The sequence below is a fragment of the Amphiprion ocellaris genome, chromosome 15 (assembly GCF_022539595.1).
Source record: "Amphiprion ocellaris isolate individual 3 ecotype Okinawa chromosome 15, ASM2253959v1, whole genome shotgun sequence".
NCBI classification, from domain to species: domain Eukaryota; kingdom Metazoa; phylum Chordata; class Actinopteri; family Pomacentridae; genus Amphiprion; species Amphiprion ocellaris.
In genome coordinates, this window is record NC_072780.1 from 27,787,408 (window position 1) to 27,913,296 (window position 125,889).

A 125,889-nucleotide genomic window follows, 5' to 3' on the forward strand; every position below is an offset into this window, starting at 1 on the left:
CAGAAATAATTTGATTCTGACAAAAGTAATAATAAATAAAAATTCTATGAAAATTAACCAATGAAAATCAGACATTGCTTTTGAACCATGGTTCAACAGAATTATTGTAAAAAATAAACTCATGAACAGGCCTGGACAAAAATGATGGTACCCTTAACTTAATATTTTGTTGCACAACCTTTTGAGGCAATCATTGCAATCAAACCATTTGTGTAACTGTCAGTGAGAGTTCTGCACCTCTCAGCAGGTATTCTGGTCCACTCCTCATCAGCAGACTGCTCCAGTTGTCTCAGGTTTGAAGGTTCCTTCTCCAGACACCATGTTTCAGCTCCTTCCACAGATGTTCAATAGGATTTAGATCAGGGCTCATAGAAGGCCACTTCAGAATAGTTCAATGTTTTCCTCTTAGCCATTCTTGGCTGTTTTTAGTTGTGCGTTTTGGCTCATTATCCTGTTGCAAGACCCATGACCTGCGACTGAGACCAAGCTTTCTGACACTGGGCAGCACATTTCTCTCTACAATACCTTGATAGTCATGAGATTTCATTGTACCTGCACAGATTCCAGACACCCTGTACCAGATGCAGCAAAGCAGCCCCAGAACATAACAGAACCTCCTCCATGTTTCACAGTAGGGACAGTGTTCTTTTCTTGATATGCTTCATTTTTGCGTCTGTGAACATAGAGCTGATGTGCCTTGCCAAAAAGTTCCAGTTTTGTCTCGTCTGTCCATAGGACATTCTCCCAGAAGCTTTGTGGCTTGTCAACATGCAGTTTGGCTAATTCCAGTCTGGCTTTTTTATGATTTGTTTTCAACAATGGTGTCCTGCTTGGTCGTCTCCCATGAAGTCCACTTTGGCTCAAACAATGACGGATGGTGTGATCTGACACTGATGTACCTTGACCTTGGAGTTCACCTTTAATGTCTTTACAGGTTGTTCTGGGCTCTTTTGTTACCATTCATATTATCCGTCTCTTCCATTTGTCATCAATTTTCTTCCTGAGGCCACATCCAGGGAGGTTGGCTACAGTCCCATGGATCTGAAATTTCTGAATAATATGTGCAACTGTAGTCACAGGAACATCAAGCTGCTTGGAGATGGTCTTATAGCCTTTACCTTTAACATGCTTGTCTATAATTTTCTTTCTAATCTCCTGAGACAACTCTCTCCTTGGCTTCCTCTGGTCCATGTTCAGTGTGGTACACACCATGTCACCAAACAGCACAGTGACTACTGTAACCCTATAAATAGGCCAATTGACTGATTACAAGTTTGTAGACACCTGTGATGCTAATTAGAAGACACACCTTGATTGAACATGTCTCTGTGGTCACATTATTTTCAGTCTTTTCTAGGGGTACCATCATTTTTGTCCAGGCCTGTTCCATGAGTTTATTTTTTTTAAATAATTCTGTTGAACCACGGTTCAAAAGCAATATCTGATTTTCACTGGTTAATTTTCATAGAATTTATATCTATTATTACTTTTGTCAGTTTCAAATTATTTCTGTGACCACTGTGGGCTTTTTGTCATTAACCAAGGGGTACCAACAATTTTGTCCACACGTGTAAGACCCTGGCAGAAAATTAATACAACTCTGGGCAGAAATAAATGCTGTGACATTGCAGAAGGTTATTGAAACAATGTCACAGCGAATGTGTGTCATTCTCAAAGCTAAAGACAGTCCAACAAAATATTAGAGTGTGTGAAGTTTCTTTTGGCTGGGCAGTGTATTTACAATGACTTATGGAAACAAAAGCAGCACAAAAAAAAGAAAGAAAAAACAGTGAAAAACTAATAGTGTAATAATAAATAATCTCACATAAAAATGCAACCAATACGTTCAGACACACAGCTGGATGGAAACATCAGAATTCCACAGCAGACTTACAGTAGATACAGAATAGTCCTGACACAACGTCAAAAATCATCTGTGAGTTCAGCATCACGTGTTAAAATGCATCAGTTGTCATACGCAGAAGCATTTTCTGTTAACTTGAGGTGCTACTGGAGGTTTTTTAAGCAAATAAGGTGGATGGTGTGCATGTATTTAAATTTATGTTGCAGTTAAAGTCAGAACAACATCAAAATTTGAGATTGAGAACACAGTTCATCTTATGCATATTACTTATTACTGTTCCTCTGGTTTATTCTTATAGATTCTTTGGACATGGTTTTTGGTGCTTAACACGTCCTGCAACTTCCATACAAATCATATATCAAAATGTGTGGCTTGATCTGGAATGACGGGACTGTCTTTGGTTAGCCAAGTTTGCGAAAAAAAAAAAACTGTGTCAAAAATCCCCTATGAAATAAATGGTAACTGCCAGAACGCAGTCATCTTTGGAACCCTGTTGTTCCGGCATACTTTACTTCACTAAACTTCATTCAAAGTTTAAACAGGTCACAAGGCTTCAATTGTTATTCCTCTCATTCTGTGTTTCGATATCTTTTACAATTTTTATGCAGTCGCAGTTTAGGTTTTGTGATTTTTTTTGAAAATCCTGAATTTTTCTTCAGCTCTAAATTATGACCAAATACACACACACACACACACACACACACACACACACACACACACACACACACACACACACACACACACACACACACACACACACACACACACACACACATCTTATATCTTTACATCTGCACGTTTCTTAATGCACTTTAAAAATGTTTTCTCATTGAATGAATGGATTTCTATTCTATTTAATTCTACTCTACCCTATTTATTGTCTTGTATTCTCTTCTATTTAATTCTACTCTATTGTATTGTGTTGTATTGTATTGTATTGTATTGTATTCTATTCTATTTTATTCCACCGGGTGTCGCTGTCTGGCTCCTTTTTCTCCGTATCTAGGCTACCGTGCGCGTCCGCGTGTGAGAGCGCGTGCACATAGCGTGAAAAAAGAGAACGGAAGCATCTGCCTCCGAAGCGCGCGCGCACGCGGGGAGGATGATGCAGCCTCGGTTCAGACAACAGACGCGGAGCTGAAGAAGAAGAAGAAGAAGAAGAACCGGGGCGGACCGAGCGGGCGGACGCACCGACACCGACACCAGCATCTACCGGGACCGGAGCTTACCGGGGGGCCGGGCTGCAGCTCCCACCGGACCGAACCTCCTCCCCGTCGGTGTGCTCGTGCGGAGGGAGGATGAAGAAGAGCAGCCAGAGCAGGCGGGTCAGTGTTCAGAGGTCCATGCAGGTTTTCACCGTTTTTAGGAGGTTCCGCTGCGGTCCGCGTTCACCGCTCAGCCGCTCACCATTCATCACCTCATCCGGCCTGACCGTGATCAATAAGTGTGATCAGCGGGCAGATTAATCATCAATACTCATCCCGTGGAGGACAAACGGCTGCTTTCATATTCCACCTTTTTATTCCCATTTCTGACTCTTTGTCTGAGAGCAGCTCAGAGAGATTTTATTCTACAATACGTGTGAATCTGTTTAATTATTCATTGGAGCTTTTTTTTATTTAAAAAAAAAATCCCGTTAAACTAGTTAAAGCGCGTGTATTTATCACGTCTTGTTTTAATTTGTTTTTCCTGCCGTTTACGTCCTGGAGACTCTCAGTCTGAGGAAAAATATTTGGATCAGAACTTGTGCTTTTATAGGCTGATAAAAGAGTAGAATCCAAAGAAACGTTTAAAAACAAATATTCACATTGTACTGCAGTAAAAGTACAAAAAAAAAAAACAATGTAAAAGTAGATAAATTAACTTAAAGCATCTGAAACTCTGGTGGTGCAGCAAAATCTTAACTGAAAAAGATGGGTTTTGGGATGTTTTTCAGATCATGAATGGTGCTCCTGCTTTAGATTTAATCAGCTTTTTAAAATTGAAACATGAAATCTTCCTGTCACATTTTTGTGTTTTACAGTCAGCCACAGAATAAAACTGTAAAACCCTCCACAAAAAGCAGTTTGTACAGTAGAACATGAACAAATTCTGCCTGAGAAAGAATTCTGAGTTCCGTCACGACAACAGAAACACAGAAATATAAAGTCTGATTAATTCAACCAGTAAAAATTACAGTCAGGATCAGGTAAAAATAAGAATTTAACCCATTAAAGTGATTTATTTATAGTCTGTTCTTTGCTCATAAAAAGTGCAACCACAGACTTTTACTGAGGGAACGTTTTGCGACATCGTGACATAAAGTCTCTCTGATGTAATTAACTTGCTTTGAGGTAATATCTTGCGTCTTTATGGGAGTTGTGCACAATTTTGAGGTTGTTTTTTGAGTCTATCATAACTTTGGAGTTGTTTTTGGGTCTTCATTGTCATTTCTTGTGCCTTTGAGGTTGTTTTTTGAATCTTTGTTGTCGTTTCTTGTGTCTGAGGTTGTTTTTTGAGTCTTTCTCATCATTTATTGCATCTTTGAGGTTGTTTTTTGGGTCTTTGTCATTGTTTCTTGTGTCTTTGAGGTTGTTTTTTAACTCTGTCATAATTTTTTGTGTCTTTGAGATAGTTTTTTGAGCATTTGTTGTCATTTCTTGTCTCTGACACGGTTGTTTTTTGTCTTTCTGTGAGATAGTTTCAAGACTTTGTTTTCAGTTTTTCAGTTTTCAGTCTTTATCGTAATTTCTTGTGTCTTTGAAGTTGTTTTTTGAGTCTTTGTCATATTTTCTTGTGTCTTTGAGGTTGTCTTTTGAGTCTTTGTTGTCATGTCTTGTGTCTCAGGCAGTTTTTTAGTCTTTGTTATCATTTCTTGTGTCTTTGACATTGTTTTTTATGTCTTTGTCATCATTCCTTGAGTCTTTGAGGTTGTTTTTTCAGTCTTTGTCATATTTCTTGTGTCTTTGAGGTTGTTTTTTGAGTCTTTGTTGTCATTTCCTGTGTCTTTGAAATTGTTTTTTGAGTCTTTCTTGTCATTTTTTGTGTCTCTGATGTTGTTTTTTGAGTCTTTCTTGCCATTTTCTGTGTCTTTGAGGTTGTTTTTGAGTCTTTATCATAATTTCTTGTGTCTTTGAGGTTGTTTTTTGAGTCATTGTTGTCATTTCATGTATCTTTGACATCATTTTTTGAATCTTTATTGTCATTTCTTGTGTCTGTGTGTTTTTTTAATGTCTTTGTCATCATTTCTTGCGTCTTTGAGGTTTTGATTTGTCATTATTTTGGTCGTTTTTTGTCTTTCTGTGAGATAGTTTCAAGACTTTGTTTTCAGTTTTTTCTCATTTTGTTGATGTTTTTGTCTCTGAGTTTTTTTTGAGTCTTTGCTGTTTTTTTTTTTTTTTTTTTAATCTCTGAGGTTGTTTGTTGGTTGTTTGAGGTTGTGTCTTTCCAGTCTGTTTTTGAGGTAGTTTTTTGCATTTGCAGTCGTTTTCATTTCTTGTCCCTGAGGCGTTTTTTCTCTTTGAAGTAATTTTTTTGTCTTTCTTTGTTTTTTTGTGTTTCATTGTTGTGCGTCTTTTTGAGGTAATTTCTAGTCTCATTGTGACTTTTGGTCTCAGAGGTTGTTCATCTTTTTGAGGTTATGTTCTGTGATGCTCTTGTTTCTTTAAGGCCGTTTTTTTGTCTCTGTTAGGTCATTTTGTGTTTCTTTGTGGTTGTTTTTGACTGAGTTTTTCTTTCAGTGACATTTTCCCCCTTTGCTACTCCTTTGAGTCTTTTCTCTCGGTGTTGTGCTGTTATGTAATTAAAGTAGGTCAGAGTGACAGAGAGCAGAGATCACGACAAACATGATGATCATGAAGATTAACACTCCTCCATCAGTCACTCATTAATCTTTACTCTTCTTCACCTCTCCGTCCTCAGAGGCTTTAATCTGTAACATCCTCCTCTTCCTCCTTCTTCTTCATCCTCTGCAATAAATCTTCCTCCCACATCTTCTTTCTGCCGTAGAATCAAAGTTTCTCCTCCTCTTTGCTTCTTCTTCTTCTGGTTTTCCTCTCATCACTCAATATTTTTGTTACTTCATCTTAAACATTAATGTTTACTGGATTATTTCTCCCTTCGTTCCTTCCCCACTTCATTCCCAGCTTCTTTCTTTCTTTCTTCCTTCCTTCTTTCTCTTTCAATCTCTCTATCTTTCTGTTTCCTTTGTGTCTTCATTTCCTTTCTTCACATCTTTTTTCTTATTTTTTTCCCCTTTTCTTTGTTCCATTCTCTTTTCTGATTTCTTTTCTTTTCTCCTCCATAGTTTCTCTTTGGATGGGGTGTTGATTACATGGCCTGTCTTTAAAAATCCATTATGTCTTTCCTGCCTCCTCTAATGTTTTCTTCTTCCATCCTTTCCTTCATCTTTTGCTCATGAACAGTCTTTTTTCTGAAGCATCGACTCGTCTTTTTAAAAAACTGGCTTCTGGTTGTTTGTCCTCAGCTGTAGACTACAGATCTGATGTGGTTCTTGTCGTTCCTCTCTGATTTTATCTGCTGGGTTTCAGGGCGTCCAGGACTCGGGTCCGCCGGCGGTCCAGCAGCCGGAGAAGGTTGGTTGGATCCGGAAGTTCTGCGGTCGAGGGATTTTCAGGGAGCTGTGGAGGAGCCGGTATGTGGTGCTGAGAGGAGACCACCTGTACATCTCAGACAAAGAGGTGAGGAAACAAAACCCAACCAGCAAAATACAAACACAAAGTCCAGTCTGTTGGACAGGATGGAAAGGATTGTGGGTAATTTCCTGGCAGTTTTGTGTGTCGGACAACCTCATAGAAGGACCATAAGTCTGCAGGAGAGCCTCTGTATGAAATGACTGGTTATGGTTCTTGTTTGAAACTCAAGGAGCTCAGTTAAAAGTTAAAGAGAGAGACACAAAACAACCACAACGGTGCAAAACAACCATGGTGAAACAAGGACAAAATAAAACACAAAGACAGAAAAAAAACTACAAAGTGACAAAAAGAAAATACGGTGAGACCCAAAAGAAGTAAAAAGAGACACCAAATCACCACAAAGACAGACAAAACAACTACAAAGACAACCAAAGCAAACAAAGTGACAACAGTGAAACCACTACAAATAAACACAAAATAACCGCAGAGACACAAAACAACTGTAAAGAGATGTAAAACAACCAGAGACACAGAATTACTGCAACAAGATGCAGAATAACTAAAAACACACACAAAAGAACTACAAAGAGACACTAAATGACTACAAAGAGGTGTGAAACAACAACAAATATACACAAAACAACTATATAGAGACACAAAATGACCACAAAGAGCCATAAAACAACTGCAAAAAGACACAATACTATCACAATTAAACACAAAACAACCACAAATGGACATAGAGTGTCTACAAAGAGACATAAAACAAGCAAAAAGAGACACAAAACCACCAGAAAGAGACACAAAACAACTACAGAGAAGCACAAAACATCTACAAAGACATCCAAAGGAAACAAAATGACAACAGTGAGACACAAAACCACCACAAATAAACACAAAATAACCACATAGAGATGCAAAATTACTGCAATAAGATGCAACAAAGCACAAAAGAACTACAGACACTAAATGACTACAAAGAGATGCAAAACAACTACAAAGAGACAAAACAACTGCAACAAAAGAGAATACCACCACAATTAAACACAAATCAGCCACAAATGGACACAGAATGACTACAAAGGGACATAAAACAACCAGAGACATAAAATGATCACAATGAGACACACAATGACTTTAAAGCAACAATTGTAAATGGACATAAAACCACTACAAACGGGCTTCTGTCATTGCCACAAAAGTGCAGACTCATCGCTGCTGAAAATAAGCCCTAACAAGCACATTTTCTACCATTTGTGTGTTTGATATGAACTTTGGCGAGCAGCTGTTTTTAAAAATAAAACCATATATTGATGATTCGCTTTTAAAGATTCCCACTCAGCAGGAAGCAGCGCGATGAAGTGCTTTGTTGGTGGTTTGAGTGAATCTGCTGGTCTGTGAAGGAGGTTTTATTGGGTCACAGGAGGATCGGAGCCGTTTTTATTTCCAGCTCCAACGATGCTGAGTCACTTCTGAACAACGCCGAGTCACGCCACCGATCATGTGACCTGCGATGTCACGTTTTTGCCTTTATACGGACCAAACGTCCTGAGGAGGGAGATGTATTCAGAGTTAAAGGGACGGAGGTTTTGTTCTGCTCTGTGGCCTCAGACACACACAGTTACACAATAATAAACACGTTAAAACAAAATAACAGAAATTTTAGCTGACTTTCTCCTTTAACTCTGCAGCTCTGAGGGCGACTCTGATGTGTGTTTCCAGCTGTGAAGCGCTGGTCTGTATGTATTTTCAGAGTGTCCCTGAATGCAGCGCGGAGGACAGGTGTGTGTCTGCAGCAGGTCTGGCTGAGTGCTGAGTTCACACTGACTCCTCATTATATAACTGTGCGTTATGTAAGTGCACTCACAGTGTTGTGTGATGCTGAGCCAGACTTTCTCACAAACACACTCTCTTCTTTGTGAGGTTTCAGCTCTGCAATACACAAACCTGAAGAGAGGACGATGGATCCAGGGGCTGAAACACCACACAACCCATGGACACGTTAGGACAGGGTGTTAGAGAGAAGCTAGAGGCAAAGAATAACTGCAAAAATGCAAAGTGTTCATAAAAATGTACAAAGCAACAACTCTGTCTGATAACATCACATCTTTGTCATCACTGTGTCATCATGTCCTCTTTCATGTCTCTGAAGCCTCCAGTTCTCTGATCATCTGAGTGCAGAACATGTTTCCAGATCAGCTGCACAGATTCACCACAGATAAACTTTATTCACACAATCAGACACAGTCTTTTCTGTAAGACTGATCAGCTGCTTTCTACAGAGAGGTTTTCCTACTTAATGCTCAACGCGTTGCTCATTAATGCTACACTGAGTGCAGACTGATACACTTCTTCTACGTCATCTTCCTCTTCCTCTTCTTCTTTTAAGTCTTCTTCTTCTATGCCTTCTTCCTCTACATCTTCTTCATCTTTTAATACATCTTCTTCTACATCTTTTAAGTCTTCTTCTGCATCTTTTTAAGTCTTCTTCTTCTGTCTTATTCCTCTACATCTTCTACATCTTCTTTTCTACATCTTCTTAGTCTTCGTCTTCTATGTCTTCTTCTGTCTTCCACATCTTCATCATCTTCTTCTGTCTTCTTCTATGTCTTCTTTGTCTTCATTTTCTATCTTCTTCTGTCTTCTTCTTCTATATCTTGTTCTTCTACGTCTTCTTCGTTTTCTTCTCTGACGTCTTCTTTTAAGTCTTCTGTCTTTCCTTCTCAGTCTTCATCCTCTACATCTCCTACGTCTTCTTTCTAAATGTCTTCTTCTACATCTACTTCTTCTACATCTTCTACGTCTTCTTCTTTTCTACATCTTCTCTGTCTTCATCTTCTTCTATGTCTTCTTCTTCATCTTTTCTACATCTTCTTCATCTTTTTCTACGTCTTCTTCTGTCTTTTCTCCTTCTATGTCTTCTTCCACTTCTTCTACATCTTTTTCTTCTACGTCTTCTTTGTATTCTTCCGTCTTTTTCTGCATTGTCTTCTTTTATGTCTTCTACGTCTTCTTCTATGTTTTAATCTTCTATGTCTCCTACGTCTTCTTCTTAAATGTCTTTTTCTACATCTATTTCTTCTACATCTTCTATGTCTTCTTCGTCTTCTTCTAGTCCATCTCTGTGCTCATGCAAAATCCAAAGTGGCATTATTACTAGTGATATCGTATTATTTTGCAGGAGGCATTTTTGCTCCTGTCACATTTTTCTTCACTGTCGGCTCATTTTTCACCACAATATGAAGTCCTGCAGTCCAATGGAAACAGAACAACCATGACTAGAAGTAGGGAGAACTCAGAAATCTCTGTGCAGTTTGTTACAGTTATAACACAATACAAAGCAATGGAAAAAACCTGAAATCAACATGTAGAACAGGTACAGTAACAGGTGTTACTGTACTGGAAAATAAAACTGTGACTCATATTTACATATTTTTTATTACATATTTTCCTTTTTACATTTTTATTTGTTTCCACACCTGTCTCCTCTCTGCTCTGTGTAAACACTGCCTGCAAATCAACCTAGTTCAGCCAAAGAGTCTCAGAATTTTTGTTACATGACTACTGGTCACAACCGAGTCACTAATAGCTTCTCGATTTTGCTCAGAAGTGCAGAATTTTTAGTTTTTCGCAGAATCTTGTTTTAGCAGATGGTTTATTTTTGGCATATTTTCAAACAATAATGTTGATAAAATATCAGAATTTTAGCTCCGATTTATTTGATTTTCCTGACAGAATGGCATACCACAGAAAGTTGTAAATCCAACAATTGTTTTCTGTTTTTAAAGTTTCTGGCTCTTCTAAAACTTTCACTGAATCTAGAAAAACTATTAGAAAACCAGAAACTGGAAGAACAGAAAGACATGACATGTAGGATAAAGTAATTTTGATGAAATATCAAGACTGTATTTTTGTCACATTACTGTTGGTTGCAGCTGAGTCTCTAATAGCCTCAAGATTGCATTAAGGAGTGAAGAATTTTTAATTTTTTACAGTGTTGTTACTCCAAATGATTTATTTTTGGTGAATTTCTAAATGAGACATGTAGAATAAAGTGATTTTTATGAAATTACACAAATTTACACTTTTTTTTGCTGATGAACAGCATGTTTCAGATGAGTAGTTCAAAGGCCGTCGGAAAAGTCCAAAGGCCAGCAATTTTTCGGTTACAGTTTGTAATTCCGATAAATAGTCTAATTTTGGTGATTTTTTAAAACCATAACAATGCCTTTCAGAGATTTAATGTATGTTTAGAATTACAGATAAATGGATTCAGAACCGTTTTTTAATGTATTTTTGAAGATCTGGAGCTATTCCAGGCTTTACAAAGTAACTCAAAGAACCGGAATCGATAAGCACAATCAGAATTCTTAAAATACAAGCACCACCCAACCCAATACAATACGACCACAAAGACACAAACGGCTGCAGATTGTGGTCCTACTTTCAGTTTTGGGAGTTTGGGTTTTGTTCAGGAGGGTCTTGAACCTGTGTGGCTTCGGGGCCTCACATCTCCTATAGTGTTGATGTGAAAACCGTCGCTGTGTTTGTGACGTTCATGTAAAAAGTGAGTCACTCTGTTCTACTGCGTCACATTTGCACTTTCAGCTGCCTCAGTCGGACATCAGCTGAGTGTTTGTCACTGAAACATGTTTAAATATAGAATGTTGTGTGTTTTTGACAGACGTGTGTTTGATGCACAGAGGTTTTATTTCTGTGAGGTTCATCAGCAGAAACATGATTTTTTTTCAGCCTGTAGTCCCGTTTCTGTCGACTGACTGAACCGGGTAGCAGCATAATGACTCATGTGAACCCAGCCTGAGTGTGTGTGTGTGTGTGTGTCTGTCTCTACGGGTGTGTGTGTGTGTGTGTGTGTCTGTGTGTGTGTGTGTGTGTGTGTGTGTGTGTGTGTGTTTCCTGTAATTATGATTCCTTCATCATCAGTCGTCGTTTCTCGTCTTGTTTCTGTACTTCAGCAGAACATTGACCCAGAACTCTTTAATACAGCAGCCTGAGGGCTCCACTGTGTGTTTGGGGGGTTGTTTCTATCTTTGTGAGGACCAATTCTAGTTTCAAAACCATCATAGCGAGGATGTTTCTGTTTTGCGAGGACAATTTACCACTGTCCGAGGACATTTCTGCATTGGTTTGACATTTCAGCGTTGTGAGGTAATTTTTGCAGCGAGAGAACATTTCTAACTAGAGATCAGTGCTAATGAGTTATTGATTAAACTCAAACAACTGATCGTTCAAAATTTGATGCATTTGCGTTTGCGGCTCGTTTTGTGGGATGTTTCCTGTCGTTGGTCTAAAATGTGTTTGTGGAGGTGGCGCTGAAGCCCTTGCATCATATTGATCATATTGGCTGTGATATTGATGAATGTTCATCCCCACCAGTTCCCACATGTGACTGCTGGTCTCTGCAGTCATTGAACATACAGAGTGACTTCATGTGACCTCCAACGCACACTGAGATGGATGTGATTGGAATTTAAAGAGGCGTTCGCTGTTTAAAGAGACAGTACATGTTTTTCTAACTTTCACACATCATTGATCTTTGATTGCTCATTTGTGGATTTAAGAGTTGATAATTGAGGGACATGTTCAAGATGTGATTTTTGAATCAGTGGTCTTTTCATATCTCTAAAGTTTTCACTGAATTTCACTGAATAGAAAAACAAGTTATTTGCGTGACATCACCTCAATGCAGAGTCCATTGATGAAGGCTCCAACATGGTGTCGCCTCGCATGCGGATGTTTTATGACTCACTGCACACAATAATTATTGTTTCCCCAATCAGCAGGAACCCTGGCTGCAAACTGAAGCACATTAACCCTCTGTACCCCAAAACCTACTGCTAGGTTTTAAACACATAATATACTTTAAAAGAATCACCAAAATGGCACCGTTTATCAGAGACAGAACCTGGAAATTTTGAATTTGGATTTTGAACTTTCTGCTGGTCCTTGAATGGATCATCTGTGACGTGCTGTTCCATTGGGAAAAGTAACCAAATCTAAGATTTAAATCAAGATGTTTGATCAATATCTCTTTGTTTTCCATGTCTAATGTAACAGCAAGAAAAGCACTCAGAGAGCACAGTGCTCCGCCAAGGCTACTCAGTCATATGATTTCTCACAGATAAGTCCCAATAAGTCTGCAACGGTTGATTTGTAGTAGGATCGCAGTCATGTGATCATCAGCAGACAGCTGATGTAGTGTTCACTTGTTGTCATAGTTACAGTGACGCCGTGCCGCTATCTTGCAATGATAGAGAAATCTTTAACAAATCCATGGATCCAGACTATAAGCCGCATCACTGCCAGAATCTAATCATTTGGTTCTTGCGTCATTTCTGACCTTCCCTGAAAATTTCATCCAAATCCGTTTGTTCATTTTTGAGTAATGTTGTGAACAGACAGACAAACAGACAGACAAATGTACGTTGTTTTTGCAGAAGTCCGTGACTTTATAGTGCAGTGAAAAATGAACCCACGATGAGTAAAAATGTGACAGGAGAACAAAATGTCCAGTGGTGCTAACCTTCAGCAGAGTGTGTAGCTCGTTAGCTACATACTGTTGATGCTGTTTGGTTTAAGCTTCATGTCTTCTACTCACAGCTGGAGGAAGTTAAAGATGAAAATTAGTTTCAGCAGCAGCACTGAGAGTCTGCAGCTCTCCTCACTTCAGTGTTTTAAAGTGTAACGAAGCGAAAACGTCTCTGATGAATGAAACATGGAAACCAGACGGAGACGTTTGACTCAAACTGAAGCTTTTACTGAGAGTTTTTACTTCAACTGCAGCTGAATTCTTCCTTCATGCAGCAGACAGATAGAAACCAATCAGCTGCTGATGTTCAGTTTAAATTATGACTGAAACACTGCAAGATGTCAAGTTTTTCTTTTTAAATTTGTTGTTACAGAGGGTTTTCAAGCTCATAAAGCAGATGTTTTGCCAGAAAGTGGAAACCATGACCAGCTATGAACAAACATGCTGCTCAGAGAACATTACAGCCACATCACTTCTTTAAACACTGGAATCTGTTGTGGTTTCTGGTAAAATTCTCTCAGAAACGAACCTGAAGGTTTCATCAGTCAGCAAACAAACTGAATGTCAGATGTTACTGCAGATTGAACTCATTAGGACTGTAAACTGCACAAGATCTGTGTTATATTGCAGCATTTTACATGTGTCGAAACGCTAAGTGACTTCATTAACTGAACTCAAACTCAAAACTTAAAAAACTTGTCAAAAAAATAAAAGAAAAATTACAAAAATAAAAAAAATCATAAATAAAAAAATGAAACAAAAATAGAAGGTAAAAGAACATAAAACAAAAATCATAATAAATATTAAATTAAATCTAAAAATATATAAATACATAAATTAGAAATTAAAAAAATGCAAAATATAATTTTAAAAAATACAATAAAAATAAAGGTCAAAAGACAGGAAATCAAAATGAACAAAATGAATAAAATATAAAATCAAAAGAGAAATTCTGTAAAACACAGACTGATCCTTTAAAATCAGGTATTTTCACATATCAGAGAGCAGCTGTTTCCTGTTCAACCAGCTGTTACGGTGTGTGTGAGAACACACACACTTATTTCTGTGTCACTGCATCTGTGTGTGTGTGTGTGTGTGTGTGTGTGTGTGTGTGTGTGTGTGTGTGTGTGTGTGTGTGTGTGTGTGTATGTGTGTGTGACAGATGTGTACAGCGTCATATTTGTGCATCAGTCCTGAGTGCAGATTGATTCATTTTTTTAGTACAGATTATTTTTGGCCCTTTCTGCCTTTAGAGAGAGAAACATCTGAGATCATGAGCTTCCAAAAAAAGGGCAGAACCACAAAAAGTTCCTCTGAGAACCATGAAAGAAACCAGCAGCTGCACCATCTGTCCAAAACACACCTGAAAACTCTCCTCCAGATTTACTGAATATTATAATACACAGAACCCATCACCAAGTCAGAGTTAAAGGAAAGTCCTGTTGTGTTTCTAGCTCTGATGATGTCAGTAAAGGTGTGTTTGTGTCCTCAGGTGAAGGACGAGCGTAAAGCTCAGGAGGTTTTCGATCTTGCTGATTACGAACGATCAGAGGAGCTGAGGAAGGCGAAGAGTCGCAGCAAGAAGAACCACAGTCGCTTCACAGTGCTGCGCTGCAGACAGCCGGGAAACACCGTGAGTCTGCCTGTCTGTCTCTACCTGTCTCTCTGTCCGTCTGTACACCTGTCTGTCTGTCTGTCTGTCTGTACACCTGTCTGTCTGTACATCTGTCTGTCTGTCTGTACACCTGTCTGTCTGTCTGTCTGTCTGTCTGTCTGTCTGTCTGTACATCTGTCTGTCTGTCTGTACACCTGTCTGTCTCTACCTGTCTCTCTGTCTGTCTGTACACCTGTCTGTCTGTCTGTCTGTCTGTACACCTGTCTGTGTGTACACCTGTCTGTCTGTATGTCTGTGTGTCTGTACACCTGTCTGTCTCTACCTGTCTCTCTGTCCGTCTGTACACCTGTCTGTCTGTCTGTCTGTCTGTACACCTGTCTGTCTGTACATCTGTCTGTCTGTCTGTACACCTGTCTGTCTGTCTGTCTGTCTGTCTGTCTGTCTGTCTGTCTGTCTGTACATCTGTCTGTCTGTCTGTACACCTGTCTGTCTCTACCTGTCTCTCTGTCTGTCTGTACACCTGTCTGTCTGTCTGTCTGTCTGTACACCTGTCTGTGTGTACACCTGTCTGTCTGTACGTCTGTGTGTCTGTACACCTGTCTGTCTCTACCTGTCTCTCTGTCCGTCTGTACACCTGTCTGTCTCTACCTGTCTCTCTGTCCGTCTGTACACCTGTCTGTCTCTACCTGTCTCTCTGTCTGTCTGTACACCTGTCTGTCTGTCTGTCTGTCTGTACACCTGTCTGTCTCTACCTGTCTGTCTGTCTGTACACCTGTCTGTGTGTACGTCTGTGTGTCTGTACACCTGTCTGTCTGTCTGTCTGTCTGTACACCTGTCTGTGTGTACACCTGTCTGTCTGTACACCTGTCTGTGTGTACACCTGTCTGTCTGTACGTCTGTGTGTCTGTACACCTGTCTGTCTGTCTGTCCATCTGCCTGTACACCTGTCTGTCTGTCTGTCTGTCTGTCTGTACACCTGTCTGTCTGTCTGTCTGTCTGTCTGTCTGTCTGTACATCTGTCTGTCTGTCTGTACACCTGTCTGTCTCTACCTGTCTCTCTGTCTGTCTGTACACCTGTCTGTCTGTCTGTCTGTCTGTACACCTGTCTGTGTGTACACCTGTCTGTCTGTACGTCTGTGTGTCTGTACACCTGTCTGTCTCTACCTGTCTCTCTGTCCGTCTGTACACCTGTCTGTCTCTACCTGTCTCTCTGTCCGTCTGTACACCTGTCTGTCTCTACCTGTCTCTCTGTCTGTCTGTATACCTGTCTGTCTGTCTGTCTGTCTGTACACCTGTCTGTCTCTACCTGTCTGTCTGTCTGTACACCTGTCTGTGTGTACGTCTGTGTGTCTGTACACCTGTCTGTCTGTCTGTCTGTCTGTACACCTGTCTGTGTGTACACCTGTCTGTCTGTACACCTGTCTGTGTGTACACCTGTCTGTCTGTACGTCTGTGTGTCTGTACACCTGTCTGTCTGTCTGTCCATCTGCCTGTACACCTGTCTGTCTGTCTGTCTGTCTGTCTGTACACCTGTCTGTCTATCTGTACATCTATTTGTCTGTACACCTGTCTGTCTGTACATCTGTCTGTCTGTCTGTACACCTGTCTGTCTGTCGATCAGTCAGTCAGTCTGTCTGTACACCTGTCTGCTGTTGTTGTTTTGTTGTTGTTGTCGTCTGTCAGTTCCTGGTTCCCTGTATCCTCAGGAGTCGGTCCAGATGTGAAACCTGAAGTAAACGCAGCTACAGTGTCCGATAGCCAGTGAAAGCAGCATTTATGCCAGAATTACAGCAGCAGCTTTATGAAATTCTTAGAATTATAAATTAACCCTGAACGATCAACACCACGTTGCTGTGTCGGGTTTGTCTGAATGAAGCTGTAGGGAGCATTAATAGAAAAGTGACCTGTGTCTGAATGACCGAACGTCGCCACTTTATCGGATTAATGCAGCAGCAATGTTCCACATCACATGTCTGAATAATCAGTATTTAGATGACTGTAGCGACTACGTCCAGCCGTCTGTAAACATTAGAGACACAGTTTGTATCTTTAGTTGACACTTAGACCTCAAAACATTAACAGGAGCTCAAGTTCAGTTTGTTGCTTCCAGCTGGTTGTAGGAGAGGAAGTTGAGCTCATTAACACACCTCAGACAGGTGAGCTGCTGCACAGAATTACAGTTTATCAGCTGCAATTAAATCATCTACACGGCTAGATATTATTTTACTGTCAAAGCCTGATCTGTTTACTAAAATCACAATATTCCTCTGGCACATCAAGATTTTTATTACTGATATTTGGTTGTTTCAGAGCAGTTTATTTGCAGCAGCGATGTTAATGTTTGCATGGATGTCTTCTCTATTAAACTCAAATATGGCAACAGATTGCTCAATATCAATGAAAACACATTTTATTAAACCATAAGTAGCTGTAGTTTGATAAATTTTCATCACATCTGAACAGCATTTTAAACACTGAGTTAATAGATAAACTTTGGATCAACTTTTTCGTCTCAGAGACTCTGTAGTATCTCTTCTTCTGGATTATTGAAAACGATGGTCGCCTGAATAACACAAAATCGAACTGTGCCTTTATTAGTTTATACACATCAGATGGTTCATAGCAACAGCAGTAAAATAAGAACTTAAAGTTTGTCTGTATGTAATTTATTAACTCTAATGTTGACATGTAGGGACAAATCTGTGCAATATTAATATTTCCTTATCAGTATTTCTACTCATGAAAGAATCTTTGCAGTACAATTGATAGTGCAATGTTGTTATTTCCACATCCACAGGAAATCGGACAATCTGAACCAATACTTATGCACATTTTTTGCTTAAATCCTGTTGTAACAGTTTCGTCATTGTGGCATTAATAAATTATCGAATCGATGTAGTTTTCAACCAGCTTCTACGTGAAAACAGTCCTGACTTCTGCTTTTTGTGTCCCTCTAAAGACTTTCACTGGTCTTGCTGCCCTTAAGAGACAACTATGGAGGTTGCTGTGTTGTTGTTTTTGTGTTTTGTTGTCGTTTTGTTGTCAGTTCTTGCTCCTGTCGGTCCAGATGTGAATCTGAACTTGTCCCTTCCCTCCGTCCGTCCTCTCGGTGCCTTTATTCGTCTCCTCCGTCCTCTGTGCTCAGAGATTACATCGTCCTGCCTGACTCACGCCGCCGCCTCATTGGTGGATCTCCTCCTCCATCCTGCTCAGGATTGGTAGATCAGATTTTGTCCAACCCGCCCATCCTGCCCCGGCTTGCCTGATTGGCTGAGCCCTGTTGTTTTTTTTGTTTTTTTTTCTCCCTTCCTCTGAAAAGGTTTAATCTGCAGAATCCCATTAGTCCGTCAGAGGACGAGTTACAGTGATAATCCCTGAAACACTTTCATGTGTCCGTCTACCTCTCTCGCCCTCTCTCTCTCTCTCTCTGGGCTCTGAAATGAAGCAGTTCGTCGATGTTGCAGAGTTTAAACTGCATCATCGACAAACTGAAAACTGTCAGAGGTGATGGGATGAATCCTGACAGTCAGCAGCTGTTTGTTACTAAAACCTGCTGCAGGGAAGCTTGCTCTGTTTTCAGCCAAGTAACTGTCAAAATAACCATCGGTTGATATCAAAACATAGGTTCACCATCCGTATACAGCGGATATTTAGCAGTAAAATGCTTCTGAAGAGAAAATGACACTAAACTAAAAGCTATAAATGACAGGAGATGTACTGAAGAGCATAAAGTCTGCAGAAAATCCTATTTATGTAGCTGAATATTGATTTAAGAATCTAAATTGAATAACTTTAGCAAAATTAAATGTTCGAGATAAATTGACGTTTGTGAGGAGGTGAAGCTGTCGTACGTTGAGAAAAAACTGCAATGGAGACTATTTCTTGAGTCGAAAATCAAAAACCAAAGATCATGTGTGTGTTTGTAAAGGATTTTTGGTTTAAGATGTAGTTCTGGAATTCTCTTTGTCACATTAACATGTAGCTTTAACCTCAGCAGTGCCACCTTCTTTGTTTTTTAAAGGTTAGTTGTGATTTTTTTTTGTCATTGTTCAATACATGTGGATTTACTGTCATTTTATTAAACTAAAAAACTTGAAAACTTGTGAAATGAAACCATCTGAACAGCCACAAACCACTAAGATTCTCACTTGTTTAATATTTAATTTCCTGTGATTTTTGGTAATTTGGATGAAGCAAAGGTTTGAACAGTGATGCAGCACCAAATATACAGGCCTGTACTTAGATACACTATACTTTATAATTTCTGTTTTCTCCAATTAATATTATCCGCATTTATTTGGAAACGCTGGAAACACTGACATTCCTACTGAGCAAAAACAGACAAATCTTTGAATTGACCTAAATAAAGGATCCACAGTAATTTACAGGCTCAGTATTATAGTAAACTGTTTTTTCATTATTAGGTTGACCATCTGTTGCCTTTACTAAAATTTACTCAAGTGAATAGATCAGTTCCATTCTTTCAGTGGTGACACTGCTGCAAATGTTGTCGCATTTAAGCAGCAAAACTGAAAACTCCCTGCAATAGTAGACTTTATGCAGAAGAAAAAATATTGTGATTCTCCAGAGGAAGTGATATTTGGACGTTTTCTGGACATAAAAACATTCCAACGGTTTTTGTCAGGTAGTAAAGTTATGGATGATGCTCTCCAAGACGAATAAACATGACTAATGTGTTTCCTGCTTTGACAAACTTCTTGCAATCTGGACAACACCCTGTTTGTTTTTTGAGATATCCAAAGTAATCCCACGCTGCTGATTTGAAAATCTTTCTTGGCAGACGATGGAGATCACAGATTTCTCCATCGCCTCTCTCTGAGGTTTTCTGTGAAATCATTACAATCCAGACTCTATCTTTACTCTGCCAAGGAATGTGACGAAGTTATGTGACGATCAGCGTTGGTTTGTCTGTTTGTCTGCCTGTGTGCAACATTACTCAAAAACGGAATAACGGATTTGGAAGAAATTTTCAGGGAAGGTCAGAAATGACACAAGGACCAAGTGATTAGATTTTGGCAGTGATGTGGCTTGTAGTTTGGATTTGTTAAAGATTTCTGTATCATTGGGAGATAGCGGTATCACTGGGAGATAACAGCATCACTGTAACTATGACAACAAGTGAACACTATGTCAGCTGCCTAGTGACGATTCCATGATTGCGATCCTACTACAAATTGACCGCTGCGGACTTATCAGGACTTATCCGTTGGAAATGTCTGTGTAGTTTCTCATTCATCCAGGTCATGGTTATCCAAAGTTGTTTAAATCAATCCAACTGGACTTTAAGAAAGTTCCTTGAAGACGTTTCAACTCTCATCCAAGAGGCTTCTTCAGTTCTGGTGGTTGATGTTGCCTCAGCTTATAACCTCTGTGAGGTGTGGTCAGTGCTATTCATATTCCGATGACCATTGCCAAGACCCGTCTGGCTCCTCAACGATGGTTGGAGCCAGGGAGTGACAATGGGGGTCATTGAAATGCGAGTTTCACCGAGCCCTCGTATGCTAATGGTGGTCATTGGCATGAGCCACTTCACATGAGTCATTCTGCTGAGTAGTTCTTTTGGGGAGTTTTGAAAGGACCTGCCTGTAAATCGGCTCAGTCGTATCATTTCCGTATCATTTCCAACAGAAATGACACAATTGAGCAGCCTTGGCGGAGTACTGCACTCATTTATAGTACGTCCAATGTGGTAAAAATGTGTTTCTTTGCAGGTTCCCAACCTCGTGTTCCTGGCGGTGAGTCCTGAGGAGAAGGAGTCATGGGTCAACGCCCTCAACGTGGCCATCATCAAGGCCAAGAACAGAGTATTGGATGAGGTGTGGCTCTGATGAGTTAAACATGTGGTTGAAGGGAAACTTATGGTTCTCAAAAACTGGACAGTCTGCATTAGACTTTTGAACTCTTTTTAAATGTCAGTTCATGTGTGTCTATCCAGGTGACCATTGAGGAGGACAGCACTCTGGTTCATCCCACCAGAGATCGAGCTAAGATCCCTCACGGCCGCCGGCTGCCGACCAGAGGACACCTGATGGCCGTGGTAAGCACAAAACCGAATTCTGTCTTCCTTTTGTTCTGAATCAACATTATCTTCATTCAACATTAACACGATCCGTCTCCTCAGGCGTCCACCTCGTCTCACGGCATGCTGACCCTTGACCTGGTGGCTGAGGAGGACGGTTTCTTCCCCGACTACGACGTCGACTTGCAAGAGTCCTGGGAGAACAGCTTCCGGGTCGACCTGCAGACGGGCGCTGGGTGTCGGGGCGTTGGAGGCCGACAGCGAGCCGGGACCGACGTGTCGAAGCTCCGGGTGACCTCCAAGGAGCCCAAGGTGAAGACGGGCAGTCTGCCCCGAGGCAGCGAGCGGTCCTGGGGGAAGCAGTCCCATCTGGAGGTCTCCAAGGTCCACAAGACGTCACAGGTGCAGGTGAGACTTCTTCTTCCTCACAGATCACCAGTCGGTCAGTCAGCTCTCACATTCCTTCTTCTAATTCATGCTCCGGGTGTTTGTGGTGTAGCACATAGCAAAAAAAAAAAAATGGTTGTTTCCGCTAATTAACTGCTCTGCAAATGACCTGTGTTTCTCTGTGTAAACAATAGCTTTCAGTGATTGGCTGTTACTTCTGATGTGTAACAGCCAATTTGATCTCAAGTGGGCCGGACCATTAAAATCAGAGCACAATAACTTATAAATAACCACAGTTCCAAATTTTTCCTTTGTTTTAGTTCAAAAAAGTCCATTCTGAAAATGTTCATTTAATGAATTATCTTTTTACAAAACATCATGAACAACCTGAAATTTCTGAAGAAATTAAGATAAGATAATCCTGTATTGCTCCCCACGCCAGGGGAAATTTCCAAGTTCAATTTCAACAACATTACACCTCAGTTTGTTTGCACATTACAACTTACAGATCACAGTGTATCTACAAAGGCACATACTGAATGTATTTGATTTAACAATCAGTTATTGATTACATGCAGACCCTAATAAAACTACTAGGTCACATCACCATATATCACACTAATTCAAGTTAAACATTATGATGTTCTGGACCTTTGCTTTAAATACATTTTCTCTGACTGGACCTCTTTGAATTTTACTTGAATACCCCTGGTTTAGACAGTAATTTAAGGACGAACAGTGAACCTCAGATAGAAATGACACACCTGAACCGAGTGTTTCTCTCAGGTCCTCCAGGCTCAGTCTCGGACGCCGCAGCCTGGAAAGAGGTTCAGCATGCAGGGTCGAAGCCGCTGCGCCTCCATGGATGAAGTTCTCTCCTCCAGGTACAGAAAACACTGAAAACAGACACTAGACAGGTCACCATCACATGAGCAGAACCTGAACCAACACCTTTATTATCTGGATAAAATCACCTGTGTGCTCTTTTAAACTTCACATCTGGCCGTTGTCATCCCTTCCTCCAGGCCGGCGTTGATCCGATCAGAGCTGCGTTCGGCTCTGAGACGTTGTCCGACCGAGGAGGAGGCGGGAGGCGAAGCTTCGTCGCAGCCGGTCGGTCAGCTGCAGAGCCTCATCGCTCAGAGGATGCAGAGAGCTCAGGAGCTGCTGGAGGAGATGAGGCTGCAGGTCCGACTGCTGCATCCAGTCACTGCATAGATAGATAATGATGTGTAGTTTTAAAAAAACGTGGAGGTTAAGATGTAATGTTGTGACCGACAGGAGCTGCAGAAGGCCAAAGCAGAGCGAGAACGAGGAGGCAGCTCACCGTACCTGAAGGGCATCGACTCCCCTCGACTCCATCACCTCAGGGGCTCCGAGTCTCCTCACTCCAGGTTGGTCGCTCTGATACTTACACTGTAAAAAAAAAAGATAAAATAGCTGGAAATAACAACTAAAATACAAGAATTTTCCAAAATTAAAATAAATTTTCAGTTCTTACTTTTTACATGAGATCATGTGTATTTTTTAGGCTTTTTAATGCTTAAATGATTTATATTTACATATATAAAAGCAATTAAATAACCTATAATATATTATGATAATAACATATATGCAATTGTATAAATAGATAGAATGATAATTAATATGTAGCATGATAACTATCTGTTTTTATTTTGATAGATTAGCAATGCTTATTTTGTCATTTTTGTTGTGAAAATGTCTGCAAGTATACAATATATCTCTCATTTGACCAACAAATCAATGTAAAACAACAAAGCTATATAGAGATATATTTACAGCATTAAACTTAGACTTCATCTATTAAGTAAAAAGAAGATACTTATCAAATTACCGTAAATTTGCGAAAGCCTTTTAACAAAAAAATCTGTTTTCTTTTCACAAAATTTAAAACAGTTTCAGGTTTTGAATGTTATGTTACATTAGACATGTATATTCACTGTTTATCTTTTTTTGTAATTTTATTTTTATATATTTTTGTGTATTTTGGAAAAATCTGTAAAATGAAAAGAAAAGAAATCAGTGTTGGATCACACACAAAATGCATTCAAAAAGGATAACTACACAGACTTCAGTACAAAACTAATACAAATAAACTGAGTTGCAATGAGACGAGCCAAGTAGAACTATTATAATAAATGTATAGAAATATTAGAATAAGGAAAGATATATAGAGTTGAATTAAGGGGAGATAAACTTGTGTCTGCCTGGTCGAAGTACAGAAACATATTTGATGAAACTAAATTATTTAATTCCTATTTCTTATTATCTGCATGTTTTTATTCATTTATTAACTTCCTTAGAATAATTATTTAATTTTCATATTATAAAGCAGAATTATCTGTTCCTCATTGTGCTGATTTATTGTGCTATTCCAGCTCTCCTGTGTTTTGTTGGTGGAATTATCAGAATTTTAAGCTAATTTGGTAAAGTTTTCCTGATTGATCAACGTCACAGATGGTTTAAAGACTGTTGGAAAATTGAAAATCTGGCCATTTTTTCTGTTTTTAGTTTCTTCTGGATAAATTGTGTCATTTTGTTGACTTTTCTTTAAAGATGAGATGCTTTTCAAACCTGCTGGTGGGTTTTAGAGGGTGAACTTCAGCGTTCACAGACTACTTTAAAGCAGATGTTTACTGCAGTGTGGTTGGTGTCAAACTGTTGAATTCTCTGCAGGGGGATTCAAGAAAATTCTTAAATAAAGAAGGATTAGTATGAAGTTGTCAGATGAGATTCATCTTGTGTCTCTGTAGACTTAATGCAGTAAATCGTACAAGTAGACGGCAGAACATTCTCACACTCTCCGTCCACAAAGACGTCCTGTTTATTGCAATGTTTTCCAGGCAGTAAAAGATCTGTGGTTGAATCTGTTAGATTATCTGACTAAAGATGTTGAGGCCTTGAATATCTGAAGCCGTTTTAGTTCAAAGTACGTCACTGTCAGTAAGGCTGTTGTGTAGTTTGAATCATGTTTGTAAAGAAGGAAACACTAAAAGGTCGGGAGAGTTTACAAGCTCAAGGCTTCTGTGTGAAGCTGAACTGTGTTTAACTGATCCTTGTCATCCTCAGCAGGTCTTCAGGATCTTCGAGGAGCCGGAGCAGCGACTCTCCTCGTCTCCGAGGCAAAGACTCTCCTCGCCTCAGAGGCAGAGAGTCTCCTCGGTCCAAAGCCAAGAGGAATCGCTCCAAAGGGACCGACTCTCCTCGCTCCAAAGGATCTCATTCTCCTGCCGCTAAAGGCAGCGACTCTCCTCGACCGAAGGATTCGCCTCGACTGGCCGACTCTCCTCGATCCAAGAGCTTCGACACTCCCAAACTAAAGACCTCGTCCAGCGTCTCCTCCAACAAGCAGGAAGACTCTCCAGTGCAGAAGTCGCCAGAATCGCTGGTGTGCAGCTCCCCTCAGGTTAAAGGATCTGATTCACCACGAGGCAGCGAATCCGACTCCCCTCGTCCAGGTAGCAGGAAGGAGTCTCCCTGTCAGAGCCAGAACTCCCCGAGTCCGTCTGGGTCCTTTGAGTCCTCGCAGCCCAAAACCCCTGACAAGCACCGGCTGTCCCCCCCGCCACCCGGCGCCCAGCTGCCGGACGAGGACTCGGAGGTGGAGAGGAGGCGAGCCGAGGCCGAGCGTCTGCTGGAGGAGGCCGTGTCGTCCTGGAAGGAGGCGCAGGAGGTGCTGCAGGAAGTGAAGGAGCTGCAGAGTCAGACGCTGCGACGACAGCGAAGGAGAACCTATGAGAAGATGACATCGTCGGCTGCAGCAGCCGGATTGCCGTCAGCGACCGCGGCGGCCGAAGAGGACGACACTCCGACCTCGCCAACATCACCGGAGGACGACGACGAATCAGAGACACCTTGAAGGGATTTTGACTTACAGATATTTATTCATTTTTGAATTTCCTCAGTGGAAGTAGCAGCGTTTTGCAGCATGCTTACAGAGACGGGTTTATTAAATTTGGGACTTTTTAATTCTCTTCCTGAACTGATTTCCATCTTTTAATCCGGTGACGGTGAGCACTGCAGCCAGCGTGGATTATATTGAAAGCAGTGATACAGTTCTTCCCAGGAGGTTTAATGACTTTAATCCTCCACAGTGCACTACAGCCAGACGCCCTCTCACTCCTGCTGCCCTTTTTTCCAGAGTCTCCCTGAGTGGCAGCTGAGCCACATTTAATCAGAGCAAACACAGTTTTAATGGAGAGGCCTCCCTTCACCTTCTCCCACGGTGCTGCACGTTTTCCTCTTTCTGCTGAAAGTGAAGCGAAACGCCTCTCTGTTGGTGTCAAAGACGAGTTTTTGGATGAAGCTCTGAAAGATTTTTTCAAGTGAAGATGTCAATGTTTATATAGAGTAAACTTTTTGAATACGACACAAACATGCGGCCATTGAAGAGCACTATGTTTCCTACAGAGGAGGGAGTTTGCTGTAAATTTCTTCTCTTTGATTCAGATGGACTTAAAGTATCCTGACTGATTTATCTACTGATGTATATTTAAGTCTTCTTGTGTCCGTCCCTGCTCTAGTTGTAGCCCTGCGTGTAAAGCGTCCTTCCAGATCACTGGTCATATTTTTTAATCTCACGGGATTTTTGCAGTGAGTTTTGTGAAGCTTCAGCCAAAATCAGGGAGTTTAATGTTGAGCACCATGAAGATGGAAGAAGCAATAATGAACTCAGAGAAAATGTTTACATGTTGTGGGTTAAACAAGACTCTCTGTGCACTATGAACTGCTTTTTTTTCTTTGCAACAACACGACTTTGCTCGATTAGCTGTGCGGTAAAACTTTGATTTAAGAATATGGAGCATGTTAGCACAGAACTGAAATCGTGAAGGTTTGATTTGCACAGTTTCTACTGAACAGATGCTGGATTTTAAAACATCCACCAGCAATGCACAGGATTTTTAAAAAGAATTCCAATATAAAAAAAAATTATTGTAATAAGGATCCCTTAAAATGTTTTTTTATAAAATTATTACCAGCATATGTCACTTCAATTAAATATATAAACATACAATTACATGAACACAAGGATAAACGTATGAGACACGAATAGCTGAATAAAGACTTTACGGACAAATAAGGAAATTTAACTCAGTGAGGGCTGCACTATTATATTGATCGATAATTGAAATCATGCCTATTTATCACAGTTACTCATAGATGTTAACGACAAAACATTTTTATTGCACTTTCACTTTGAAATAAACAGTGCTGCTTTCACTTCCATGTTGAACTACATTTCTGCTCAATGTATAAAATCTGCATCAAAATAGGACTTCAAACTTAAATTCAGAGCGTCCCATAGAGGCTCAATATAAATAAAATTGTTCTCACTTGCTGAACATCTGCTTATCAGTAGACACTGCAATTTACAGATGTTCCCTGAATGTCTCACATGCAGGCTAAGTAAGAAGTTAGCTAGTCGGCTGTGAATGGAGAAGCTTCTAGTCTCCGCTGCAGCAGTTCAGACAGGAATGTGACCGAACATCACTTTAAAAAGACTAAAATAAGGCATCCATTGTCAGATTTACCCAAATCAGAGTGATTTTATCTATGTGAGCTGTTTTCTATGAGCAGAACATTTTCATTTACTTGTGAAAAGCCAGAATTGTGATTCATTTTCAATTAATTGTGCAGCCCCAGTCTCAGATATACATGATGAAGTTTACTGATGCACACTCCACTTGTTGCTGAGGAGTTGATTGCAAACTGTACATGTTCATTTATGTGCTGTCAAACGTGGCAAACTCATGTTATAAACGTAAATGCAGTCATTTACGTTTCACGGACATAAATGTTACATTTTACACAAGTAGTTGATGAAACGTGCTTCATACATGGATAAGTTTCCGATAATTTTCTTGTTGAGGTTCAAAAATTAGTTTCTCCTGATGAACAAATTTAAGTTTTACATTATAGCAAAGCGATTTTTTTTTAGCTGGCATGTGGCTACATCTGTGCTAAGCTAATATTAGTCATGTAGCTGCAGCTGATTCACTAATCCAAACCAACAGGAGTTCATTACAGAAACACAAGAGATACAACTGACAAAAATATATATGCATCATGCCACAGACAACGAGAAAGACTAGAATGGGGGATTGGCATGTTGGATGTCAGTTAGCACCATGCAGAGGTGGGTAGAGTTGCCAAAAACTGTACTCAAGTAAGAGTAACGTTACTTCAAAATAATATCAATCAAGTAGAAGTAAAAAGTAGTTATCCAAAAATGTACTCAAGTAAGAGTAAAAAAGTATTTGGTGAAAAGACTACTCAAGTACTGAGCAACTGTTTGATTGTAATGTCCAATTTATTTTTTAGAAATGATGTGATCAGACAGGCAAAAATATAAATTCTGATATTTCCAAATGATAAAATAAAAACTAGCAAAAATAGATAACACCTTTACGAAATGACAAGGCACAAGAAACACAAATTTCCAAATCTCAGTTTTTCACAACATAAAGCTTTAGAAACAGATACCTGTAGTAAGGTGACGTTTTTATGTTTGAACAGTGCAAACTACTTCCAGTGACAAGATATACTGCATGCTCATAGACTGTATGTACCTGCTCCCCCCCCGCTGAATCACGTGGACCTACCAAGCCTGACGTCACGCTTCACTTCGCCCGTGTAAGTAAACAAGACAGAAGCCGAAGATATCCATGCTAATGCTATGTTAATGCCGTTGGACTTCCAAACAAGATCAAATTTCTCGAAAATGCCCCAGTTTTTTTCATTTCCCGTCTGCTATGTGTGAAGACTTTTTGCTGCCACAGTTCGTATGAAGTCGTAACCGCAGGCGACGTCTGGTGAAACACAGTTACGTGATTGTTGCTTTGTCTGATTGGTGAAACACTGTCATGTGGTAGATCCACTGGGGGCATCTCTCCGGCAAAATAAAGCACATCTAATGTGGTAAATAAAGTAACGAGTCGAGTGTAGCCCAGTGTAACGGAGTAAGAGTAGCGTTTCTTCACAAATCTACTCAAGTAAAAGTAAAAAGTATGGCAGAGTAAAAGTACTCTCAGAAGTAAATTTTTTTTCAAAAAGTTACCCAGGTAAATGTAACTGAGTAAATGTAACTCGTTACTACCCACCTCTGGCACCATAACTAGGCACCTGAATGTCCACAAATCCGCCATTTTAGAAAGAAGAGTCTGTTGAAATTAGATTTGTAATGCTTAGTTTAAAAGTTTATCGAGAGTTTCCAGAGGAGTCAGATCACAGTGGACCTCAACTTTATTAAAAGGAGTGGACTACATGACGCAACACTACAAGAATGCATTGCAGGGAGGATGACAGAGACAATGAATGGAAAGCACTGAAATGACTGATTCTGTGTATGTGTACCATAACAAAGTTTCCAACTGCATGACACACAATCTGGAACTTGACTGCAGATAAAGTGTCTCCACTAGAGCTCTGACATGTCATAACCAGCTTGCATGTCTCAGGAAATAAGATGTACAGAGATACCAATGAAGTTGTCGGTGTGCATAACCAAAGAACATCAGCTCAAACTGCGAGGAATTGCCTGAAGGAAGCTGGTTTGTGAAGAAGCAGCAGAACAACATCTTAATTAGCTCCAGTTGGGCTCCAGCCAAACGGAGGACTGTTGAATCTCATTTTCAGCTGTACAAAGCAGATGGCCTAGTTGGCATCATACATAGGATCACCGTGAAGATGGAGGAGTGATGGTTGGATGGAGAAAGAACACGTCTAAATTTCATTGATGAGAATCTTAAAGCCCAACAACATAGAGATGAAATCCTGACACCTGTAGTTATCCCCTTTATTTGCCACCATCACTTGACATCTCACCAAAACACCATGTGTCCCTATGTCTCCAGCATATACACTGCCCTTCTAAAGCCCCTGAAGATGTCTGAATCCTAGAACGTAGTGCAGACTCTCCAGACACGTCACCAGTCCAACATCGTTTGGACTCTCTGGATGTCCGACTCTGTGATCCTGTTCCCCAAAAATGTCCGACAACTTCGTCAAACCCTTCAAGAAAAGTGGAACAACATTCACAATCTACAGTAGAAGCTTCTATTCGACTGTGCACAAAGAAGCCTCTAGTCTCCATCAGTTACCGCAGCAGCTCAGACAAATACGTCACCAGGAATTACTTTGAAAAGAGTAAAATTAGGCATTCTATCATCAGATTTACCTCAAGCAGAGTGATTTCACGGTTACAGAAGCAGCAATGACAAACTCATTAACTCTCTGTCGTAGTTATATGGCGTGACATGATGCAAATAGTGGACACACTCATTCCTGACTCTCCATCTGACCAGTATCATTTCACATTTACTTGGTTGCTTCATTTGGAACAACAAATACTTATTCCCCTTGTTAAAAAAGAATTTCATATATAAGAATATTACGTGCTGCGTTTATGTTTTTGTCAGTGTATTTATAGCACATGAGCAGGTGAATCCATTTCTTTGACCATTGTGTTCTTAATAGTACAATTAGCACAAGGATTTATTCAGCAATAAAATTGAAATTTACACTTTTTTAAAACTTTACTATCAGTGAAATCAATGTTTGCTGCAGCCCTCTCATAAAACCTGCAGTTTTATTTAAGACTTCATTTAAGTATGGAAACATAACAAGCAGCCAGTGTTTCATGCTGCTCAAAAATCAGCCAATAATCATCAGCAAACATTTTGTAATATTCTCGTTGATTTATGGGATTTTTGTGTCGGTCACTGGTGTCACGATGTTTGAAGTTTTTGGGTGTTTTTGCACATTTGTTATGAGAGCATGCAGGAGAATGCACCGACACAGAACGAGCAGAAACACGTTACGGATTCTTTGTGTTGTGAGTGACGTTGGTGAGAAGTTGTTGAACAAAACGTGTTTTTTTGGATTTCCGTTAAAGTTGATGCACATTTAAGGTGACGCTCGGTTTACATGAGGCCGTGTCACCGTTAACACGTGAAACAAGTTATTTTAAATGTTCTTTCTTTGCTTACTTTACCTGACTGTAGATCTATATGTTGATGTTGTTTGAATTACTGTATACAGCAATGCATTGTGGGTAAATGGCGCCAGGGCAAACACGGTTGATTTTCTGTTTGGAGCATTCAGGGCTCGTCTTCACATGCAAACTAGAATAAGCTAAGCTGCCGGTGAGGTGAGAGTTTCCAGCTGCAGGTTTACGGTGGATTCGACACTTCGACGTGTCAAACACCTGAACAGGTGGACTCGTCTCGCCTCACCGGTTCAGTTCTTTCTTGTTTGAATAAAAAAAGTCTTGAAAGTAAAATATAACACCAGCTACCTTCTTACAAATGAGTTTCTTCTTTCTGTGTATTGTGTTGTTGTTTTTGTACTCGCTGGGGAGCTCATACATGTAATAACATGATAGAATGAAGAAATACAATTTACATCTTGCAGATAAAAATGCATAACAAAATGTCAGTGCACCACACAAAAAAGGGAAACAAAATTAGCGGCATTAACAGTAAAAATAAAATGATGCTGTAAGTGTGAAAATGAGCAGATAAGTTAATCAGCAACAATCTAAGAGCCACACATACCAATGAAAATATACTGAAGAAACTATCTAAACTAAGTACCCACTGCTGCTGCTACTGTTATATTTTTAGCTTCATTAGTGTCCGAAATGTCTAGTTAGCTTCTGTTAGCAGCACATAGCTCTTGTTAGTTACAAATAGCTCCTACTAGCTATTCTTTGCGCCCTTTAGTTAGAGAAAGCATCTGTTAGCTCCATTTAGCTAATTTGAGCTTCAGATAGCTTCTTAAGGTTCCTCTTAGATCCTGATAGCTCCTGTTAGCTCCTAGTGGCTATTTATTTCTTTTTTTACCTGATAAAGCTCATATTAGCTCATTTGAGTTCTACATATCCTCTGTTATCTCCTTTTAGCGCCTGAGGGATCCTGTTAGCTCTTGTTAGCTAAAGATAGCTCTTGTTAGATCCTGATTGATTGTGGTTACTCTTGTTAGCTAGAGATCGTTCCTATTAGCACTGCAGGACTCCTGATGGTGCCTCTTAGCTCCTTTAATAAGATAAAAACATAAATAAAATAATAATTTAAAAAACTTTAATTGGCTCCAATGAGCTCCAGAAAACCCCTATCAGCTGCTAAACATTCTTGATGGAATCTGTTAGCTCTTGGTAGTCTTAATCTTATTTTTTGAAATTAGTCAGGTAAATGTGCATATTAAAATATTAATTAATATTATAGGGCATTAATCTTGATATCTGAACTTGTTTGGTTAATTTGTCAGGTATCAGTAATCTTATTTCTCTGTTGTAAAACACTTTGGCTCAAAGTCAGTCGGTGACTTGACTTCCAGTTGTTCATTAACTGGGCTGTGTTTCATTGTTTCATACGAGTTTGTCCTCATCTATCAGCGCTGATTTTTGTTGTCATTTGGACGGATGTTTGGTAACGACACTTTAGGTCGCTTGATCCAAGTGTCCTGCAGCGCTGTTGGCCGACTGCCCACAGTGAGTTTCATCAGTTAGAGAAAACACCAACACAACCATCCCAAACCGTACACCAAGTCTTCACCCCAACATTTAACCCCTAAAGGACTTTCTTTGTGTTTCGTTGTTGCAGTATGACAACAGCACGGCAACACAGACCCTCAGTGAGGCAGAGAGTGGGTCAGTGAGCTGTGATGAAGAGCTGAGCAGATGTAGGGCAGGACAAACAGCATCGCTCCATTACACAGCTCCACCTCCACACCAACACTCACTGTCATGCATCGCTGTGTGATCATGTATGCATGCGTGAGCATTTCTTGATGACTAATCTGCTGCCGTTATGCGTGCTGCATTTGCGTGTCGCCACATGAAACCTTGAAACTCCAGATTAGAGGAACAGTCCAACGGCTTCATTTATTCTCCTCAGGTCTGATGATGTTTCCAGGACTTCATCAATGAGCTGCAGATCAACATGCAGATTTAAAAGTCAGCTCTTTCTGCAGGGGAAGAGCAGCAATTTATTATTTAATGATGCATTTTATTGTCATTTATTCAGGGTGTAGAGATGCTACCATTATGTGTGTCTACATCAATATTTTAAACTGACTTTTTCTGAAACATTTATTCCCTGTAGCAAATGTTTTTTATTCAGTGTCACTATGGAATATTTGACGTCAGTCGTTTTTGGTTAGCTGGAGTTAGTTGCTGCAGTTTGACTGCAGCAAAATCTGACTCAGTTTAGTGTTCAACTTTTTAAAAAGTCTGAGTATTTCAAATGATACCAGAGCAAAAAGGTGTTTTTTTTACACTATGCAGAGTTTGGATGGCAGAACACAGCAGCATAATGCAAAAACACCTGAAAAGGAAACACTGGAGATGTTCTGAAAGAAAAACAATTCCATAAAAGTCAAAACTCAAAACTTGTATGGTAAGTTTGATTTTCTGGAGGAGAATGAATAATTTAGATAAAGAGACTAATCAGTAAAATAAATGATACAATAATTATTATAAAAATAGTCTTTAGTGGCCCTGCCAGGGTGAAAGAACTTTTTGATGGTGAAAGATAAAAACTTCTACTTTCACCTGTTTGTTGCTGCTAATAATTGTGAGAGCTGCATCTGTATCATGTAGACAGATTGGTTTTGTTAGCACTGGCTAGAGGTGATTAAACATCACATAAGTCTTTGTCATGATGGTTCTATACTAGCTAGACCCCCAACAATGCTGTCTACTTGCCAGCATGAAACTGCACGTAGCCCAAGTGACCACCTCCACTGGTTGTTACAGTATTAAACAATAATAATAATAATAATAATAATAATAATAATAATAATAATAATAATAATAATAATAATAATAATAATAATAATAATAATAATAAATTACTTGGATTGGGAGCAAAAATAACAAGAAAAGCACTCGGACAGCACAGTACTCCGCCAAGGCTGCTCGGTCGTATAATTTCCGACGTCTGTAATCTTGAAAAAATTTGTGGCAGAAATCACGGCACCAAAGAATGTGGCCATTTAATATAGATGTACCCACAAGCAAAATGACCTTGCGCTGAGCACAGGTGTATGTTATGCATGTGTACGTTATGTACAGATACAGAATCATGTGACCTAAATATGTAGCGGGCGGTGGGAATTGATGGGACTCAGAAACACCCCCACAATTTAATCAGTTGTTACTTGTATCATTTCAGACAGATAAGTCCCAATAAGTCTGCAACGGTCAATTTTTAGTAGAATCGCAATCATGTGATCGTCAGCAGGCAGCTGAGGTAATGTTCACTTGTTGTCATAGTTACAGTGACGCCGTGTCGCTATCTCGCAATGATACAGAAATCTTTAACAAATCTGTGGATCCAGACTATAAGTCACATCACTTCCAAAATCTAATGACGTGGTCCCTGCATCATTTCTGACCTTCCCTGAAAATTTCATCCAAATCCGGTTTTGAGTAATTTTGTGCACAGACAAACGTACGCCATTCGTCACATAATTTCACCACATTCCTTGGGGGAGTAAAAAATATGGAAGCAAATCAGACTCATCAGATTCTGAATTGTAAAAGCTGCTGAATTTCTTACTTTGAATTTTTTTGCATCAAAATTTCGTATGTGAATTTTTTATGCCTGAATTTAGCTCATCAAAATTCTAAAAACCAGTTAAAAATTCAATGTCTTCAAAATTCACCATCAAAAATATTCAATGTCTTCAAAATTCGCCATCAAAAAATTCAATGTTAAAAAATTCGCTGTCAAAAAATTCGCTGTTCACATCCGGGGGACTCAGGCGTAAACAATCGATCCTGGCCAAAATCGAACCAACGCCCAGCCAATCACGTGGCGCTCCTCCGGTCATGTGACGCAGACGGTTCACCTCACAAGACCGGGGTCAACCACAGCTACCAGCATGAACGACGGCGCTTCAGTGAGTGTATTAATCCTTTTTGTCCTGTATGTGGTTTGTTTTTGTGAGAGTCAGTTAGCTGTAATGCATGCCGTTAGCTGCGCTAATACAGTGTTAGCCGCGCTAATACAGCGCTAGCACAGCGTTAGCCGCGCTAATACACCGCTAGCCACGCTAGCACAGTAATGAGGTCATACAGACAGCACGTTCTGCAGCTGGGTAGTTGAGTAACAATTTTATAAACGCACAAATGGGTGGAAGTGTGATTTATGCGCCCGAAAATGCAGTTAAGTCACAGAGCAGTAGGGTTGCCACCTTTCAGAAATGAAAATAAAGGACGCCCACCACGGCTCCTTGGGGCCACAGTTCAGTAAAATCGGAAAGATATTCACAGATTCAGAATTCCACCATCAATAACTCATTATAAACGATGCCTCTTTTCCATCGCTGTAAGGTAGACAATGTGCTACAAGCCTAGTTTTATCAACAGTAGCTGTCTTTCAAGCTGCAGAAATAACATTGGTGTCAACAGGAGCCAGTTGAAGGCTGCAGTGATTTTGGTGACACTACTAATCAGAGAGAAGCTATTGAATAGTTGTGTCTCTCTTTGCTGTTGCAGCAGTTTTGCAATTTGTACACAGTCCCTGTTCACTCCATAGACATCAATGTTATTCATGCAGCTTGAAAGACAGCTACTGTTGATAAAACTGGGCTTGTAGCACATTGTCTACCTTACAACGATGGGAAAGAGGCATCGTTTATGTTTTGACCAGTGTTGCCAACTCCTCAGTAAGGAAAGTAGCTGTTGGCTGTCCTAAAAGTCACTAGAAGTCGCTAAATGATGTCATCGCCTAATTTGCATAATTTCCCGTTTGCATGTAATTGTAATCATCATTGTGGGAGAGACAAAAAGTGAGTTTAAAATACCCAAAATATGTTTCTGAACTAGAGGCTAAATGCAGTGATTTATTTTAGTGTGACAGTGAAGAAACATTTTCATTTCCATCCCGCTCTGTAAGCAGGACGGGATCTGCAGAGACTTTGATTCATCTGCCGTCTGGACATGGAGTGATGTGGGTCTCCTCTAATCAGACAGTGGGATGCTGCAGGTCACTAGACTGACCCCCTGTGCTTTGGGAAGGGGAGGAGCTCACAGCGCCACCTGCTGCTTGTTGAGGACAGTAACTGCAGAACGATCCCAGCTTTCATGTCAGACAGGGGCGGATCCAGATTAATTTTAGTCGGGGGCGGGGGGCACAGGGGGGTACAACAGATATTTTAGGGGGGGTTGTAAGTTTTAAAGCTGCTACCGACCTCTCGCTTTTACAAAGTTTTTTTTCATGGTTTTTTTTTTTTTAGGCTCTTTAACCCAATAGGAAAGCTGTATATGACCTTTTCATTTTGGACTGTTAACATTCAAATTATGATGGACTTGTTTCCTTGTTTATGTGAATTACAACATCTTTAGCTGCAACATCTGCCTGTTCTGCAAAATTGGTAGCTCAACGACAGCATCCTGAGGGCAATTAAGTGACAAATATTGTGCAAGAACAGCACTATTACAACCCTGACAATTTCCACTTCTTAGAATGTTTACTGCCAGTTATCACACATAAAACAAGAAATAATATTCTGTACTAATACTTCTGTACTAGCCAATACACAGTGAATAAATATTATCTGAAAGTCGGGTTATTGTTGTTTATCAGCACAATACAAAAAGATTCATGTTAGACATATTCCAGTTAAGACTAGAATATCGTGATTTATGTAAATTTACCTCAATAATATGAATGTTCAGGTTAAGATTGTACAGTGATATTTATTATGTAAGTTTAACTGATTAAAGTTTATGACTCTGCACTACAATATTATTTATTATTTAGATTTACATCATTATTATAATATTTAGGGTCAGACTCTACAGAATTAAGATTAAGAAATCAAATATTCTATAAAATGTAAATACACTGAACTCATTTGGATATAGTTAAGTGAGACTCTACAATATTCTTTGACACAAATCTATCTAAATCAAAATTTTAATCATTTTTACTCCAAACATTTACTGGACTGATTTAAACATTAAAATCACTCCTTTCTAATCCTCTGCTGTACGTTCAAACCTGAGGCCTTAAATAGAAACACTCAAGTATCTGATTGAAGGAACTTCTGCAGAGTCCTGGTTCCAGAACATGATGGTAGAATTATAGACAAACTTTAACAAAAGCTGCCTGAGAGTTTACAGGTTTTTATGTGAGATTTCTTCAGTAATTTAATGAGAGTTATCAGCAATAATCAAGTGTTCATTTGATGAACTTCATTTCCTAAAACATCCAGAATTGGAGCTCATATCTTTGGCAGCTGTAAAGTTTCTGCTCCTTCAAAGTTCACAACACAATGAATGAATTCCTAAAACACTCTCAATGCTGGAGAGCAATGTTCCCTGTAATTCTTCCTGAGTCTGAGCAAACACACAAACTCCCTGAGCATCCCTTGGACCACTGTGAGCAACATCAGACGTGTGCACTGTGGTCACACCAGCATCACATCCATTCAAGTTACATGGTTCATTAAAAGAATCAAATTACAGCATTTACATTTCTGTTAAAACACTTTGTCAACAGGAGCCAGTTGAAGGCTGCAGTGATTTTAGTGACACTACGATGTATAAGAGTGAAGTTATTGAATATTTGTCTCTCTTTACTGTTGCAGCGGTTTTGCAAATTGCAGACGGACCCTGTTCACTCCATAGACACCAATGTTATTCCTGTAGCTTGAAAGACAGCTACTTTTGATAAAACTGGGCTTGTAGCACATTGTCTGCCTTGCAACAATGGGAAAGAGGCACCGTTTATGTTTTGACAACCTATATCTAATGAGTTATTGATGCTGGAAGCCCGAATCTGTGAATATCTTTCCAACTTTACTGAACTTGGGGCCACGACCACCTAAGGAGTGATATATTTAATTTTGAAAAAAGCATTTAGCCATACTTAAAGCTTTAAGTGCTTTATTAACACAGAACTAAACATTTTGTATTGTTTTATTATCACAGATTCTGTCTGAAAAGAGGTGGCATCATTTTAAACAGTGAAATCAAACTAACAAAATGTAATGACCAACCAGTGAGCAATACTGGATTCTGCAAAAACATAAACAACTTTTTTTAAAATCTAAATCTTATCTTAACACAGTTAATGTAGTAACTTATTTTTGTGTGTATGTATGTATTTATTGATTTATTTAGTACTGTTAACATATCAGAGTTCTGAGTGAGTTTTTCTTAAGATAGGCAAAGGCCATTTATTGATTACATATAGGCTGTTAAATGTTTATTAAAAACTGAAAAGCATTTTTAAGAAAACAACTTAGGCATTTATTGAGTCACTAAAATACTGTACAGACCACATCAGCATGATTATAAGCATCCTCTGGTAAATTAACAACCAGATACTGATGTCTCTCACCATATGGACTTCAGGAGATGATTAGATGATGATAAACTGTGACCTACTGGTTGGGTTCTCTCTGTTCTCATGTTTCTTACATGTTTGTCCCCTGACAGCCGGGTCCTAATGTTTTTTGAGCAACACACCATACTATGACGTTTTTACAATGATGGTTCTACTATGAAACCAGTTTGACATGTTCAGGTGTTCTTTGTGTGAAAACTCAGAGATTTCAGGGATCAGAAGGTGGTTTTCAACTTTCTTTATTAACTTTCTGCTTCAACTTTAAACTAAATTTCCTTCACTAACCCAGCCCTCTGGACTTCCAGTAAGCTGTGTTCCTATTGGCTGTCCAGGAAGCTGTGTTCCTATTGGCTGTCCAGGTGGCTGCTTGGTGTTATCAGGAACACCTGAGCAGCTCAGTGTCTTCCTGCTTTATTTAGCTGCAGACAAACATTTCCTCTGTTCCTCTTCACCAGTGAACTGGGTTTGGCTCTGTTGCTTTAGTTTCTTCTTTAGGCTTTGGCTTGCAGCTTCCAGCAGTAAAATCGTCTTTAATGTGTTCTTGGTGTGTTTTAGGGCTTTGTACTGGATAGTTGTCTTGGTAAAGGTGGTTCTTTAGCAGTGCAGTGATTAGTGGATTTGGTGCAGCTGAGTTGTGTTTTTATCTTGGCTGTAGTGAGTCTTCAGAGGTTTTTGGTCAGACACATTCTGTATTCTTGTTTGTGAACCAACGTTGGTTGTCCAGAAGGTAAGAGTTCCTGTCCTGATTCTCTGTTCTCAGAGGTTCTCTGGTAGGCTGCAGGAGACTTTAGCATTTGGGTTGTGCTAGTTTGGTTTTTGTACGGTTTCATTTGGACGACTATCTTGAGGCCCCTCCATGTGGTTTAGTGAGGTTTTCTCGAACAGTTCTACAAAGCAACCTGCAGCAGAAGAGACTTTGAGAGTTTTTAGGAAGTTCTGGAGACCAGACTTTAGAGCAGCAGAAACATTTGTCAGCAGTTTGAGCAGGAGAAGGTGAACTTCAGAGTAGAAATGAGACGGAAACCTTCTTGACCCGTGTGGTGAGGTCCTGTACCAAGAGTTTGAGCAGGTTGTGAAGAGTCTGTAGTTCTTTGGTCTGAAAGCACAAGAAGAGTCGACTCATTAAAGCAGAAAACAGGAGATATTGTTGGTTCTTCTGTCGTTCTGCAGTTTCCTTAGACTGAGTATCAAGTTTATATGTTAAATGATTTCCCATGTGAGCCCAAGAAGACTTCAATAAAGTCCCTCCATCCCCTGAACACAACAGATTTTATTACCATGTTAAATCTTTTTTTAAAAAAAATATGTTATTGAGTTTTAATCATAGTTTTAGCATAGTTTTTTCTCTTTGCTTGTTTGGTTTGTCATCTGTGTAAAAGGTGCTAAACAAATAAAGTTGAATTGATAAACTGAATAACTGACTAACTCATGATTGTGACAACAGAAGTATTTTCATTGTGATTTAAGGGTTTATTTCATTTTAAAGGTTGGGGTTAAAATCTTGACAGAAAAAGAAGATTAAAAAAATAAACTACATAACAAAAAGCAATTAAATCAAAGGAAAAAAATGAATACAGTAGAACTTTTAAAAAGTTTTATTATTAAAAAGATATAAGAAATTTAAGATGTAATTTCTTATTAAACATTTAATTTTTAAATTAAATGTTTTGTCTTTTTAAAGGTTTAATGATCCAATTAAATGTTTTGCATTTTTTAAAATGTTTAACATTCTTCTTGTTTAATTGTATTTTTTAAATGTTTAATTCTGGAAAATATTTTATCTGTAATTTTGAATATTTGTATTTTAAAAATTTTGTTTAATTTCATAATGACATGTATCTTGTTGAATTATCTAATTCAATATTTTGTCTATTTAATAGAGTTAAACATTAAATACAATTGAATTATATATACATATACCACCTTTTAATGTTTAGTTTTCTTTTTAAATGCTTCATTGTATTTTCTGTTTAATTCCTATTTGAAGTTTTATTGTCTTTAAGATGTAATTTTCTAATTAAACATTTAATTTTGTAATTAAATGTTTTGTCTTTTTAAAGGTTTAATGATCCAATTAAATGTTTTGCATTTTTTAAAATGTTTAACATTCTTCTTGTTTAATTGTATTTTTTAAATGTTTAATTCTGGAAAATATTTTATCTGTAATTTTGAATATTTGTATTTTAAAAATTTTGTTTAATTTCATAATGACATGTATTGTATCTTGTTGAATTATCTAATTCAATATTTTGTCTATTTAATAGAGTTAAACATTAAATACAATTGAATTATATATACATATACCACCTTTTAATGTTTAGTTTTCTTTTTAAATGCTTCATTGTATTTTCTGTTTAATTCCTATTTGAAGTTTTATTGTCTTTAAGATGTAATTTTCTAATTAAACATTTAATTTTGTAATTAAATGTTTTGTCTTTTTAAAGGTTTAATGATCCAATTAAATGTTTTGCATTTTTTAAAATGTTTAACATTCTTCTTGTTTAATTGTATTTTTTAAATGTTTAATTCTGGAAAATATTTTATCTGTAATTTTGAATATTTGTATTTTAAAAATTTTGTTTCATTTCATAATGACGTATTGTATCTTGTTGAATTATCTAATTCAATATTTTGTCTATTTAATAGAGTTAAACATTAAATACAATTGAATTATATATACATATACCACCTTTTAATGTTTAGTTTTCTTTTTAAATGCTTCATTGTATTTTCTGTTTAATTCCTATTTGAAGTTTTATTGTCTTTAAGATGTAATTTTCTAATTAAACATTTAATTTTGTAATTAAATGTTTTGTCTTTTTAAAGGTTTAATGATCCAATTAAATGTTTTGCATTTTTTAAAATGTTTAACATTCTTCTTGTTTAATTGTATTTTTTAAATGTTTAATTCTGGAAAATATTTTATCTGTAATTTTGAATATTTGTATTTTAAAAATTTTGTTTCATTTCATAATGACATGTATTGTATCTTGTTGAATTATCTAATTCAATATTTTGTCTATTTAATAGAGTTAAACATTAAATACAATTGAATTATATATACATATACCACCTTTTAATGTTTAGTTTTCTTTTTAAATGCTTCATTGTATTTTCTGTTTAATTCCTATTTGAAGTTTTATTGTCTTTAAGATGTAATTTTCTAATTAAACATTTAATTTTGTAATTAAATGTTTTGTCTTTTTAAAGGTTTAATGATCCAATTAAATGTTTTGCATTTTTTAAAATGTTTAACATTCTTCTTGTTTAATTGTATTTTTTAAATGTTTAATTCTGGAAAATATTTTATCTGTAATTTTGAATATTTGTATTTTAAAAATTTTGTTTCATTTCATAATGACATGTATTGTATCTTGTTGAATTATCTAATTCAATATTTTGTCTATTTAATAGAGTTAAACATTAAATACAATTGAATTATATATACATATACCACCTTTTAATGTTTAGTTTTCTTTTTAAATGCTTCATTGTATTTTCTGTTTAATTCCTATTTGAAGTTTTATTGTCTTTAAGATGTAATTTTCTAATTAAACATTTAATTTTGTAATTAAATGTTTTGTCTTTTTAAAGGTTTAATGATCCAATTAAATGTTTTGCATTTTTTAAAATGTTTAACATTCTTCTTGTTTAATTGTATTTTTTAAATGTTTAATTCTGGAAAATATTTTATCTGTAATTTTGAATATTTGTATTTTAAAAATTTTGTTTCATTTCATAATGACATGTATTGTATCTTGTTGAATTATCTCATTCAATATTTTGTCTGTTTAATAGAGTTAAACATTAATTACATTAAATTATATTAAACAGACAAAATATTGAATGAGATAATTCAGCAATATACAATACATGTCATTATGAAATGAAACAAAATTTTTAAAATACAAATATTCAAAATTACAGATAAAATATTTTCCAGAATTAAACATTTAAAAAATACAATTAAACAAGAAGAATGTTAAACATTTTAAAAAATGCAAAACATTTAATTGGATCATTAAACCTTTAAAAAGTCATGACATGGGTGCTTGTATAGCTCAACGGGTTAAGCAGGTGACCCATGTACAAGGGCTGGTTTCTGACGCAGTGGCTCGGGTTCAAATCCTGCTCCTGACTCTTTGCTGCATGTCTTTTCCCCCGACTCTTTTCCCCTGTTTGTCTCTCACTACGCCTATCCAATAAAAGCTAAAAAAGGCCCCCCAAAAAAAGACAAAACATTTAATTAAAAAATTAAATGTTTAATTAGAAAATTACATCTTAAAGACAATAAAACTTCAAATAGGAATTACACAGAAAATACAATGAAGCATTTAAAAAGAAAATTAAACATTAAAAGGTGGTAAAACATTTAAAAAGAAAAACCTTAAAGATTTAATCGAAAAATTAAACACGGGGAAAGAAAAGGAAATTGTTCAAACAAGCCGATAAAACATTTGAAAAAACAAACATTAAAAAGACAAAACATTTGGAAATCAAATCAGACATTAGAAAAGAATAAAAGGTGAGAAAAGAGCAAAACTAAACATTTAAGAAGAATCAAAATAAAGACAAAACATTTGAAAAGACACCAGTTAAACTTTAGAAGATCAAATTAAACAGAAGAAACAATAAAATGATCAAAAGAGCAAAAACAGATAAAGGTCTGAAAGCGTTTTCTAGTCTGAAATGAAAACATCAAGTTGTTTCTTCAAACATTTCCTCTTTCTATGTTCTTGGTTTGATTGTGGATAGATTTACTAAGAACTTTTTTCAGAAAACTGCTTTCCAGATAAAGTCTACTAGTAGTTGAAGGCATTGATCAAACTAATGTTACCTTCTGATCTCCATAAACTTTACTGTTCAGTGAAGAGAATCAAAGTTTGTTGAGGATTTCTAAAAAACCCACAGGTGAAGGTCTGAGAAGAACTCAGATTGATGGTCTAAATGTGAAATTAAGACTCATGATCACAAGTTTTAAGGCTTCTGTTAACCAGAAAGTTCAAACTAACAGAGAAGTACTGAGAAACTTTTAAAACTTCAGTCCTTGGACTGTCTGAAGGTTCAAACTAACAGAGATCTACTGTGGGACTTAGAAAATTTCAGCCCTCAGACTGTGAAAGCTCAGGTCCTGAGGACTCGGGAGGTGTGGAGGCTTTGGAAAGTCTTGGAACTGAGGGTTCAACCCTCCAGCACAAAGGCTGAAGTCCAACCTCCTGAGAAAAACGGTCGAGTCGAGACTCAAGTTAAAAAAAAAACTCGAAAACGACAAAAAATAGATGATAAATGCGCAAAAAAAAGAAGAATTAGTATCTGAGCAGATAGCTCAGGGGATAAGAAGAGAGACTCCCAAGCGGAGGGTCGCAGGTTCGAGACCCACCACCGGCCTTTTTCTTTGTTTGTCTTTGTCAGGATTTTGATAAAACTTAAGAAGGGTCTGGTCTTGAACCAGCGACCTGCAGCTCCATAGGCAAATCCTTAACTCACTGAGCTACAGATCAGATGAAAAGAAATAAATTCGTCGTCCCTTTGGCATCGTAGTTCCTCAAGTGACCACATGGGTGGAGCCAAGGCGGAGTCTGGGTGGAGTCAGGGCGGAGAGTAGGCGGGGAGGTGGGTGGCGGCCTCCCCCCTCTACTCCCCCACCTCCCCCCACCACCCACCACACCTTCCCCCGCCCGACGAGTTCTTCGAGTCTCGGTGAGTTCCTCGAGTCTCGACAGGTTTTCCCGAGTTTCTGGAGTTTATTTATTATTATTATTATTATTATATACAGTCTATGGTAAATATGTATGTGAATCGCATCATTGGCTGCAGCAGCCAGTCACCGGTCACTCACTGACTCACACTGAAAAATAGCACAGAATGAATTGTTACGTGTTTATTTTATTTACAATTTACAATTCCTTTAAACAATCCTTTTAGGTCTACATTTCCTTTACACTGACTTCTTGGTATATGTACAAGTATTTTGGGTGGAATATACCATTAAGCCCAATGTTCAAGGGTTCTTCTGGGAATATACCATTAAACCAACCTTTTAGGTAAATGTTCCAAGATGTTGGGTAGAATATACCATCAGATAAACCTTTTAGGTCTACATTGGAAGATTTTAGAGTAGAATATTACTCCAAACCATCCTTTAGCTCTACATTTAAGGTGGAATACTCCTTTACACCAAGATTTTTTGGTCTACATTGAAGGATTTTGGGTGGAATATTCCTTTGAATGAACTTTTTAAGTTCATGTTCAAGGATGTTGGGTGGAATATACCACCTGTTTTTGTGTTGCTCCTCGGCGACCCTAGACAGCTGGGTCGTAATGTTTTTTGAGCAACACACCATACTATGACGTTTCTACAATGATGGTTCTACTATGGAACCGGTTTGACATGTTCAGTCGTTCTTTGTGTGAAAACTCAGAGATTTCAGGTATCAGAAGGTGGTTTTCAACTTTCTTTGTTAACTTTCTGCCTCAACTTTAAATTAAATTTCCTTCACTAACCCAACCCTCTGGACTTCCAGGAAGCTGTGTTCCTATTGGCTGTCCAGGTGGCTGCTTGGTGTTATCAGGAACACCTGAGCAGCTCAGTGTCTTCCTGCTTTATGTGGCTGCAGACAAACATTTCCTCTGCTTCCCTTCAGTACTGAACCGGGTTTGGCTCTGTTGCTTAATTTGTTCTTTAGGCATTGACTTGCAGCTTCCAGCAGTAAAACCATCTTTAATGTGTTTCTTGGTGTGTTTTAGGGCTTTGTACTGGATAGTTGTCTTGGTAAATGTGGTTCTTTAGCCACAGTTAGCACATGGTGCTAATGTGTGCAGTGATTAGTGGATTTGGTGCAGGTGAGTTGTGTCTTTATCTTGGCTGTAGTGAGTCTTTAGAGGTTTTTGGTCAGACACATTCTGTATTCATGTTTGTGAACCAACGTTGGTTGTCCAGAAGGTAAGAGTTCCTGTCCTGATTCTCTGTTCTCAGAGGTTCTCTGGTAGGCTGCAGGAGACTTTAGCATTTGAGTTGTACTAGTTTGGTTTTTGTACGGTTTCATTTGGACTATCTTGAGGCCCCTCCATGTGGTTTAGTGAGGTTTTCTGGAACAGTTCTATAAAGCAACCTGCAGCAGAAGAGACTTTGAGAGTTTTTAGGAAGTTCTGGAGACCAGACTTTAGAGCAGCAGAAACATTTGTCAGCAGTTTGAGCAGGAGAAGGTGAGCTTCAGAGTAGAAATGAGAAGGAAACCTTCTTGACCCGTGTAGTGAGGTCCTGTACCAAGAGTTTGAGCAGGTTGTGAAGAGTCTTTAGTTCTTTAGTCTGAAAGCACAAGAAGAGTCGACTCATTAAAGGAGAAAACAGGAGATATTGTTGGTTCTTCTGTCACTCTGCAGTTTCCAGTTTCCTTAGACTGAATATAAAGTTTATATTTTAAATGATTTGCCATGTGAGCCCAAGAAGACTTCAATAAACTCCCTCCATCCCCTGGACACAACAGATTTTATTACGATGTGAAATCTTTTTTTTTAAAGTATGTTTTTTGTTTTAATCATAGTTTTAGCATAGTTTTTTCTCTTTTTTCACAGTTTTGTTATCTGTGTAAAAAGTGCTGAACAAATAAAGCTCAATTGATAAACTGAATAATTGACTAACTCATGATTGTGACAACAGAAGTATTTTCATTGTGATTTAAGGGTTTGTTTCATTTCTAAGGCTGAGGTTAAAATCTTGACAGAAAAAAAGATTAAAGAAATAAATTACATTTTAAAAAAGCAATTAAATCAAAGGAAAAAAACATTTAATACAACAAAACTTTTAAAAAGAAAATTAAACATGAAATACAATGAAATTATATTAAACAGACAAAATAATTAAACAGAAGATACAAAATGTAATTATGAAATTAAACAAAATGTATTAAACAAAAATATGAAACATTGAAGATTAAATATTTTAGATAATTAAACATTTAAAAAATAAAATTAAACAAGAATATTACACATTTTTTAAAAATACAAAACATTAAATTAGATTATTAAACCTTTAAAAATACAAAACATTGAGTTAAAAATTACTACGCCACTCACTACGCCTATCCAATAAAAGCTAAAAAAGGCCCAAAAAAAAGACAAAACATTTAATTAAAAAATTAAATGTTTAATTAGAAAATTACATCTTAAAGACAATAAAACTTCAAATAGGAATTACACAGAAAATACAATGAAGCATTTAAAAAGAAAATTAAACATTAAAAGGTGGTAAAACATTTAAAAAGAAAAACCTTAAAGATTTAATCGAAAAATTAAACACGGGGAAAGAAAAGGAAATTGTTCAAACAAGCCGATAAAACATTTGAAAAAACAAACATTAAAAAGACAAAACATTTGGAAATCAAATCAGACATTAGAAAAGAATAAAAGGTGAGAAAAGAGCAAAACTAAACATTTAAGAAGAATCAAAATAAAGACAAAACATTTGAAAAGACACCAGTTAAACTTTAGAAGATCAAATTAAACAGAAGAAACAATAAAATGATCAAAAGAGCAAAAACAGATAAAGGTCTGAAAGCGTTTTCTAGTCTGAAATGAAAACATCAAGTTGTTTCTTCAAACATTTCCTCTTTCTATGTTCTTGGTTTCATTGTGGATAGATTTACTAAGAACTCATTTCAGAAAACTGCTTTCCAGATAAAGTCTGCTAGTAGTTGAAGGCATTGATCAAACCAATGTTACCTTCTGATCTCCACAAACTTTACTCTTCAGTGAAGAGAATCAAAGTTTGTTGAGTATTTCTAAAAAACCCACAGGTGAAGGTCTGAGAAGAACTCAGATGGATGATCTAAATGTGAAATCAAGACTCATGGTCACAAGTTTTAAGGCTTCTGTTAACCATAAAGTTCAAACTAACAGAACTACAGAGAAACTTTTAAAATTTCAGTCCTCAGACTGTCTGAAGGTTCAAACTAACAGAGAAGTACTGAGAAACTTTTAAAATTTCAGTCCTCAGACTGTCTAAAGGTTCAAACTAACAGAGAACTACTCAGGAACTTAGAAGATGTCAGTCCTTGGACTGTCTGAAAGTCAAATCTAACAGAGAACTACTGTGGGACTTAGAAGATATCAGTCCTTGGACTGTCTGAAAGTTAAATCCAACAGAGAACTACTGTGGGACTTAGAAAATTTCAGCCCTCAGACTGTGTGAAAGCTCAGGTCCTGAGGACTCGGGAGGTGTGGAGGCTTTGGAAAGTCTTGGAACTGAGGGTTCCACCCTCCAGCACAAAGGTTGAAGTCCAACCTCCTGAGAAAAACGGTCGAGTCGAGACACGAGTTAAAAAAAAAACTCGAACACGACAAAAAATAGATGATAAATGCGCAAAAAAAAGTAGAACTAGTATCTGAGCGAGTAGCTCAGGGGGATAAGAAGAGGACTACCAAGTGGAAGGTCGCAGGTTCGAGACCCGCCACTGGCAATTTTCTTTGTTTGTCTTTGTCAGGATTTGATTAAAAATTTAGGAAGTGTCTGGTCTTAAACCAGCGACCTGCAGCTCCATAGGCAAATCCTTAACTCACTGAGCTACAGACCAGATAAAAAGAAATAATTTCGTCGTCCCTTTGGCATCGTAGTTCCTCAAGTGACCACATGGGTGGAGCCAAGGCGGAGTCTGGGTGGAGTCAGGGCGGAGAGTAGGCGGGGAGGTGGGGGGAGTAGGGGGGGGAGGCCGCCACCCACCTCCCCGCCTACTCTCCGCCCTGACTCCACCCAGACTCCCCCACCACCCACCACACCTTCCCCCGCCCGACGAGTTCTTCGAGTCTCCACGAGTTCTTCGAGTCTCCATGGGTTTTCCCGAGTTTCTGGAGTTTCCACCAGGTCGGAGGCAGAACAAGCTGTCATGAAGAGGTGTTGAGGTCGGCCAGGATGGAGTGACTTTTTACAGCGACTAGAAGGAAGACCACTAGAAGAGCAGGTCTTTAACCACCATCCAGAAAATCCATGGAGTCGCTCCAGAGAAATGAAGGGAGATCAATTTTTTATCAACCTCCATCCAGATGTTCAACTTCATATCTTTACTTTGACATTTTTAGCACCACAAACCTTTAGTATCACACTTTATCATTTATTAGGACTTTATCGGAATCCACCAGCAGATTTAGTTTTTGTTGAGAAACTTTATTCTTGTCATCGTGGGACTGCAGTATTTAAAACTGTTCCTTCTATTTGACCTCATGTTTATTAGTTTTAGTGGAGAAAGTTATTTTAGTTGTCAATTAGTCTCTTAAAAACCAAATAATAACTTGGATTAGTCAAGCGGTTTAAATTTCTTACTTTGTCATATTTTAAATGTGACAGAAAATGGAAAAATAAAGTGTCTTGAGACAATTTCACCTGTAATTGGCGTTATATAAATAAAATTGAATTAAAATTGTATATATCTTGTAGTGTTGGAGTAATTCAGCCATATATGTTGGAAAACACATTTTCTTTGACCATTAATCTGTTGATTGTTTTCTCCAGTAATTCATTTTTTGTTTTGGTTTATAAAATGTCAAACCCAAATATATTCAGTTTACTGTCATAAAAACCAAAAAGATTTAGATTCATGATGCAGGAATCAGGCAGTTTTTCACTTTTCATCTTAGTTTAGTCAGAAAGATAGTTGATAATGTGTGAATTTTTGCAGCTTGCGAGCTGTAAAAGGTTTTAATCTTTGGGGCCGAGTGTCAAAAAACATTTAGAAACCAACATCCACGAAACACTAAAAGATTTGAACATCATTAAAGGGAAATCCAACTTTTGCATGACAATGTCTAATTAAAGGACATTTATTTCCAATGTAAATGTGTGATATTCATCCTCTGGAACGTTTCTCTTCGCATCATCTTCCACCTGGACTGGTTTGGTCGGGAGCATGTGCAACAAACATTTGAAAAACTGCACTTTAACATCAATAAATGACACTGAAGTTTAATCTCTACATAAATGAGACTGAGTCTGGATGTGCTGCTCTGTCATTAACTCCTCAGTTTAGGGAAAGTTCAAACAAAAGAGGACAGTTCAGATAAGACTTGACAATGAGCTTATTTTGAACAAACATCTCAGACTTTCTGAGCTTCAGCACCTCTAGCAAGATATTTTAACAACAAGCAACTCAAGAGATCCAGAAGTTGGAGAGAGTTAGCTTTAGCTGAGCCAAAGAACATGTGGGACGCTAACCTAGCAAACATTTCAGACTTTTCTCTGTGAATTCTGAGAAATAATTTACTATTTAATGACAGAGCTACACATCTTAACTCAGTCTCATTAAAACAGACTCTAATTCAGTGTCACCCATCCATATTAAAGTGCAGTTACCCAAAATGTTTGCTGCATGAGCTCCAACAAAACCTGTCCAGGTAGAAGGCCACTTTGACAAACAGGAAGTGGAAGATTCCAAGCAGATTTATAGAAGGGGGAACCGGACTGTACTAAGTGTGGTCGAGTATAGAGGGGTGTTTTGTGGGTTTTTAAGGCTGATAATGATTATTAGTGAGACATTTGGAGTAGATATTCATTTGCAGTAAATGAAAGTATTTAAAATCTTGGAGTTAAACTTAGAAGAACACAAACTCTAACAGAAAACTTTGTTGATACGGTTTTGTTTTGTTTACAGATGTTAAGTTAAAGGAGTTTTATACGTGGTGTATAACCAATCAAATGCTCCAGAAGACAGAGCGACCACAGGTAGATAAAGGTTCAGAGCCAAAGTAGTGCCATTTTTAAATGTATTTATGACCATAAATCAGTAAAAAATAAAATACTGATAATCAGTAAATCAGTCAGCCCATAATTACTACAATCCTACAATGTATGTCTCTTTCTTTTGACTTGTTATTTGTACAATATACGATGTATATGATGGCGTTTTTTTCATACCAAAGGCTATACTATGATGTTTTCTCAGAGACATACGATGCTACTCTGCTTGTTCTGGCTCTGGGCCGCTGCACTCCTCCTCTGTTGTTTTCTGGATTGTACTCAGCTGCATGCCTTCGTCCACCAGGCCTCCGTTGACTCGTCCCGCCTGCCGTCTCTGGAGCTGAAGCTGGATTGGAACAGACCAAAGTACAGTCCAATCACGATGCCAGCTGCCTCTCAAAAGGCTCCTTCATTTGGCAGGTGGCAGCACTTCTTCTGAGGGGAAGCTGAGCTGGCCCAGCAGAACTTTGGAGATGTGTTCCAGTGGTTGGTGGATGTGTGGGGAGATAGAGAGGGACCTTTGAATTGTTCAGAAAGGAAAACAGGAAACCCATTGGTAGTTTTAGTTTAGGGTGCTACTGTGGTGTGCTTTTGGGTTTTAAGAGGTGAACAGGAAGAGGTTTTTTTTCATATTGATTATCTTTTACTTTGTTCCTGGTTGGAATGTCCATCAATGTCAACGTAAAGTTCACTTTTAGTTCTGTTTATTTTTATTTTACTAACACCCATTTGCTTTTATCCCCCTCACATGTTGTTGTTGTAAACTTAGTCTTTCAAATAAATACTCGTCAAACCCTCTGGAAACCAGCGTTTGGACTGTTTTTGTGTTGCTCCTCACCTACTTCAGACAGCCGGGACACAACGTTTTGTGGACTAAAGGCTTTTCTATGACGTTTTTAGAGCGACATGCTATATTATGATGTTTTTAGACCAAAGGCTACACTATGACATTTTTTGGGCGACATGCTATTGTATGACGTTTTAAGAGCAACATGCTAAACTATGACAATTTTAGAGCGACATGCTATACTATGGACATTTTCTGGACCAAAGGCCATACTATGACGTTTGTTGGGAACATGCTGTACTATAGGCTTTTTTAAGTGACATATTACTATGATGTGTTTTTTGTTTGTGTTTTTTTGTTTTTTAGCAACATATAATAATTTGAACAGTTTTAAAAATTACTATACTTTTACTTGTGCAATGAAATATTATTCTTTTTAGGCAAAGGCCATGTTTGATTACATATAGGCTATTAAATAAATGTTTATTAAAAACTAAAAAGCATTAAAAAATAATAACCAACTTAGGCATTTACTGAGTCACTAAAATAGTGTAGAGTCTACGGCCACATGAGCATTATTATAAGCATCCTCTGGTAAATTCACAGCCATATACTGTAGGAAATCTAGCTGATCTCATCATGATGTCCACTTACCATATCGACTTCAGGAGATGATTAGATAGATGACTGCTTCTTTGAACGTGGTGGAGTTTCAGGCGTAGACATTTTTAAACGTGCGGGTGCAGCAGCGTCTGTAACCAGGCAACCACAGACAGGACGGGACACACAGAGACGTCTGAAGTCTGTCCACTGGACCTGGCATCGGGTCCTCGCTACAAAGGTCCTACGAAGATGAAATTGGCTGCCCTTAATATTTCCTGTGTTTTATTTTATTCATTATGCAGTTTTGATGAGTGTGTGACAGACGTGTACGGGGCATTTATGAAAATACGGAACAACTTGCATTCCGTATTGATTCAATACGGGACGCAACAATTAATTGTCAAATAAAGGACGTTTCCGTATTTTAAGGGACGGGTGGCAACCCTACAGAGCAGTGTAAAGAAACTGGTCACCTAGCAACCTGAATTAGTCTAGGTAACACTTTGTTTATTATGTGTGTTTTCTGCTCAAGTTAATGTCCTGGTTTGATTCATTTTAAATTACTCCTGATCTTGAAATGTTTTAAACTGTGCAGTCAAAGTAGTTACAACTGTGAGCGAATAGCTTGAAATGAACTGCCCTAGACTGCTCTGTTCATAGCCAACCATTCTTTCACAGCTATATCAAGAGTTATTGTGCAATGATAGATAAATGCAGCCCATTTTTCAACTGTTTCCTGTTTAGTATGTGTAACCTCCTCTTAATTTGTTCTAAAAGAAATGTCTAATGAGGCAGTCTAGTCTTTCAGTCAGGTTAAGTCATTTATCCCATTGGTGGTTTGCATTATATAGCTTTGTTTTTCTCTGTTCTAGGAACTATTGTTAAATCATCTTTATGTGAGACTTTGTTCTCGTTTGGAGCATATTCTCGGACACATGCCTCTGGAACTGGACTTCTTAGAGTTCACTTGCACACAAGAACTTGTGTTTTTAAATGCTTTATCCAACCAAGTAGAAGTTTGCCCAGCTATTTTAAATGCACTGACACAGCTACACCATCTCATCAGCTCAGAAAAAGAAAACAGGAATCAGTACATTGCAACTGTGCACTCAGAGAGACGAGCAGCTGGGCGACAAAGAATGGTCACATCCCCAGAGCACCTTTGTAACTTACTGGAACTTAATATGTCTGTCCCATGTATAGATAATGGTATCTGTGAAATATTAGCTGAGTATGTCAAATACTTTTAGATTTTTTTAAGTGGACCGTAGACCTAGTTTCAGTAGTTTTTTTTCTCACATTCAAATTTGAGGCTATATATATATTATATATATAATATCTCAAGAATAATTCAAGATAAAAGCCTGAAATTTTCATTTATTTGTCTTGCTAACATAAGCATATGAGATTGCTATTAAATACAGCGGTGGAAAAAAGTTTTTGGACACCTCATACATTTGTGAAATATTGCATTAAGAATCCCTCTGAGGTCTTCAAATGCAATTTCTATTAGTTCAGTCACAGCCATAATACGAAACAAATCCTAAAAAAGTCAATAAAAACTTGAAATTCATTGGTTCCTTAAAAATAAGAAATTTTGAGTATTGGGTCATTTTGGTAGAATTTAGTTTTGTTGTTCATGTAAACAATAAACAAAAAAAAGCATCATTTGTGTCTGTCTAATGCAGTCACACCTTTTGAAACACAGAAGACTTTCCAACAAATATTTCACGATAATATTTGAGATTGTGGAAAATTTTCAAGGTGCCTGAAAACTTTTTTCCACCACTGTATCTGTCAAAGCATGAAAACTTGCCATTGCAAAAATGCCACTATCTCCAGAACGATATATGTGGTCATGGTTCCATTATGCCAATGTCATGGTAATGACTGGATGCAGGGCTAATTTACAAAGAAATTACACAAAACAACATGTCAGGTTTCGAAGACTGGACTTTTCATAGACCACTTCATTTTTTTCATATTTCAACTCACCCATAATCTGAGATTATTGATCTACTTGTTCAGTATTATAGATTCTTCATCATTGTTCTGAGATAGTGTAATTCAAACAACCTCAAATTTCAACGTGCAAAAAAATGCCTGTTGCAGTAGGTTGACAGTGACAGCCAATTTAAAAATATTTTTTGCTCTGACAGTATTTGGCATACAATATATATATATATATATATATATATATATATATATATATATATATATATATATATATATATACTGTCAGCCTACTATAAATAAAGCCTATCAATAAATAAATAAATAAATAAATAAATATATATATATATATATATATATATATATATATATATATATATATATATATATATATATATATATATATATATATATTTATAGGCTGCTGTTTTGTAATATTGCAACGGATTTTCATCCCATTCACCAGTGAGAAAATAAAGTCAGTACAGTCCAGTTCATTTTTAACTCCTGCTTTAATGCTGTGATTGCATGTATTGTTCACCAGAAATATTCTTAACTTCAGATACTTTAAATGTATGGCAGAAACACGCATACTTGAGCCAGATAACCTGTCAGGTGAGTTGGGAGAACAGGTAGGGGAGGGAATCCAACAGTGCACTTATTTTTGTCAGTCAAGTAAAACTAACTAGAGAACAACACCTAACATATCTTGACTGGCAAGTGCAAATACAGGCCAGGATATCAGTCTTAAATGATGTGTGGTCCTTGTAATGTCCTGGGAATGTAAGGTCTCATAACAGGTGGAGGCTGTCAGGTATCTGCCATTCACTACTTCTGTAGAGAGAGTTCTTGGTAGAGTCTCTCATCCAGTCCAGAATTTCACCAGACTGGTCAGTTCAGACGGTGTTGCTATGGAGTGGATTAAAATTGATTAAATAAATGGCTACAACAAATGATCAAAAACAATCTAGGGTACGCATACTAAACAGGAAACAGTTGAAAAAATGGGCTGCATTTATCTATCATTGCACAATAACTCTTGATACAGCTGTGAAAGAATGGTGGGCTATGAACAGAGCAGTCTAGGGCAGTTCATTTCAAGCTATTCGCTCACAGTTGAAACTACTTTGACTGCACAGTTTAAAACCTTTCAAGATCAGGAATAATTTAAAATGAATCAAACCAGGACATTAACTTGAGCAGAAAACACACATAATAAACAAAGTGTTACCTAGACTAATTCAGTTTGCTAGGTGACCAGTTTCTTTACACTGCTCTGTGACTTTGCATTTTTGGGTGCATAAATCACACTTCCACCCATTTGTGCGTTTATAAAACTGTTACTCAACTACTCAGCTGCAGAACGTGCTGTCTGTATGACCTTATTACTGTGCTAGCGCGGCTAGTGCTGTATTAGCGTCGCTAGCGCTGTATTAGCGCGGCTAACGTGGCTAGCGCTGTATTAGCGCGGCTAGCGCTGTATTAGCGCGGCTAACGCTGTGCTAGCGCTGTATTAGCGTGGCTAACGCTGTGCTAGCGCAGCTAACGGCATGCATTACAGCTTACTGACTCTCACAAAAACAAACCACATACAGGACAAAAAGGATTAATACACTCACTGAAGCGCAGTCGTTCATGCTGGTCGCTGTGGTTGACCCCGGTCTTGTGAGGTGAACCGTCTGCGTCACATGACCGGAGGAGCGCCACGTGATTGGCTGGGCGTTGGTTCGATTTTGGCCAGGATCGATTGTTTACGCCTGAGTCCCCCCGGATGTGAACAGCGAATTTTTTGACAGCGAATTTTGAACATTGAATTTTTTGATGGCGAGTTTTGAACATTGAATTTTTTGATGGTGAATTTTGAAGACGTTGAATTTTTAACTGGTTTTTAGAATTTTGATGAGCTAAATTCAGGCATAAAAAATTCACATACGTAATTTTGATGCAAAAAAAATTCAAAGTAAGAAATTCAGCAGCTTTTAAAATTCAGAATCTGATGAGTCTAATTTGCTTCCATAAAAAAAGCTGATTGGGACTTTCCTCATTACAAGGGTTGCAGAAGCACTGGGAGTGGTGCATAACGAGAAGAAATTGACAGGGTAATTAAATCAGGGACAGGTTTAGATTTGTTTGATTTCTGATCCACACTGTGCTAACAGAGCAGGTATGCAAACATGAGCTAATGTTAGCATAGCGTGGCAATAGCAGCTAACGCGGCAGGTATCATCACCAAGTACAAACATTGAAGTGAAACCTGGCTGAGAGCATTACATTCCCTAAACTGTCAGGAAGTCAGATCAGAAGGGAGGAAGGAAAGAGGAATGAGAACAAAGTGGGGTAAAAGGGGAGTGCAATGAGGAAAGGAAACGAGGAAGCAGGATAGTTTGTGAGGAATAAACGAGGTCGAGGCTTTGAACAGACGCTGCAGGGCTCTGAGTCACAGTGATCCCCTCCCCCTCCTCCCCTGTAATCCCTCCTGCTCCAACAGAACAAACTGTAACACTGACCTGGTACACCGGGCCTCTGAGCGTGTGTTCATGTTCATGTGTGTGTTAATAAAACATGCAATAACTCCCCCTCCCCCCACAGAAGAACCAAACCAGAAGCATCAGACGGCGGCTGAGCGAGCATGATGACACAGAAAGAGAGAGAGAATCGGTGTAAATAATTTACCGGCATCTGATGTGAACACGAATCAGCTCCACTGTTTCTGTCTCAGTAAATAACCCAGTTAAAGCTCGCACACACTCACACACCTAAACCTCAGGGCCAGATTCACGACCAGCGGAGCCCCGAACCAAACATCTGCTGCTGGGGGCCCCGATGTATACAGTGATTTTTAATAACTACACCCAAAACCATCCAGAAATAAGCAAAAAATGTCCAGTTGTTTTGGTTTCAGCACCTCAGTGTTGAATATTTGTGGTTTCTGTCAGGCAATAACTGCAAGATTTTGAAGTCTATGTGTCATTTCAAAACATGTCAGAAAATAATGCCTAAATAAAGGCGTTGCCGAGTTGCACCATTTTTTAAACCTCTAAACCCCCAAGTAGTTTCTGGGCTCATTTTTAAACTGCAATATAAAGTCCTGCATCTCTATGGAAACAGAACAAGCATGAATAGAAGTAGAAAGACTTCAGAAACGTCCTCTGTGCAGTTTAACACCATTATAATGCCACATATCTAAAAAATAAAAAAAATAAAATTGGTTATTCCTTTTACAAAAATTGAAAGAGTCTAGGATTAACATGTGCAACATTTTTACAAGTTCCCACAGCTGTCATCCTGGAAAAAAAATTGTGTTTCTACATAGTGTAGACATTTACTCCGCCTCAGCAGAGTTACATGACAATCACCGTTGGTTTGTCTGTCTCTTTGTCTGTGCACAACATTACTCAAAAATGGACTCACAGGTTTGGATGAAATTTTCAGGGAAGGTCATAAATGACTCAAGGACCAAATGATTAGATTTTGGCAGTGATGCAGCTTATAGTCTGGATTTGTTAAGGATTTCGGTAACACTGCGAGATAGCAGCATGGCGTCACTGTAACTATGGCAACAAGTGAACACTACATCAACTGCCTGCTGATGATCACATGGTTACGATTCTGCTAAAAATCCACCGCTGTAGACTTATCAGGATTTATCCATTGGAAATCATACAAGGAAGAACTAATTAAATTGTGGGGGTGTTTCTGAGTCCCATTAATTCCCGCCGCCCGCTACATATTTAGGTGACATGATTCAGTATCTCTACATAATGTACACATGCATAACACACGCCTGTGCTCAGTGCAAGGTCATTTTGTTTGTGGGTACATCTATATTAAATGGCCACATTCTATGGTGCTGTGATTTCTGCCACAAATGTTTTCAAGATATCAGCCATCAGAAATGATACAATGACAGCTGCCTTGGCGGAGTACTGTGCTGTACGAGTGCTTTTCTTGTTTACTACTTTACTCTTCTCTACTCTGTGTAAACACTGCCTGCAGTTCAGATAAAAAGTCCAAGAATTTCATCACGTGACTGTTGGTAACAGCTGAGTTAGTCATGGCTGCAGAAATTTTAGTTTTTTATGAAATCTGCTTACAGCAAATGGCTCTTTTTTTGGTAAAGCGACATGCAGAATAAATAACATTTTGGTAAAATATCACAATTTCAGGCTTAGATTTGGTCTAGTTTCCCTCCAAAACATGTCAAAGATGGGCAGCTCAAGGACCTTCAGAAAGTTGAAAATTAGACAATTCTTCCTATTTTAAAGATTGTAATTCTAGACAAATGATGCAACTTTGCCATTTTTTTTTTTTTTTTTTAAAAGATTGCTTTTGTGTTTAGGGTATTTTAGGCAACACTTAGTATGACCCCTCCCATCTAATGCTTTATCATTATATTAACTCATCCTAAGGAATAAAAAAGGCCTTACTTTTTTAAGGGTTTACTGAATTACTGGAAAAGCTGGCTGAGCATCAGTTTATTCCTCTCACCGCTCTGTGAGGAAGCTGCAGGACCTCAGGTGTCCTCCAGGTGTCATGGATCATGGAGCCTGAAGGCCCTGCACATCGACTGGCAGGCGAGGCCTCGGCGTCATCATCAGGAGGAAGAGGAGGAGGAGGTTCAGCAGCAGTTTGTCGTAGCAACAGAACTAAAAATACTTCATGTTTATTATCCACACACACACGCACAAAGGGAGAGGGCGATTACATGACATCATCAAATCAGCTGCAGCCATGAGGTCAGAGTGATGTCACTGACCCATCATGTTGATCATCAGTGTTAACAAGAGTGTGTTTTAATGGGTGTGTGTGTGTGTGTGTGTGTGTGCGTGTGTGTGTGTATCTGTGTCTTATAAAAATAACATGACAACCAAAAGGCTTTTAGGTCGGAGGGTTTAAATATTTAAGAGAAACTAAAACACGAGACGACAGCATGCTAACTCACACACACACACACACACACACACACACACACACACACACACACGCACGCACACGCACACATACATACAACACGTGAACACACATGCAACACACACATCAACAAAACTCTACAGGACACGTAACCTGGTATTTTTAAATCAACTGCAGTGCTTTTTCAACTGCATTAAAAGCACCACCCTAAACGTGGCTTTAATGGACCCCTCCACTGGCCTCTGCAGCCTCCCAGAGCTCCCAGTAAAGGTGAGATCATGTGACCTTTGAGCTGAGCGAAGGTGAAGTGTGATCTGAGAATCTGCAGCTTCAGAGCATGAAATCTGCTCCACATGGCGACAACAGAAATTACAATAAAACAGGCTTTAATCTCTTCCTTCCTCTCTGGAAACAGAACAAGCATGACTAGAAGGACAGAGAATCAGAAATATAGTTTGTTTGGTATGACACAGTTATAATGCCAGAAATCATAAAAAAAAAAGAAAAACTAAAGTTGAATTTCTTGGATTAATAATTGATTTTTTTGATTATTAACATTATTCTCTTGGTTGCAGCTGAGTAACTCATGGCTTCACGGCTGGTTGAGGAGTCTAAGGAAGTTTTAGTGTCTTATACAGTCTGATTAGAACAGATGGTTTAATTTAGGTGAATTTTTAAATGAAACAAGCAAAATAAAGTGACTGATGAAATATCATGATTGCACACAGGTGTTATCAATACCGGGACAAACGAATGATGACTTTACATACTATAGATACAGGGGATGCAGTTACGCTGCAGGAATGGAAACAAAGCCGTTACGTGCATCATGATATCGATCAGTTCTTTAGAAAAGTCATGAATACCAATGACTTTCATGCATGTATGAGTCATTTTACAAGAACATAAAAGACTACGTTGCACTGTTTTTACAACTCGATCTAATAATGTCCCTTTGTGTGTTTTTCTGACCTGTGTTTCTCCCTGTTCCGAGCGTTTCATTATATCTAATATCACTTCCATGGAGATGGTTTTCCTTTTCTTTGAAGCATCAGAAGAGTCTGACTTACGCTTAGGAGCCATAATGAAGGGCAAAAAGTTAGCAAATGTAGCACAATCCAAGGTGGCGTACAACCGGTGAATATAAATAAAGCCGTCTTATAGCACCATGTGACAACGTATTCGTCCGCTCCACTCGCCAACTAGTTCCACGTAACGAGTTCCGACGTAACAATGATCCGCCGTAGGTCGAGGACGTCGTAAACCGAGGACCCCGTGTATATATATTTATGTTTCTAATGGTTGCATTCTTCTACCTGCTCTATGTAAACACTACCTGCAGTTCAACCAAATCCAACTGAGTTTTGTCAAGTGACTGTTTGTCGCAGCTAAATGGCTTCAGGGTTGCGCCAAGAAATGCGTTTTTAAATATTTTATAGAACCTGGTCAGTGCAAACAAATTTTTTGACAATTTTTAACACATGAAACATGTAGAATTAAGTGATTTTAATGAAATATCATGATTTTATGCTCAGATTTGTTGACGTTTTTAGGCTGAGCTACTCGTCACAAATGAGCAGTTCAAAACATGAATCAGGTTTTTCCTTTTTAATGGTGAAATTGTGACAATTTTCTATAGAAACATGCTTTTAAATCTGCAGTTCAGAGGGCTAAACTGTGTGTTGACTTGAGGGGCTCCAAACAACATCTGACCCCGCCTCTTATTTGCCACCTCTCTTTATAACCCTCTCTGATTGGCTGCTGGACTCTGATTAGTTCTGTTTGGGAAAATCAATCAGCAACACTCTGATAACTGATGGCTCCTATATGTGTGAGGTTGTTGAGTCCACACACTCACACCAACGTGACATCACGTCCACGAAGATCAATCGATCGATCGATTGATTGATTGTTGCAGCTCTGATGGCGTCACATCTGACCTTGTGCTCGGTGCCTCCTGCAGTAACCGGATGTAAACATGGAGTCCAGCGTGTCATTAAACATCATCTTAGTGACACGTTCACTGTGATCACGTGACCCTCAGCGACCAATCAGAGCAGCTGCAGCCTGTGACTGACAGGTTGAAGTGTTTTCTCCTGGGAGGAGTTCAGACAGGAGGATCCCTGGGGAGTCAGAGGGGGAGTCAGAGGGGGAGTCAGAGGGGGAGACAGAGGGGGAGACAGAGGGGGAGTCAGAGGGGGATTCAGAGGGGGAGTCAGAGGGGGAGACAGAGAGGGAGACAGAGGGGGAGTCAGAGGGAGAGACAGAGGGGGAGTCAGAGGGGGAGTCAGAGGGGGAGACAGAGGGGGAGACAGAGGGGGAGTCAGAGGGGGAGTCAGAGGGGGAGTCAGAGGGGGAGACAGAGGGGGAGACAGAGGGGGAGTCAGAGGGGGATTCAGAGGGGGAGTCAGAGGGGGAGACAGAGAGGGAGACAGAGGGGGAGTCAGAGGGGGAGACAGAGGGGGAGTCAGAGGGGGAGACAGAGGGGGAGTCAGAGAGGGATTCAGAGGGGGAGACAGAGGGGGAGACAGAGGGGGAGTCAGAGGGGGAGACAGAGGGGGAGTCAGAGGGGGAGACAGAGGGGGAGTCAGAGGGGGATTCAGAGGGGGAGACAGAGGGGGAGACAGAGGGGGAGACAGAGGGGGAGTCAGAGGGGGAGACAGAGGGGGAGTCAGAGGGGGAGACAGAGGGGGAGTCAGAGGGGGATTCAGAGGGGGAGTCAGAGGGGGAGACAGAGGGGGAGACAGAGGGGGAGTCAGAGGGGGAGACAGAGGGGGAGTCAGAGGGGGAGACAGAGGGGGAGTCAGAGGGGGATTCAGAGGGGGAGACAGAGGGGGAGACAGAGGGGGAGACAGAGGGGGAGACAGAGGGGGATTCAGAGGGGGAGTCAGAGGGGGAGACAGAGGGGGAGTCAGAGGGGGAGTCAGAGGGGGATTCAGAGGGGGAGTCAGAGGGGGAGACAGAGGGGGAGACAGAGGGGGAGTCAGAGGGGGAGTCAGAGGGGGAGACAGAGGGGGAGTCAGAGGGGGAGTCAGAGGGGGATTCAGAGGGGGAGACAGAGGGGGAGACAGAGGGGGAGGCCACAGCTGTTGTCTCCATTAAAGGACAGTTTAGCAGTTTGATCTGTTTAAATGTCACCAAGAGGAGGAGGAAGTGTCAGAGGTCAGGGGTGACTCTCCTCGTCTCCTTTCCTTATTCACTTGTCTCCTAGAGAAGCGAACTGAGACTGTTAATTTATCATCATAAATTATACATTATGAATACATTATTCAACTGTAATCAGCTTAAAACATGGAATGAGTGGTTTTAATGCAGCAGTGAGCAGATTTATTAATGCATTGTGACTCCTGCTGCTGCAAATAAAAGCACAGAGAAACTCAGCTGTGTTAAGAGAAATAACAAATGCTAAAAACGTCCTTAAAGCTGCCTTTTAGTGTCATATAAAGCTGCTATTATTAATGGGACAGTAACGAGGATGAACCAGATGAACCTCAAAAGCTGCTGGTGGATTTGAAAGGCCTTCTATCTTTTATCTAAATCTGCAACATTACACCATTTATCAGAGTCAGAAACTTTGAAAATTGTTGGTTTTCCAATTTTCCGTCATGAAAATACATAAAATCTAAGTTTAAACAGATAATTTAGCAAAATCCTTCATCTTACACGTCTCATTTAAAAGAAATCATCCTAATAAACCATTTGCTAAAGATTTGATTTAAAAAATGCAACTGTGAAGTCATGACTGACTCTGATCAACAGTTGCGCGACAAAAATTGTGGGATTTTTTTGGCTGAACTGCAGGTTGTGCATTAGAAAAACGGAAACGAAAAATGAAAAGATAAGTAGTAAAATATCTCTCAGCATGTGGAGCCACCATTGTTCCTTCCAGTGTTGGGGTTACACCTGTGTGCACTTGGAAAAATGCCTGATTTCAGGGTTTTTAAATTGCTAGATGCAAGACTTTATATTGCAGAGAAAAATGAGCCCACAGTAAAAATGCACAGAAAAACACCCAGAAATTCCTTGTTGGAGTACAGAGAGTTAATCATGGGAGTTTCTACAGTTTCCTCAGACTATATGTCAGGCATTACTACAGTTTCCTTCAAGAAAGTGTGAACTCAGTGAATCTGAAACTAAAGTCATGACAGGCTTTGATTTCTGTAGGTTTTGAAATAAAGACAGAAGAAGAAACTGTGCTTCTGTCTGTTCAGATGTTGGTGATAGTTCAGCAATCAGTCAGTTATCTGAAATGATGCTGACGAGGAAACAGCCAATCACAGACAGATATGAGGAATCAGCCAAAGAGACGACGAGGTAAGACAGGACAGAGGAACCGCAAAGAACAAGAAGATATAATAATAATAATAATAATAATAATAATAATAATAATAATAATAATAATAATAATAATAATAATAATAATAATAATAATAATAATAATAATAATAATAATAAAGTAGTGGAACTTTCCTTTAATTCAAATCTGAGCAACTCCTGTTAGTAAGATTATTTAAATATGTAGAGAAGAAGAGTGAAGAATAGATGACGACGGCTCCCCCTGCAGGACGAACACTGAACACACAGTTCATCATCTAAAGCTCATCAATATTCAGCCACAAACATGTCAAACATTTCTCCCTCTTCTTTCTCTTTCTCTACATTTTCATCTGTTGGCTCCTCTTTTATGTTTTATTCATGTTAATCAGCTGATCGAGCCCTCACACCGTTTGTTTGTTTGTTTACAGGCTGAACTAGAACTAATGTTACCTTCAGGGTAACCTTACAAAGTCTGTTGTTTTCAGTTTAATCTCAGTCAGAACTTTAATCAAACTTAAACTCTAACATTTCATCAGCATTCAGAGTTTTAAGGTTTCAAATTGAACGGACTTGCTGGTTTGATTTTCCTTTAGTTAGTGTTCATTTAGTTTGTTTTAATCATACTTTTATCCTAATATATTTTTCTTATAATATTTTTATAGATTGAAACATTTCTATACAATTTATTTAAATATATATATTTTTCTGCTTACATTTTATGTTTGCATTGTTTCATGTGTTGTATATTTTTAACAATTTATTTATGTATATTCTTATTTCTACTATCACCTTTTTTGCTCACAATTTTTCTTTTTTTATTTTTTAATCCATTTCCTTGTATTTACATTATTTTGCTTATCTTTTTTTGCACGTCAGATTTTTTTTTACTCATTTTTTCACTGCTCATTAGTTTTTTCTGCAAATATGTTATCTATTTGCTTTTACTTACATATTTTTCACTTGTTTTTTCTGCTTACATTTTACAAATTAATATTTTTTCACGTTTTAGTAGCATTTTTTTTCAGTTCATATTTCATATTTTAATGATTATTTATGAATATTTTCATTTTTACTAGACCTTTCTGCTAACATTTACCTATTCTACTTTATTTCCTCCTATTTCTTTATGTTGTGAGAGTTTTTGGGGTTCATTTACTTGTATTAATGGCTTTAATGCTGACAATAACACAGTCGCATGTGTCTCAGTATTGAATATATTTCACTTTTCTCTCACATGTCCATATTTCTAGAATTTTTTAAAACATCACTTGGAGATTAAAAACAAAACATAAAGTATGAAGCAGAACAGATTATCTAAAAAACACTTGTCAGGGCCCCAGTCCTGTGCAGTAATCAATAAATGGTGGCAGTAATCATGTGGTGCTGAAACAGAAACTTACACAGGTCTCCGGGTCCAGTGTTCAGGTGATTCCTGTCAGACGATGTGAAGGGATCGCTGTCGAACCCTGACCGTCGTCTTGCAGGTTTACAGGCGTCCAGTCCAGCTCAGAGTTGTGTTTCAGATAAATTTAGTTTGAGGGTCAGTGGAGCTTTGGCTTGTTCTCTGACTGCAACGACAACACGCAGTGCATTCTGGGAAATCAAGACTTGAGTTACTGTGTTTCAGGGCAGCAAAACTAAAGATGAAGCGTTAAACAGATCCTGAGAGTCTGCGGAGTTACACATGAAGGTGAAGTGACGACATCATCATCAAAGTGCAGTTTTCCTTTTGTATTTTTTATTCAAAACCCTCGACATGTTTTTTTGTTACACCACAAAAAGTCAAACACAGTTTTTCCCCACAGACGGGACGACGGAGGGGAGTAACAGCTGACGGAGGAGCCGGGTCAGAGGTCGGAGACGGGGTCAACTACCACCTCGCTGCAGGAAACAAACATGTTTTCAAAAATAAAAGCCAACCTGAAGCTGAGCCCAGAGTCTATTTACAATATTGCCTTAAAAACCGGAGTCGACCCTGACCTCAGCAGGTCCGACAGACGTGACCTTTGACCTTTACACTCCCCAAAACAACACCAGTTTAAACACACACCAGGTTCTTCTAAGCTATCATTATTCATGGTTCATGAACCGTCACCCACAAACAACTCAATTCATCTGCCAAATAGTTTTTAAATTAACTAATTGATCATTTAGTCTCTTCTAGGCTGGCCTTTGTGAATATTTTTGTACTCATGGTGGTGGGATTCAGTTTATTGAACAGATTTTTGAGTTACTTCAAACCAGCGAATGTATTTGAGTCAGCTGGTTACTTATTCAAACATTTAAATTAAGTTTATTTCCTAAAAGGTACCTTGAATTTAGAAAAACTTCTTAAACTGACAACTAACCAGAGAGTTAAGATTGGCAGCTGTTGGTAACATGATATTGCCGGATTACGTATAAATAACTCGCAGCTTCAAGGACATTTTGAGAATCTTGTCGACACATTGGAAACTTTTCATGTGTCGTTTTCACAGCTGAGCCTCGCTGCCGTTTGGTGGATCTGTCCCACTTTGTCTCTAATTAACAGAGCCAAGGCTGTGTATGAACACTGGGTTTTATTTTCAGCATGCACAGAAGGAACAGCTAGTGGCCCATGAGGAGATATTTGCTGAATCTTATAAAAACAGTATTTGATTAGAGCAGGTGTTTTTAAACAGACGTGTTGTTTCTAGGAGTGTAAATGCAAGAAAAGCTAAAAGTTTACAGCAGTTAGTTCAAAGTCAGATTAGCTGCTTCATCAGGACCAAACAGAACACTTCAGGACACAAACGAACAGATAAAAGCATCTTCAGATTGCTGATGGACTCATAATCATTCTGTCTGTGCTCGTAAAGGATTAAATATCTGAATGATTCGTTTCATTCCTGCCAGGTCGGGTTTGGTCCTTGTTAACGCAGCTGGAGGAAGTAGAGTTAAAAGCTGCAGAGAGCAGCGACACCTGAATCAGATGTGACAGGTGTGTCCTGTTTCAGGCTCCGCCTCCTACCAAGACAAACACTGGGGCTGCTTTTCACGATGCTAAGAAAAGCTGAGATGTAAAGAAGTGATGTGAGGACGGACGAGCCGAAGCTGCCAAATGAGAAATGAGCGTCATCTCTGAGCTCCTCCTGAAGCTTCCTCATCTCCTCAAGGTGCATTAAAGTCACAGGAAAATCCTCCATGATGGCGGAGGGGGAACGATTTCCAGGAGGAAATAGGAAGCAGAAGGTAGCATCATGAAAAGCAACCTGTTTACTTCAACACTCAAAACGGTGGGACCGTCTGAGGCGTTTGAGTTCAGGTGTTGTGGCTCACAGGTGAATCAGGAAGTAAACCTGCAGCAACAAACGCTGGAAAAAAAAAGTCACTAAACATCAACAAGCATAAATAAAGCCGGCTCAATTTAAACGTAGCTGTTTCGGGACATTTCTTAATATTTGTTTGTTTTCTGATTGTGATGGGGAACGCCTGAACGCACCACACATGAAACACCTTTAGCAAGTTCAGGTCAAACTTGGTGTGGTTTTGGTGGAGGCGGAGCCTGAAGTTCGACACGGCGGCGGTGTGATCATCACGCAGGGATGGGCAGTTTGAGGACGAGCCGCTCCGTTTTACAACAAACTAAAAACATCAACAGCTGCTGATCAGTAACACAAAAAGAAAAAACACATCAGAACTAAATATTCCTCCCACCCGCCCCCCTTATCTCCCCCCTACAACAAATCAAACACACACTGGGAATATGATCATCACTAGGATCTCCTATGTGGACCTGAGCTACAGCAGGTCTGCATATCTCTAACTGTGACGGGGCCGAGTGAACATCCCTGACTGGCTGTGCGGTCCTGAAGGGGGCGCTCTCCTCTCCTCTCCGCTCCGCTCACTCTGATATGGCTGCAGGACAAAGCGGCTTCTTGTTCTCTGCTCTGTTCGAAGGTCGAGGATCAGATTCGGTGTGGATGGTCTGTCCTGTCTGAGGCTCCTGAGAACGTGTTCACGTCCTTTTCCTGCAGAACCGTCTCTGATGCCGAACAGTAACAAGCTGGAGGGAAAAAGAAGATCCAGAGGAGACGTTTCTGCTGCAGGTGAAGCTCCGTGTTCAGGGGACGACTGCACACTTTGATGGTTCCAGCTTGCAGGAAGAAAATAAATAAAACCCAGTGCAGACTACGAGACACGTGTCGTCCCAGGCGGCACTCCCACCGACTATATGACTGATGAAGCTTTGTAGATTGTCATTTTTGTTTTCATTTTATTAGAAACGTGTAATTAGAGCTCTCTGCTGTTTAAACCTCTGAACCCCAAAACCCGCCGGCGGGTTTAACAGAACGTTGTCTTTAAAAAAAAAAAAAAAAAGTTGCCAAATGACACAATTTATTTACCATAAACTGTAAAAACTAAAATGTTGGATTTTCAACTTTCCAACATTCCTTGAAGTACTCATCTGTGATGTGCTTTTGAGTCAGAAAACTTTACCAATATTTTATTAAAATCCCTTTACACATCCCAATTAAAAATTTGTCAAAAATAAATTTTCTCAGACCAGTTTGTAAAACCTAAAAAATATCTGCACTCCATGGCACAACCATGAAGCCATTAGTGACTCCGCTTCACATGGCAAAAATTCATTTTCCTCAGCTGAACTGCAGGCTGTGTTTACACAGAGCAGAGAGGAGACAAATTAAAAATCTTAGTAGTAAAATATCTACAGTGTGTGAAGTCTCCAGTTATATTCCAGTATTGATGAATGAGCCCACAGTGAGTAAAAATGTGACAGGAGCTTAAAACGCCCAGAACCCGCTTGGAGTTCAGAGGGTTAAAGTGAACGGCCTGAGCAGGACAAAGAGTCTCTGTTAGCTTTAAATCGACTCCACAGCTGAACTACACAGATGTTCAGACAAAGTGCATCAGGCTTTAAAATCTAATTATCATCAGAATAACCTCAAACAAGATTTCTTACAGGCTGCACCAGATAAAAACAGACGTCGGTGATGATGTAATATTACATTAGCTGTGGCTTGCAGCTCTACAAGCAGCTCTTACATGATTTACAGGGTTGCAAATTAATTATTTACAGGGACAAATATGTTTTTACTTTAGGTGGACAAAAATCTGCTTCTTTAAAGGTTTCGTGCTCTGTTCCTGCATCTCCTCCAGGTTTCACTCCAGAAACATTTGCAGGCGTGTTTTCACGTAACAGTGAGTGGTTGAGAAGCTGCAGCCTTTTTAAATCAAGTTTGTTAGTTTAGGCCTCTTTGCTCCAAAATAAGAGGTGAGTGGAAGGGGTAAAAATGAGAAATTTCTAGGTGATGCACTGTCTCTGAACACCAGCATATGATTCAGACACTGCCAGCTGTTTAAAAAGCATCTGTACAAACTATTTTTAGCTACATGCTGCAAGGAAACATGGAAGATTTCAATATGTTTTGAAGTTTTGTTGGATTTTTAATGAATATCAATTTAATTCCTGAGTGCAGGAGTTAAGTTGCTCCTAAAGTGTAGCTGCTGCTGTCATATAGGGTTTAAGTTTTTCCATGTTGCTGTGAAGAGGCTGCACGACACGATTCACATGGAAACAGTTAGTTTTTCTTCCATTTGATGAGCTACTTGCAATTTTATGTGCATGTGCAGTGATCATGTTAAATAAAATAAATCATGTGCAGCGATCAGCATTTTTCGTCTCTGATTTAAAGGCGCATCTGTGGGACGAACGGATCTCGAATCTGCACTGGACTTAAGCACAAATCTACATCAGAAGGTCCTTTAGTGCCAGTAGGAGAAGAGCTGCTGTCCCTGAAGCTGTGAAAGAAATCTCCCCGTTTCTGGGAGGACAAGCAGGAGCCAAAATCACACCGAAATCCAGTCAGGAACCAGAAAACTGCGGCCGGACTTCAGCCGTCCAGCGAGACGTTGAGACGAGGACCAGAGTCCAGGATGTGGAGAGGAGGCAGACACAAGCTTTGATCCTGAACCAGGTTTTAAAGGGAAACGTGAGGAGTTCAGATAAAATCTTTCTCTGTAAATCTCATATATCATCTAAAAATAAACACGTGATTCTATTACAAACTGAAACCAACTATCTCGGGTCGCAGCGCCGTGGTTGCCGTGGTTGCTGTCTGGCGGAGGTCGGGTCCGGAGGTGGACTGAGACGGACAGAAACGGGACAGGACGACACACAGACAACGCTCGGCTGGAGGACTAGTCGTCCTCGTCGTCGTCGTCTTCCTCGCCCTCGTCGTCCACGTCCCTCTTCCTCTTCTGTCCCTGAACGCCCGCCGCATCCTCTGCAGAGAAACAACCAACCAATCAGAGCGCTGCAGCGAATCAGCTGGGTGTCACTTTCAGCTGCAACATCAAAACAAGTGCTCACCTTCCTCCTCCTCCTCTGCATAGTCTTCCTCGTCCTCGTCCTGAGATGAAGCAGACAGAAGAGAAGAAGAGGAATTTACCTTCAGTTTCAAAATAAAAGCATCTGTGAGCTAAAAGCTGTTTCTAAATGGACGACACTAATGAAGCTCTACGTCACTGTGACCAGGCCGACGCCATCAGACCGACTCTGACAGGCTGAACTTCAACAGCAGCTACGATGTATTTTAAAGGTGCAGCTAACTTTCTGGAAATCTTCTGCATAATTTTCTTCTAAATTAAACACCTGTAAATAACTTTTATTTATTATTTAACCTGTAATTATACTGGAAAAGTTTCATTGAAATTAAAAATCTATATTTCATGATTGTCCTGCACAGGAAGATAAAGAAAGTGCTGCTGCAGTCACTTACTAACCATCTGCTCTTTATTGTTTGAGTTCTTAAGACAAAGTTAGAACTTATTTTCCATACAATTGCAGAAAATGATGAATTGGCTGAGAAGCAAGTGTAAAAACTCCTTTACAGAGCATAAAAAAACCTCCGTCCTGTGTCAGAGGCGGCCATTCTGGTGCTGAACCTGATCAAGACCACAGTCACACCTGAGGTGAACCCATCAGACGGCTCAGTTCAGACCAGCCAGAGAACTCCACTCCATCTGATTCTTTTTAGAAGATTCATTAAGACTTCCTCTCTGCTTCTGTTTGCTATCGTAACCATGGAGATTACAAATCAATTAAAGTTTAGAGGCATTAAAAAGTCTAATTACTTATTTTCAAATAATCATTTTCCTGTTTCCTGTTGCATTGTGGGAGAATTCGGTCCCTAAGAGATCGGATGCAGCATGTCGTCTGGTTCTGGTTCTCTGCCTGGCTGAGCACAGGTGCATGATGGGAATCTACCTGCAGGCTGAAGCCTGAGTTGCCCACCTGATCGCCCCGGTTCACCTGAAAGCTCAGCCCCACCTCTCCTCCCTCTGAGCCGTCCTCATCCTCCTCTTCATCATCGTCTTCATCGTAATCTCCGGTCGGCCCCGCCCCGTCCTCGCCGTCCTCGTCTGAAAACACAGAGACGCTGTCAGCTGGAGGACGGAGGAACCGTTCCCTCAGGTTTGAGTCAAATCTCACCTTCATCGTCGGCCTCAGAGTCTGGCGCCTCGTTGTCCTCCTGGTCGAAGCCGTCCAGGTAGGTGACCTGAGGCAGCAGCTCGAACACGCTCTCCCTGTAGTCCTCCAGAGACGTGATCTCACAGTTGAACAGGTCCAGACTCTGCAGGCTCTTCAGGTTTTGCTGCAGCAGAAAACATAGCATGTTAGCATGTAGCATGTTAGCGTTTTAGCAGCTGCGGACAGACTGTGAGGTGAGTGAGGTTCTGACCAGAGCCTCCACGGTGCTCAGCTCTTTGATCTTGTTCCCGCTCAGGTTGAGGTAGGTCAGGTTGGGACACTTCTCCGACAGAGTCTCCAGAGAACCCGACAGGTTGTTGTCGCTGAGCTCCAGCTGAGGAAGCAGAGAGAGAACAGTCAGGAGAACAGAAGAGCCAGAACGTCAGGACAGAGATTTATCAGGCGGATAGTCATGAAAACAGCCAGGAGGACAGTTGGAAAGACAGTCAGAGCATGGGACAGTAAAGAGAACAATCGGGAGAACAGTCTAAAGAACAGCTACAACAGTCAGGAGAATAGTCATGAGAGAGAACAAGAAGTAGAAGAGGCAGAAGAACAGTCCAAAGGGCAAACAACTGTAAGAACAGTCAGGAAGACCATCGGGGTGACAGTCAAATCAAATCAGGAAAACAGGCAGAAGAGAAGTCAGAAAAAGAGCCAGGAGGACAAACAGTCAGAAGAACAGCATGGAGGGTGAACAGCCAGGAGAACAGTCAGGATGGAAAATAGCCAGTAGAACAGCCAGGAGAACAGTCAGTACAGCAGGCAAGAAAAAAAACTGACAGGAGGGAAAATAGCAAGGAGAACAGGCTGGATACTAGGAAGAAGAACAGCCAGGAAAGGCAACAGACTAAAGTGTGGTCAGGAAACGAGGAATGAGAACAGTCCTGCCAGAAGAGACAGTCAGAGGTACAGTCTTATGCAACGGTCCTACAATAAATCCCCTTAAAGGTTGCTGTAATGATCAGTTAATGATCAAAGTAGACATAATAGTGTAAATGTTCAGTTACATTCTGCAATTTTGTGATTTATTAATATCAAGCTGTTGAATTTTATGAGATAAGAACCTCGTACTGGTTGACTACGATTGATAATATGTATTGATTGGTTACAGTCTTCAGAATCCACAACACTATAACCTTCATACAGCCGACGTTTTAACCAGGACTAACTTCTCTGTCACTTGAGTTCACTTCTTACCTGTTCTGAGTCTGAGCCACAGCACAAAGGTGCCACCTGCTGGACCAACAGGTGTCTTGCAGACACAATGCTGCCTACATTCATTCACCTGTCCAGGTGCTGCACTGCTGTCAGTGTCATTTCCAAAAATGACAAAACCTACTTTTGCATTTGCAAATCAATTCACAATCACAATCCTGAAGTGAACCAGTTTGTTCAAATCTGTATCTCCGCATAACAAACACCAGAACTGTCCGATGTAATTATGGTAAATTCTGTATTTTCTTATCAGGAGTTACATGAAGCGAGAACATTTCACACGTCTAAAACAAACTCTACATGAACCATGTTCAGAGCTCAGAGGTCCAGTTTGCTTTAAAACTTTAATCAGGAGAAAGAAATGTGTGAAATGATGAAGTGACATGAGAAATGGTAAGAATTTTGACTTTTTCAGAAGCTATATGAGCATATATACTACAGTTAAAGATTTTAGGACAGAAGTTTTAGTTTTCTTCCCAAAAGGAGAATGTACATGTGATCATCCTACAATTATTATGAACTTCCTCCAGATGTTGGAGCAGCTGGTCTGCACACACCTGCAGCTCTGTAACAGCCGTCAGCTGAGGACTGCTCACCTTGCGTAGTTTGGGAAGTGAGGGCAGCTTAGCCAGCGAGCTCAGACCCACGTTGACCATACTGAGGAACTCCAGCTCCGTGAACTCGTCCGTCAGACCTTCGACCTCCCCGTCTGCAGAGCGACTGTTGTCCACCACTAGCTCTGCTATCTGAAAGGCATGATGGGAGAAAATACTTTGAACCAGAACTTCAGTCTGATGGTGTTGCAATAAAAATCTTTTTCTTAAAAAGACTCTGCTGCTCCTCCTCAGTCAAAAATCCATATTCCATAAACACAACTCTGATTCCTAGATACAAATACATCATAAAACAGTAAAAGAACTTATTGATTACTGCTGATTGTTTTGTCCTCCAGCTGACTGACTGTTGGCTGCAGCTTTGCTCGAACACAAATCTATCATCAGACGTCACATTGACCTCAGGAGTCATTTTATATTATTTGCTGATGTTTTACCAGATAAACAATGAAACGGCTGATTAATCAATAAAGAAAGCAATCATTGGTTGCAGACAGACAGAATGATCATCTTTTGTTTTAACACCACACAGAATAACACGATCAAATTCGAGACAATAGGACCAAAAATTATTTATTAAGGGCTTGAATTTACTGATATTTGCACCATATATATGTCAGAAGCTCTCAGCTGTATGTATCAATAATTCACAGTCAAATATTAAATATTAAAATCACATAAGCTGAAGCAGAGAGGAGGGATGAGGTCAGTTCATTTAATCGATGTTCAGATCTAAAAGCAGAGACTTATTTAAAAAGGACACAGAACAGAGGGCAGGTCTGTTTTGTGTTCTGACTGCTCGTTCTGTTGATTCAAGTTTGTTGCAAAACCTGCGGAGCAGGAAAAATTACATGGATTAAATGAAAAAATAATTTAATTAATAATTAACTAAGTAATAATTAATTGAATGAATCACTTGGAATTAGTTCAGCATTTTCCAGACATGAACATCTACAAATATTTATTAGTGTATGCGTTTATGATTATATTCATGTTTTTCTGTCTGTTTATTACTGGCTGACCTGGACTGAGGTTAGGACAGCCCACCTAATTCACATATACGCATAAATTTATAAATAAATGGAGGGGGAAAAAAAATAGAAATGGAAAAAAAAATAGAATAAATGAAGAAATTCAAAATAAATGAGATAATAAATAAAAAAGGTAATTTGTGAAGACATAATAGTAAAGAAATTAAAAAATAAGAGGATGGAAAATATTAATAAAGTAAAAGAGAAAATAATAAATAATGAAATACAGAAATAGATTCAAAGACAAAAAATTTGATTCAGAATTATAACAAACAATAAATTAATATAGACAAAAACTAAATTGAAATAGAAAATATATTTAATTAATTAAAAATAAATATATTCAAACAAAAGAACAGGAAGTAAATAAATGAAGAAATACAAAATAAAATACAAAAATAATAAATGGCAAATACAAAAGAAATAGAAAGAAAAAAGATAAACTGAATAAAGACAAATAAAAAATAGAAAAAATAAATTAGGAAACTAAATTAATAAATAAATGAACCAAGAAAAACATACATAAAGAAAAATGAAGAAAATGAGAAAAATAAGGGAAAAAAACTAATGAAAAAGCAGAAGAAAATAGAGGATCAGAATGAGACTAAATAAAAGTTGATGAATAGCTTCATTTAATTTTGTGTTTTTTTATTACCAAAATGTTTTCATTTTAGAAATTTTAGTCTACATTTCTTCTCTTATTTTTTTAACAACACTGTTATCTTTTGTCCTAAATATACTGGTGAAACAAATAAACAAATAATCAGAACAGCATTGATTCCTATACACTTAAGTTATTTTCACACACAGCTAAAGTGAGGCCAGATGGTGCCACTCGAATTATTGTTCATTAAAATAATTAAGACTGAAGTAGAGCTGCCATGAATAATCCATGAATCAATTAGTTTTTGGTTATTAAAATAAAAAAATCCCAGACTATTTTCATAATACATCGACCAGTTTGAGTTGGGGTTTTTCGTTTTTGTTTTAAGAAAACCGGTATTAATTCTCTGATTCAAGCTTCTGAAATATTAACAATTATTTATTTTTTGTTCTCCTGTATATCAGTAAACTGAGAATCTTTAAGGCATGGACAAAACAAGTAGTCACGTTTCAACATTTATTGGCATTTTATAGACCATTTTATAGACGAAATTGAGTAAATTTTATAGACCAAATTGAGTAAATAATTAACAATATTCACAGTATTTCGAATAAAACAATATTCACAGTATGTCGAATTAAACCATGTTTTGGTCTGTTTACTAAATTGCACACAGTAGAAAACACTAAAAACAAAGACAAGGCCTTGTTTGTGTTCAAATTTTTCCCTGCTGCTGAACACAAAAAAAACGGACTGACAGTGTTGTGGTCAGAAATCAGCTGGTGGCTGCTTTCATTTCCCAGAGTTCCTTTGGCTTTTTCCTGCTTATATAACGAGCAGAGAGTCGAGCAGAGCTCCAGCCCGCAGCTCCTCTACCTCCAGAGTGACAGAGGCGGCTTTAACCCTCAGTAATCTGCCCGCAGTGCTGATGGAGGTGGGGGTTCCTGCGTCCACATCCACCATCTGCCGGCTTCCCCCAATTCATAAAACATGACAGCAGCGCTTCATCTGCTCAGCTCGATTAAGTGTCAGTGTTATTTAACTGGAGCTGCTGGCTTATATAACACACACACACACACACACACACACACACACCAAAGAGTGTATAAAAATGGACAACCTGAATAACACCGATTAAACCGTCTTCATGTAGTAACGTTTAACGGAGACACACGTTCGGGGTAAATAAACAAAGCTGCGTGGATCCGTTCGAGCAGAACCAGCAGTAATCCGTCTAATCTGCGCTACTCTAAAGCCCGAGTAACGCCATCTTGAGTCGTTATCCAAAGCCCGACTTCTCGTTACTCACTAATCACGTTACAGTAACGGACCACACCGACTTTTTCAGGCCGTTTCTGCCCTGAAAGCTTCGAAATATTTATCGGTCTTAGTGTGTGCCGTCGACGCGGCGCTAATCCGCTTTCTGTAACGGTAAATCGGTAACGCGTTACTGCTCGACTGTGTGTGACCGACCTCGGTGCGCCACCGAGCAGGGTCGCACCGAAAGCTCCAGAAAAGCCTAAAAAAACACAATACATGTGATTTAAATTGATTCTAGAGTGCGTGCAACGAGGCACAGCTCGGTAAAATGTCCGGTAGGAGACATTTCCGTCGAAGTTTGAGCCGCCGGAGACTTAAAATGTCCGCTCGCAGAGGACGACGACGCTCCAGCCGATGTGTTGTTGTTGATACACACCGTTAAACCGGGACGGTGAGCCCGAAACTGCCCGGTGCCCACCGTCAAACACCCGCTCTGACCCGAACCCAACACCTCGCGGTTCGGTTGCGGTTGTTCCGCTTTAGCACGTCGTCCTCTCCGGTAAACCTGAGCTGCTCGAAGCCCCTCGATGGATGATTAAAAGTTAAACTTCGCCTCGTTGGTCCGTGACGGTGTTTCGGTGATCGGTCAGTGTACGTTAACCGTCCCGGTGGGACTCGAACCGGTAAACCGGCTGCTAGCTGGAGCATTTTTAGACAGATTTTAAACCTCGATGAGAGACTGGATTTCGCCGGAGAACAGAAGGGGGGCGGGCGGACGGAGCGAACTGAAAGATGCTTCACATCCAACCGGGGTCGGGTGCTTATTCGCCAGGGCAGCCGTTAATCGGTATTTACGGTTCTGGGGACAAATATCCGACACGGTGATGCGGGTGAGCGGGCTCCATGTGAGACGCAGCCCGGGCTCCGGACGCTCATCACCCCCCGGACTATTTCGGACAACAATTAATGTTATTAAAGTGTAAGTCGCTCACCTCTGCCGGGCTCCGGTTCCGCAGCTCTAAGGTGATCCTCTTCTTCATGTCCATGGTGAAGCAGCCGGTGTGGTGGTGGAGAAGCAGGCGGTAAACAGTTGAGAAAGTCCCGGGGATCAGAGCGCTAGCTGCCCTCCTCTACTGGCCGCAGTCTGCCTACTGATCCTCCATGATACCTCGCGCCCTGCCCCCTCCGCTGCGGCCCCGCCCCCGGCCGCACGGGGTTGGCCGGCAGTGTCTCCGCCGTCGTTGATTGGACGGTGCGGATGTCAATCAGGACTGATCGGGCGTTAATCCACGAACTGGGCGGTTAGATCCCGAAAGCCACCGACAGCCAAGCAAAGCAAAGCCTCATGGGAGCTGTAGTTGTTGAATCCCAACCAAATAATCGTGCATTAAATGAAGTCCTCACATTTTACTGTCAGCTGCACAGTGTGTCAGAAACGAGATGGTAATAATAAAAATAAATTATAACGGTATTCTGATCTTTACTCCAAAAACTTCTGTCTGATCGGTGTGTGTTTTTAACCAAAGCTGCTATAAAAAGAAAATAAATAAACCCTTAACCATAAATTAATAAATGTAGAAAATGTTGAAAAAATAAATCATGTAGAAATACATAAATAAATGTAGAGATAAAAAAATAACAAGGTAAAAATAATAAATGTGGAAATACAAAAAACTGTGTAAAAATACAGAAATAAATCTAGAAATAGAAAAAAGTGTAGAAATACACAAATAAACATAGAAATAGAAAAAGTGTAGAAATAGAGAAAGTAAATAGAAAAATAGAAAAAAGTAAAAATGCATAAATAAATAACTGAAGAAATTATGAAATATGTAAAAAAAATAGAAAAATGCAGAAATAGAAAAAGGCATAGATCTGCAGAAATAAATGTAGAAATAGAAAAATAGTGTAGAAATATATTTCACATTATTCCTATACCAGTACACTATTTAGTTTCTTAGTTGGACAAATATTTATGCATTTCTAGATTGAGAAAAATGATGGATTATAACTGAATGTTCATGTTTGTAAAAGATCTAAACAGATGCGGTGAGTCTTACAGTCCCTGAGCTGCAATAACTATAGAAAGCTCATGAATAAATGATTTCAGGTGGGGTCAGTGAATGCCTTTCGCAGCTCTCAGGTGTTGCCCTAAAAGCATAATAACCCAACAAAGAAGTTGTTATTGGAAAAAACAAGTGTTTATATTTCAGATTACCAATGCAGGCAGCCGTCACCATCATGTTGAAGCATTCAGATACAGTTAAAAAAATACAATTTTATATGTACATACAAAAAGGTTGGCTTCACTGAGCTTATAAAAATAACTATAACTGAAAGGATGCAGAATAAGAGGAAGTAGGAAGGAAAGGAAGGTTACAGATGAGTTTAAACAGGTACCAAACATGGATATGAGCTGACAGGTCAATAACTGGTTTTCCACTGTGGGAGCAGACAGGGCTGAACTGGGCTCAGAGAAGCCTCATAGAGAGCGTACCTGTCGCTTCAGGTGTTTAACCTCCAAGTAAAGGAGGTAAACAAAAGGAAAACAGGTACATTTTAATCATGCAGTAATGCAGATGGCTCACTTCATCGACTCAAACATGCAGAGAAACCAGGGTCTTGATAAAGCTCCCTGCTCAGAGGTAATTCAAGGTTCAGGAACTTGATCGTCACTGATTCACGGTTTTCTACAGGTGATGTTTTTAAAACCCTGCAGCTGCAAACTGCTTGTTTTGCTACAGTTTTTGGACGACAAAAAGCAGGATGCAGCACAACTAGAGATTTTACAACTAACAGGCCACATTCTGGTACGTCAGCACAGATCACGATGAGTTAACGCAGAGAAACTTCCAGACAAAAGGTTGAATTTAGGGAAGTCGGGCCCTGCAGCCTAAAAGCTACAGTGATGCTCTTTGTGTCAGTTTAACTGATTACAGGTACTATGTTTCCATATAAATGTGAAGTAAATTAGAAGCAAACTTTGTAACAAAATGTAACTTGAGCATGTTTCCATTAACTGCTGTGGATGGAATAAACTAGACTGCATAGTGTTGCTATTGGCTGCATGAGGCATAACTATAAGAAACAGAGCAGAAGCAGCCAGAAGCAAAACGAGGTCTTTGCCAAGTGCTAAAAAACCTTGAACAAGAATAAACAAAAAACTTTGTCCATCTATAAATAAAGAATGGAGAGAAATCTTCAGGTACTGTTTTCAGTTGTTTCAAGTTGTAATTATTCTTTCATGTCAGCTGCTTAAGTTTTAAGCTCTTTGATTAATCATGTGAGTTAAATGTTTCCTACGTCGGAACTTCTTTAGAAAATGTGTTTCCCTTTTCCGTGAAGTTAATCGTTTTTTATAACAGTAAAAAAACACTCAGAGCAAGTGTAAAAACTGTAAATGTATCCTGTAAACATGCGCACCACCTTCTGTTTAAAGTAATTCTGGTGGATTGAATTAATGTGGGCATGTTCACCGTCAGCCAACAGAAATACTGCTCTATCTACCAACCAGTGGTAGCAACACATTTTATGTCAACTGGCAATTAACTAGAGAAAACTGGATTATTAGAACATTAACGCCAATATATTTGCAAATTTTCTGTATTTACTATTAATGTATCTCTGGGTCCATTTATAACTAAACAATTAATAAAATATTCTGGACCAATTTTAGAAATGATTATTCAGCAGTCCTATACCTGGCCCCAGTCAGCCCTGTCACACCCACCTGACGGAGGAAACAAAATCATGGTAATTACTAAATGAGATTTTCTATGATGGATCTGGTTCTTACCAAGATTCTGCGAAACTCAAGAGTCAGCATGGGAACACACACAAGACATTAGTCAACATTTTGACCAAAAAATACTGGAAATGAGTCGAGAAGTATAGCGCTGCAGTCCGGAAATGATTCCCTTTGCTTGTCAAAAAGCTCCAGCAAGGCCATTTGGACTCCCCACTTAACATTGGATTAAATCTCCAGAAAGAAATGGGAAACATTGTTTGGTGCTTAAACGAACAATAAGGGATCATATGACGATGTTCCGCTGTAAAACATGATGAAAAAGTCCAAAACAAAACTAATCATAAACAACAAAAAAACAAAAGGAGATACAAGCAGGAGAGCAGTTCAGAGGGAGTGAATGTAGTGTCCAAACATTCCTGAAAAATAGGCTTCTCTTTGTTTTCACAGCTCCCAGTTCTGGCTTCACTTTGCTTTACTGTTAAAGGGAAGCAAAATGGTGTTAAACAGAGCAACATGGTCCAGATTTATCAAGGCATCAGACAGATGGATGTGGTGATTCAGCAATTACCTGATGAAAAACCGCACAGAAAAACTGAATTTCAGAAAAATTAAATGGTAAAAATGGGTGTAACGGGATCTGCAATGGCATCCAAATATCAAGAGTGGAAACTTTCAAAAGGACGAACTAAAACGCTAAATTCCTGCTGTATGATACTGTAACATAAAGCAAATGGGCTCAGTTCAGTGATGTGTTCAAAAACACTCACTCCGGGTTGAGGGAGGCAAAATGTTGCAGGAAACAAATGGCTGCCGACAGGAAGGGCTCTCCCAAATCCCTCATCACTGTTTGAGTTGGATCACTGATTGCAGGTAAAATGAAAAACATAAGTAAACGTGCCTTTTAGTGAAGGTCCCATCTCTGCAGCAACCATTTTGCATCCAGTTTAAGGAGGCATTCAGTGAAAAAACAATACGAAACAAAGAAACAACAAGCAGGAACTGAAAACGGTGATTTGTCTCAAGCCCTCCACCGTGTTGCTCCTCATCTTCCTGCTGTGTTGGTATTAATTCATTCAGGGATTGAAAATGGTGCAAAACTAAACTCCACCATCATCGTTAGTACTCCACCAGTTTTTACTGATTGGGAACAACTTCATTTGTCCGCTCTCCCATCGTGGCATTTGATCTTTGTGGGGATTCAAAATGGTGCAGAGTTAAACTCCACTATCAGGTTTAATCCATCATCAATCTGTCTTTCTCTGAGAAGGCCATTTTGTTTCTCCTCTCTCCCACGTAGCTATCAGATGTTTGTGGGGATTCAAAATGGTATGCACTTCCTGCCACGACTCGGCTCCTCCCCCTCTACCTCTCTCTCCGTTAAATGGGATGCAAACTTGCAGGAGTCAAACCAACCACCTCCTGTTTCAATGAGTCCTTTCGTCTATGTCTCCCTCTCCTCACCCCTCCCTCACTGTTAGGAGCTGACCTCCGTTGTCTCTCCCCCGGTTTCCACCAGCGTCACCTGACCCTCTTCCCCCTCCATGATGATACCTCCCTCCTGCAGCACCACCATCTCTCCCTCCTCCTCCACCACGCCGGAGGCTCCCTCGTCCTCGTCCTCCTCCCCTCCCACCACCTCCTCAGGGCTAGCGGCGTTGGCGGCGGCGCTGGTGGCGTTGTTGGCGTTGGTGCTGTTGGCCTGACTCTGGGCCATGGCCTCCAGCTTGATGCGATACTCCTCAGCCTCCTGCTCTTTACGCAGCAGCTGCTGTCGGTACTCCTGAGCCTTCCTGTTGGCCTCCTGCAGCTGCCTCTGCAACAACTCCTGAAGAAGACGGAGAAGATCAGTCACACAATCCTTTACAGCAGAGTGTCAAACTCATTTTAGTTCAGGGGCCACATTCAGCCCAATTTGATCAATTGGGCCGGACCAGTAAAATCAGAGCATAATAGGGCTGCCACAAATGACGCGTCGGCTAATCGCCTGAGCACGATACGTCATCAAAAGCGGAAGTGAGCGCGCAATGCAACAGAAATCACCGTCCGAGTGGAGCGCGGAACATGCATGGACATCCGCGCTGTATCGTGCATATATAGTATATGCATGATGCGGCGCGGATGTCCGCGCTGTATCGTAAACGCGGATGTCCACGCAGTATTGTGCATATATAATATATGCATATACTATATATGCACGATACAGCGTGGATGTCCATGCGTGTTCCGCGCTCCACTCGGACGGTGATTTCTGTTGCATTGCGCGCTCACTTCCGCTTTTGATGACGTATCGTGCTCAGGCGATTAGTCGACGCGTCGTTTGTGGCAGCCCTAGAGCATAATAACCTATAAATAACCACAACTCCAAGCGTTTCCTTTTGTTTTAGTGCACAAAAGTACATTCTGAAAAAGTTCACATTTAATGAACTATCCTTTTGAAAAAAAAAATATGAACAACCTGAAATTCCTTTAGAAAAATAAGTGCAATTTCAACAATATTATGCCTCAGTTTATCATTTGTGCATTACAACATACAGATCACAGAGTATCTACAAAGGCATAAAACATTCAGTCACAGGCATCTGGAACTGAACAATATAGTATTTTACAACTTGTCAAGATCTAGAAATGATTATAAATTTACATTCATTTCCCTCGACCACCTGAACTGACACACCATACAAATTAAATGGGAACTACTAAGGAAGAAGTTTAAGCTGTCCCCCTGCCTTGTAAATGTATAAAACATATACAACAAATATACATAAAAGTTGTGCCATTAGAGTGGACACATCTAAAATAGCAGTGACTTCTATTGAAGGATTGCCGTTAATGACATCTTTGTAATTTTTACACTTCGCAAAGTCATCCCGCGGACAGGATTGGTCCTTCTGGTGGGCCGGTTTTGTACTGCGGGCTGTTTGTTTGACACCCCTACTTTACAGGATAACGCAAGTTGAAACAATTTAAAAAATTGTACAAGCAAAATAAAAAACTGCTGCTTCCATGTTATAAACTTTTTTCTTTTTTGCGGCTTTACTTTATCTCATACAAGAAATACAGAAATGAATCAATAAGTTTAACTACTGTCAGAGTGAGATGTGAAAAATTCAGGCAATCAACAGATTTTGGAGTAGTGGAGCTGTAGCTCTGCTTACCGTCTCTCCTCCATCGTTGTGGTTGTTGGTCACTTCCAGCTTCCTCTTCCTGGATGGTGGCGGCTGAGGCTCCTCCGTCACTACTTCCTCTGTCACCGTGTTGGCCGGCACCGCCAGCACTGAAAACAAACAAACAAAAAGTCAGCAGCACGTAAACATCCTCCAGACTCCCCACAACCTGATAGGAGACGTCTGTGTCGTACTCTGCTGCCCATGTTGCATGGTGACAAAGAATGGTTGTGCCATTCCTCCGGTGGTCTGCAGATTGCCGTGCTGGTCTGTTACTATGGTGATGACCCTCTGACCCCCCTCGTTGACGACAGCGGCATGCTGGATGTTGGAATCCAGAGCACTGGCAGCCATCGCCTCCTCTGAATCCCCTGAAGACACATAAAAGTTAGAACAAACACCAAATCTACAGGCAGCAAAGGGGTAAAGCTGATGTGTGTCTGCGAGTGTGTGTGTGTTTTCATACCTGCGTTGGCCTTGTTGAGGAGCTCGGCCAGGTTGACCACACCCCCTTGTATGGCAGGTATTCCCTGGATGATGAACTGAGGCTGGTTGGTGGTGCCGCTCGTCTCCACGTTCATACTCACCTGGTTCATGTTCACCTGATTCATGTTGACCTGGTTCTGCATGCCCTCCTGCACACACAAAGGTGAAACTTTTGATTAGTCCACCATTACAAACACAGTAAACAAAGGTCTTTTCTGTGTCTCAGCCTCCAGACTAAAGTATTCAGATTTTTCAAATTTTGTCTCACCTGCAGCATCAGCATCAGCTCGGTGTTCTGGATGTCGACAGCGATGTCGAATGGCGTCTTGTCGAATTTACTGAGCGCATGCACATCGGCACCATGTTTGATGAGGGTCTCGACCACACTGTGATGTCCGTGCTGCGCCGCCCAGTGCAGAGCCGTCATCTTCAGCATGTCTTTGGCGTTGATGTCTGCGCCGCACTGAAAGCAGATATTCAAAGAGGTGGTCAGCAATTGCTCGATTAAGATCGACTGAGAATTCATCGTCAAATATTCTGATTATTGACTGAGGCAGACTTCAAGCAAAAATGTCAAACGTGCAAAGATTAATTCTGAATCTAGTGCTACTAAATACATTTTTTATGCATCACAATGAGTTTAAGGAGCTGACCCGCTGGCTGAGTGATTGTGAAACATAACACAAGGGTGCAAATGCTGCCAGCAGTGAGTCCCTTGTTTGATTCCTGGCCAAGTGAACCTTCGCTGCATTTCATCTCTAAAATGTATTTGTACTCTCTTTCCTGAATACATTTATTGCTGCTGTCAAAATGAAGGGCCAAAAAAGATCATAAACAAGTGAACTTCAGACCAGTTTGGCAGAAAGAGACCCTGGGAAAAAGTTGATGGACCCTAGCTAGCTATGTACCTGAGGCTCGTGCTAAGCTAGGTTTTGTAAGTGCTAATACAGGCTGGTAGTTGACTGTCAGTAGAGGCGCTGCTAGTGTTCAAGAGCAGAAGGACTCTGATTACTTGCTTATCACAACATTCAAACTAAAGTGATGAGGTGTGCATTCGATGTTCTCCTCCGAGTACAAATACATTTTAGAGGTGGCAGTACATACTGACAGATTTTGTGGACTGATAAGTTGCTGCAACAGTATTTAAGGATATCTGTTCCAGTTAAGCAGCTGTTTCCAGCAGAAGGACTTATATTGACCACAGTGAACTAATTATTCCATTTATTTGTTGTATCTTTAATCCGTAGCGTGACTGACCTAATATCACAGATAATATTAAGTCTCAGTGATTAAAAATGGTTTTGCTAGCATATGGAAATGCATCCACTACTTTGTTCATTCAATGATTGATTGATTATTGATTGTTAACATAGCTGACAATTAGTTAAAGAAACTTTTTCAATAAACCAGCTCCTACCCGGACCAGCAGCTCTACGATGACTGTGTGTCCCTCAGCGGCGGCCATGTGCAGCGGGGTTCTGTCCACTTTGGTCCGGGCGTCTCTGCTGACGCCGGCTCTCAGCAGGACGTCGGCGGTGGAATAATGTCCGTGCTGAGCGGCCAGATGAAGAGGGGACGTCCCCAGCTGCAGGAATCACAGGACAGTCTCAATTTATCCCCAGCTGATCAACTTATTCTGGCATTGTCCGCTTGTGTATACTAAGCAGTTTATATGCTACAAACATGTAAAATTGGGAATGTTTAAGTGCTGTTCCATCGTTCTACAAAACCTGCTTTAACTAATCAGCCAGAAATTTGCTGCATGTATGAGGGAGAATGTTAAAATCAGGAATTTTTGTTTTAAGGATTTATAATTCAGAGTTTAAGAACCATTTTGATAGAAACAAACGAACTGTTGCTGACGTCTCACCCAGTCTGTCGTGAACGGAGCTCCATTGGCCATCAGGTTTCGGACCTCATCGTCCTGACCTTTCCGAGCCGCCTCCAGCAGTCGCTTCCCCAGGTCCACCAGTGACATCTAACACATTAATCAACACAAGCGATCAGTTCTCATTATGAAGTAATATCTGTGTCCTGAACTGTAATAAAGCTTCTTCAAACTTAACAAACATCTAAATAACCAGTTAATCCATCCCAAATTAATATGCACAAACAGACAAAGCTCTAAAAATCATATGAATAAAGTAAGAACATTCAAAAGCTGTTATTCACTTCCCTCCTGTCAAATCCTGTAAAGACCAGTTGATGAATCTGCAACTATTCGAGCTACCAAACTGATTGTTTGGCTTCATAAATGTGATGATTTTCTTTGTAATACCACAAAAAAAGTCTATATATATATATATATATATATATATATATATATATATATACATATACATATGTGTGTGTATATATATATATGTGTATATATATATATATATGTGTGTGTGTGTGTATGTATGTATATATATATATATATATATATATATATATATATATATATATATATATATATATATATATATCTTCATGAAGATGTCACAGTCTTGTGGTATTTTTTTGCTAGTATCAGACATCTTTTTTGTCTGAGTACATGTATGTTCGAACTTTTGCTTACAATCAATGAAGCACCAAGACTAACCGATACATGAATAAAACAGAGGAGAGACAGAGGAGGTTAAAGATTACACACCAAACAATTAACAGTATATATAGGATGATTAATCACCTATCTGTTTGATATAAATAACAATGGATTCAATTTTGTGAACATAAACCTGCTGTTTTTATTTCTCTTTGCTGATGATAAATTGAACATGTTTGTGTTTATCAGACAAAACTGAATGTTGGAATATAGAAATGCACAAAACTCTGCGGTGTGACCTGTGTTTTTCACTCACGGCTGACACCGTACAGACAAACAGTTGTTACCTGGAAAATTCACCTAAGTTACGCAAAAGCAAAACTGTACAGCTGCACAGGTTTTTCTATTGCACCGTTTATACATTTTAAACAATCCTAAATCAATGTAAACTAAGACACTGTAACCTACAAAAATCTGTTTCTGTTCAACCACACTGATAATTTATTGACAACTCCTGACAGAAAAATACATGAATAGAAGGATCAGTCTTGAATTTTTAAAAATATTTTTCTAACAGCAAAATCTGTGGTTTTTAGCTTTTCTAATTTAAATATGCTGCTGTTCTTTTCTATGGAATATTTTTCTGTTTATCTGAACTTTAATTATACAAATACAAAAATTCACAAATTCTGCAGGGTGACACGTGTTTTTCTCCGACAGCTGACATTTTAAAGCCTAAAACAAACTTTTGCTAATACATTTAAAAGTCAATAAAATTACATACAAATAAAATCTATTTTCTATTTCACTGGTTGCTTTTAAACAAACTCAAAAATATTAATGCTATTTTTTTTCCATTTATTGAGCTCGCTTTTTTTTAACGTTACAGAATTTAGCCAACATTTAGTATTTTTGCTCGCCTCCCCCTCCTCACTGAAATGTTAGCTGAAGCTAACGGCTACGTGTCCATTTTCGGACACAACCTCTATTCATACTACCTTATCTGATCAAACTCGTTAAAAAGTTTTTACTATGTACAGCTAGTATTATTTCTTTGCCGCGTGGATTTTAAGAAGAAGAGTCAAGCTGTGGACTTGATTAACTCGCTGTTGAAGAAGTGAAAAGAACAACACAAATCGACATGTGTCCGATAATTGATTCACACCTGGGAACGTTCTGGGCGCTAACAAAATCGACGAGCTAAAACTGCATAAAATAACGTCATATACACAAAATGTAACCGGGTTTGATGACTGACACTGGTGTGAGTGGACTATTTGAGTTTTTAACTCGACATAATGCTTTTATTTTCGCAGAACATCGTGTCCGATAATGGAACCTGTGTCGCTACACAGCACTTGTTATTGCGAAACAGCGGAGAGGGACGAGGGTTTTCTCTCCGCGGCCGAGGAGCCATTTTACGCGCCTTCGCGGACAGAAAAGAGTCCGCCATGTGCCACGTACCCCGCCGTGCCCTCTCTGAGCCGTTATCTGGCACCTCCACCGTGTAAACCTGCAGCCTCCGCCACCCAAACATTTACAGTAACACCGACAGGAAACCGTTTGATATTAAGTTGTTGGTTTTCCGGGGGAAGTCACAGAAATTTCCTATTTTACACGCGGAGAAAAAACCACTTCCACATCCGGTTAACTAGCGTTCTTCAAGCGCGCACCGTCAAACGGCTGCCCGGAGTCCCGCAGCCGAAACCCGCAATCCCGCCGCGTTGTCCTGCTTATTCTTTACCGTGTGAAGGTAGAAGAAATGATCGGTTTCTCCCGACGGAGGATGGCGGTGCGGCTACTCACCGTGTCCAGGTTTGTTGGGAGCCCGCCGGGCTGCCCTCTTCGCTGCTAATGTTAGCACACTAGCAGGCTAAACACAACAACCCGCTCCGTGTGCGGAGGGTTGGTGCGCTTTTATCGCTCTGCGCTGCGGTGAAACGGGTGAGTGATGTGCGTACTTTTATTCCAAATTCGCTAAACACTCCGATTAGGCGCCACTACCGCCTGTCGGGCTCCTTCGGGCCTGTTTACTGCGGAAAGTTAGCGAGAGGCGGTCGCTACCAGGCTGGATGTTATGGATGTAGCCTCTTTCTTCTTCTGGGGATATTTGCGGCAGACGGCACACAGTAGAGGCGCCCTGCTGCCTCCACAGGTCATTTGTAGAACGCCGTTCACAGATTAATCCTTATGTTTTGGCAGCCCATTCTGTAGTAGATAATTTTCTGGTTGCACCATATATAATTTCCCCCGATAGGATATATAATCTTATAGACGGAAAAAAAATCCTCTGGTTTGTTTGAATTTATTTAAACCAATCGCACTTGTCACTGGCGGGCTAAATGAAGGATGCAGCTTCAGTGTTCCCTCAAAATAGTGATGGTTTGAATAGTTGTGGTGGAATATTTACATGCAGGGAGGTGAGCACTATGATTAAAATTGATAATTCTCTGAGAAAACCTAGGAGAGCTGCCTTACTGCATGAGCCAAATCCTGGGGAAAACTTGAAATTTTGACTGTGGTAGGTTGTTGTTATACAACCTACATCTGGCATGTCAGACACAGTTCCACTGACACAGGTATGTCCAGTACAGTTGAGGAACTCAGTTACAGATTTTGTTGCTTCACGAAGTGATTTTAAAACAGCCCACAAAATGTGTGATGCTGAGAGGTAATGAAGTTGTTGATCCTGCGTGTGGAATGTTGTCCCACTTGGCCTGAGGGGCTTGGAGGACATTGTGAGGGACAAAATCACTTTGTCTGGACAAGTCCATCCAGAGCATCAAGTGGCAGGTTGTCTGTCGTATCACAGTGCCTGATTGATACAGTGGAGGTGTGGACATCCAGGTGTCTTGTTATGGTTCTGACTGACATCCAGCAGCCAACAACCTGTTCTCATTTTTTTTTTTTTTGTCATCTGTAACACCATGTTATTTTATTAAATCTGCATTTAAAGGTGGTGTTTATTAGTCAAAGTGATCACGAGTGTCTGTGTACTGGTCACATTCTCTGATCATTGTTGTTTAGAGCTAAACCTGACAGGTTGTGGATGAACTCAGCAGTTGAGAAGTTGTCTCCAATTATTAAGCAGCTGAAACACCTTTTGTGCAGTTTCTTACGAACTATAACAACAGAAGTGTGTTTTTTACCTTCGTCTGAAATCGAGAAGAAAGCCTACAGCAGACGGCTTTTATATTTTTGTTTATTGTACTTTATGTTGAAAGTCTTGACAAGAAGTTCGGTCTTCTTCTTCGCTGCTAGCTACGTTAGCCTCTTAGCCGTTAGCCCCTTAGCTGTTAGCATCCCGACTGTCAGAAAGTTAAACCGGAGCGACTTTTACCTTCTTCTCTCGGAGATTCTCGCGACTCTTCGCCTCCTGCCGTGCACCAGGTGTACCCAGGTGTTCACCTGTCGAGGACGCGGTTTAAAACTCTTATTTTCGGGTTTTATCTGGTACAAGTATGGCGGCCCCGCGACACCGGAGGTGGAAGCGGAGTGAGTTAACCTCCCCGTGGGCGGGCTCCCTGAGAACAGCGGGGGAACCGACCTGAGGTCAGTATGAGCTGCAGATTCATCGGCAGAGGGATAGCAGCGTCCGGACAGAAACTGACTGCAAATCAGCCAACACAAGTCCCGCCCGCTCCGAGTCTGTTGTTGATTCAAAACATGGGAATTTAGCTCCGATGAAAACTACCATGTTGATCTTTGAATACAGTAGCTTTCAGACGCACGATATAAAGATAACCAGAGTCTAATAAAGCACACAACAGTAGGAAATTGTTAAATCATTATTCAACCATTTTGTTCATTCATAAGTTTTCAACTTCATAAATTTGAATATTTTCTGGTTTCTTTCTTCCTCAATGACAGTAAATTGAACATTATTGGTTTGTGGACAAAACAGCATTTATTATCTTACTTTGTCAAACACTGATGGACATTTGTCAGTATTTTCTGAAGGAAATAACTAATCTGATGTTAATCAATGTTCAGAAAACAGTGAGCAATAAAAATAGCACAAATCTGTCGTTATATTTAAAATAACACAAAATGACAGTTTCCATGAATCTAATGTAATAATGTGTTGTCATAATTGAAATTTGATTTGTATGTTGTTTTTTGTTTGCTTTATCTTTGTCTATCACATTAAAGTACATTTATCAAAACTCACAAAAGTTTGCTTATGATTTTTCCTGACCAAAATGTTTAATTTACTGTATGGTGTGTTTAAATACAAATACAGATTTTTGTATTGAACCAATAAATAAAAAGTCTTTCATTTTATTTAAACACAAATAAAGGGTTTTTATGTGTTTTCTAAACCGGTTTGTCTCTTATCTTCCTAATTGACTTGTTTTCTGTCCATATTTTAAGAAGCCAACATAATTCCAAGCAGGTGTATTCCTAAAAAAGGACGACACTGTGCATCTTCTTCCCTCTTTGTGCAACATTATTTAAAGATAATTATGTGCTTTCATTTAATTCCAGAGAGAAACTAAAGGCGAATAGGGTATAATATAACAATATCACAATTACTACTGCTGGAATAATTATAGAACATTGGACAAAGCTGGCTTCAAAATTCTCGTTTCATTTTATTGACGAACTTAATGTGATATTCTTACCTTAAAGCGTAACAGAGTATTTTACCATGTGGTATTATCACTTTAACTTGTCTTTGTGTTTTTATACACTGTGATATTAGCACTGTAGCTTGAAAAAGAAACATTTTACAATGTTTTATTAGCGCTTTAACTTGAAATAGACTATTTTAACAATGTGGTGTTATTAAATCCTTAAGCCTTAATAGAGTATTTTTACAGAGCGGTATTTGTACTTTTACTTGTCACAGATTATTATTAGATCATTAGTGGTGTACTTGTAACAGAATATTTTTACAGTGTTCACATTTTAACATGTAACAGAGTATTCTTATAGTGTGGTATTAGTATTTTTAACTTGTAACTGAACTTTTAAATGTCATATTGGTGCTTTTGCTTGTAGCACAGTATTTTACAGTGTGGAATTCATACTTTAACTTGAGTAAAGTATCTGTCTAACACAACTAAGAATAATTATTTCATTTATTTACTGATTTTACTTTAAACAAATCTTTTGTAATTGTTATTTATATGACACTTCAAGTTATTCTATCATTGAGTTTCCTCGCACGTTTCATTTTACTGACGTACTTAAAGATGTTTACAGAAGAGATTGCTGTATTTATCACGCCATGAATCAGAAAACACTGTCAACACCTAGAAAAAAAATGTTTTCTGCTTGTTACTATACGTTGTAGTGTTGCAGCAACATTGCTTTACTAGTTAATGAGAGAAAAAAGTGTTTAATTAAAATGAGAAAAGTACAAAACTTCATTAAACTACAACTTCATAGAAATTAAACTGCGAATGTTTGTTTTTTTCTGAGGTTCAACTGAGGGTTTAATTAGTTGTTCCACTCTTAATTCAGCATTAACCCACCGTCACTGTCATAGTTGATGATAACAACAGAGGAGATTAAAAGAAGATCCACTGTTAATAGTCAGAAGCTGAGGTGATCCAAACTCTGAGGATGGTTAAATTTTCAGCCGAACAGCTTTTCTTCAAAAATGTTTTTATTTTTCCAGTGTGATTTAATCTAAAATTGTACGTGATGGAAAATAACGAGAGACTCTGATCAAAACAGGACGTTTTTTCCTTTATTGTTGTTGGCAGGTGTGCAGTCCGTTCGAGGCTCGCTCACTAACACAGCAGCACTAATAAATAAATCAATAAATACATAAATAATTACATAAATAATCAGGACGGATGGTAACAGTGACTGTTAACAAAGCAGCTCTGGAAAAAACAAAAAAGGCACAGATGGAACGACAGAAGAAACATAATTTGGGTCTCAGACCTCAACAGAATTGAAAAAAAATTTAGGCCTCATCTCATAATATTCAGGGGCTTATTGTCCTTTTCCCTTAACTGTGAAAGTGAACTGATCTGGTTTGTGTTTCCAGCTGTGAAAAGATGGTTTGTTCTTCAGATGTTTATGTAATAAATTAAAGGTGACTTCGTTCAGGTAGCAGCATTATGAAATAAGGCCTCAATTATTAATCTAAACACACAGACTTCATTCATTACATTTGAGTTAACGAGACACTGATGAAACTATTTGATCAACAACAGCTCGATGCAGCGTTTCTGTTATTTTGTCCACAAAAGGGATTCAAACCTTCAGTCTGATCTGGTTTCTCATTATTCCAGTGTAAACAGTCTAAGATCAGGTTTACTGTAAAAGCAGCTTCAGATTGTTTAATTTGGACAAAAGTGAAAAGCAAAGACCTGATTCTCACCGATTCAGACTGTAATCTGAACCAGGGTTAGAGTGTAATCTGAGCCTTGATTAAAGTTTAATCTGAGCCTGAATCAGAGTTTAATCTGATGCATATTCAGAGTTTAATCTGAATCAGGATTAAAGTTAAATCTAAACCAGGATTTAAATGTAATCTACACCAGGATAAATTTAATCTGAACCAGAATTGAAGTTTAACCTGAGCCTGGATTAAAGTTTAATCTGAACCAGAATTAGAGTTTAATCTGAACCAGAATTGAAGTTTAATCTGAATCTAGATTAGCACTTAATCTGAACCAAGATCTGAGATAATTCTAAATCAGGATCAGATTTTATTCTGTGCTAGGATCACACTGAACCAGGATTAAAGTTAAATCTGAATCAAGACTTGAGTTAAATCTGGACAGGGATTAAAGTCTAATCCAAATCAGGATAAGAGTTTAATCTGAATTGGGATTTTGTTTTAATGTGATGTTGGAGTCAGAGGTCATGTGATGCTGGGGTCAGAGGTCATGTGATGTCAGGTTCAGATGTGTTCACAGCAGCAGGTTGAGGTCGGCCAGCAGAGCGTCCACGTCAGCGATCGGAGCTCTCCAGTAGTTGAAGGAGGAAAACTCCGACAGATCACCCTGCGGGGGGCGAGAAGAGGTGAGGAGGCGGATGAGGGAGGGATCACATGTTTATTTTCTATTTTTCATCCCCACATTTATTCTGACTGATTAGTAAACAGACGACTGAGAACACAAACGTCTCACCTCGTCGTTGCGGTTCCACTTCTGGGACGTCTTGTCTTTTCCTTTGCTGCCATTGGCCGACTGGCTGTCAATCAAACCCAGGTCCTCCAGCTCGGACAGGTCGAGGGCCGGGATTGGCTGCCTCCAGAACAGGAAGGAGTCGTATTGGCTGTTTGATTTCTCCATCATGTCTGAGTCTGAAACACAAACATCAACAGATTATTTCACAATGAAACACTTTGGCGCAGAGCAAAAGAGGAAAAATCTGACAGAGGAGAAGAACACAGGTTTAACCAGGAAGGAGTACTTTTACTCCCAGAAGTACTCTGGAGGGGCCCGGCCCCCAGATATTTTAGCCCTGATATATACAGGAGCCCCTTTACTACAAAGGAAGGCCTCTAAGTACATTTACAAAACATGTGTACTTTTACTTGGATTCAGGACTTTTACAATGTGATAAAAGTATTTTTATAATGTGATATTACTTTAACCTGTATATATTATAGGCTGGTATCAATTTAACTTGTGATAGTGCATTTTTAAACAGTGATAGTAGTACTTTAACTTGCAAAAGAGTGATTTTACAATGTTTTAATTGGCACTTGAAATAGATACATATATATATATATATATATATATATATATATATATATATATATATATATTCTTACAAGTTGTATTTGTACTTTAACTTGCAATAGATTATTTTAACAATGTAGTATTATTAAATCCTTAAAACATAACAGAGTATTATTACAATGTGGTATTAGTACTTTCAATTGTGTTTAGTAGAGTATTTTAGAATTTTATTAGTGATTTATTCATTACAAAATAGTATTATAGTGTAGTAATAGTACTTTAACTTATAACACAGTATTTTATAGTGTAGTAATAGTACTTAAACTTGTAACAGTATTTTATAGTGTAGTAATAGTACTTTAACTTGTAACACAGTATTTTAAAGTGTAGTAATAGTACTTAAACTTGTAACACAGTATTTTATAGTGTAGTAATAGTACTTTAACTTGTAAGAGTTATTGTACAGTGTGGGAATAGTACCTTAACTTACAACACAATATTTTACAGTGTAGTAACAGTACTGTAATTTGTAACAGAGCTATTTTACAGTATGGTAAGAGTACTTCTAACAGAGATTTTTTTTAAAAATGTAATATTCACTTGTAACACAGTATTTTACAGTGTTATTAGTACTTTAACTTGTAGCAGAGTTATTTTACAGTGTGGTAAAATGTACGTTAACTTGTAACAGAGTTATTTTACACTACAGCATTAGTACTTAAACTAAAATAGTTATTTTACAGTGTGGTAATAGTACTTTAACTTGCAACAGTTATTTTACACTGTGGCATTAGTACTTTTACGTGAGTAAAGTATCTGTCTGCCACAGCTAAGAATAATTATATTTACTGATTTTACTTGTGTTTTTATGGATCTTTTGTAATTGTTATTCATACAACACTGTAATTTATTCTTATAAATAAAATTCAGATCAGAAAATATTGCAGCATTCGAGGATAACTGTGAGCATAACAGCAGTGGAAAGTAACTAAATACAATTTTAAGGTACTTGTGCTTGAGTATATCCATGTTCTGCTACTATTTTGTTTCCACTCCACTACATTTCAAAGGAAATATTCTACTTTCTGCTCCACTACATTCATCTGACAACTTGTTTTTTTTAAAGATGAACATTTTACACCAAAGATAAAAAACAACCTTTAAAAAAAAAAAAAAAAAAAAAAAAACGCTTCCAACATTTTAAGCTTCTCATAAAAATCTGACCAGCTCAGCTCTCATTTCAAATATTGATTTTTTTCCCTTTAAATTTCTGTCTCATTTCAATAAATGTTTAAATAATAAGCAAAATATAAAGATTACACAAAACCTGACAACAGATTTGTGTATCAGAACTTATTCATCTTCTGTCTCTGTATATAAAAATGGATATAAAGTGATTTAAACTTACAACAGTAACAGCTGAGGGACACTGATGCATCACTATTAATAATACAATGATGGCAGATATGATAATAATAATTCAGTCAGCAGGACCAAAGCAGCTGTTTCTAGAATTTGCTGCCTGCTGTGTATTTCACAGTCATCTTCCTGCATCATTAATAACTCTGAGCTTCTGACTCTTGCAGTTGATTGTGCTCCACTGCTTTAATAAATTAATCTCATATGTTTACTAAAGATCAAACCGACATGTGTTTAAACGCTGTTGTGCTTCTCAGGCGTCAAATTTAAAATAGTCTGAAAAGCCAGAAACAGAAACCAGGTCACCGCTTCTCTGCAGACAGAAATAAACCTGCCACCAAACTCCATTCACATTTCTGCTCATTTTATTTCGGGCTGCTTTAATTCTGGGATCCTGACCGTCAGTGGAGCTTCCACCAGCACCAATAGTCACGTTTTCTCATCGATTATCGGTTTTTATCTGCAGACTGACCGCTGATTGATCGGCTTTGGTTTGAGGCGTTGGCTGGGCGCAGAACAAACCGAACATCCAGCCGGTAAAAATGCATTTTTACACGATTAATTCAAACCGGTTCGCTCACAAATGTAATAAAAAAAATATTGGGAATTTTATATTGACACTCGCTGAGCTTCATTTTAATCAGAAACCGGCTTTAACCGGCAAACAGACGTTTTTTTAAAAAAAATTTCAGACACAAACAGCGGAGAACCGTCACGAAATTCTACCCGGTTGTTTACGTGTTTGTTTACCTGTTTGTTTGCAGTGTCGAATTAAAAGTGGATTCTGTGGTTTTCTTCTTTGTTCCGCTGCTTTCTGGTGCCGGAGGATCAGATGCCGCTTTTCTGCTGCTGCAGGTGGAATCAGATCTGCGGCTGCGTCAAAGCTACCGGAATACACAGCGACACATCCGGTTTAGCCTTTCAACATAAAAGCCAAAAGCTTGTTGGATCGTCTGACATTTTATGATTTAAAAATGTTATTTCCAAGTCAAATGCCACACTGAACGCCATGAAACTGTTATTTTTATTAGCCTTAGTATTTATTTAGTTATTTAATTATTCGAAACTGTTTCTTTATCTCTTGCTTGATAGATTCATTCAATTATCTATGTATTCATCAATAATCTTTATTGTTCTCTTTCTTTATTCAACTTTTTTTTAAATTTTCCAATTATTTATTTATTCAACAATTTATTTTTTCTTTCCTTATTTCCTTATCGATATTCTGTTCAGCTATGTCTTTATTTATCTGTTTATTTAGTCTGTTTTTGTATTGTATTATAGTATTGCATACTAGTTATTATTAATGTTAAACATATTTATTTGCACATTATTTTCTGGTAATCTGTTAATTTATTCGATTATTTATTTGCTCAATGTTGTTGTTTACCTATTTAATTTTAAGTCAATTTTTACATTTATTTATTCATTGCTTCCTATGATTTTCTTACCCATTTATTGAATTAATTACATTTTTTGTGCATTAATATACATTGTGAATATGCTGAGGTAGGTTAGTTAATCATATCAATATTATTATTATTATTATTATTATTATTGTTGTTGTTGTTGTTGTTGTTGTTGTTGTTGTTATTTACTTACTTACTTCATTTTCTGTGTTTAGGGGATAGATATTTACCCTTAAAAGAATGGAATAATTTTTTAAAAAGCCTTCGTCAACGTTTAAGCAACTGTCTACGTTTACTTTGAAGGAAGTGTTAAATTCCGGTATGTTTAGCTCACAGTACGGACCTGATGAAGACGAATACATTTATCTAAGGCGTGGACCGACTGGCTAATTAGGCACAAACTAATTGATTTTCTCTTAACTAATAACTAATTTTTGTTTTTTAAAAATATATTCAGCTCAGTGCCTCTGAAACTACACTGTTTACAGTAAATAAAACATTTCTTACTGATAAATGACTGCTGTACTATGATGCGTAAATAACAGCAGCTGTAATGGGTGTTTTCAGTCGGCAGGTGGCGCTGATGGATTCAACAGAAACAGACATGGGACAAACCAGAAGAAGGAGATCATCATTTAAAATCATCAAAACTATGACTGGAGTTTGGTGTGAGGCCAAAAAAAAAATGTAATCTAGTGCATCAGTTTTTATTTAGATCACCTCATTTATTCCTCCTTTTTCTTCATTCTGGAAAACTAAGGTAAAATATGCCAAAGAGAAACACAAATTTTCTCAAAAGAGACCCCAAACCTCCACAAGACACGAAACGACCACAAAACATAGAAAATCTCCAAAAAGATGCAAGACCTTTACACATAGGTGCCACAAAAACACAAACCCTCTCAAAAATGACACAAAACAACCGCAAAATACTAAAAATATCCACAAATGACGCACAACTAGCACAAAAATACACAAAAATTATTACAAGACACATAACACAAAAAAAGACACAAAACCTTCATAAAAGACACATAACACCACAAAGATGCATAAAAAGATGAGAACAAGACACAAAACAAACACAAATAAAAAGAAAATGACCACAAAGAGACACAAAAGCTCCAGAGAAAGATGTAAATAATCCAACAAGAGAAACAAAAAACACACAAAACCACCACAAAAAGACATAAAACCTGCATAAAGGATACAAAACCACCTCAAAGATGCACCAAGTGACTACAACAAAACACATAATATCACAAAGAGGAAAAAAAGACAGCAAGACACAAAACTATCACAAAAGAAACAATCACCACAAAGATGCACAAAATGACTACAACAAAACAGAAAATCACAAGAAAAGACACAAAACCTCCAAAAAGGACACAAAACCACCACAAAGATGCACAAAATGGCCACAACAAGACACAAAACTATTACAAAAAGACACACAAACCACAACAAAAGACACAAGACCTTCATAAAAGACCACAATGATGCACACAATGACTAAAACAAGACACAAAACCTACACACAAATATGAAATCCTCCATAAAGGACGCATAACCCCCACAAAGATGGACAAAGTGATTACAACAACATGTAAAATAACTACAAAAAGACACAAAACCACAATAAAAGGCACAAAACCTCCATAAAGGACATATATCTGCCACAAATGTGCACAAAATGATTAAAACAAGACACAAACCTACACAAAAAGACTTAAAATCTCCATAAAGGACACATATTCCCCACAAATACACACAATATGGCTAGAACAAGACACAAACCATGACAAAAACACACAAAAGTCCTATATAGACACAAAACTTCCACATGTACACACAAAATCCCCCCAAAGAGATCAAATTGTCTTTTATTTCAGCCTGATAGAGAAAAAAATCTGCAGCTTGTTGACATGTTTCATGTTTTATTGCTCAGAAAGCAGACAATTATTCCGACATCAGTGCTGCAAGTAAAAATGGAGGAGGAGTGGAGGAAACAACAGGCGTGTCAGCTGTGTGATGGGTGTGTTGGTCCTGCAGGAGGCGCTGCAGCACCTAGCAGCAGTCGGGATGAGGCACTGAGCAGAAACCAGAGGATGGACTTCCTGGTCGGAGCCACACCTCAGAGGAGGCTGACAGAGCTGCAGCTGCTCCACCGCTCAGTCCTGCTGCTCTGCTGACTGGAAGCTCGTCTCTGGTGAGTCCTCATTCTTCTTATTTCATCTGCTCCCGGGTCAGATCCACATCCAGGAGGGCTGCAGGTCAGAACACCTTGGAGCCTCATTCAGTGTCCAGGTGGCAGCTCAAGTTCAACCTGCTTCACTGAACAAAGGTTAGATCTGTAAATAATTAATTAACAGTGTGCAGGGGTCAGTCCAGACATTTTAAATCACTGGCTTTTTCTAACTGACTGTGGATTTAGAGAAAATAAGGTTTTTTTTAAGGTGTTTTAAATTGCTGTGTGTCCACATATTTTGGCCAGTGATTAACATACATGCAGCTGAAAATCATCTGGGACCTTTTTGGTTTGACTGTTGTGCCGGTGTCACATTGGTGTTCTGCTTGAGGTGGTTTTCCTTCAGGATGAGAATTCAGGTTGCGTTCAGGAGACACGAGATCACATTTAAGTTCCTTAATCAAGTCACACAATCTGACAGTCACGGGATTCAGTGTCACACCGGGGCTGTTTGTTAAAAACTTCCCTCTGGTCTTTAGGGTTTTTGTGTGGCTTAAATTTCTCCTGAGCTGAAAGTGTGCCAGATAGTAAATCTCACCTCTCCCAGATGTGGTTAGCATAGCTTAGCATAATGACTGGAAATGGAGGGGATTTTTAGCCAAGTGTTGTCTATATTGGAATAGTCATATAGATTTTCTGAAAATAAATTAGGAACAGCTACAAAGAGCACCAAACAGCAGGTTAAAGCTAAAGCTGCTATTGACATCTCACAATCCGCTGCAAAATTTTGGCATTTTTAGCCACAATTATCACTAGAACTGTGTTGACAGTGAAGCAGTGATACAACATTGTCAAGTAAACATGATAGCTCACTATCATTAATCAAAAACCAGCTACAGCTATTGAAGAAACATTTCAGCATTTTATGATTCTTTGTTGTTAGCCGTTTCATTTTTTTGTGTTAGCCTAGCTTAGCATAAAGACTGGAAGCAGGAGGAAACTGTTAGCATCTGTGAAAAGTTTAAAGTGAGACAGAGTCTATGTGAAGTGTATTTTCAGTTACCATAATCACACACAAAAAAAGAACAGTTGCAAAACGTTTTTGGACAGCTGACAACTACTTAAATCCATCATTTAGTCACTAAACCACACGCTTTGATTGCTAATGAGATAACATTTTGTATGTAACTCTCTAGCTAAGACTTTAATTCATGGGAATCCACGTTAGCCAGAGATAGATCGAGAAAGATTAGCTTAGCTTAGCACAAAGACTGATAGCAGGGTGAAACTGTTAGCCTAGCTTAGCACAAAGATGGGAAATTAGTTCCATCAAAAGGTGAGACAAGGCAGAAAAAAACCCATTTCAAATGTATTTTGGTGACAGTAATCACTTGGTAGGCTAATTCAGGTTGACTTAGCTTTGTAAAAAGAGTGAAAGCAGAAACTCTTAGCCTAGCCTAGCCTAAATTGAATGATCAAAAAACACCTTCCAATCACTCTAAAGTCTAATTTACATATAAATTAATTTAGCATGACGCATTTGCTCTCAGTGATTTTGGTCTTTCTTTTCCTTCTGGTGTCTGAAATTGTGTTAAGAATGTTGCTCTTTGGCAACTAAGTGGGTAAAATAATCTGAAAGAGAAGCGTCTTTGATCCTGAACATCACAGTGGAGCTGCAGCGTGGAGGTTAAAGGTCAGAGGTCACAGGGTTCAGAAAGACTCGACTGAAGCTGTTAGGTTCAGGACGGACTCCGAGATGTTCGAGGAAACTCTGAGCCAAAAATAAACTGCGGTTCCTCCTCCTCGCCTGTGACGGAGTTGGTCGGGTTTTCTGGGTCTGCAGTGTGAAGATCCAGATTACAGGTCTGGAGTCAGTTCAGAGGACGGCACTGGAAGGAACACTGCTGAGCTCTGTTCTCAGTGTTTGTGGGAAGCAGTCAGCCGTTACGCTGCGTTCATGTGCTGTTAGGAAAATGTGTGGTCATTTTGGAAAGCCCTGAAATCTCCACGAGAATTTACATCTGTGTGGATTCTTCAGGGGTTTGCTGTCTTCTGCTTCAAAATGTAAACAAAAATCTAATTATTTAATATATCTACACTCACCATTTACAACCGCTATAACCAATGTTCTCCTGGAAACAGATATTCTTGCCAACTTTTTACGTCGTCTTTCAGCTCTTAGTTTGGATGTTTTAAATCAGTGTAAATACTTAAATGGGTCAAAGTAGAAGAATGATGACATTACAGCGAACCAGTGACTTTGACCTCGTCCACATAACCCAGTTAATGTTGTTTACAGCAGCATTGTTTGTGTGTCCTGCAAACACACCGACTGAAAGCAGACGGTTCAGGAGTAAAAGTCTGCAGACGTCCACAAAAACTTTCATGTCTGTAGTTCATCCTGTTGCAATCATTTTCAGTTTCAGGAGTGTTTCTGTTTCCAGATTGTTTCTTGATTTTTCAGGTAGTTTCTAGTTATCAGCTATATGGGGGTTTTGGGTTATTTGGTTATTTTGCTGTAGGGTTAATGGATTGTTTTGGGTTTATTTCTTGCTATTTTTAAAAAATTTTTTACATTATATCTAGATTGTATGGAATTGTATTTTCAGATTAGTTTCAGGTCAGTTTCCATATTTTAGGGGTTTTCCTACTGGAATTTTTCTAGATTGTTTCATGCTAGTTGTTAGATAGTGTCTAGAATTATGATGTTTTGTTGGTTTGTGAATAATTTCTGGTTAGTTCTCAGAATTTTGGTGGCTATTTCCAAATTGTATGTTGGGTTTGTTTCTGCTTAGTTTTCATATTGTTTCTGGTTAGTTTAAGGAGTGTTTCTGGTTAGTCTCTTGCTTATTTCTGGTTAGTCTCCTGCTTGTTTCTGGTTAGTGTCCTGCTTGTTTCTGGTTAGTCTCTTGCTTGTTTCTGGTTAGTCTCTTGCTTGTTTCTGGTTAGTCTCCTGCTTGTTTCTGGTTAGTCTCTTGCTTGTTTCTGGTTAGTCTCCTGCTTGTTTCTGGTTAGTCTCCTGCTTGTTTCTGGTTAGTCTCTTGCTTGTTTCTGGTTAGTCTCCTGCTTATTTCTGGTTAGTCTCTTGCTTGTTTCTGGTTAGTCTCTTGCTTATTTCTGGTTAGTCTCCTGCTTGTTTCTGGTTAGTGTCCTGCTTATTTCTGGTTAGTCTCTTGCTTGTTTCTGGTTAGTCTCCTGCTTGTTTCTGGTTAGTCTCTTGCTTGTTTCTGGTTAGTCTCTTGCTTGTTTCTGGTTAGTCTCTTGCTTGTTTCTGGTTAGTCTCTTGCTTGTTTCTGGTTAGTCTCCTGCTTATTTCTGGTTAGTCTCTTGCTTGTTTCTGGACTGTTTCTGTTCCCACGGCGGCTCTGGCTCATTGGCACTGATCTGCAGGTGAAGCCGTCACTCGGTGGATTCTGGTTTCTGTCGGTTCGGGTCCAGCTGCAGATATGTGTCATCAGTCTGCACCTCAGTGAGAGCTAAACGCTGATCTCATCCTCTAAAAAGTTCGCTCAGTTAAAACACGGCAGATGTTTTTGAGACTTTCTCACTGATTCAGGGGTTTCGAGGACTCAACTCTGCTCATGTGTTTGGATTCTTCTGAAGATCTTTATTAGCTGTAGAGACTCCCAATGACCTTCATTTGGCCCAGAGCGTGTTCAGTGTTCAGGGTGTTTGCGGCAGACAGCCAGATTAACAGGAAGGGATTCAGAGCAGCATCTGAGCAGGTCGACGGACTCGTTCTCAGCAACATGTGGCTAATGTAACAATACAAGATGCATACTAGTATTCGGGTATAAGTTTTCAAATCATTACCGGATTATATCTTGTTAGTTCTGGGTTAGTATCCATTCATCATGTGTATAGTCATGTCTGAGTGTTTTCAATAGTTGGGGGAAGGTTTCCACGACATTTAGTTTAATTGCAGATGTGGTAATAGCTGGAAGCAACTGTTGGACACAGTTAAAGGAATTAATGTGAAATCAAATAATGGTGCGGCACAGACACAAAGCGAACTGCTGATTAATTTAAGTTTCTGGGAATGATGAGCGATAACAAATGATGCTGGAAATCCAATATAGAATCATATATGAGAAGCTTGTGTTGCTGTTAATCTTCTTTCTCGTTTTTTTTTTTTTTTTTATAAATCAAATCAGTCAAGTAGTCAGATGTCTGCAAAAACTTTCACATATCTGTAGTTCATCCTGCTGAAATCATTTTCAGTTTCTGGAGTGTTTCTGTTTCCAGATTGTTTCTTGATTTTTCAGGTAGTTTCTAGTTATCAGCTAGATGGTTTTGGGTTATTTGGCTCTTTTCCTGGAGGGATTCTGGATTGTTTTGGCTTTATTTCTTGCTAATTTTTACATTATATCCAGATTATATGGAGTTGTATTTTCGGGTGAGTTTCAGGTTAGTTTCCAAATGTTGTGGGATTTCCTCCTGGATTTTTTTCTGCAGGGTGGGTCATAAGTTTCCATACATAGGAAAAATAAACATTTTATGTTGGACAACTGTTTTTATTTATATAATGTGCTCTATATGATTACCATTGTTTCTTAAACACACATTAATACGTGTTTTCCACTGTTGATTAACTTGCATTAGCACAGTTGAAGTTCTGCTTGTAATGGTGTTGGTGATACGTTCCTTGAGATGATTTATGTTTCGTATCTTCCCCCGATACACCATGGCCTTCAAGTGCCCCCAGAGATAGCGTCAAACACATCTTCTAGGGTATCTGAAACATAAAAAAATCTACATTATACACTTTCCTATGTATGGAAACTTATGGCCCACCCTGTAGATTATTTCATGGTAGTTGCTTGATAGATAAATTCATTTAAGCTTCTGGGAATGACAAGCGGTAACAGATGATGCTGGAAAACCTGTATAGAAGCATATATGAGAAACTTGTGTTGCTGTTAATTTTCTTGCACGGTTTCTTACGGAACCAGTCAAGTTGTCTTGTGTTTTTGCGCTTCTCTCTGAGGTGTTGCACTGAAAGGAAAAGTTTAAGGTGTGATTTTTATTTTCCAAGCTGAGACTTGAAAGCTGCTCGTTGTTTTAAAACAGGAGAGTCAACCGTTAACCAGTTTTTCCTTCAAACGTCTAAATGAAAAGAGCCCATTGTGCAGCAGCTCCTCTCTCTCGCTCTCTCCTCACACACTGCCACTAATAGTCTCTCTACCAATTTAACTGCTCTCTCTACTATTTCCTTACTTGCTGCATTATTTAAACCTTTCCTTTAAAGTAGGTTTTACTTTAATATCACTGTAACCTTTTTAATTTACATTTTGCAGCAGTGCATCATTTGAAGTTTGCTCATGTGCTGTTTAATTTCTTTAAAAGCAGAATGTAAAGAGTTCATTTGTTAACAAGAACGCGTGTTCATGAAGTCCAGTCTTTGATTAAATAGTACCAGAGTTTATTCAAAATTTTCCAGTTTTAAGTTTGAGCTTATTCAGTTCTTGTGTGTTTGTTGTTTGCATATAAAACTAATCAGTTTTTATTAATCAAACAGAAAAGTTTCACATTTTAACTTTGGTATCATCAGGAGTTAGCTTAAAATAACAGGAATTAGGAAAAAATCCTGAAATAAAGAAAGGCTTCAATGCTGAGAGAAAAAGCAAGCTGAATCAGATTTAGTGACTCCGGCGTCCAGTGAAAACACATGAAACGCATCCTGTCAGAGCTTCCTCTTCAGTTTGGGCCCTCTGGAGCTCCGGACTCGGTCTTTAATAGACGAGACCCCTGTTTTATTCTTATCATGAGCTGCTGACACTCTGAGATAAGCAGCAGCAGGAAGCAAGCGTCTGAGTTTAGAAAGGAGGAAGTGAACAAAAAAAGAAAAAAACTACAGAAAATGCAACTGGTCAGTCTGTCTGGTATCTAAGAACTCAGACTGTTTTTATCAAACGTCTGAGAGTTAAGTAACAAGCCGCAGACATGTTGTTGTTTTTATAATCCTTGTATTTCCTCCGTCATGTTACTCTGTTTAAGAAAAGTAGTAAAACTCAATTGTATTTATGAAAGAAAAGTAAAAAATGTGTGAAATGGAGTGTAAAAAGAAGCTGGTAGAGGAAAAAAACACACCCACCAGCTGTTTTATTCGGTCTCTAATAATGCAATCATACAACGGTTCTATCATTAAGTCGACATTTAGGCAGTTTCTGTGTTTTCAGTTTTTGTATTTGTAGACATAAAGGGGAAGATTGTGCCTTATGCGTGTTATTGTGGTCACATTGGGAGGTAGCGGTGTGGACTGGTGTGTTCGTAATATTTAGCTCCCTTCATGTATGTTAATGTGGAGGATTTGTGCTGATCAGTGCAGAAGCTGAAGCCACTGAGAGGAAGCAGTTTCAGTACGAAACAGTCGCAGGTCAGACTGTTGAGCAGACGTGGTTAAATAAAGGTTTGTCTGCTGATTAAAGTGTGATCATGTGACCTGCAGGCTCACAAACAGACTGTTGTTGTTGTTGTTGTTCAGTGGTGCTTCAGCTGATTCTGCCCTCAGGCTGATGAACCCTCAGCTGATGTCAGATCAGGAGGTCGGTGGTGACAACGACGATGATGATAATGATGATGGTGATGAAATGCTGCTGGGGTTTGACTTTCTGTGGTTTAGTTTCTTTTGTTCTTCTAGGATATTAAAACATCAACAAATGCGACCATGTTCGGGTGATCAAAACATGCTGGACGTGAAATAATATCGTGAATCATGGTCACAGAGAGGATGAAAAACTCTTTTAGTTCACTGAGTTTCTATCTTCCACTCTGTCCCTGCTGAACTTCCCCACACCTTCATTTTCCTCCACAAACGGACACTTAGTTTCACTTCCTAAAGCAAAGCAACAGCAGACGGACCACACCACCTACAGACACAAACGGGGTGGACTGTACCATCTGAGGTCAGACAGATTGGTGGACAGTATTGTCTAATTACTTATAAGCTGTGATGCAGGTTGAACCGGACGACCTGTGGACAGATAGGTGGTTGTCATTCCACCTACATACACAGTGGACCATACCACCTCATTGCAGATGAAAGACAGACCATACCGCCTATATACACACAGGAGGTGGACCGTACCACCTGAGGACTGATTGGTTGGTGGACTGAACCATCTGAGTACAGACATGTAGTGGACATTCTACCTACAGACTCATCAGGGCTTCACTGTACTGTCTCGGAACAGACGAGCTACAGACTATACCGCGTATATACACACAGGAAGTGGACCGTACCACCTGAGGACAGATCGGTTAATGGACCGTACCATTTGACAATTGATGGTTGTTGGACACCACCACCTGCAGACGCCCGGAGTGTGGACAATGCTGCTTCAGAGGAGACAGGGGACGGACTGTACCACCTACAGAAACACGGCACATGGACTGTGCCACCTGAGGACAGACAAGTTTGTGAACCGTACCACCTGCAGATACATGAAGGTGGACCATACCACCTGAGGACAAACAGGTTGGTGGACCAGACCACCTGAGGACAAACCAGTTGGTGGACCATACTACTTGAAAACAGACAGGTTGGTGGACTGTACCACCTTTGGACACATGGCTGGTGAATTGTACCACCTGCAGACACACAGGGGTTGGATCGTACCATCTCATAACAGACACACGGTAGACAACAGCACTTGAGGTCAGACGGGGGGCAAATTGTCCCACCTGAGGTCAGATAAGAGGTGGACCGTACCATCTGTGGACAGACAGGTTGGTGGACCATACCACCTGCGGACACAGGGGACATGATCCGGACCTCCAGAGGATAGACAGGAACAAATAGTCTACTAACCTCTTCCAGAAAATGTTTCTCAGTCTAATTATGATGAAGTGGAGGAGTGAAAATGATTTAAAATAATAAGACAGACGAAGAAGAAGCAGCACTGACATCATAAACATCTCCATGTGTGTGTTTCTGTGAACACAGAGTTTTATACATCTGGGTCCTGGATTCTCTCCAGGTTTCAAATTCTGCTGCAGATCTCTGACTTTCCGAACATCACAGATCTGCCAGGTTGAATGTGATGTTTCTCTTGATTTAAAAACTTGTGTTTGAGTTCAGGTTTCAGTGTGAACATGTTGTAGAATTAATAAAGACTTGCAGTCAGCTGGGATGGTTTAAACAGCCTTCAAAGTGCTTTTCTGTGGATTGTGTCTCAAATCCCAGCTCTCTCAGGATGAAACACAAACTGTGAAGCGTTCACAAACAGGAAGTTGTCGCAGGGCCTCCTTCGGGTGAAGCATACGTCTGGAAGTCGTGGCCTCAGGCTGAATTCCTCTCTGCTGATCTGTGTGGATGTGAAGCATGAGGCTACATGTTTCTAGCCTCCACATTCTTTCCTTATCATGTGCTGAAATGTGTTGGACAGACTCCAGACATTTCTCCTGCAGGACCCGAACACAGCGAGGATAGAAACACAGTTTAACCCTGATGAAGAGGCACGAGACGCCTCCTGACATCCAGAACTCTGCTTTTAAATTTCATCTGTAGATTAACCTCACAGGCTGAAGAAGATCCACAAAAATCAGGCTCCACCCAGAAGAACTGTCCTGATGACAGCTGAAGATCCAAATCTGACAGAAACATGCAACATTTCAAACAGCTTTTCACATGTGATCATGGCACATGACATATGATGGTGGCTCTAAAGGGTCATATGTGAGGCATTCAGGTACACAGGTGGTTTGAAGACGTTTCACCTGGGATGCATTCAGGTGCAGATCCAGTTTTAATTTGTTTCACATGTGATGTGTTCAGATGCACATGTGTTTTTTTAGATGTTTCACATGTAACGCATTCAGGTGCACCTGCGTTTTTCTTTCATTTTTAAATGTTATGTGCTCAGGTGCACATGTGGTTTTCAAATGTGATGCATTCAGGTGCATATACAGGGGGTCCTTGGTTTACGACGTCCTTGACCTACGGTGTTTTGTCATTATGTGGGAACTGGTTATGGGCCAGTCCTTAGTTTACAACGTACAGCGTTTCGTTATTACGTCGGAACTGGTTACGTGGAACTAGTTGGTGAGTGGAGTGGACAAATATATCATCATGCGGCGCGATAAGACAGACTTTGTTTACATTTGCTGGTTGTACGCCACTTTGGACTGTGCTACATTTGCAAACTTTCTCCCCTTCATTATGGCTCCTAAGCGTAAGTCAGACTCTTCTGATGGCAGTTCTGCGAAGAAAAGGAAAGCCATCTCCATGAAAGGGAAATTAGATTTAATAAAACGCTTGGAACATGACTTTTCCAAAGAACTGATCGATTTCGTGATGTATGCATCGGCTTAGTTTACAATTTCGCCGACTTGCGTTGATCTGTAGGAACAGAACTCCAACCTAATTTGAGGACCCCTTGTGTAGGTTTTTATTTTTCCTCTGTTACTGGTAATCTATTCAAATGTAATGGGGTTTTCAAACACTTCACCTGTGATTTATTCACGTGCATATGGGGTCGTTCCAGGTGTTTCGCTAGTGATACATTCAGGTATACGTGTTTTTTCTTGCTGTTCTACTCATGATGCATTCAGGTCTGCTGTTTGGTGCACATGTTGTTTTCAGGCAATCACATGCGATATGTTCAGCTGTTTCACTTATGACGTGTTCAGCTGCATGTATGGTTTTCCAATGTTTCACATGTGGTGCACTTAAAAGCGCATGTGGGTTCCTGTTGCTTTACATGTGACGCGTTCAGGTGCACATGTGTTAGACATTTGTAAGTGTTGTTTTCCAATTTGTGAAAGTCTTGTTACCGTTCTAAACCCCACATGTGCACCTCAGTACTCGTCAGTAGTTTATCATCACCTTAACATACAACCAGGAAATGTTTTACTGGTTTTACTGGAATGCAGATTAATAAATAAATGCATGTTTATATTTTATGTTACGGGTTATTAAGGGTTGTGAAACCAGGCGGCTGCACGGAGGAGTTCTGTTAGATAATAAATCTCCAGCAGAGCAGGGAAATAAGAACCAGAGTTTCTGTTCAACCAGACTTCATTCTGTAAACGACCTTTCGACTGTGTTTTATTGCTGCAATCAGTCATTAGTCTGCACACATCTCACCTGAGGGGTCAAAGGTTATGTGTGTGTGTGTGTGTGTGTGTGTGTGTGTGTGTGTGTGTGTGTGTGTGTGTGTGTGTGTGTGTGTGTGTGTGTGTGTGTGTGTGTGTGTTAAATACATACAGACTTAATCAACAGCTGGAGTTCAGTGTGTTTCATCTGAAAACAACAAGAGCAAAGACACCCAGAAACACACACTTCACTTCATGGTCACAGCCCTGAGTGTGTGCGTGAGTGTGTGTATGTGTGAGTGTGAGTGTGTGTCTTCCTGTGCTGTGTTTGGACCACACCCAGTGTTTAGTCATGCCTAATGTGTTCACCGTGTTGACGTCTCCGAGGGTCTGGTTCCCATGCAGCTCAGTGTCACAGTGTTCTGCTGCTTTTCTTTTCTTTGTGAGGACCACGGCCGAGCTGCAGAACATTTTTAGAGCACAATGAGCTGCTAGAGAGTCTAAAAAGTGAAATCAGTTATTCCATTACAGTGTTTTTCAGTCATGACATGCAGCAGTTTGACTGTTGCAGCCTTATTTGGTAGCTCCTGTTATAAGGCTCTCTGCTGTTTCTGTGTCAGTTCGCTGGATGTCACGACTTTTCTTCATTTGTGGTCCTGTTCAGGCCGTCTGATGATGATATCTGTCCAACATGTGACTCAGAAATAGACCGATGAGTAGTTTTTTCATGAGAAAGGGATGATCACAAATCAAAGAACAGCTCTCAGCCTGATTGCAAAAGAACTTATACAAGCAGTGGCAGGTTTCTCAAGACAATAACTCATCTGTGAACTTCCCTCATGTTCAGAGAAACAAACTGCAGAAGAGGGCTGCAGCTGCTTATTATTTTCTCAATTTTCTGATGTAGCTGTTTGGCATAAATTGTTAAAAAATGGTGAAAACTGTTGATCAGTGTTTTCCAAGATTACAATTGTCTCTTTTAAAAAAAAAATCTACATCACAGAGTTTTCAGTTTACTGTCAGAGATGAGGACAAAAACCAGATAATATTCACATTTAAGCATCAGAGAACTTAAACCCCTTTCTTTCACTCCTGAATCCCAAACAGTGTCTTGTTTCTTCTTCCTTTAACAATACAAATGCAAAAAAACATTCAATAAATGTCTGCACTTCTGTGCTTCTGAAAACAGCACAGCAATGGCAATAAGCAGAAACTCTTAAAAATATCACATGTGCAGTGACACCGTTACATTGCCATGAACTCTAAAGTTGAATTTCTTTGACAACTCATGTAACTAAACCACAGATCAACATGTTGAAGATTTCTTCAACTTCCCACAGATGTTACATTTAGTGGGGGAAAAATGGGGGCACAACATGCTTTGCAGCGCTCCTGTCGGGAAAATTAACTTTTTGGGGAAAAGTGTCTGCAAGTTAAACCTCACATAGCAAAGAAAAGCTGAGGAAGATAAACTAAAATGAAACAAATCTATGTAACCTATAAAATCTGTAAAGTTACATGAAATTAGTCAAAGGAAATAGTAAAAATGTGTTGGTAACTGGTTTCTTTTGTGTCTCCACAGGTTGAAGCTGAAGATGCAGCTCTGAATTTGGATAAAAACACAAACTTTGGATTTTTTTATCATCAGATTTTGAGGAATAAAATCTTGTTCATCTCCTGAGGATCCAGTAAATTACCTCATTAAATATCCCAGAACCTTCCAGGAGTCTTCCGGCTGAGGTGGGGTATATTTTGGGGTATTAGTCCTCTGAGTGTCGGTGCAGTTTCGTGTCTGAATGCCCCAGGATTATCCTCAGGCTGCACTTCCTCCTCCGGCCTGCAGGGCGGCAGCAGAGAGCGGCAGCCGGCCGCTGGACAGGCGGAGCATCGGCATGAGCGACTTCTGGCACAAGATGGGCTGCTGTGTGGTTGCCAAACCACCGCCGGTGAGACACAAAAACACACAATCACACAGTAAACGTGGCAGAATTTCCCTGCCACCACACCTCTGATATCTTTGCGCTGCAGCGTCTCAGTTCCCTTTTTTACTCTTCATTTCTCGTAAAATACAGAACATACAAACGGCAACAGGCTACATGTTGATGCAGGGAGCTTCTTTTCCAGGTGTGTGTTTTAGACGGCAGTGTGTTGGCGCTGATGGCAGGAAGCCGTACCGTGCAGCGTTTCTCTCCAGAGAGCCTCCCTCCTTCCTCTGATGTATTTTTAGAGGTTTCTGTTTGTTCCATTGTAGCACTGCAACAATACACCTTTAATAAACACTCAGACACACAGCGATGCCAGCTGTGACTTCACTCAGGAAGTTAAACCGTGTCCCTCAGTGAAGCTCAGTGGAGCATGGATGGATCCCCACGCTCCTACTGCCTGGAGGTAGGGGCGGATCGAAACCAGAAATTTGGTAGTTGATACCAACACCATTGAAAATCTATACTTCTGGATCCCACAGCCATACCACAAAAACCCCAAAAAGCTATGAACATCAACTCTTTTATTTACAAAAACTTGGGATAGAGCTTTCATGTATTAAAAAGACAGTGCTGTTATTTATATCAATCTTATGATAGAAAATCTAATGTTTTATGGTGGCATTGCATTTCTACTGCCATGCTCAGCTGCCTGATAAATGAAAAAACTAAAAACAACTAACAATAGCCTCTATTTTAGTCTAAACAACTAACTTTAGCCACTGTGTTAGCCTTAATGACATCATGTTAGCTGCTACTTTAGCCTAAACAAGTAACATGAGTCACTACTTCAACCCAAACAAGTAACATTAGCCGCGATTTTGGTATAAACGAGTAAAACTAGCCACCACATTAGCCCAAGCAAGTAGCATTAGCCAGTACGTTAGCCTAATCAAGCAACATGTTAGCCCAACTAAGTAACACTAGTCACTATGTTAGCCTAAACAGGTAATATTAGTCGCTACATTAGTCATTACAGTAACCTAAATAAGTTACATTTTCCACTGCATTAACCCAAATAAGTAATATTAGCTGTGGCGGTAGCCTAAGCAAGAAATATTAGCCACTCTCTTACCCAAACAATTGACATTAACCACTACAATAGCCTAACATAACCAGTATGTTGGCCTATACAAGGTGTAAGTAGCCACATTCACCCCAACAAATAACATTATTCACTACATTAGCTTTAATAAGTAATATTAGCCACTACAGTAACTTAAATAAGTAACATTAGCCACTGTGATGCTCCAAACAATAGCTACTACATTGGTCCAGTCAAGTAAGATTAGCCACTGTTAGCCCAAACAGGTGACATTAACTGCTACGTTAGCCCAAAATGGTTATGTTAGCCTGTGCACTGGCCCAAACAAGTAACATTAGCCACTGTGTTAGACCAAACAAGTAACATTAGCCACTGTGTTAGACCAAATAAGGAATGTTAGCCACTATATTTGCCCAAACAAGTAACATTAGCCACTGTGTTAGACCAAACAAGTAACATTAGCCACTGTGTTAGACCAAACAAGTAGCATTAGCCACTATGTTTGCCCAAACAAGTAACATTGGTCATTACTATTGATTAAAGGAGTATCATTAGCCAGTAAGCTGGCCTAAACAGCTAACATTAGCTACTGCAATAGCCTAAACAGGTAACATTAGCTACTACAATAGCCTAAACAAGTAACATTAGCTACTACAATAGCATAAACAGGTAACATTAGCCACTGCGTTACCTCACGCAAGTAACATTAGTCATTACTACTGACAGAAAGAGTATCATTAGCCCCTTTTTGCCCAAACAAGTAACTCTAGCCAGTACGTTAGTCTTGACAAAATGTTAGTCATTACATTAATCCAACCAAATACCATTAGTCATTACTTTAGTCTAAACCAGAAAGTGTTAGCCTTTGTGAGTGTTATGTATTAAGCATTGCTTCAACAGATGTCTCATCAACAGTAACATTTCAGGGTGTTAGTATAAAATGACAACTGGAACTTTCTCAGCTTGACTTCAAACTTCAAACAGCTGCTTGACCCCATTTCCAGGAGGCTCCTCCACCGTCCAACCTCAGGTGACCTCACGCTTTGTCAGTGGCTGTTTTCATGTGACTTTTAACCGTCACACCTTTAAACCCTTTAGAGAATTCACCATCGTCAACGTCCTAAACTTTCAGACTCCCCGACTGAACTGGACGTGTCTGTTCAGAGCCCAAACATGATGATGATGATGTCAGATTTTAAAGCAGCTCTGCAACAGGACAAACTGAGACCAGTTTGGTTACGTAACACTAAGGCTGCTGCTCGCTGAACAAACAGCAGAATAAAAACTGTCCTGGCAACGTCTGTGTTGATGTGATATACAGCGGCTCTGCTCTCAACCACCACCACCATCATCATCCTCATGATCCTCATCATCATCATCATCACGTAATCAGTGAGTCATCGACATGAAAGAGCACCAACAGGCTGGAATTTCACAATAAAAGGCTGAGGAAGGACAACTCACAGCTTCAAACGTAAAACTGATCACAGACACAAAATACTAGAAAAAGAAACACAGCAACCACAAAGAAACATAAAATACAAGAACAAGACACAAAATACAGGACAGAAACACAAAACCGCCATGGAGAAACACAAAACAACGTGATGTGGCGTAAACTGGTGATACGGTGTGAATCTGGTTGGTGGCCTCCTTTACCTGGTTGATAGTTCCAGTGCAGCATGCTGGAGGCGGAGCCATATGAGTTTATAAAAGCTGTTTCAACATCCTGGTGAAATAAAGAGATTCTTCCAGTTAGTCAGCCCGTGCTGTTTATTCACGATGGTTGTCATGACGACAGCTGTCCCTGCGGAGGAGGCGGCGGCCTGCAGGCCGAGCGATGATTCACTCCCAGCTGGTCGATGCCAACGTGCTCATGTGTTAGTGGACGAGTCTGATTCAGGTTTCAGCTGTCAGCCAGAAAACACTCACATGATGTTCCTGAAGCAGCCCACAGAGGAAAAACACCAAATTAAACCGAGAGGACGAATGCAGCGAGGTCAACAAGTTCAACAAGTCGTTTATTTTCTGTCTGATTAAACAGTTTGTTTCTTTCTAGGAACGTCTGCTCAATTTATCTACTATTTTCACTTCTCCAATTCTTCAGTTACTTTTTTTTGAAATCTCAAATATCAATGGAAGGACTTAATAACAGGAAAAACTTTCATTTCAACATTTTCCTCATTATTAGTACCGTCACTGTAGATGTTGAATGGTTCATAAATCTAAACAGAACCAGAGAATTTTACAGATTTTTTTTCTGTAAAAGAAATAAACTAAAGAAAAATTATACAAACTTAGCCTAATAATAAAAACTTTTATTAAAAATGAGAAAAAATTAATTATTGCAATTTAAATTAGATTAAAAGTTAACATGGATTTAAAAACTGCATTGAAAATAAAATCAATAAAATATTAATGGAAAAAAAAATTCCATTAGTATAGTATTTTTCCAAATATTTTACGCCAACTAATAAAAATGTAAATGAATAAAATCACTTATTTCAAAACTACAAGAAATACAAATTAAACTCACATCTAATTTAAACATATGAAAGAAAATTTGATTATAAATAAAGCCTGGATAAAAAGAATATATGCAACAGGTGCAGAATATCAGGGGATGTGCCATCTGCTTTTGATATCTGGCTCAGTAAATGCCAAATAAATAAACTACTTCCTGAAATTCAACCAAATGTCAACATAATTTTGGAGAAGATTCTAATGTACATAAAATAAATTAATAATATGAGGTTAAAGAAGAGAATATTTTTAATGAATTAAATTTAAATGGAAAAATTAAGGTGAATTTTTAAAAAAGCCAAGTTAAAATTAAATTTTACCCCAAAAAAGTAAAAATGTAGAGTTAATGAAACTGTTTTAAAATGTTTTATGTATAATAAATATTTCTAAAAACTCAAAAAAATAGAAGCTACATTCAATTTATTTAAAAAAATAAAATGAATTTTTAAAAAAGTATCTTGAAAGAAAAATAATAAACAAATTACTTTAAACATTAAATTAAATAAAGTAAAAATAAACCAATTATAACTTTTTATTCTGTCTATATTTTCAGCATTAAGCATCTGAGCTCATTCGAGGAACATCTGCTCGTCTTTTCCTCAAACTCTGGGTTTCCTTTGATCTCGTAGACCTGACCTTCTGTTCTGGTCGAGTTCGACCCGTCGCTTCAGTTCTGCTGCGTTACATAAGAATAATCCTGAGGAGCAAAAGCCTCTTAAATCACATCTAAATGGTTGTGATTGTGGCTGAGATGTGCTTCCCCACTGTGGGATTAACTGGACTCTGGGAGCAGAATGGGATTTTAATGAGGCATTCAGTGGCTGTTTGCCAGAGCTCGGATTGTCCCTGAATGCAGCACAGAGAGCAGCACTGCGGGGAAACTGAAATTAAAACCTAATTTCACCCGTCAACTGTTACTTTCACACAATAAACACACTTACAGTTTTATCTACATTAAACCCTCCATGTTTGAATTTGCAGCTGGTTTTCTCATTTTGTTCTTAATGATGTTTCATCTCTCATCAAAAAGACCTCTTTAGTTCTGACCACAAAGAAACACAAAATGATCACAAAGAAACAGAAAATACTGGAAAGATACACAAATTGACCCAAAATTGACCCAAAGCAACACAAGGAGAGACGAAATCAAAGAAACACAAAATAGCTATAAAAATTCATAATCTGACCACAAATAGACGCAAAACAACCCCAAACAGACACAAAATGCAAAAAAGAAACACATCGATCACACAGGTACTGAAAATACAAGAAAGATTCACAAATGGACCGTAAAGAGACACATAACACAAGAAAAAACTAAATAAATTGACGACAAACACACACAAGGAAGAGACACATAACAAATACAAAGGAAGCAAAACAACCACAAAGAGACACAAAAGCAGGTGCAAAGAGATGCAACCCGACCACACATGTACACAAAACACAAGAAAAAAACACAATTTGATCACAAAAAGACACACAACATCTCTAAAAAGGCTCAAAATGCAAGTAAGAAACACAAAATAAACCACAAGCAGTCTAGAAACTACTACAAAGATACAAAATGGCCCCAAAGAGACACAAAACAACTCTAAAAAGGTTCAAAATACAAGGAAGACACACAAAACAACCACAAATATACACAAAACAACCACAGAGACACAGATCAACCACAAAAAGATGCAAAATACAAGAAAGAAACACAAAATAAACCACAAGCAGTGTAGAAACTACTACAAAGACACAAAATGACCACAGAGATACACAAAACAACTCTAACAAACACTTTAAATACCAGAAGGAGACACAAAATGACAAATAGAATCTGAGAAATAAATCTGAGAAACACCTCGTAGTCTGGCCTGCGTTGAAGCCTTCAAATTAAAGTGCGCGTTACTCATACGGTTTTATTTTGGAGGGCTGGGCAGCTTTTTGCGGGGTTTGTCTTTCTTTATGGTGCGTCACGTTGTTGTTTTTATAGCAGATCCACACAGATGATGTGAGACATGTGGAGACACATCAGACACCTTGCTGATGTCACGACTATGTGTGTGTTTGTGTGTTTGTTTGTGTGTAGAAGAAGAAGAGGAGGAAGATTGATCGCAGCATGATCGGAGAGCCGACCAACTTCATCCACCTCACACACATCGGCTCCGGAGAGATGGCAGAGGGCCTGCAACCGGTCAGACCTCACACCTGTTTACTTGTTTACCTGACTGTCTGTTTAACTGTCTCTTTGTTTACTTGTTTACCTGTTTCTTTGTTTACCTGACTGTCTGTTTACTGGTCTCTTTGTTTACTTGTTTACCTGTCTCTTTGTTTGCCTGTCTGTGTATTTACCGGTCTCTTTGTTTACCTCTTTGCTTACTTGTCTGTTTATCTGTGTCTTTGTTTACCTGTCTGTCTGTCTGGTTACCTGTCTCTTTGCTTACCTGTCTGTCTGTTTACCTGTCTTTATTTACCTGCCTTTGTTTACCAGTCTCTTTGTTTACCTGTGTCTTTGTTTACCTCTTTGTTTACCAGTCTCTTTGTTTACCTGTGTCTTTGTTTACCTGTGTCTTTGTTTACTTATGTCTTTGTTTACCAGTCTCTTTCTTTACCTGTCTATTTGTGTACTAGCGTCGTTGTTTACCTGTCTGTCTGATTACCTGCCTCTTTGCTTACCTGTCTGTCTGTTTACCTGTCTTTGTTTCTGTCTTTGTTTATCTGCCTTTGTTTACCTGTGTCTTTGTTTACCTCTCTTTGTTTACCAGTCTCTTTGTTTACATGTGTCTTTGTTTACCTATGTCTTTGTTTACCTGTCTGTCTGATTACCTGCCTCTTTGTTTACCTGTCTGTTTACCTGTCTCTGTGTTTACATGCCTCTTTGTTTATATGTTTGTTTACCTTTCATCAGTGCTTTATGTGACTGTTTTTAAGACATTTTCCCAAATTTTAGAAAAAGCATTTTGGAATCAGATCAGGCTTCAGTCCAACATGAGGACAGAGAGACACTGTCTTCGTGTGTGTGTGTGTGTGTGTGTGTGTGTGTGTGTGTGTGTGTGTGTGTGTGTGTGTGTGTGTGTGTGTGTGTGTCTGTGTCAGGAAGTGCCATGCTGCGCTGCATCCTTCCTGCTCCTATTTTAGCTTTTTCTGTCTCACAGCTTCGCCTGTGAAAACTCTGCAGGTCAACGCACCTGAGGAGAACGTTACATCCATCCATCCATCCATTATCTATACACCGCTTAATCCTCACTAGGGTCATGGGGGGGGCTGGAGCCTATCCCAGCTGACTCGGGCGAAGGCAGGGGACACCCTGGACAGGTCGCCAGTCTGTCGCAGGGCTACATATATAGACAAACAAGCACTCTCACATTCACACCTACGGGCAATTTAGAATGATCAGTTAACCTCAGCATATTTTTGGACTGTGGGAGGAAGCCGGAGTACCCGGAGAAAACCCACGCATGCACAGGGAGAACATGCAAACTCCATGCAGAAAGATCCCGGGAAAGCCGGGACGCGAACCAGGGATCTTCTCGCTGCAAGGCGAAAGTGCTAACCACTACTCCACTGTGCAGCCCTGAGAACGTTACAATAAAATAAAATAAATTAATTTTTAAAAATGTAAACATTACATTAAATTATATGTGGAAAATCACATGCAATGAATATGTAAAAGAAAAAATAAATATAAAAATTAAGCAGCTAAAGTAAAAGTACATTAAATTGAACAGGTCACACTCTGATGACATCATCGCCTGCTAGTGGTCGTCCTCCCTGATGAGGTCACAGGTCAAACACATTCCTCCTTGTTGACGCTTCCTTCCCTCGATTCCTCAGAGAATCTAAATTTACCAGAAACTGACTGAAGTTTTTCTTCTGGACAGACGTCACCTGTAACCATAAAACACTGAAAGAAGTACAAAATATTTAAAAATGAATCAATAGCACACAACGCATTTAAAGAAACAGAAAATATAATTTTGTGCTGATACATACTTCTAAAATACTGAACAGGGATTATGATCATAGGTTTATTCACATGAGAAAATATTTAAAATATGTTTTATAGCTTATTATGATTATATTTATTAGAATAATTAAATATAGAGTATAATTCATTTAATGTAATTTAAAATAAAAAAAATGAATGTTTGAAATAAAAATCATTCTTAAAAAAAATTTTAAAAATTGACAAATTAAAAGACAAATAATTAAATTGTCCAAATGTAAAGTTAGCTAAGTATAACATTAGGTTAAAAACAATTACAAAAGAAGAAGATTTAAACATGTACATTTTGTCTTTTACAAGTAAAAAAAATACAAAACAATAAAAACACTGAAAAAAAAGGTGACGCTTAAAAGTACACTTTCTTTAATTCAATAAATAAATTAAATTTAAAATTTTGGGAATATCCTAAAGTGACCATGTGAAATAAGTGTATTTAGATGAGTAAAATAATATTTAATGTGCATTGGCTTTTGTTTGTGTTCACTCCTTTGCATATGATTCAATTTAAACTAAAATTAACTATTTGTATGTTATTGCTGTTTTATATAGTTTGATTGAATTTTCGCCATTTTTAAAAAAAATTTGTTTCTGATGTTTCTGATTAACTTTGACAGGATGAATAATTCCTTGTTGTCTTTTGCTGACAGTCAGGGTCGGTTCAGGAGCAGATGAGGTCTAAAGGCCCGAACATGAACGGCAGGAACAGCCTGTTATAGCTGGTAAACAAACAATCACACAAACAAACAAATTCAGTACCATATTTTTGACCAGTGTTTGACATCTTGTTGTGCATCTGTTGTCTCCAGGAGTGTTTGAACTGAACCCAGACCAGCTGACTGACCTCCTCCTCCTTCCTCTGAACCTCTGAGCCTCTCTTCCACCATCCGACCGCCAGCCGGAGGCCTCGACTGCCCTCCTGCTGAAGTGTTCTTAAGCAAAGCCATGACCACCTGCAGGGGGCGCTGTCTTGGCCTGGAACAAGCCAGATTTTACTGTGGAAATTTCAGTTTTCATGCAATGTGGCCACCAGGCTGTCTCCTTTTGTGCGTTTTCTTTAGAAACTTTTATTTTTTTTGCTAGCCAAGACTGAAAATCAGCAATTGCTGTTAAAAACCATCCAAACACGAGTCCACACGGAGACTCCTGCCCAGCTGAGATCTTTATCACGTCCAACGAACCACCAGCTCTGGATCTGATCCTCCAAAACAAACACAAAGACAAAGACTACATTTCCCAGCATGCCAATGAGCTTTCTCTACTTTCGCATTTTGCCAAATGAAATATTTCCATGATCGAAATTAATATGAAACGAACGATTTAGATCTGATAAATTAGAGAAGGCAGACTTGGTGGTGGTTTTTCCCCCCGTCAGTATTAAAATAAACCCACAGATCCCATCACTGGACTCCATTTCCCAGCATCCTTTCCTAGTCATGATTTCCAATAAGCGACAGAATGTCTGTAATTTTTGGCTCAAAAGTGTTAAATTCCCAAAAAGAATGACTGCATTTTCCAGGATTCACTGAGACATTTTCAGGTTTGGAGTGTTTCCTTCCTGGACTCCATTTCCCAGGTTGCTTCATTCTGCGCAACGCTCAGCTTTTAAAGGATTATTACACCTTTTTCTGGCTGTTCTTCAGCCCTCGCGTTTGTTCAGGGATCACATGGCCACAGTGATGACATCATCTCGGACTTTATTTCCCAGGATGCCTCGGTGTGGCCAGCCCCACTGCTGGTGCTGAATGATGAAAGACTCTTGTTTTAGGAGATGGGAAAGTCCCATGAATCCCTGCTACACTGGACTGTGTGTGTGTGAGTGTGTGTGTTTAATACTCCCAGTTTAAATATAGACGTCGCTCCGCTGAACTCTGAGGACACACAGTTCAAAAGTTCCGTTAGAGAACCACCGCGTTTTGTAAAAGTCCTTTGTTTCCATTTTTTTTCACTGCAGAATTATTCCTCCTGTCACTCGACTGTTCAGACTGCGGTTCGCGGGCCCTAAATGGATCTTCAGCCGACACATTTTGGGTCCTCAAGTGATACGTTGAGATGCTTTTGTTAAAAACATTTTATGCTGCATCTGGTGTTTGATCAAGTGTTTTCCTGCTTTGTATTGTGAACATTTTTTAAGCAGATGTTTGTAATTTTCTGCTGTTTCAATTGATCTGCTCAAATGTTCTCAAACTTCGGGACATTTTGGTTGATGTGTGGATGTAGTTGTTTAATCGGCTTGCAGATAAATGCCTTTAATATATTCCTATAAAAATGAATTAATTGTTTTGAGTTTTGTAAAGAAAAAAACCAAAATTTTTGTTAATTTGTGGTAACATTTTTTTTAAATATCAGCTGTAATTATGAGAAAAAAACTGATTAAAAAAACATTATTCCAGCACTTTCTAAGGAACAGTCCAGGATTTAACATTGATACTCCACCACCAACCAAACTCTGTTCAATTTTCTAGATATTTTACAAATTTCCGCATTTTATTTATTTATGTCAATGTTAAATTGTACTTTCAAACAGTTATATCCAAATGGTCCAAATGTGTCAAAGGATTCTTTACACTAACTAACTAGCTAAACAACTAACTAACTAACTTGACTGTCTCCTTTTGTTTCTGTTTATTTTTGTTTCTGGTCTGGCTAATTAGCAAATAATCCATTTTCATCATAAACTTAATTATGGATTGCATCAGTATTGATTGATTAATTTCTATCACTTCTGTAATAGTTCCAAGGCTTCTTCCCGCTGTAGTTTCTGCTCCACATGTTGAATTAGGTAAAAAAAAAAAAAGCGTTAAGATGGAATAAAGTTCCCCGCTACCCTCCACAGGATAGAAAAGAGAGGGATGAATGGACAAAAGTTTCAAATGAAAGCAAAAACAACCAGAAGTAAGGAAAAGGTGCAGACATATGTGAACGCAGCAGTAGCTCCTCGGCAGGGAAATCCATGTGAATGATGAATGGTTGCCTTGGAAACCGCTGAGTCATGGCGTTCCCTCTCATCGTGGCGACCGTCCACTTCCTCCCTGCGGCTAAAACTGATGCAGTCAGAAAGTCTGTTAAAGGAAAATCTGAGCTGCTGCTGCTGCTGTTGGTCCTTGTGGTGTGTTCACTGGATTTCTCAGAGCGTGGGAGTTTTTACATTCCCTCCTCTATCACTGCTCCCTGTTCAACTATTCTGCTTGGGTCATTCCAGACTTCTTTTGGCAAAACTACAGATGCTTGGTGCAGAAAATGGTGTAAACTCGGAAACGCGATGTGAAACAGGAAAAACTTGGCAGAAATATCTTCCATTAAGGTGTATTTTACTGTCAGAACTTTATTTTTTTCCATTTTAATAATTCTGTGTTGACATCGTTCGGTCGCCATCGATGTCTTCAAACCTTCAGACCTCTCGGCTCAATCTGCCTCATTGTGATTCTTGGAAACTCGGAGCTGCTCTCAGGATCAGTCGCCGGCTGCTGAAGTTGTTTATCTCCGCCATAGTTTCTCTCTTCCTCTTCCTCTTCCTCTTCCTCTTCGATCCCCGTCTCTGCTTACAGTCCAACAACACTGGAGAGAACTTTCCCGTCAACGTCTCCTGAACATACAACCTGAACATGAAATATGTTGTTTAAACTGTTCCGTCAAGTTTTCTTATCTTCATCAAATGCTTTTTATGCTTTATTTGTTATGATTTATGGAAGATTCTTTTGAGCTGTGTTTGTATCATTGTCTCATTTTGAATATTATTATTGTAAGATTATCGATCACAAAGATTTTCTGTGAGTTTTGGCACCTTGAGCCTCAGTGTTTCCTGCTGCCCAAACCTGCAGGAAGCACTGAATAAAAGTCAGTTTCAGCTCATTTTTCTCTTACAGAAGCTGTTCACCTGCTCACACCTTTAGATCAACTTTAATCTGATGTGAACCAATCAGCAGCCTGCACAGCTGAGGTACCGAGCTGCAGTTCCTCTGCTGTCCACTAGGGGTTGTTGAACTTTGGGTGGATTAAAGTGATGAGGAAAAACTACAAATTTGTCTCAGCCGGTTACGCTCGGCGTGGAGGTTCTGGTTTGTGGTTTAGAAAACCGTGAGCAAGAAAAACTGATTTTAAGAAACTCGCAGCTGTTTCAATGACGATCTGCCAACCTGGTGAGATTTGAGAAACGTGGTGAAGATAGAAAAGACCCTAAAGCGGCTTCCTGTTTTTGGTATTTTACAGATTAATAAAAATGCATCTGATTCAGACATTATCAGTTGTTTACATGCCCCATTGATATCAGCTGTAGATGGACTCCTCCACGTTCTACTGGGGACATTATCATCTGTTATACTATATACCAATAACATGTCACCCTTCAAACATACAAATTTAGGCACTTAACATGAGGTAAACGTAGAAAAACTGATTTTCAAGCCTAAACATAACCTTTTCCTAACTCGAATCAACGTAACTAGACAGTGACTTAAAGGAAAAGTAAACAGTGAAAACAAAAGTCACAATAAATCTTAAGTCAAAAACAAATACAAACATAATGAGATTCAAACTTGACCCACCCATCCTCCAAGTGCAGATTTTTGGAACTCCGCATTTCGAACCACAAAGCACTGCTAGCATTAAATGAAGTTAAAATTAAATAGGATATCTGTGGGCTTCATAACAAGTGATAACTCTGATTTAGTCATCCGAAACAGGTAACAAGTAATTGAGAAAATAGCATTCTACAACCCAGAAGATGTTGCTCCTTTTGACAGAAATGACTGTTTTGTGTGGACAGAGAAGTACTTTGCACAAAATATTAGATATGAATCTTACTCTGAGGTAAAAACAACCAAAATACAGTCTTGTGAACGCGATAAAAACGTCTGCATGTAAAGTGAACATTTTCAAACATGTATGTGAATGATTATAATGAATTCTATAGAAAAAATTGTGCAAAACAAAATCATTTGGAAAATACAAATTCATCCAAACAAAATAATATATCATCTTTCAAGACTTCAGATGCTGAATCCTGCCATTAAAGGGACACCACCTCTGACCTGAAAAACTAGCATTCTGAGAGTGAAACACCGACAGCAGGCAGAGAAAATTTAAACTGCAGTTTATCTTTGAAGTCCTAATAAGTTAACCTCAAATTAAAAAACAAAACAAAAAAAATTAAAGTTTCTTTTTAAATAGTCTTCACACAGCATATGCAGTGAAATATATTTTGTGTTAAAGTGACATGAATGTGTGATTTCTGTGTGACTGATGATGAATTTTTGTATTTGCTGTTTGGTTTTGTTATGTAACTTCTTCCTCCTCTGCAGAAACAGAAATACAGATTGACTTTATTCCTCCTCGTTATGTAACTCGTGTCTCACGATGGCTGAATAAATCTGCTGTTTTCTCTCCAAATCTCTCTGTGTGTTGAAGAACATTTACAATGATTATTTGAAACAGTGGAAACAGAATACACGGTCTTATATTTTGGGTATGAATTCAGACTGTATTTTAAAAGAGCAAAGTCATAGTAATAGTCGCTGTTTAAAGAATAAAATGGTACTTTTCATGAATTAAATTGTAGTTTTCAACACTACCTGCAATGTTTAAATAATAGAGTTATATTTTATATTTTCACAAATTAAGCCATAGATTAAGAAAAATGTCTACTCAAAGGTTGATTTGAATACAGTGTATTCTTTCAGTTCATTCATGTTAACACAGATTTAGATTTCTTGCTCTTTATGCTAATATTTGCAGTTGTTTAAGCTAAAATAGCATCTGCATAAGCTAATATTAGCTGTAATATCTACAGAAATTTAACCTGAACTGTCTGTTTGAGCTAATACTGGCAGTTGTTTAATATAGTATCTGCAGTTGATCAAGCTATTATTAGCAGTTGTTTTAGCTAATACTAACAGTTGTTTAAGGTAATACTTGCAGTTATTTAAACTAAAGTAGCATCTTTATGAACTAATATTAGCAGTTCTTAAAGCCAATATCTGCAGATATTTAACCTAAATTGTCTGTTTAAGCTAATACTGGCAGTTGTTTAATATATGCAGTGGATTAAGCTATAATTAACAGTTATTTAAGCAAACATTAGCAGCTGATTTTAGCTGTTGTCAGCAGCAGTTTAAGCTAACATTATGGTAGCTGTTCAAGATAATATTAGCAGCTGTTTATGCTAATATTAGTAATTGTTTAAGCTAGTATCTGCAGTTGTTTTAGCTAAAATTAGCAGTTCTTTAGGCTAATATTAGCAGCTGTGAAGCTAATATCAGCAGCTGTTTAAACTTATTTCAACAGCTATTTAAGCTAATATTAGCGATTACTTAAGCTAATATTAGCAGCTGCTTAAGCTATTATTCTCCACTTTAAGCTAATATCAACAGGTTTTTTTAACCTAATATTAGTAGTTGTTAAAGTTGTTGTTAAGCTAATATTAGCCATTGTTTAATAGCTATCATAGAGGTGGAAAGAAATCCTAAAATATTTATTATATAAATGATTTCTTGAGGATTACTTGTCATTTTTGATGGAGTTGCAATGATTAACCAAATAGTTTCAACTATTAAATTAATCAATGGTCATTTTATTAATCATTTAATTGGTTTTAAAAATCTTTGAGCATTGGACTCAAAAATACACTTGAGGATGTCATTTTCGATTTTGTGAAACACTTATCACCATTTTCATACATTTTCTAGACCAAACAGCAAATCGATTAATGCAGAAAATAATCTCCAGCATAATTGTCACTTAGAATAATCTTTTGTTGCACCCTTTGCATTGTAGAGAGCAAGAAGCATGAAGAAATAACAGTTCATTAGTCATATTATCACTATTTATATAGCACATTTAAACCAACAGTCCGAAGAAATAAGATTAATGTTACAAATTTAATTAGTGATTACCCCAATCACTGCTATAGTTCATGTGTGCAGACATTGGTGCAGTAATTTGTAGGATATTCTTAAAAGCTGTGTGATGGATCAAGACAGGAAGAAGCACAGAGACTGGATTTGTATAGGACTTTAGTGCTGCACTCCTGTAAAGATATTTCTGAATGAAGACAGAGCACAGCATGAATTGTAGGAGAGCTGCATTGTGTTGATGCCAGAAAACAATGATAATTAAAGCTTTAAAAGTTTATTCGTAATGTTTTCATCAATATCAATATTTTTTTTCCAACAGTATCCAACTAAACTGTCAAGTATGACAGTGAGTAAACTAATAGAAACATTTCTTCTACTGTCCTGTATGTGCTTGTGTCTGTTTCTACATGCATGACCCTGTTCACAGACTGCGTTACACTTAAGCATCGTGTTTTATTACAAGCAGCTGTGCACAGACCACAGAGCTGTAATAATGATGGTTAAACTGTGCGTTGCCATGGAAACGCCAATCCAGCACCGAGGAGGAAACAACACGAGTGGAAAAATTAAAGACGTGGTTGCTGGTGGCTTGTTACGAGCTGAGCGTGTGGGAAACACACACGGGCTAAACATGCGTGTGTGTGTGTGTGTGTCATGTCATGTGTTCTTAATGTTGGACCAGATCAAATACAAACCAACACACGGTTCAAAACTTCCATTAGAATGTAGCTTGTTTTTGTAAAAGTTCTGTTTCGACTTTATACACATTTTAAACCACAAAATTCCTCCTCCCATCACTCGACTCGAAATTTTCTTCTTTTCTTTTAAGGTAATGAGTGTTTTACAGGTTTATGTTGTGAGTTGGACGTTTGTGTGATTTTGCTTCCCTGATCAAACAAAAGTTTCTCAGCCTTCAGGAAAGGTTTACATTTGTGCGTGTGTGTGTGTGTGTGTGTGTGTGTGTGTGTGTGTGTGTGTGTGTGTGTGTGTGCTCCATAATTTAAGTCAGATTCAGTAGATCTTACAGTGTAACCTGATCCTGGAAACTGGGTTAATGCTGTAAATGTTTGGTTTCGGTTTTTGAATCAGCGTCCTCCCCTTTTTATGGAATTTTTTGCCTATTTGGCAGATAGAAAACTTCATGACAGAAGAACTGTGCAGTCAAGCTGCTTCAGTTAAAACATGGCTCAGAGCAGCTATTTTTGCTCGCTTCTATATTAGGTCATACTGGAATAACAATAATGAAAACACGCTTTATGCCAGAGCTATGAGAATCACCACAAACCTTCTACATCATTTCAACAACAACTGTATGAAACTGAAGACCTCGAGCTCTAGGCTGCCGCTATGGACTGCCATACAGACTGCCATTGAGATGTCACAGGCTGCTGCTGTGGTGCCACAAGCTGAATGGTAACAAGTACAACATAAATCTAGTGTATGCACAATGTTTTTTGTTATTTTCCAGCCCTAACGGTTTCTTCATGTGTTTGATTAGTGTGAAATACAGCAGAAAGACCAGTTACCTTGGACGAAGGCTGACACACAGTCTGCACTGTGTTCCTGTTTATGGAGTTTCCTCAGCAGCTACCTCACTTCCTTCCTGTCAGCCTCCATTTCCTGACCAGCAGCTGGGTTCAAGCAGACCAGTTACAGGCAAACAGACAATCAGGTTTCCATCATTTTAGAGAACATTATGTTCTTTTCCTGCAGAACTAACCCTAATATTGCCTAACCCTGATCTTAAACCTTTACATTAAAAGAAAATGATTTACCTCTTGGGCAAATCCCCAGAGTGTGACTGTGTGTCCTCACAACATGAGTAACAGATACTCCCCCACATTTGTGCTTTTCTGTCCTTTATAAATGACCTCAGTGTTCCTGCTCCAACAGTGAAGGTGTTCACGCTGATGTTTGTGTTAGTGATCTGAATCAGGCCTGCAGAACCTCAAAACTCAAGGAGAACCATGTTCAGAGCCACATCCAGCTGCTGGGAGGCCCCCAGGACTGACATGGGCGTCCGTGAAACCCAAAAATCATCTATTATTAGGTCTTTATTTTCTGCATTGTTGGTGTTTTTAGCACATTATGCATTAGTATTCACAAACACATTGTAAATGCACTAGATGCACCTGTAGTCCCTGGACAGATGTTACAATCATACATTTTTGTAACTGTTTTCAAACTGATATTTTTGTAGTTTTCTTTGAGCTGTAAGAAAAACCTGAAAGGATGTTTTACAAATATCATCCATTCATGTTTTAAAAGTTCAGTGACCACTGCAGCATCCCAAGCATACAGTTGTGAAAGCATACCACAAAATGAAAATACTTTCAGCCAAAATAAGAGAGCCGCTCAACCAAATTACGTCAAACTTGACACTGGTATCCCTCGGCTTCCCAGCAACTCACCCACCAAGTTTGAAGGCGATTGACTGAAGAGTTGACGAGAAAAGCAAAGAAAAGCATCCTGATGGAGACTACTTCATTCATGCTTGGATTACATAATGGTTGTTGATGGAGAAGAAACATTTCAGCCTGTAGGAGATTTGTTGTTGTTTCAATCCAGAAGCAACCTCCAGGTCTTAAAAATGAAGCCAGTGAAGTGCCAAAAACTGCAGTTCCTCGATTGGCCACTTGAGGTTGGCTCTCAAAGCGATAGATCTCCATCGACCTCCATGTTAAAATGTCTAATTTTACAGCAGAAAGAAACATGTTTTGCAGCTTGGTAGAAAAAATAGTTTTGGTCTCTACAGCTAATTTCCCTGATCATGACAACTGTGCAAGGTTTTTTTTTTTTATACAACTCACTCGGCTCATGTGGACTAAGGCTTCAAACTGTGCATAATTAAGTATAACAGG

The 125,889-nt window shown here is 39.0% G+C and overlaps 5 protein-coding genes across 11 annotated transcripts; 2 read left to right on the forward strand and 3 right to left on the reverse strand.

Moving 5' to 3' along the window:
- The first annotated feature begins 2,948 nt into the window (after nt 1-2,948).
- Nucleotides 2,949-30,396, forward strand: plekho1a (pleckstrin homology domain containing, family O member 1a). Of its 2 annotated transcripts, none has more exons than XM_035952515.2 (10): nt 2,949-3,189; nt 6,394-6,543; nt 14,541-14,681; nt 20,396-20,500; nt 20,620-20,721; nt 20,806-21,111; nt 21,877-21,974; nt 22,116-22,278; nt 22,372-22,484; nt 24,184-30,396. In XM_035952515.2, the coding sequence occupies exons 1-10, from the start codon at nt 3,163-3,165 to the stop codon at nt 24,968-24,970; spliced, it is 1,992 nt and encodes a 663-aa protein (XP_035808408.2). In that variant the 5' UTR covers nt 2,949-3,162; the 3' UTR covers nt 24,971-30,396. The 2 variants fall into 2 exon arrangements, with proteins under 2 accessions (XP_035808408.2, XP_023135284.2); XM_023279516.3 differs by having other exon boundaries at nt 2,950-3,189; nt 24,181-30,396.
- Nucleotides 30,397-63,481: 33,085 nt separating this feature from the next.
- anp32e (acidic (leucine-rich) nuclear phosphoprotein 32 family, member E) lies at nt 63,482-75,161 on the reverse strand. 3 transcript variants are annotated; one of them, XM_023260991.3, is made up of 7 exons: nt 74,998-75,161; nt 71,093-71,242; nt 69,490-69,612; nt 69,240-69,402; nt 69,060-69,169; nt 68,118-68,157; nt 63,482-68,031 (listed from the first exon to the last, which is right to left on the reverse strand). In XM_023260991.3, exons 1-7 carry the CDS (start codon nt 75,049-75,051, stop codon nt 67,946-67,948), a joined length of 726 nt encoding a protein of 241 aa, XP_023116759.1. In that variant the 5' UTR covers nt 75,052-75,161; the 3' UTR covers nt 63,482-67,945. The 3 variants fall into 3 exon arrangements, with proteins under 3 accessions (XP_023116759.1, XP_023116758.1, XP_023116760.1); XM_023260990.3 differs by having other exon boundaries at nt 69,042-69,169; XM_023260992.3 differs by having other exon boundaries at nt 69,078-69,169; nt 74,998-75,160.
- A 1,023-nt stretch (nt 75,162-76,184) lies between these two features.
- gabpb2a (GA binding protein transcription factor subunit beta 2a) lies at nt 76,185-87,428 on the reverse strand. 3 transcript variants are annotated; one of them, XM_023260995.3, is made up of 8 exons: nt 87,271-87,428; nt 83,274-83,381; nt 82,821-82,988; nt 81,672-81,866; nt 81,384-81,552; nt 81,112-81,288; nt 80,909-81,027; nt 76,185-79,578 (listed from the first exon to the last, which is right to left on the reverse strand). In XM_023260995.3, the coding sequence occupies exons 2-8, from the start codon at nt 83,379-83,381 to the stop codon at nt 79,228-79,230; spliced, it is 1,287 nt and encodes a 428-aa protein (XP_023116763.1). In that variant the 5' UTR covers nt 87,271-87,428; the 3' UTR covers nt 76,185-79,227. The 3 variants fall into 3 exon arrangements, with proteins under 3 accessions (XP_023116763.1, XP_023116762.1, XP_054874205.1); XM_023260994.3 differs by lacking the exon at nt 87,271-87,428 and adding an exon at nt 85,737-86,022; XM_055018230.1 differs by lacking the exon at nt 87,271-87,428 and adding an exon at nt 85,395-85,548.
- Nucleotides 87,429-89,606: 2,178 nt separating this feature from the next.
- mllt11 (MLLT11 transcription factor 7 cofactor) lies at nt 89,607-93,896 on the reverse strand. The gene is made up of 3 exons (XM_023261002.3): nt 93,752-93,896; nt 91,025-91,200; nt 89,607-90,898 (listed from the first exon to the last, which is right to left on the reverse strand). The coding sequence occupies exons 2-3, from the start codon at nt 91,190-91,192 to the stop codon at nt 90,806-90,808; spliced, it is 261 nt and encodes an 86-aa protein (XP_023116770.1). The 5' UTR covers nt 91,193-91,200; nt 93,752-93,896; the 3' UTR covers nt 89,607-90,805.
- A 2,600-nt stretch (nt 93,897-96,496) lies between these two features.
- Nucleotides 96,497-121,565, forward strand: cdc42se1 (CDC42 small effector 1). Of its 2 annotated transcripts, none has more exons than XM_023260998.3 (5): nt 96,497-96,619; nt 108,216-108,579; nt 114,264-114,368; nt 116,828-116,899; nt 116,987-121,565. In XM_023260998.3, the coding sequence occupies exons 2-4, from the start codon at nt 108,430-108,432 to the stop codon at nt 116,894-116,896; spliced, it is 324 nt and encodes a 107-aa protein (XP_023116766.1). In that variant the 5' UTR covers nt 96,497-96,619; nt 108,216-108,429; the 3' UTR covers nt 116,897-116,899; nt 116,987-121,565. The 2 variants fall into 2 exon arrangements, with proteins under 2 accessions (XP_023116766.1, XP_023116767.1); XM_023260999.3 differs by lacking the exon at nt 96,497-96,619 and adding an exon at nt 96,626-96,754.
- Nucleotides 121,566-125,889: the final 4,324 nt, after the last annotated feature.

Coding starts and splice junctions, on each gene's coding strand:
- mllt11 (XM_023261002.3), bottom strand. CDS start 91,192: ATGATGGAGAAATCAAACAGCCAATACGACTCCTTCCTGTTCTGGAGG. Junction 90,899..91,024: donor AGTGGAACCGCAACGACGAG/GTGAGACGTTTG, acceptor CGCCCCCCGCAG/GGTGATCTGTCGGAGTTTTC.
- gabpb2a (XM_023260995.3), bottom strand. CDS start 83,381: ATGTCACTGGTGGACCTGGGGAAGCGACTGCTGGAGGCGGCTCGGAAA. Junction 82,989..83,273: donor CTCCGTTCACGACAGACTGG/GTGAGACGTCAG, acceptor TGATTCCTGCAG/CTGGGGACGTCCCCTCTTCA. Junction 79,579..80,908: donor ACAACGATGGAGGAGAGACG/GTAAGCAGAGCT, acceptor CGTCTTCTTCAG/GAGTTGTTGCAGAGGCAGCT.
- anp32e (XM_023260990.3), bottom strand. CDS start 75,051: ATGGACATGAAGAAGAGGATCACCTTAGAGCTGCGGAACCGGAGCCCG. Junction 68,158..69,041: donor AGGTGAACCGGGGCGATCAG/GTGGGCAACTCA, acceptor GCTTCATCTCAG/GACGAGGACGAGGAAGACTA. Junction 68,032..68,117: donor TGCAGAGGAGGAGGAGGAAG/GTGAGCACTTGT, acceptor GTTTCTCTGCAG/AGGATGCGGCGGGCGTTCAG.
- plekho1a (XM_023279516.3), top strand. CDS start 3,163: ATGAAGAAGAGCAGCCAGAGCAGGCGG. Junction 14,682..20,395: donor GCAGACAGCCGGGAAACACC/GTGAGTCTGCCT, acceptor GTTTCTTTGCAG/GTTCCCAACCTCGTGTTCCT. Junction 21,975..22,115: donor GATGAAGTTCTCTCCTCCAG/GTACAGAAAACA, acceptor CCCTTCCTCCAG/GCCGGCGTTGATCCGATCAG.
- cdc42se1 (XM_023260998.3), top strand. CDS start 108,430: ATGCCCCAGGATTATCCTCAGGCTGCACTTCCTCCTCCGGCCTGCAGG. Junction 108,580..114,263: donor TGGTTGCCAAACCACCGCCG/GTGAGACACAAA, acceptor GTTTGTGTGTAG/AAGAAGAAGAGGAGGAAGAT. Junction 114,369..116,827: donor TGGCAGAGGGCCTGCAACCG/GTCAGACCTCAC, acceptor TTTTGCTGACAG/TCAGGGTCGGTTCAGGAGCA.